Raw genomic sequence first — 111,726 nt, 5'->3', positions numbered from 1 at the left:
TCGGGTCCACCACCCATTGGTTTGAGAAGTTTCCCTACTTCTCCCCATTGCTGTGGGTACCCAAATGGGGTACCCACGGGGCGCGAGGGAGGCGATGCCATGTTGCCTCCCACCGCCGGGTTTCTTTGGCACAAGCGGCCACGACCGGCGGTGGTGGCCTCACTCGTCAACCTTGGTTGACCCACCTCTTCACTTGGAAGAGGTAGGTACCCGAGAAGAGGGCTTCGAGCCCACCTAGCACCGAGTTGAAAACTCCATGGCCGCCGGTCATGGAGTTCCTCAACTCTCACCCTCCGGCCGCACTAGCCGGAGGTTCTGACCACTCTTGCGCCTAAGTCAACCTAGTCAACTTGGGGAGGAGTTGCCAGAGCGGGGTCTGTCGGTGACGAGGATCACTGGCAGCAACACCCCTCTCCTCTATTTCTTCTTCTCTGGCAAGGAATCGAGGAGAAGGTGGGGTTGGGCCAACCCCCCTACACTGCTCTCTCTCTCTCTCTGGGCTGTGGCGTGGGCTGCGCTGTAGCCCAGGTCCTCAGTTTCTCTAAGGCCTCGGTGGACTCCCTTAGTTTCTGGTGGGCTGCGGTAGGCTCGTAGCCCACCTCTTCACTCTGTTGGACTGGGCTCCAGAGCCCAGTCCACCATATCACCCTGCTGGACTAGTCCTTTGAGCCCAGTCCAGAATACATTAGAACCTGGTGGGCTGCGGTAGGCTCGCAGCCCACCTCCTCATTCTTTCTCTAGTCCAGTGGACTGCAGGTAGGTCTGCAGCCCACTCTCTCTCTCTCTCTCTCTCACCTAATTTGCTAGGCCTTAAGCCCAGCCCAATCATTAACCCTAAGACTAATTTATTTATTTAGTCTGTTATTTTAAAAATTCTATTAGCTACATAAATTGTAATTAATTAAATTTTCTCAACCATGTTAAAATTAGGATTTATACATAATTAAATTAGATATTTGAATTCATTAGTCTTTTCATTTATCTTCGACACTTACATTGTAAATGACTCTAAATGACTGTTATTTTTTTAAAATTAAGACAAATAATATTTGGGACCTAGAAAATCAAACTTAAATTCATACAACCAGATAGTTAGTCTATAAGTCCATTAATCTTATGTTATTTTATTTATAAATTATTAAATCCATTATTGTGTGGGAAGGATCTCGAAAATCAAGAAGAGCTGACTAATTAAGAGAGTAAGATGGATTTCAGAAATAACTCAAGCGAGTAGAATTCTATAATAGTCTATGAAAAATGCATACTCATGTCATTTCTTACCTGCGATAATTAAATGTCGTTATCTTACTTGTGAAACTTATATGACATTTCATATTTGCATTTAATTACATGTCAATTCTTACTTGCATTATTTATCACTTAATGCACATGTATGATAGACTCTATGCTTGTTTATAATATCTGTTATTGTGATGAATATGTTAAATAAATAATAGAGGTCATGGCACTACGTGCATGTATCACTGTTAGTCAAGTCCCAGTTAGGCAGTGCCCTTTTACCCACTCAACCCGGGTTAGGGGTAGAGTGTATATTATATAGTATTATATTAACGGTCCACACCTGAGGTCGGTAGCTGGTGGAGCATTCAGGTGATTACACTGTCCTAGTTGGAGACTAGACTAGTATGATATTAGAAAAGATGATTGAGAGGTAGAGATTGTAGTTCTAGCGGTACCCGAGGAGTAGGGTCAGGGCATCTATTGAGCTGTGTGCTCTTATCAACCGTATGTGATGATTTTGCTCTGTGCGATGATTACTAGAACGGTGTTGATAGGCCTACAACTGGGGTCATTAGTCTAATGGCCATAGACAACCGGTCATATGCAATGTCGCCAGGCACGTATGTGCGATAATACCGCTAGTTGACTAGTCCCCCTCGATTTTTATGATGCTTAAGATATGTTATTGTGGCTCGACTCTTGTGTGGATTTCTATGTAAAACGAGCTATAATGATGGAAGCTATTAAAAATCATAATGTACATTTTTCCCTGACATCTTATGAGTTACATTTTTATTTAACATGTAATATTCTTAGATTATTATTAGATTTTACTTGCTGGGCCCCGTGCTCACCGTCATTTTTGGTGAAAATATTTCAGAGCTGATTATAGAGGATGTGGACATCGAGGAGTAGCAGATTCATTCCTTTATTTTTTTAGCATTTGTTTATTCTATTATTTCAGTTGGACTTAGCCCCTGCGAGGGTATTTATGTTCTAACAAATTTGTGATGGACTTGTATTCTTAGAGGCTTGTTGAGGCTTATGATATTATGATTCTGGATTATTTGTTGGATTATTATGGTATTTCTTAACTTATTCAGATACTTGGTGAGATTATATTCACTAACAGGTCACGTGGGAATCATGTGGACATGCTCCACGTGAGGAACACGTGAATTTTGGAAGTGGGTGTTTCATTGTCAGAATTACTCAAGAAGAGACGTAACTTTTAATTTACAAGTCCAATCTTAATGAAATTTGACGGACATCGTTTTTTATATAGAGAAGTGGCACGAACCAGATTTGGACGTAAACAAATTATAATATTTTTATTAGAGGAAGCCTTGGAAGTAACAGATCGAATGGCTTTCATTTCACCTAAGTCAGAGGTTAGGGTGAACAAAATAAAACAGAAAATAAAAGTTAGAATAGGATAAAAGTGAAAATATCTTACGTTGCGGCGGTAATCAAAAGGTAGCGAATGGCCAAGGATGGTAGTGGACGGCCATATAGTAGGGTAGCTTGTAGTGGTGATCGTAGCTAGGGTTTGTAGGCAAAATTACGACTCTCAATTAGATCCACTCCTACAAAATTAAACAATTGTGATTAATTTATTTCTACTTCTAACTTATCTTACTTTTACTCCAAAGATAAACATAAAGCTAAAACAATGCTTTGATGATTAAACAAAATAGTCCAACCCATTTATATATACAATGAGTCCTATTAGGATTACCTAGAAGGCTAACACGACTCGAATTAGGACTTGCCTTCTAGGTTTAATTGGGCTTACTTTAGAGACTTACATAACTTAATGGACTTGTCTCAGAGGTTCAGATGATTTAACTAGACTTATCTTAAGGGCTTACATAAAAAATAAGTATAAATTAATTAGAAGATAAATATACTCAATCCATCGAGCCCAATATCCTCATAATGCGATCCGACCTCACTCAGTTCGCATCAAGAAAAATCATTTCATAGAAATTTGATAAATTGTCGGGGCCTAAGGTAGACGTGTATATTAGGATCTTTTCCTATATTTGATAATAAACATGTAGGAGAATTACTAAAGTAGCAAGTTCGAGAGACTGATAATATTTATTATGCAAGCCCAAACTTAATGAAAGATCACGGACATGTTCTTAACATAGAGTAGGATCATTATGAAGTCCTATAATTATAGAGAAGAATCATTTTGGGGAATTCCATTAATTAACAACGCCTAGTCTCCTTTAAATTATGCTCAGTTGCAAACTTTAAAAGAATAAGCTAAAATTATACAATAAAGCATAAAATCCAATCAAGATTAGGACCATAAGAGTTAAAATTAAACAGGTCATGTAATGATTCTAACATGAGTAGGGGTGGCAAATATTGACCGGACCCGATAACTCGCCTTTTAATTGGACTTGGGTTTAGTCTAATCGGGTTCGGATTGTAAACAAGTCAACCCACATAACCTGATTAATAATCGAGTTGTGTTCAGATTATACCGGTGACCCGTTTTAACCCATTTGACCTGTTTAAGTAATGGGATGGGTTGGGTCGGGTCAACCCGCCAACTCGCAATCAGTTAATATATATAGATAAAATTTCTAACCTACTCTACCCCATCTCATATCTCACACAGACCATTTCATTCTCACCCTCTCACCATCAATTTTTATATTTTTCAAAGCATAACAATTTGGTCTTATATGTGAGAAAACTTAGACACGCGTATGTATTTAAACTCTAGGCAATGATTTCAACTCTTATGTAAATTTACGGAATAAGTATCAAAGAGTAAAGCAAAGATGTTCAAATCAAGTTTGAACCATGCTGGTTGTTTAGTGATCGCTCTCATGATAAAAGTAGTTAATAATTTTGCTCAAACACTCATCCATAGTTCCAGAATGTGTTAGGTGGATGGTTGTGTTCTATAATATTAGGTTTTCCTTCATAAGTAGAGTCACCTCAGCTCATAATCCGACTAGTTTTGCTCTCCAAGATTGTATGTTTAACAAATGGACTGATCCACCATTGGATCTTCATGTAACTCGAACTCTGAATGAAACCATAATATCTTGTTTGCCGTCTTTTCTCAACCAAAAAAAGAAAAAATTAAAACCAAGCTTGAATCCATCTTGAGTTGAAACTTGAATGGTAGAAAATAATATATAAATTATTATTCGAATCATTATCTATCATTTAATTTGAAATATTATAAAAATAGTGATATAAAATATTTTTCTTAATATAAATGTCTATTCTAGTTTTCGTATATACTTATCAATCAAATTCGACAAATAGTACAATCTTTCAATGGCTTACAATCTTTCTGAATTGTATACTCAGCTTATTTCTTCGTTCTATTTCCACATCCACCAAAATTTTCATAGTCCACATCAGTTTCAACATCACTAGTCATCATTCCTAAATAGGACCGACTTGATAATTTCTATACTCTAGCAGTTAAAAGTTAATGGTAGTTGCTTGTAGTTGTAGCTTCAAACAATCTTTTTTATTGGAAATAATGGCGACAATGTTTACTAACTTGTTTACTACATTGATCGGTAGACCTTGACTTGGACTTACTCTATCCCAGTAGAAAAGAACATATGCTAATGCTCGACTCAGACTGGCATGCATCACACGAATCTTGACTCGCACTTTCTATTAGTGAGGAAACATGATGTATAGATAGCTATCTTCCAATGTCATGTCACACTATCTATTTCATATACGCCACTTCAACTACTATTCTTCCTTTTCTTCTTGGAAATATAATTTGCTTGACTTAGTTTACTTCATATCTTATCACTTAGTAGGTGAAGAAGAACATGTAAATCGCCCTCCTCTACAGTAAAAGGAAGGATTAAGTTTTGCAAAACTATGTCTGATGGGCACTTAAGTTTAAGAAATTTGGATATAAATGTTCTGTTCTTTTCTTTTCTTTTCTTTTTGTTGCAAATATATATATTAGACTACCAAAAGAGAGTTACTACCTTTTGAATCAGACAATGAATTAAATAGAGATATAATAAATTGGCCTTGGTTTGAAGAGCAATAATTGGAGTTGTATATGGCTGCATGAGTATATTGCCGTGCTTTTTTCTCTGCCATTTGAACTACCCATTTGTAACCTTGTAACCAGAGGAATAATTATTTGAGGCATCTTTCACAGAGTTAAATTATTATTATGGTGTTATATAAAATTATAGAAGAAAATGAGAGGTTCAAGTACACATCCTTAATAACGAATTATGAACTAAAATTATACGGTGTTATGCAAAAAGTTTTCTATTATTAAACAGCCATGTCAAGTAATAGAGTGAATGACTACGTAGAATTTTTTTAAAGAGAAAATGATATAGTAATAATATTCGTGACATATTATGCAACCTATGATGTCCATTTTATTAGCGTTTTTTATTATAAAGTTATTTAATTTTACTATTTCCTATAAAGTTTGGCTTATAATCTATTATCAGTTTGTCATTTTCTAAAAATAAATAATATTATTAGAAAAAAGGGTAAGTTTTAAAATCTAAGGAATTAAGCATTCTTATTTATTACTCTCCTCCTATCTCTTAAACTCACAAGCTTCGTCAAAGAAAATATAATAGAATGAAGAGTAGATGATATGTTTATATAAAGAAGATAAGTGTTTGATACCTCGGAAAGATGATACTCCACTAGGGGTTGCATGGGGTTTATAAAGGGGTAGACAGACCAAAGTTGAAGAGTTACTTTGGCAAGTTGGTTGAGAAGTCAAAAAGAAGTTATTTGGAAAATCCAAAATTGAGAAAAAGTCTAGAGTTTTCTAGAGGACTCCCAAATGTTTTAGGCAGCCAGTGGCCTAAACCCAGCTTAGCCCAAATTGATTACCGAGTCTACTAACAGATCCAATAGCCTAAATAAATGGTGTGGACATCCCTTGCACATTAGGTTAATATTACGTTTGTTTGAATAAAACAAGTAATCTAATTGGAAGTTGATGTCACATAGAGACTCAAATATTTTGAAAAAAAAAGATCATACATATAGAAGCTTGGGGGAGCTATGCTACCTAGTCAGTTATCCTATTACTCTCTCAATAAATAAATAAAAATCTATTTCAAGAAAAATATATATATATTGATATTTGTTATGGAAAAAACTATCGTTTAAGTTAACTAGATCATAATAATAGGTTAGATAAATATTTGAATACCAAATACTTGATAATACACAAACATCTACAGCCTCTGATAGAAAATCCCAAGAACAAAAATTGGTAGATTTCCTCATAAAAGACTTCGCCTTCTTTAAGTAATAGTTTACTAGGTATATATGTCGATAGATCTTGACTTGGTAGTGGAAAAAGAACATATGCAAATGCATTACACGAAACCTTTTAAAACAAAAATCTGTAGATTTCCTCACAAAAGAGTACTTCACCTTCTTATAATATGTAATATTCTCTTATGAAATATAGTTTACAAGGTTTGTTGGTAGACCTTGACTTGTAGTGGAATTGAAAGAACATAATCCGCTCCAGATCTGCATGCATTACACAAATCTTGATTCCCACTTTCGATTATTTAGTGAGGAAATTAACATGCATGATGTATAGTTATATATATCTTCCTATGTCATATCACACCATCTAATTGATTGTTACTTATGCCACTTCGTCCACTATATATATATTGGTCTGGACCTGGAGTGGGAATAATAAAAACCATGGCTAAACTTACGTCCTCCACCACTCATGGAGTTTTACTTCTACCTCTCTACCTTCTACTCCTCCACATCTTCTCTCCCTCTCTATCTCTAGAGACCACCAAACTACGAGGAAGTTGCGTTGCGAGTGAGAGAGATGCACTTCTCACCTTCAAAGAGGGCATCAATACTCTACATGGGAGGTTATTATCTTCTTGGGAAGGCCAAGATTGCTGCAAATGGAGGGGTGTCATGTGTAGCAACAAGACGGGGCACGTTGTCAAGCTCGACCTCCGAGTCGACCACGATCGACTTCTACCATTTTCGATGAGCAGCGACATTAGCCCTTCTCTTCTCGCTCTAGAGCATCTTAACTACCTCGACCTAAGCTTCAACGACTTCGGAGGTCGGCAGATACCGAAATTCATGGGCTCCTTCAAGAACTTGAAGTATCTCAACCTCTCTAATGCAAACTTCGGTGGTAGCGTACCTCCTCAGCTTGGTAATCTAACTAAGCTGCTCCATCTTGATGTTGGTGGTAATTACTATTTGCAATCGGTTGATCTTGTAGCTTGGTTACCACGTCTCTCCTCTTTGAAGCACCTCGATATGAGCTATGTGAACCTCAGTGCTGCTGTGGATTGGGTGCAAGCCTTGAGCATGCTTCCAACTTCTTTAAGAGTCCTTCATCTATCTGGTTGTAGTCTCAACGCCACACTCGCTTCTCTCCCTCTTTACTCTTCTAATCTCACAACACTCGTGACCCTTGATCTTGAGTATAACGACTTTCAGGGTCCTATTCCTAATGGTCTACTGGGAAACATGACCTCCCTCAAAGAACTTCAACTCGGAGGCAATGATCTCGTCGGCATGATACCGAAGACTATGAAGAATCTACACAAATTGAAAGTGCTCGATCTAGGTTGGAATCAGATCAGTGGGGACATAGCAGAATTGATGGAGAGGCTATCGCACAAGATACAATCATTGTATTTGATGGTAAATAATTTGAATGGAAGCCTCCCAACTTGGATCGAGAATATGACCAGTTTAAGCACTCTTGATCTCGGTTACAACAGTCTCACCGGTTCCATACCTTCCGGGATGGGAAAGCTCACTAATCTCAGTTACTTGGACTTGAGTTCCAACCAGTTGATCGGCATGATATTAGAAGACTATTTTACAAGCCTGACGAGATTAGAGATGCTAGACTTGTCAAATAACTCCTTGACCATGGGAGTACATCCAAATTGGATCCCTCCATTCAGATTGAAGGAAGTCGACTTGAGCTATTGCAAGCTGGGACCCCATTTTCCTGCATGGATTCAATCACTTACTAACATTACTTCTCTAGGTATGTGTAGTGCAGTAATCACCGGTAGGTTGCCAGATTGGTTTTGGAATGTAATTTCACAGGTCGAATATCTTGATCTCTCCCTTAACCAGATCAGCGGAGTGTTACCAATGACTCTAGAGTTCCTATCAACAGCAAACTCTATAATCCTGCATTCAAACCAGCTCAAAGGTCGGTTACCAAAGTTACCGAGGGGTCTTCGGTACTTGGATCTCTCAAGAAACTATATATCAGGTTCACTTCCACTAAACCTTGGATCTATAGAGTTGAAATACTTGCTTCTTTCAAACAACCTTATCAGTGGAACCATCCCATCATCTTTGTGCAACCAATTGCAGTCCTTAGAAGCTCTAGATCTATCGAACAACCACCTCTCAGGACAGCTTCCTGAATGCTGGACTAGTGGTAACTCTTTTAGAGCCAAAAGTGGATCTAGATATATAGGTTCGAATCTTGTCATAGTAAATTTCTACAACAATAGTCTCTCCGGTAAATTTCCTTTATTTTTCCAAGGTTGCCAATATCTTTCATTTCTTGATCTCTCCTACAATAATTTCTTTGGAAACTTACCGGCATGGATAGCAACAAGACTACCAAATTTAGTCTTCCTCCTATTGAAGTATAACATGTTTTTCAGCTATATTCCTATTAAGCTTTCAAGACTTGACCATCTTCAAGTTTTGGACCTTGGTCACAACAATCTATCAGGAATTATAGATCCGTCCCTCATGAACTTCAAAGCAATGACACTTACCTCCCCATATACAAGTGATCTCAATACAAATGTCGCATATATAGTTGACAATATTGATGGTTTCAATGATCCCTTTAGCTTATTTGTGATCATAAAAGGGCAAATTTTAGAATACCAAAATGACGAGATCTTTTTCATGTTGAGCCTTGATTTATCCGAAAATGGTTTAACTGGAGAGATCCCTAAACAGATAGGTGCCCTTGCTGGATTAAAAAACTTGAATTTGTCATCAAATCGATTGATTGGAAATATTCCAGAAACGATCAATGGTCTACTGTCATTGGAATCGCTTGACCTATCAAATAATGAGCTCTTTGGTGAAATTCCTCCAACTCTGTCAGTTCTAACTTTTTTGAGCCACTTGAACTTGTCCTACAATAATCTGTCAGGAAGAATTCCATCAGGTGGTCAGCTCGAAACATTTGACGATTCAACTATCTACATTGGCAACAACAATCTTTGTGGGCCTCCTACTTCCAAGAATTGCTCAGGAAATCAAACTACTATAAGTGATCTTCTAGAACATAAAGATGGATATGATATGTCATCTTTTTATCTCAGTATGGGTCTTGGATTCGCAATAGGTTTTTGGATGGTTTTTGGTACCTTGTTGTTTAAGAGGGCATGGAGAACAACATATTTTCTCTTGGTTGATAACATCTATGATAGAATATATGTTTTTATTGTTCTCAAGTGGGCTAAACTCAATGCCAAGATTGAGAAGAAATAAAGCAGACGAGCTGAGTTGCTATTTAAGGAGTTTGGAAGGTTCAAACTATGGAGATCGAACTATGGAGATCGGTCACTAATCAAAGGCTTAGAATGCCAAACCTAACATATAATATATAACCTTCTGTTTATATTTATGACACATATGCAGAAATTAGTATAATGTATTAACTATTCCACTTTCTTATATTATTATAGTCTTTTCTATTATACCATGATATTACCCTACACACTTTACCTAATTTAGATGCTTGTTTTTTAAATTTCGTTGCCTTTGCAAATTTAATGTGCTTGCCACCATCATTTGAGATGAATTATGCCAACAAAGAAATCATGTCGATATATATGTTTAGCTAGAGATGCTTCATAAATAGATGCCATTGACCATGCGAGATAAATGGATTGGTATTTACTTGTCATCATAGTTTCAAATAGTGGTTAAATAATCGACCTAGATGTAGATTTTACTGCAGCTCCAGTTGCATGAATTATTGTGGGAACTTTTCAAATAACACTCTACATTTATTATTTTTGAATTAACACTCTGTCTATAAAGATTTTGTAATATAAATTCTTTTCTTTCTTTATAATTTTCATATCGCCCTTTGAGTTAATTAAATTAATTGTTCTCAAAATAAGAGGGAAATAAATAAAAAAATACTAAAGATAATTCTTAAAATACCTAAATCTTTCTCTCATTGAATAAGATTAGATGGGGATATAACTTCAAGAAGAGGGTCAATATTAGACATTTTTCATGAATATTTATTAATTTTTATATAAATTATATACTAAGATTAATGACAGTTGGTCAAAATAATATTATAATATTATATAAAAATTATAGACTAAAATAGGGGTTTGGGTACAAATATGAAGTGTTAATTAAAGCATAATAAAATTATAAGGTGTTATTTAAAATTTTTTTTATTATTGAACTATTCGAGTGAGGAGACAAGAGGGCAAATCATCTCGTCTATCATAAGCCAAATCAATTCACCAATTTGTAGTAGGTAGAGCATCAAGACTAAGCAGATTACAAAAAACTCGAGGAGAGGGTCATCTAACCCTAGCACAAAGCTTTCACAGTTCAGTCAGCTACTCCGTTATCTTCTCTAAGTAAAATACTATTTCTTTTGAAAGATATATACTAGTTTATTTGTTTGGAACAAAAGAAATAAACTAGCATTAAAGGTGAAACATCTCTCTCCCCTCCCAAAAATAAAGTAAGAACACTTTAATCTAAAAATATAGTTAATTGGGTCATAATAATAAGTATAAACTTATATTTTAAATAAATATCTGAGTACCAAATAACATAAAAATATAAAACAAAGAAGAAATTCAATGTACATACCACCATCATTTGAGATTATGATAATATATATGTTTATCCAGATGTTCTTCATAAATATATGCCATTTAATTGGTATTTACTTATCGTGCTAGTTCCAAACAATGGTTATGACCTTGATTATAAGGAATCAATACTCGACCTGGACGGACTGCAACTCCAACTGCATAAATTATTGAAGGAAAATTTTTAAAATAACATCCTACACTATTGTTTTTGAATTAACACTGTATTTTCAAGAATTTTTTAACTGGAATCCTCTTTTTTTTTCTAAAATTTTCATATTGCATTCTGAGTTAATTAAACTCAAATATTTTCAAATGGAAAGATAGCAAATAAGAAATATTATGTTAATTATACTAAAGATAATTTCTAGAATATGTAAATTATAAGGGGATGTAGTTTAAGAATGGTGGGTCAAACGTTTGAAATTTTTCAAGGATATTTATTAATTTAATTAGCTGAGTTATATAAGTTATATACTAAGATTAATGAATCCTTGTTAAATTTTTCAAGACATCCTTGTTAAATTTTTCAAGGATGTCTTCAATGTCTTTATAATTTCTTTAAAAAGGCTTTCTGATTCCAATTTAGACTTTTTCAAAAGATCTTTAACCGCCTACTTATAATTAAAACTTTTTCAATTCTTCCATGGCTTCATTTAATTGAATATGTAATTTGTCTTTTCTTTTTTAATTCTGAGAGCTTTAATGTTAAAAACTGGCTTTATCCGATCCGATCCGAAACGATTCTGAACTAGATTGGTTATATAACTTCCAAACAAAGCTACGGATGCTCTAGCCATTGGATCTTCTTAATATGTTGTCACCCTTGAAAAGAGCTTTCTAATGAATCCGAGATCATAGGGTTTGGATAGTTAGATCTTAAGATATCGATCGAACAGCAGCCGAAGGTCAGATAAACTAAAGCTTGATAGGCCCTTCAATAGATAGATAGGTGCTAGGTTAATTCTTTGGTGTGAAGGAGGAGAAGTTGTTGTAGAAGAAGGGGATTAGAAGTTAGAGGAAGCCGACCAAAGACTTGGATGGTGGAAGAAAAGAGATGGGAGAGGGCGCCAATGACTAGAGTAAGTAGAGAAGGAGAAAAATGCACAATATCATTTTCAATTCTCAGATAAACTCCAATTACAATTTTCTCCATATATTTATAGAGGCTCACCCTAAGGACCTATCAACTAAGTTAAAAAATACTAACAAACTAACAATTTTCGCTGTAGTGCGTTGAAACGCACCTAATCGCGTTCGACTGCGGAATTACAATTCTCTGTCGTTGCGAACGTGTGCAAGCGTTCGAACGGCCCGATTCCGTTCGAATGCACAATTTGCATTATCTGTTTTTGTGAATGCGTACAGGCATTTCCATAACCATTCAAATGCGGTCCCTGTGTTCGAATGCACCCCCGATAAAAAATCCTTTTATTTCTTCAAATAAAATCAACTAGATAAATAGGCTCATCCCAATGAACCCAATGTTGCAAGTAGAGCCAATATGGACTAACGTATCATTTAACTTGCTAGAAGTTTGATAAAGTTCTTCAATTTAAATGACTCGTTGTATAGTTCATCATATATTTTGATCATCTCTTTGTCGTCATCTTACTACTTATTTGTGCTCAAATTCCCACAAGAATTGTCAGACGATAAAATGGATGTAATAACTACTACGAACTTTTTTGTTTCAACTTAAAATCACTACAATTCGACTCATCTGAATCATCTCAAGTGACTTTTATTGCTTTTTTTTTTTTTCAAAAAGTTTAGATATTCTTATGCAATATGATTGGAACCTTGACATTCAAACATTGTATACCCCTAAACATGATCATTAGGCTCGACTCGCCCCGGCCAAAACTTATTTGATTTTAATCAAGCTAAGCCTGACTCGAGCCCGAAATATTAGGTGGCATGGGCCAAGCCTTTGCCCGTCCTTGCTCGAAGCCTAATCTACTACTCTTATTTATGGCCCAACCCATAATGCATGCATATTCCTATAATTTTTTTAATTTCACATTAGATATTTAGTAAAATATATATTAATATATAAGTATGTTACCTTAAAGATAACTAAAATATCTTCATATAAGCCTATCAAACTCGGCCCAATAAGATATAATATTTTTTATATTTAACCAGAGGACGATAATGGGTTAGAATATTCTAACTAGATTTGAAAGGTGAGTTGGACCGTGAACAAATATTTAAGTTTGATTGACCCAAAGAGCTCGGCGATAATCACATCTAGGTACCCCTGTTAGCTTTATTGCCTTTTCGCTTTTAAGTTCATAGTTTAAATAGGAGAACTAGACCTTTCGTTTTTAACAAGAGGCTTATTGTTTTTACTCGAAGCTTCTATGCCTCGTTCGTTCGAATGCCTTATCTGTCATTCGAATGCCCACTTTAATATTCTATCTTTCAATATTAAATCTCCATATCATGCTCTTACTCGGTATTCATTCCATTGCCAACTAAAAAATCTTACACATTCGTCAATGCCTGTTGCTAAATTATGATATCAACATCCAACGTTTGATCTACACATTACTACAAATAAAAGTATCTAATATACTGGTCATATTAAAGAAAAGCAATCACTTTGCAATATGGTATAACGTAGACTCGGAGTTATTAAAGGATAGCAATCAATCTACAATCTGGCAGGACAGAGCTTTGGAGAAATTAGGGAGCAATCAGTTTATAAAACAAGAAGTTAGAAACTAGAATACTATAATTCTATAAATTGTCCTGGAATTTAAGTATCTAAGATTTTCTTTACTCATGAAACTTAATTTGCTAAGAGAGCGGGAGTTGGCCGCGATCTAACTTGGTATCAATGTGTTGTCGAATATGAGTTAGAAAATTTTTATCCGTCTTGATATCAAAAATTTTTTATGTATCTGTATAGTCTATACACATACAGATACATATAGAAAAATAATATTCAAGTCATAATAGGTATATCATTTAATCTAGATTATCATGAAAATATTGATACAAAAGACTTGTTTATTTTCTTATATAATTATCTAATCTAATGTTCATACATGCTTACTAATAAAATTTTATAAAAATTTTAACGTCTTACAACCGTTACAGAATGCAAATACTTTTTTTCTTCCTCATTTAGATTCTACGTCCTTCAAAATTTTCATAATCATATCAATTTTAATGTCACATCACATTGCAAGTCTTCATCTTTACCTAGGACAAACTGATGTTGGAATTCCATAACCATTGCTAGAATTTTCAAATTCTAATTTAAAGAAAACAATTTCTTTGTTTGATAGAAAAATGGTAATTAATTGTCATTCAAACGTTGTTTTCACTTCAAAATTAATTCTTTTTTCCAGAATATAACTCTTAATTCTAAAATAACAACTAAACAACATAATAACGACAGTCTAAAATACAAACACTATTTATTAAAATTAGATTTCATACCATAAACTAATCTACTTACTAATTTACCCTTAAAATCTATTTTTTCCATCTTTTATTTTATTTAATATCACATCGAAGATAATTATTATACTATTGTTCAAAAATTATACAAGTGAAGAAAAAATACCTATTTCTAAAATAAAAACTTTATTTAAAAAATAATAAAGAAAAATATATATTCTTGAATTTAACTTATTCCTAAAGTAATTAAATCCTAAAATTTTTAGCATCTTAATACTATTCTAAATTCTATACTACTTTTGTTTCCTTCTTTTAGATTTTACATTCATCAAAATTCTCATAGTCAATCAATTTTAATGTCAGGTAATATTACAAGTCTTCATTTTGAAGTGATGTTAGAATTTTATAACCATCAATAAAATTTTCAAACTTTAGCATTCAAAAAATAATTGTTTTGTTAATTTTACTATATATTTTTTCTTTTGTTGAAAATAATGAAAACAACGTTTACTAATATATGCAATATTATGTTCTCTCGTAGAATAGTTTACTACGTTGATGGAGGTAGACTTTGACTTGGACTAAGTCGATCCTAGTGGAAATACTCGACTCTGAGAGAGCCATGCATTACACGAATCTTAAGTCTCATGACTTTGGATTATTTAGTGAGGAAAAATGCATGCATGATTTATAGTTTATCTTCCAATGTCATATCACACCATAGAATTGATTAATTATTTCTTATGCCGCTTCAACTACTATTCTATTGTGTTTTTCTTTCATGGAAATTCAATTTGTCACTATTATTGCTTGACTTAGTGGACTTCATATCTTGTCATGTAGTAGCTGAAGAAAGAAGAACATCATAATAGCAATGCAATGTGATATCTCTCAACATCTCTGAGTGATTGTATAACGTACTTCGTCCACTATATATGTTGGTGTGGAGTGAGAATAATAAAACCATGGCAAAGTTTATGTTCCTCACCACCCATAGAGTTCTACTTCTATGTCTCTGCCTTCTACTCCTCCACATCTTCTCTCCCGCTCTATCTCTAGAGACCACCAAACTACGAGGAAGTTGCGTTGCAAGTGAGAGAGATGCACTTCTCACCTTTAAGGAGGGCATCAATACTCTACATGGGAGTTTATTATCTTCTTGGGAAGGCCAAGATTGCTGCAGATGGAGGGGTGTCCTGTGCAGCAACAAGACGGGGCACGTTGTCAAGCTCGACCTCCGAGTCGACCCTGACGAGTTTCCATGGGCTTCCATGAGCAGCAACATTAGCCCTTCTCTTCTCGCTCTAGAGCATCTTAACTACCTCGACCTAAGCTTCAACTACTTCGGAGGACAGCAGATACCTAAATTCATGGGCTCTTTCAAGAACTTGAAGTATCTCAACCTCTCTAATGCAAACTTCGGTGGTAGCGTACCTCCTCAGCTTGGTAATCTCACTATGTTGCGCCATCTCGATCTTGCTGGTAATTACAATTTGCATTTGGTTGATATGGTAGCTTGGTTACCACGTCTCTCCTCTTTGAAGCACCTCGATATGAGCTATGTGAACCTCAGTGCTGCTGTGGATTGGGTGCAGGCCTTGAGCATGCTTCCAACTTCTTTAAGAGTCCTTCATCTATCCGTTTGTAATCTCAACGCCACGCTCTCTGCTCTCCCTCTTTACTCTTCTAATCTCACAGCACTTGTGACCCTTGATCTTGAGGATAACTACTTTCATGGTCCTATTCCTGATGGGCTGCTGGGAAACATGATCTCCCTCGAAGAACTTTTGCTCGGACTGAATGATCTCGTCGGCATGATACCGAAGACTATGAAAAATTTACACAAATTGAAAGTGCTCGATCTAGGTGGGAATCAGATCAGTGGAGACATAGCAGAATTGATGGAGAGGCTGCCGCACAAGATACAATCATTGTATTTGTTGGGAAATTTTTTGAATGGAAGCCTGCCAAATTGGATCGAGAATATGACCAGTCTAAGCAGTCTTGATCTCGGTTACAACAATCTCACCGGTTCCATACCTTCCGGGATGGGAAAGCTCTCTAATCTCAGTTACTTGGACTTGGGTTCCAACCAATTGGTCGGCAAGATATTAGAAGATCACTTTACAAACCTGACGAGATTAGAGGTGCTATACTTGTCAAATAACTCCTTGACTATGGGAGTACATCCAAATTGGATCCCTCCATTCAGATTGAATGAAGTTGACTTGAGCTATTGCAATCTGGGACCCCATTTTCCTACATGGATTCAATCACAGACTAACATTACTTTTCTATTTATGTCTAGTGTAGGAATCATCGACAGGTTGCCAGATTGGTTTTGGAATGTAATTTCACAAGTCGAATATCTTGATCTCTCCCTTAACTTGATCAGTGGAGCAGTACCAAAGACTCTAGAGTTCTTGTCAGCAGCAAGAATTATAATGCTAAATTCAAATCAGTTCCAAGGTCAGGTACCACAGTTACCGAGCAGTCTTTGGTACTTTGATCTCTCAAGAAATAATATATCAGGTCCACTGCTACTAAACCTTGGAACTGTAGAGTTGAGATACTTGCTTCTTTCAACCAACCATATTAGTGGAACCATCCCATCATCTATGTGCGACCAACTACAGTCTTTACTAATTCTGGATCTATCAAACAACCTCCTCTTAGGACACCTTCCTCAATGTTGGACAAGTAGTAATTCGTTTAAAGCCGATCCAAGTGAGTTGAGGTCTACAGGTTCGAATGTCGGCTTTATAAGTTTCCGCAACAATAGTCTCTCTGGTAAATTCCCTTTGTTTATCCGAAGTTGCCAACAACTTTCGTTTCTTGATCTCTCTTATAATAACTTCTGGAAACCTACCAGCATGGATAGGAACAAGACTACCGAATTTAGTCTTCCTCCTATTGAAGTCTAACATGTTTTCTGGCTATATTCCTATTAAGCTTTCAAAACTTGATCATCTTCAAGTTTTGGACCTTGCTCACAACAATCTATCAGGAACCATAGCTCCCTCCGTGAACTTCAAAGCAATGACTCTTAGCTTCAATCTCCATATAAGTCCAGCATATATATTTGACGAGCTTGAGGATTATGATGATTCCATTAGCTTTTTAGTGGACACAAAAGGGCAAATTTTGGAATACCACAATGACGAGATCTTTTTCATGTTGAGCCTTGATTTGTCAGGGAATAATTTAACAGGAGAAATTCCTAAAGAGATAGGTGCCCTTGCTAGATTGACAAACTTGAACTTGTCTGCAAATCGATTGACTGGAAATATTCCAGATTCGATTGGTGGTCTACAATCATTGAAATCTCTTGACTTGTCGAATAATGAGCTCTTTGGGGAAATTCCTTCAACTCTATCAGCTTTAACTTTTTTGAGTCATTTGAACTTGTCCTACAATAATCTCTCGGGAAGAATTCCATCAGATGGTCAACTCGAAACATTCGAAGATCCAACAATCTACATTGGCAACAAAAATCTTTGTGGGCCTCCTACTTCCAAAAGTTGCTTAGAAAATCAAACTACTATGAGCGATCTTCTAGAATATGAAGATGGATATGATATGTCATCCTTTTATCTCAGCACGGGTCTAGGATACGCAGTGGGATTTTGGGTGATCTTTGGTATCTTGTTGTTTAATAGGACATGGAGAACAACATATTTTCTCTTCATTGACAACATGTGTGATAGGATTTATGTGTTTGTGGTTCTCAAGTGGGGTAGATTCAAAGCCAGCATCACGAAGAAATGAAGCAGAAGAGCAAGGCTACTACTGAAGGAGTTTGTAAGGTTCGAATTATGGAGATTGGTCAATGATCAGAGGCTTGGAAGGCCAAACCCGACATATAATATATATAATCTTCTGTTCCTCCACATACTTATTGTACACACGCAGAAATTCAGTATAATGTATTAAGTATTCCACTTGCTTATATTATTTTCAGTCTATTTTGTAGTAGCATGTTATTATCCTACACACTTTACCTAATTTAGATGCTTGCTTTTTTAATTACCATTGCTTTTTCTTCAAATTTAATGTACATATCACCATCATTTGAAATTAATTATGCCAACAATGACATGATTAGATATATATATGTTTATCTTGATGTGCTTCATTAATATATGTCGTTGACCATGTCAGATACTAATTCATTTGTATTTACTTGCCATGGTAGTTTCAAACAATGGTTATGGACTTGATTATAAGGAATCAATACTTCACTTGGATGGACTGCAACTCCAACTACATTTATTGAGGGAAATTTTCAAATAACACCCTACCCTATTGTTTTTGAATTAACACTATGCTTTTGAGGACCATAATTAATATATGAAAAAAAAGAAACTAACACAAGAAATGTTATTATTCACAAAATCTCCTTTCACAATGGTTCTAAACTTCTAAACAAGAAATGTCAGGGAATGATTTACGCCTCTAAAATGACCATAATTAATATATGAATAAAAAGAAACTACCAGTGCAGCACAGCGGCAGAGTTGTTATTCACATGTAGGGGCGTAAATCATAATCAAGTCGAGCTTGATCGAACCGAGCTCGGTTCAAGCTTGGCTTGAAATAATTTCAAGCCTAAGCCAAAGAATTAAACTTGAATTGATTAATTTCAATGCAAATATATTCTGAGTTCTTACTAGACTCGAGCCTATTTTGAGTTTCTTAATAATCAAATTTAAGCCTATTTCAAATTAAGTTTAAACCATGCTGGTTGTTTAGTGACCGCTTTGGTGGTAAAAGTAGTTAATAATTCTGCTCAAATAGTGGATTTGCAGATCTCATCCATGGTTCCGGAATATGTTAGGTGGATGGTTGTGTTCCATGATATCAGGTTTTTCTTCACTAGTAGGGTTACCTCAGCTCATGATCCGGCTAGTCTTGCTCTTCAAGATTGTATGTTTAAAGAATGGACTTATCCACCATTGGATTCTTCGTCAAACTCGAACTTCGAATGAAAACTTTTGTTTGCCATCTTTTCTCAACTAAAAAAGAAAAAAAATTCAAACCAAGCTTGAATCCATCTTGAGTTGAAATTTGAATAGTAAAAAATAATATATAAATCATTATTCGAATCATTATCTATCATTTAATTTGAAATATTATAAGAATAGTGATATAAAATATTTTCTTTATATAAATATCTATTCTAGTTTTTGTATATACTTACCAATGAAATTCGACATATAATATAATTTTCAGCATCTTACAATCGTTCTAAATATATCTCAACTTATTTTCTTTCTTGCAATTCCACATCCGGCAACATTTTCATAGTCCACATCAATTTCAATGTCAGGTCACATTGTAAGTCATCATTCCTAGCTCAAACCAACTTAATAATTCATACCTTAACTATTAGAGAGAATCTTGATGTTAGAATTTCATAACTACTGATAGAATTTTTATATTCTAGCATTCAAATATTTATATAAAAGATCTTTTTATATAAATATCTATTCTAGTTTTTATATATATTTACCAATAAAATTTGACAAAAAGTATAATTTTCAGCATCTTACAATCTGAATTGCATACTCAGCTTGTTTCCTTCATTGCAATTCCACATCAGCTTGTTTCCATCCTTACAATTCCACATCCACCAAAAATTTCCTAGTCCACATCAATTTCAATGTCATGTGTGTCGTGTAAATGGGTTAATGGTGTCGTGTAAACAGGTTAAATGTGTTGTATAAAAAATATAATTATTTATTAAATGGGTTAAACGGGTCGTGCTATGATACCCGTTTAATAAATGGGTCGTGTTTAGAAAATTTGACCCATTTAATAAACGGGCCGTGTTTGTGTTTATACTATCATGACCTGACCCAAATCTGAATTCCACAAATCAATATAATTTTTAGCGTAATTGTATGAATTCATACTTTTTTTGTTTTCTTTCCTAAAATTCTATGACCATCAAAATGTTTATAATTCAGATTGCAACTCTTGGTTTCTAATTAGGACCAGCTTGGTAATATTAACGACTTAAATATGAGCAACCATACAAGTACTCCTTCCCGAATGATATATATATATATAACTAATAATTAAGAAAAATATCATAATTTCAAAGTTTGTGCCCCAGTAATAATAATAAATAAAAAGAAGAAGTTTAATGGCCATGAACAAATCCTTTATATACGATCGAAGCTCTTGCTTTGCCATCTTCTATTTACCCAAATCACCCGCACCCACTCTCACAAACCCAATGGTTGTTGCAATGCTGAGTGAGAGTGACACACTTATCTTCTTCAAAGAGCATATAATTGATCTCTGGATGTTGTTATCTTCTTGGGAAGGATGGTAAATGACTACTACAGACGGAGAAGATAAAACTCTATGACATTTTATATAACAAAGGATAAAATCTTATCAAGCCTAGGTTCTTGTTAAAAAGAATTACTAAAAGTACAAGAAAAGTTAGAAATTAGATTGTTTATGTGATGATTCAAGAGGAGATTGGCATTTTCTCTTAAACTTAACTTGATTATGGTATAAACTATATGAGTAGAGATAATCTTGACAACCATTAATAATAGAATAAATTTATTACAATGTTGCTGTTACAGTTCCTTGAGACAATTCTATGTACTTATTTCACTTGAAATGTTACGGTGAATTCGTGACCATTATAAATGCAGTATTGTTTCTGCAATCATGATGGCTTAGAATGTAATTGAGATTATTAGTAATAATAGTTTTATCGCTCATCACTTGATACATAAATTTTTTTTAATCATCAACAACATTCCGAGTTTAACATATGCGAAATGTGTAAGTTATCTCTGCCACTTTATATGCACAATAAGGAGATGAAAGTTGGTACCAGTTTTGCAATGACATTTCAAACCCAGCATTTCAGCAGAATTTCAGAATAGTTTTTGTGTTAGATCGTCTTGCAAAATATAATCTCCTTTCACAATGGTTCTAAACTTCTTCTGGATCTTTTCTTTCTTTTTCTTTTGTTTCTCTTTTGGAAAACGAAACTGAAATGACCATAATTACTATGTGAATACAAAGATCAACTAGTGCAGCACAGCGGCAAAGTCGTTACCCACATATAGGGGCGTAAATCATAATTAAGTTGAGCTTGATCGAGCCGAGCTCTGTACAAACTTGGCTTGAACATAATTTCAAGACTAAGACAAAGAAAGAAGCTTGAATTGATTAATTTCAATGCAAATATATTTCGAGTTCTCACCGGACTAGAGCCTATTTTGAGTTTCTTAATAATCAAATTTAAACCTATTTCAAATCAAGTTTGAACCAGTGTGGTTGTTTAGTGACCGCTCAAAAGTAGTTAATAATTTCTGCTCAAACAGTGGATTGACATATCTCATCGATAGTTCCATAATGTGTTAGGTGGATGGTTGTGTTCCGTAATATCAGTTTTTCCTTCATGAGAGGGGTCACCATAGCTCATGATCCTGCTAGTCTTGCTCTACAAGACTGATCCACCTTTGGGTTCTTCATGTAATTCGAATTCTGAATGAAAACTTTTGTTTGTCATCTTTTCTCAACCAAAAAAAAATATTCATACCAAACTTGAATCCATCTTGAGTTGAAACTTGAATGGTAGAAAATAATATAAAAATAATTATTTGAATCATTATCTATCATTTAATTTAAAATATTATAAAAAAATAATATAAAAAATTTTATATAAACATAATATAAATTTCGGCCTCTTACAACCATTCTTTATTATATACTTAGCTTGTTTCCTTCCTTGCATCTCCACATCCACCAAAATTTTCATAGGCCACATTAATTTCAATATTAGGTTATATTGTAAGTCATTGTTCCGAGCTCGGACCAACTTGATAATTCATACCTTGACTATTAGAGAGAATCTTGATGTTGGAATTTCATGACCACTGATAGAATTTTCATATTCTAGCATTCAAATATTAATGGTAGTTGCTTGTCATTGTAGCTTCAAACAACCCTTTTTATTAGAAATAATGGCAACCAATGACTCGTTTTAACCCATTTGACCTGTTCAAGTAACGGGTTGGGTCGGCTCGAGTCAACCCGCCGACCCACAACCCGTTAATATATATAAACAAAATTTCTAACCTACCCTACCGCATCTCATATCTCACACTCTCACCATTTCGTTCACACCCTCTCACCATCAATTTTAATATTCTTCAAAGCATAACAATTTGGTCTTATATGTGAAAAAACTTAGACACACGTATGTATCTAAACTCTAGGCAATAATTTTAACTCTTTACTTATGTAAATTTGCAGAATAAATATTAAAGAGTAAATCAAGTTTGAACCATGCTGATTGTTTAGTGACCGCTCTGGTGGTAAAAGTAGCTTATAATTTTGCTCAAATAGTGGATTGGCAAATCTCATCCGTAGTCCCAGAATGTGTTAAGTGGATAGTTGTGTTCCATAATATCATGCTTTCCATCACGACTAGGATCACCTTAGCTCACGATCCGGCTAGATTTGCTCTCTGAGATTGTATGTTTAATGAATGGACTGATCCACTGTTGGATCTTCATGTAACTCAAACTCTGAATGAAAACTTTTGTTTGCCTTCTTTCCTCAACTAAAAAAAATTCAAACCAAGCTTGAATCCATCTTGAGTTGAAACTTGAATGGTAGAAAATAATATATAAATTATTATTCGAATCATTATCTATCATTTAATTTGAAATATTATAAAAATAGTGATATAAAATATTTTTCTTAATATAAATGTCTATTCTAGTTTTCGTATATACTTATCAATCAAATTCGACAAATAGTACAATCTTTCAATGGCTTACAATCTTTCTGAATTGTATACTCAGCTTATTTCTTCGTTCTATTTCCACATCCACCAAAATTTTCATAGTCCACATCAGTTTCAACATCACTAGTCATCATTCCTAAATAGGACCGACTTGATAATTTCTATACTCTAGCAGTTAAAAGTTAATGGTAGTTGCTTGTAGTTGTAGCTTCAAACAATCTTTTTTATTGGAAATAATGGCGACAATGTTTACTAACTTGTTTACTACATTGATCGGTAGACCTTGACTTGGACTTACTCTATCCCAGTAGAAAAGAACATATGCTAATGCTCGACTCAGACTGGCATGCATCACACGAATCTTGACTCCCACTTTCTATTAGTGAGGAAACATGATGTATAGATAGCTATCTTCCAATGTCATGTCACACTATCTATTTCATATACGCCACTTCAACTACTATTCTTCCTTTTCTTCTTGGAAATATAATTTGCTTGACTTAGTTTACTTCATATCTTATCACTTAGTAGGTGAAGAAGAACATGTAAATCGCCCTCCTCTACAGTAAAAGGAAGGATTAAGTTTTGCAAAACTATGTCTGATGGGCACTTAAGTTTAAGAAATTTGGATATAAATGTTCTGTTCTTTTCTTTTCTTTTCTTTTTGTTGCAAATATATATATTAGACTACCAAAAGAGAGTTACTACCTTTTGAATCAGACAATGAATTAAATAGAGATATAATAAATTGGCCTTGGTTTGAAGAGCAATAATTGGAGTTGTATATGGCTGCATGAGTATATTGCCGTGCTTTTTTCTCTGCCATTTGAACTACCCATTTGTAACCTTGTAACCAGAGGAATAATTATTTGAGGCATCTTTCACAGAGTTAAATTATTATTATGGTGTTATATAAAATTATAGAAGAAAATGAGAGGTTCAAGTACACATCCTTAATAACGAATTATGAACTAAAATTATACGGTGTTATGCAAAAAGTTTTCTATTATTAAACAGCCATGTCGAGTAATAGAGTGAATGACTACGTAGATTTTTTTAAAAGAGAAAATGATATAGTAATAATATTCGTGACATATTATGCAACCTATGATGTCCATTTTATTAGCGTTTTTTATTATAAAGTTATTTAATTTCACTATTTTCTATGAAAGTTTGGCTTATAATTTATTATCAGTTTGTCATTTTCCAAAAATAAATAATATTATTTAAAAAAAAGGAATTAAGCATTCTTATTTATTACTCTCCTCCTTTCTCTTAAAACTGACAAGCTTCGTGAAAGAAAATACAATAGAATAGAATGAAGAGTAGATGATATGTTTATATAAAGAAGATAAAGTGTTTGATACCTTGGAAAGATTATCCTCCACTAGGGGTTGCATGGGGTTTATAAAGGGGAGGAGAGACCAAAGATGGGGTGTTCAAAGGTTGAGAAATTAAGGAGTTGGTTAGAAAGTTGAAGAGTTACTTTGGCAGGTTAGTTGAGAAGTTAAAAGAAGTTATTTGGAAAGTCCAAATTTGAGAAAGAGTCTAGAGTTTTCTAGAGGACTCCCAAATGTTTTAGGTAGCCAGTGGCCTAAACCCAGCTTAGCCCAAATTGATTACTGAGTCTACTAACCGATCCAATGGCCTAACAAAATGGTGTACACATCCCTTGCATGTTAGGTTAATATTATGGTTGTTTGAATAAAGCAAGTAATCTAATTGGAAGTTGATGACACATAGAGACTCAAATATTTTTAAAAAAAAAAGATCATACATATAGAAGCTTGGGGAGCTATGCTACCTAGTCAGTTATCCTATTACACTCTCAATAAATAAATAAAAATCTATTTCAAGAAAAATATATATATTGATATTTGTTATGGAAAAAACTATCGTTTAAGTTAACTAGATCATAATAATAGGTTAGATAAATATTTGAATACCAAATACTTGATAATACACAAACATCTACAGCCTCTGATAGAAAATCCCAAGAACAAAAATTGGTAGATTTCCTCATAAAAGACTTCGCCTTCTTTAAGTAATAGTTTACTAGGTATATATGTCGATAGACCTTGACTTGGTCGTGGAAAAAGAACATATGCAAATGCATTACACGAAACCTTTTTAAAACAAAATTCTGTAGATTTCCTCACAAAAGAGTACTTCACCTTCTTATAATATGCAATATTCTCTTATGAAATATAGTTTACTATGTTTGTTGGTAGACCTTGACTTGTAGTGGAATTAAAATAACATAATCCGCTCTAGATCTGCATGCATTACACGAATCTTGATTCCCACTTTCGATTATTTAGTGAGGAAATTAACATGCATGATGTATAGTTATATATATCTTCCAATGTCATATCACACCATCTAATTAATTGTTACTTATGCCACTTCGTCCACTATATATATATTGGTCTGGACTTGGAGTGGGAATAATAAAACCATGGCTAAGCTTACGTCCTCCACCACCCATGGAGTTTTACTTCTACCTCTCTACCTTCTACTCCTCCACATCTTCTCTCCCTCTCTATCTCTAGAGACCACCAAACTACGAGGAAGTTGCGTTGCGAGTGAGAGAGATGCACTTCTCACCTTCAAGGAGGGCATCAATACTCTACATGGGAGGTTATTATCTTCTTGGGAAGGCCAAGATTGCTGCAAATGGAGGGGTGTCATGTGTAGCAACAAGACGGGGCACGTTGTCAAGCTCAACCTCCAAGTCGACCACGATCGACTTCTACCATTTTCGATGAGCAACGACATTAGCCCTTCTCTTCTCGCTCTAGAGCATCTTAACTACCTCGACCTAAGCTTCAACGACTTCGGAGGTCGGCAGATACCGAAATTCATGGGCTCCTTCAAGAACTTGAAGTATCTCAACCTCTCTAATGCAAACTTCGGTGGTAGCGTACCTCCTCAGCTTGGTAATCTAACTAAGCTGCTCCATCTTGATGTTGGTGGTAATTACTATTTGCAATCGGTTGATCTTGTAGCTTGGTTACCACGTCTCTCCTCTTTGAAGCACCTCGATCTGAGCTATGTGAACCTCAGTGCTGCTGTGGATTGGGTGCAAGTCTTGAGCATGCTTCCAACTTCTTTAAGAGTCCTTCATCTATTTGGTTGTAGTCTCAACGCCACACTCGCTTCTCTCCCTCTTTACTCTTCTAATCTCACAGCACTTGTGACCCTTGATCTTGAGTATAACGACTTTCAGGGTCCTATTTCTGATGGGCTACTAGGAAACATGACCTCCCTCAAAGAACTTCGACTCGGAGGCAATGATCTTGTCGGCATGATACCGGAGACTATGAAGAATCTACACAAATTGAAAGTGCTCGATCTAAGATGGAATCAGATCAGTGGGGACATAGCAGAATTGATGGAGAGGCTGCCGCACAAGATGCAATCATTGTATTTGCGGGGAAATTATTTGAATGGAAGCCTGCCAAATTGGATCGAGAACATGACCAGTCTAAGCACTCTTGATCTCGGTTACAACAGTCTCATCGGCTCCATACCTTCCGGGATGGGAAAGCTCACTAATCTCAATTACTTGGACTTGAGTTCCAACCAGTTGGTCGGCATGATATTAGAAGACCATTTTACAAGCCTAACGAGATTAGAGATGCTAGACTTGTCAAATAACTCCCTTACCATGGGAGTACATCTAAATTGGATCCCTCCATTCAGATTGAAGGTAGTCTACTTGAGCTATTGCAAGCTGGGACCCCATTTTCCTGCATGGATTCAATCAGAGACTAACATTACTTTTCTAGTTATGTCTAGTACAGGAATCATCGACAGGTTGCCAGATTGGTTTTGGAATGTAATTTCACAGGTCAAATATCTTGATCTCTCCCTTAACCAGATCAGCGGAGTGTTACCAATGACTCTAGAGTTCCTATCAACAGCAAAATATATAATCCTGCATTCAAACCAGCTCAAAGGTCGGTTACCAAAGTTACCGATGGATCTTTGGTACTTAGATCTCTCAAGAAATTATATATCAGGTCCACTTCCACTAAACCTTGGAACTGTAGAGTTGAATTACTTGCTTCTTTCAAACAACCTTATCAATGAAACCATCCCATCATCTTTGTGCAACCAATTGCAGTCCTTAGTAGTTCTAGATCTATCAAACAACCACATCTCAGGACAACTTCCTCAATGCTGGACAAATGGTAACTCTTTTAGAGCCAAAAGTGGATCTAGATATATAGGTTCGAATCTTGTCATAGTAAATTTCTACAACAATAGTCTCTCCGGTAAATTTCCTTTATTTTTCCAAGGTTGCCAATATCTTTCATTTCTTGATCTCTCCTACAATAATTTCTTTGGAAACTTACCGGCATGGATAGCAACAAGACTACCAAATTTAGTCTTCCTCCTATTGAAGTATAACATGTTTTTCAGCTATATTCCTATTAAGCTTTCAAGACTTGACTGTCTTCAAGTTTTGGACCTTGGTCACAACAATCTATCAGGAATTATAGATCCATCCCTCATGAACTTCAAAGCAATGACACTTACCTCCCCATATACAAGTGATCTCAATACAAATGTCGCATATATAGTTGACAATATTGATGGTTTCAGTGATCCCTTTAGCTTATTTGTGATCATAAAAGGGCAAATTTTAGAATACCAAAATGACAAGATCTTTTTCATGTTGAGCCTTGATTTATCCGAAAATGGTTTAACTGGAGAGATCCCTAAAGAGATAGGTGCCCTTGCTGGATTAAAAAACTTGAATTTGTCATCAAATCAATTGATTGGAAATATTCCAGAAACGATCAATGGTCTATTGTCATTGGAATCGCTTGATCTATCAAATAATGAGCTCTTTGGTGAAATTCCTTCAACTCTGTCAGTTCTAACTTTTTTGAGCCACTTGAACTTGTCCTACAATAATCTGTCAGGAAGAATTCCATCAGGTGGTCAGCTCGAAACTTTTGACGATTCAACTATCTACATTGGCAACAACAATCTTTGTGGGCCTCCTACTTCCAAGAATTGCTCAGGAAATCAAACTACTATAAGTGATCTTCTAGAACATGAAGATGGATATGATATGTCATCTTTTTATCTCAGTATGGGTCTTGGATTCGCAATAGGTTTTTGGATGGTTTTTGGTACCTTGTTGTTTAAGAGGGCATGGAGAACAACATATTTTCTCTTGGTTGATAACATCTGTGATAAAATATATGTATTTATGGTTTTTAAGTGGGCTAGACTCAATGCCAGGATTAAGAAGAAATAAAGTAGAGGAGCAGGGTTGCTATTGAAGGAGTTTGGAAGGTTCAAACTATGGAGATCGAACTATGGAGATCGGTCACTAATCAAAGGCTTAGAATGCCAAACCTAACATATAATATATAACCTTCTGTTTATATTTATGACACATATGCAGAAATTAGTATAATGTATTAACTATTCCACTTTCTTATATTATTATAGTCTTTTCTATAATACCATGATATTACCCTACACACTTTACCTAATTTAGATGCTTGTTTTTTAAATTTCGTTGCCTTTGCTACAAATTTAATGTGCTTGCCACCATCATTTGAGATGAATTATGCCAACAAAGAAATCATGTCGATATATATGTTTATCTAGATATGCTTCATAAATAGATGCCATTGACCACGCGAGATAAATGGATTGGTATTTACTTGTCATCCTAGTTTCAAATAATGGATAAATAATTGACCTGGATGTAGATTTTACTGCAGCTCCAATTGCATAAATTATTATGGGAACTTTTCAAATAACACTCTACATTTATTATTTTTGAATTAACACTCTGTCTATAAAGATTTTGTAATATAAATTCTTTTCTTTCTTTATAATTTTCATATCGCCCTTTGAGTTAATTAAATTAATTATTATCAAAATAAAAAGGTAATAAATAAAAAATACTAAAGATAATTCCTAAAATACCTAAATCTTTCTCTCGTTGAGTAAGATTAGATGGGGATATAATTTTAAGAAGGGTGGGTCAATATTAGACATTTTTCATGAGTATTTATTAATATTTATATAAATCATATACTAAGATTAATGACAGTTGATCAAAATAATATTATAATATTATATTACTTTATAAATAAAAATAGGAGGTTAGGTATAAATATGATTTGTTAGTTAAAGAATAATAAAATTATAAGGTGTTATTTAAAAATTTCCTTATTATTGAACTTTCTGAGTGAGGAGACAAGAGGGCAGATCATCTCGTCTATCATAAACGAAATCAGTTCACCCATTTGTAGCAGGTAGAGCATCAAAACTAAGCAGATTACAAAAATAACTCGAGGAGAGGGTCATCTAACCCTAGCACAAAGATGAAGGAGTTTTCACCTCCTTGCTTCGCAATTCAATCACTGACTCAGTTGCCTTCTCTAAATAAAATACTATTTTTTGAGGAAATATACTAGTTTTTGTTTTGAAGAAAAAAATAAACTAGCATTAAAGGAAAAACATCTCTCTCCCCATCCATAAATAAAGTAAGAACACTTTAATCTAAAAATAAAGTTAATTAGGTCATAATAATAAGTATAAATTTATATTTTAAATAAATATTTGAGTACCAAATGACATAAAATTATAAAATAAAGAGCACCTTATTAATTGTAATATGGGGTCGTCATAAATAAAGATTGAATAGTAAGTAAAATTACATGTTGACACATACAATCATATACTTCAACCAAGTACTACTAAGCAAGTGTTTGAATGGCAAGAGATATTAAAGAAGGGGAAAAAAAAATCATCACATTCGTTTCCAGATAGGTAGAGGTGAAAACGAGTCGGATTAACTTTTGATTTTTGCTATTCAAAAGTTATCCAATCCGTTTAAGATCTGACTTTTTATCCACAAATTATCTAATCTGTTTAGTTAGAATATGATTTTAAATTTTACTATCCGTCTAATATCTATATCCAAATTACTATCTGGACAAAAAATATGACTTCAAATGTGGGTTCAGCACCATCTAATTCGTATCCGATCCGTTTTCACCCCTACATGTATGACTTATGTTGAGCCGTAAATTTAATTGGACTCCTCAGAAGTCAAATTGGGCTCAAGTAAATGTTATGATCCGAAGGCTGAAATCAACTAAAATTGCAGAAACTGTAATGTGGTGCAGGAGAATTAATGCAGCTAAATAAAATAACTAATTCTCGTCAAAGCTTCATTTACATATGAGATTTTTTTTGGGAACAAATTTCTCTGAATCTTAAACCTATTACTCCAAATTTAATGAGATTTCACCTTTGTGTTCATGACATAGAAAGGTCCGAAAAATCACATAAATTATCAACCGTCCAAACTGGTCTGCACATCAAGATAATAATAACAGTCCTTGTCAGAATTGCTCAAGAAGAGGCGTAAGTTTTAATCTACAAGTCTAATCTTAATGAAATTTGAAGGACATCCTTTTTTACATAGAGATGTGGTACCTACCAGATTTGGATGTAAAAAAATTATGATATTTTTATAAGAGTACACCAGTAACGGATCGAATGACTTTCATTTCACCTAAGTCAGATATTAGGGTGATAATTAAAAATAAAATAGAGAATAAATGTCAGAATAGGATAACAGTGAAAATATCCGACGTTGCGGCGGTAGTTAAAAGGTGGAGAATGGCCAATGATGGTAGTGGACGGCCATATAGTATAGTAGCTTGTAGTGGTGATCGTGGCTAGGATTTGGAGGCAAAATTACGGCTCTCGATTAGATCCACTCCTACGAAATTAAATAAATTTATTTTTACTTTTAGATTATCTTACTTTTACTCCTAAGATAAACACAAAGTTAAAATAATTCAACAATGCTTTGATGCTTAAACAAAATAGTCCAACCCTTCTATATTTACAATGAGTCCTACTAGGATTAGTCTTGAAGGCTAACACGACTCAAACTAAGACTTGCCTTTTAGGTTTAATTCGACTTGCCTTAGAAATTTATATGACTTAATGGACTTGTCTTAGAGGCGCACATGATTTAACTAGACTTGTCTTAAGGGTTTACATAAGTGATAAGTATAAATTAATTAGAAGATAAATATACTCAATTCATCGAGCCCAATATCCTTATAATACGATCCGACCTGACTCAGTTCACATCAAGAAAAATCATTTCATAGAAATTTGATAAATTGTGTGAGTCCTAAGGTAGACGTGTATACTAGGATCTTTTCCTATATTTGATAATAAACATGTATTAGAATTACTAAAGTAGCAAGTTTGAGAGACTGATAATATTTAAGCCCAAACTTAATGAAAGATCACGGACATGTTCCTAACATAGAGTAGGATCATTATGAAGTCCTATAATTATAGAGAAGAATCATTTTGGGGAATTCCATTAATTAATAACGCCTCGTCTCCTTTAAATTATGCTCAGTTGCAAACTTTAAAAGAATAAGCTAAAATTATACAATAAAGCATAAAATCCAATCAAGATTAGGACGATAAGAGTTAAAATTAAACAGGTCATGTAATGATTCTAACATGAGTAGGGGTGGCAAATATTGACCCGACACGATAACCCGGATCTTAATCGGGTTTGGGTTTAGTCTAATCGGGTTTGGATTGTAAACGAGTCAACCCGCCTAACCTGATTAATAATCGAATCATGTTCAGATTATACCAGTGACCCGTTTTAACCCATTTGATCCGTTTAAGTAACGGGTTGGGTCAGGTCGGGTCAACCCGTTAATATATATAGATAAAATTTCTAACCTACCCTACCCCATCTCATATCTCACACTCTGACCATTTCATTCTCACCCTCTCACCATCAATTTTTATATTCTTCAAAGCATAACAATTTGGTTTTATATGTAAAAAAACCTAGACACGCGTATATATTTAAACTCTAAGCAATGATTTCAACCCTTTACTTATGTAAATTTACGGAATAAATATCAAAGAGTAAAGCAAAGATGTTCAAATCAAGTTTGAACCATGCTGGTTGTTTAGTGACCACTCTAGTCATAAAAGTAGTTAATAATTCTGCTCAAACACTCATCCGTAGTTCCAGGATGTGTTAGGTGGATGGTTGTGTTCTATAATATTAGGTTTTCCTCCATAAGTAGAGTCATCTCAGCTCATAATCCGGCTAGTTTTACTCTCCAAGATTGTACGTTTAACAAATGGACTGATCCACCGTTGGATCTTCATGCAACTCGAACTCTGAATGAAACCATAATATCTTGTTTGCCGTCTTTTCTCAACCAAAAAAAGAAAAAATTAAAACCAAGCTTGAATCCATCTTGAGTTGAAATTTGAATGGTAAAAAATAATATATAAATCATTATTCGAATAATTGTCTATCATTTAATTTGAAATATTATAAGAATAGTGATATAAAAGATTATTTTATATAAATATCTATTCTAATTTTTGTATATACTTATTGATAAAATTTGACAAATAATATAATTTTCAGCATCTTACAATCATTGTGAATTGTATACTCATCTTTTTTCCTTCCTTGTAATTCCACATCTGCCAAAAATTTTATAGTCCACATCAATTTCAATGTTAGGTCACATTGCAAGTCATTATTTCTAGCTCAGACCAACTTGATAATTCATACCTTGACTATTAGAGAGAATCTTGGTGTTAGAATTTCATAACCACTGATAAATTTTTCATATTCTAGCATTTAAATATTTATATATAAATAATTTATTTATATAAATATCTAGTTACACAAATTATAATGTATAAATTACCAACATGAATGTGGCATTTTGTCTTGAGTTTCTCTATCGATGCGTATCTAATTCGGTTCAAAAAACTTCAAAGTAGTGCCTTTTGACGTTTTTGTTGTAGATATAAAGAGAGGTTATGCAAACTACAACTTAGAGTCACCTTCCTCCTCGGCCGCGTCTCCCTATGGTGGGGCAACATCTCCGCCCTCACCAAGTAGCATCAATGAACACCAGAGTGCAGGGTTATAATCCCACATAGTGCTAAGTAACACTCGCACACCGAAGTGGCAGGTAATACCCTGTATATCGGAGTGCGGAGTTATAACCTCGTACTATAACCCTACACAATACAGGGAAGTCCGCAATAGAAAGGCCCCATACTATTTATTATTTAACATATAGTCAAGGGTATTTTTGTCATTGGGTTTAAAACATCACCGATTCCCAATACAATTTTATTATTTTAATATTAATTTTATTTCACATCAAATGTAATTATTACACGTTATACTAGTATTGAACTAAATATTACAATAACTTATACTAGTATTAGCGCTCTTTTTTTTATTTTAAAAATTAGAATACTTATGCCTATTCCACCCTTATTCTACAAGTGAACTAGGGCTAGCTTAATTTGTCAGTGGTAGTTATTTCAGTCCAATAGGAGTGAAAAAAAAAATAAAGCTAATTGTGACACGAAAAAAAAAATTAAGAGGAGAGAGAGAGAGAGAGAGAGAGAGAGAGAGAGAGAGAGAGAGAGAGAGAGAGGTGTAAATGGTTTTAATTAGTTATTTATCGGCCGACCTAATTTGCAAATTTATTACAAGTAATGTTGCTGTTAACCTGTTACAGTTGTGTGTACAATTCTATGTACTTATTTCATATGAATAAGTCATTTTGAGTTCCAGTCACTATGTGTTTGAGGATTTTGTAACCCAAAATTTCTTCATTTTTTTTCTCTATAATTTTCATAGCACATCCTGAGTTAATTAAATTCAACCAATTTCAAATAGAAAGGTAATAAATAAAAAAATATTATATAAAGATAATTTCTAAATTATCTTCCAGTAGAATAGGTTTAGGATGGGGATATAGCTTAAGAAGTTTGGGTCATTGTTAGAAATTTTCCAAGCATATTTAGTAATGTAACTAGTAAAGTAATACAAACTATAAACTAAGATTAATGATAATTAGTTAAACTATTATTACAGTGTTATATAAAATTATAGAGAAAAATGAGGGATCCAACTACAAATCCATAATAACGAATTATTAATTAAAAAGTGATTAAAATTATATGGTGTTTTGTAAAAAGTTTCCTATTTCTCTAAAAAAGAAAATTATAAAGTAATAATATTCCAGACATAGTGGAAAAGAGCATATTAAGCAACCTATGATGCCCCGACGCCTCCATTGGTGGTAAGACAGCGAGGTATTATTAGCATTTTTAATTATAAATTAATATAAAAAAAATTTCATTTTATAATTTTATTATAAAGTTATTTAATTTTACTATTTTCTAGGAAAGTTTGGCTTATAATTTAATATGTTTGTCATTTTCTAAAAATAAACAATATTATTTTTAAAGAAAATGATAAGTTTTTAAATCAAGGAATTAGTATTCTTATTTATTATTCTTCTTCCTTCTCTTAAACTCATAAGGATTGTGAAAAGAAATACAATAGAATGAAGAGTACATGAGATGTTATATATAAAAAAAGATAAGACTATGTTCACTAGTGTAATAAGAGTGTGTAGGGTATTACCCCGCACTCGGCTGTTTATTGATGCCCAGATTTATCACTCCTTCCCCCTTCATTCTTCTTCCTCTTCTCCTCCTCCATCTATGACTGACATCTGAGGCATAAACCAACATCCCAGCTACGGCTTTGCTCGTGGCGATCATCGTCGCCATCCAATTAGCATTCCCTCTTCGTCGCCTCCGATGGAAATCCTAATAGCCCAGATCCAATCGGACCATCGAATTCTTGAAAGAAGAGGGCGACGATGCTGAAGGCAGACGTGCCAACGACATCTGAGCAGTCGGGGGCAAGGGCGAGATGTTGCCCCACCGTAAGGAGACGTAGTCAACCTTCTTGTAGACGGCGGAGGAGGGGAAGCCGATTATCTCGTCGCAGGTGGTCTTGGCGATGGCGGAGACGTCACGGCCGATAATGGATTGATGGAGGGCTTGGAGGAGCGACCTTGAGGGTAGCGACCTTTGTGGCATACCCTATGAGCAGATCGCTAAGGTTGAGGCAAAGCTGGTGGCGCATCTTGCCCTTAATAGAATGCAAGGAGTCATCGTTGAAAACGGAGGCGAGCCGGTCGGTGGCCTCCTACCCCCACGTAGCGATCACGGTGGCGTTGAGGTTGTACCCGTCAGTGCCAATCGATTTGCTGGACAGTACAAAATTGAAGGTCGTAGAATAGGGAGAGGGGAGAGAGTGAATAGTATTGTCATCTTAAAAGGGTAAAATAGTAATTTTAAGTTATTAATAAATTAGTTTTTAAAAATTATATGGAATAAGATGAGAAAACAAAATATTATGATTGTTCAAATAAGATGAGAGAACAAACTAGCCCAAATTAATTACTGAGTCTACTGACAGATCCAATGGCCTAACAAAATGGTGTGGGCATCCCTCCCACATTATGTTAATATTATGGTTATTCGAATAAAGTAAGTAATCAATTTGGAAATTGATGTTACATCACATAGAGACTCAAATATTTTGAAAAAAAAAATAGATCATACATATAAGGTTACATTATAATTTAACTTGGTACTCAAATATTTACTTAAGTATATTATTAAACATACATATATTTTTCATAATAGTGGCTTACTATATTTAAAAATGTATATATGTCCGAATGTCTTGGTTCTATTTTTATTGTATGAATTTGATTAATATTATTTTAGATGCATCGGATAGAATATTCAATCCTCTTAAATTTTATCTTCTATAAATATCTCCAAATTAGATTTTATTAGGGACTACATATCCATTAAAAGATAATAATTATAAAAAAAGTAGATATTTGTTTAGCGCTTAAGAACTCCGATCGGTATTATTAACGCATTAGGAAATTGATTGAGTCTTCTATAATTACATCACTCACGAATATTAAGCTAGAAAGCATTTCACCTGTTTATAGCAGGTAAAACATCAAAATGAAGCAGATCTGGAAGAACTAGAAGATAGCTCCACGAGGCTTCTATTCCTCAGTTCTGAGAAAAATGTATTGGTTTTTGTTATAAAAAAAACTATCAGTTAAGGGAAAACAAGTCTATTTCTCTCCACCCAAAAATAAAGCAAAGACACTTTGAATAAAAAAAAATAAAAGGTTGGCTAAATCATAATCGTAGGCTAGATGGATATATGAGTACCAAATGACTTAATGCACAACTATCTACGGCCTCCAAAAAAAAATCCCAGAACCTTCCCAAAAACAAAAATCGGTAGATATCCTCATAAAAGACTTTATCTTCTTAAAGTTAAAGTAAATATATATGGAATATTTTATTCTCTTATATGGAATAGTTTACTAGGCATATATGTCGGTAGACCTTGACTTGGAGTTAGTCGATCCTAGTGGAAAAAAGAACATATAAAAATGCATTACATGAAACTTTTTTTTTTAGAGGAAAACTTTTATAAATTACAGAAAAAAACTTTTTCAAAACAACATTTTTGTACATTTCCTCTCGGAAAAGAGCACTTCACCTTCTTAAAATATGCAATATTCTCTTATGAAATATAGTTTACTACGTTTGTTGGTAGACCTTGACGTGTAGTGAAATTAAAAGAACATAATCGACTCTGATCGGCATGCATTACACGAATCTTGATTCCCACTTTTGATTATTAAGTGAGGAAATTAACATGCATAATGTATAGTTATATATCTTCCAATGTCATATCACACCATGGAATTGATTGTTAATCTAATTTGCATGACTTTGTTGACTTCATATCTTGTCTCGTAGTAGGTGACGAAGAACATATAATGCAACATGATATCTCTCATCTTTGAGCGTTTAGATAACATACTTCGTCCACAATATATATATTGGACTAGACTTTGGAGTGGGAATAATAAAACTATAGCTAAGCTTACGTACTTCTCCACCCATCAAGTTCTACTTCTATGTCTCTACCTTCTACTCCTCCACTTCATCTTTCCCATTCAATCTCTGGAGCCCAAACTAAGAGGAAGTTGTCTTACGAGTGAGAGAGATGCACTTTTCACCTTCAAGGAGGGCATCAATGATCTACTTGGGAGGATATTATCTTCTTCGGAAGGCCAAGATTGCTGCAGATGGGGTATCATGTGCAACAACAAGATGGGGCATGTTGTCAAGCTTGACCTCCGAGGCAACCCCGAGGAGTTACCATGGGTTTCCATGAGCAGCGACATTAGCCCTTCTCTTCTCACTCTAGAGCATCTTAACAAACTCGACCTAAGCTTCAACGACTTCGGAGGCTGGTATATTCTAAAATTCATGGGCTCCTTCAAGAACTTGAAGTATCTCGACCTCTCTAATACAGGCTTCGGTGGTGGCGTACCTCAGCTTGGTCATCTCACTAAGCTGCTCCATCTCGATCTTGCTGGTAACTCTTTGCAATCAATTAATCTGATTGTAATCTCAACCCCACACTGCTCTCCCTCTTTACTCTTCTAATCTCACAGCACTTGTGACCCTTGATTTTGAGGTTGACGATTTTCATGGTCCTATTCATATTGTGCTGCTGGAGAACATGACCTCCCTCTAAGAACTTTATCTTAGAATCAATGATCTCGTCGGTATGATACTAGAGATTATGAAGAATCCACACAAATTGAAAGTGCTCGATCTCAGCTCAAATCTGATCAATGGGAGCATAGCAGAATTCGCACCATGGGTCTAGGATTCGCAGTGGGGTTTTGGGTAGTTTTTGGTACTTTGTTATTTAAGAGGATATGGAGAATAGCTTATTTTCTCTTAGTTGACAATATCTGTGTTAGAATTTATGTGTTTATGATTCTCAAGTGGGCTTTGCCAAGATCAAGAAGAAATAAAGCAGAGGAGCCTATCTAGTACTGAAGGAGTTTGTAAGGTTCGAATTATGGAGATCAGGCACTGATCAAAGGTTTAGAAGGCCAAACTCATCATATAATATATAATCTTCCATTTCTCTACATATTTATGACACACATACAAAAATCAGTATAATGTATTAAGTATCCCACTTTCTTATATTATTTGTAGTCTTTTATGTAGTAGCATGATATTACCCTAGGCACTTTACCTAATTTAGATGCTTGTTTTTTTAAATTACCGTTGCTTTTGCTGCAAATTTAATGCGCACGCCACCATCATTTGATTATGCCAAGAAAGTAATCAAGATATATACGTCACTGACTATGTTAGAAGGATTCAATACTTGACCTGGCTGGAGATTAGGGCTGTTAAGCTTGATGAACAGCTTGGGCTTGGCTCGAGCTGGCTTGGCTCGATCAGAGCTGAGCCGTTGAAACTGGCTCAAAATTAATATCGAGCCGAGCCTGAGCTGGAGCCAGCTCACTCAGGCTCGGCTCGATAGGCTCGATTGCCTGACTAACTACAACTAGAGATACATGTCATAAAGGAATAATTGACACGTGTCCTTCTCCCACCCCACCCTCACCCATCACCCGTCACCCACTCATCACCCTCACCTATCACCCTCACCCTCATCCACCAGACCACCACCTGATACCCTCACCCCACGCAACCAGCCCACCCTCACCTATCCAGCCTCCTCCTCTCCGTTGGCCTTCATCAGCAAGCCCTCGCCACCTCCTTCTCTCCTTTGGCCTCTATCAGCAAGCCACTGCCACCTCCTCCCTCTCCGTCGGCCTCCATCGACAAGCCGCCGCCACAGCGCCACCTCCTCCTCTTCGTCGGCCTCCTCATCCTCCTCCGTCGACCATCTCTTTGGCGTCGGCCTCCTCTTCTTCTTCCACTCCGTCGGCTTCCTCCTCCTCCTCTATTGAACATTTTCTTGTTGTCGCCTCCTCCTCCATCCTTCTCCTACTCCTCCTTCGGCAAGCCACCGTCAACACCACCACCACCACACTGCCACCGCCTCATCCTTTAATCAAGCTCGAGCTCTGCTCGGGCTCGGTTCGGTCTTAGTTAGGCTCAACTCGAGCTCGGCTCGAGTTAAGCTGAGCCAAGCTTGAGTAGAATTATAAGGCTCGAAAGTAATTTCGAGCTGAACTTGAGCCAGAGCTAGCTCACTCAGGCTCGGCTCATTTACACCTCTATCGGAGATTTCACTGCAACTCCAACTCAAATAAGTTATCAAGGAAAAATTTCAAATAACACCCTACATTTATTAATTTTAAATTAATATTCTGTCTTTGACGATTTTATAATCCTATTCATTCTCAAATAGAAGGGTAATAAATAAAAAAATATTCTGAGAGAGCAAGGTTAGACGGGGATATAACTTAAGAAGGGTGGGTCAACATTAGAAATTTTTTGAGGATATTTATTAATTTAATTAGTAGAATTATATAAACCATATACTAAGATTAATGATAGTTAGTCAACCTAATATTATAATATTATATGAAAATTATAGAAAAAAAGAGGGACTAGGTCCAAATATGAAGTGTTAATGAAAAGATATTAAAATTTTCCCAATTATTGAACACTTCGAGTGAGGAGACATGAGAGCAAATCATCTCGGCCTTCATCCTGTTTTCTTCCGCAACCATAATTTTTTTTTTATCAATCTCTATTCCCTATTATGTTTTTTTCTTAGTTTGAACGAGCTCTATTCTGAAAGTGCATCCAAGGTAGAGCTTCAAAGATGAAGCAGATTACAAAGAACTGGAGGAGAGTCTTCTGGCCTTAGTATAGAGCCTGGATGCTTTCCTTCCTCGGTTTGCAGCTCAGTCAGTTACTCGGTTATCTGCTCTAAATTATAAGATAAGTCAGTTACTCGGTTATCTACTCTAAACAATAAGGTTCTTTTTTTTTTTTTTTTTTGAGGAAATGTATGGGTTTTTATTTTGAAGATAAAATATATAAACTACCGTTAAAATGGGAAAACATGTCTCTTTCCCCGCCGAACAATAAGGTTAGGGCATTGTGGTCCAAATAAATAGTTGATTGGATCATGATAATAAATGTAAATTTGAGTTTTAGATTAAATATTTGATGTCAAATGACATAAATTAAAAAAAAAAAAAATCTTAGTAGTAGGCTCGTATATATTCTTTTGTTCTTTTGCAAATTTACGACACATTTCTCTGGATTGTATAGTAATATATGAGGATCAAGCATATAATAAGGAAAATTGCATCATATTGATGCATATAACCAAAGGATGTAATTAGTCAGCATATTAAACCTCATAGTTTTTTATCAACCTAGCCATCAACTAAACTTTATTCAACCCAAATATACCACGCCCTAAACTTGATACCAAAATGAGTTTGTGATGTAAAATATTGATAAGTCTAGCATTTTATTTTTAAATAATATTAAATAGTTCAGCGTGTTATCAAAAAAGTAAAAAAATATTTAAATTAAAGTTTGGAGGAGCTATCGTCTTTTCTGTTAAGTTGGTTACAAGGAATTGTCATTCCAACCTACAAATATTTTTTTCATATCTTTATAACGACATATTTTATGACTAAAATAGAAAATGGAGCATGTTAGGTTTTTATTTGTTGGCAATTATGTACAAAATATTCTAAGTGTATTTTTTCATGTATATGAGTTTTACACAAGTCTAGAATATCTCTGGTTTGAAGAATTACAAGATTATTGGAGAAAAGCTGTTGAGTTCACACCGCGTTCACAAACGCATTCGAACGCGGTGCGTTCACAAACGCGGAATCTGCGTTCACATAGACAGAGAGTAGCATTCACAAACGAGTTCAAACGCAGGTACTACGTTCACACAGACCGAGAATAGCGTTCACAAACGAGTTCGAACGCTAGTACTACGTTTACACAGACCGAGAGCAGCGTTCACAAACGCGTTCAAACACAATATGAAGAATTCAAGCTGTCCTGTTCAAACACACTTGGACCCGTTCGAACGCACCTGAGATTAAGTCAGGCCGTTCGAACGCACTCGATCTGCGTTCGAACGCACCTATGAAGTTTGCAATTTATTGGATTTTTGTGAGTACGGATATGACTTAAATTTGGCTCTATCTTGGAGATCATATATAAGGATTGTGTTGCCCTAACTCTAGGGTTAAAGAAGTATTATTGAAGGAGACTTCTTGAGGCTACATCGGTTCTTCAACTAACAAGTTCTTCTCATCTACAAGAATTTAATCTTTCGTCTTAAGGCCTATCTAGACGAAAGATCAATCTCGAGGGCTATTGAAATTGGACTTCAATCACGAGAAGCAGTGAATTGTGGGTTCTAGCGATCAAGATTGAGAGGAACAAAGTCGTTTGGATCGACGGGTTGTTTTGTGAGTCAGTCTTATAAGTGCTAATATTTTAGTGATTGGTTTTGATCTGAGTTTGGATCCGTGGTTTTTTCCCGTTTGGGTTTTTCCACGTTAAAATCTTGGCATTCATCTCTGCTTTCGTTCTTTATATTTCTTCGAACTTTTACTTAAGCAAACGAGAAATATCATTGCCTAGTGTTTAGATACATACGTGTGTCTAGAGGTTTTTTCAGAGCACAAAGTTACGATGCTATGATTTTTTTTTAATATATTTTTACCTATATCTGTATCATTTTAGGTCTAATTAAGCTTTATTATAATCATTACATTTATTTTTCTTTCATTCTCATAATGAGATATCATATGCCCAAAATAGACTATTGATTAAAAAGTTATCATCTGCGAAATTTAGTTTGGCGGTTTAACTTGGCAATTAATTTACTTAAGTTAAAATGGGAATATGTAAAATACTTACCAAGTCAGCATTTTCTATCTTATAGAAATGCTTAACCTGTTCGTGTTTGCATCTTATAATTAAAATGCTTAATACTTTAGCATTTTAAAGCTAGGAGGGCCTAAACGATTTGGTTGGAAGATTGTTATCTTCTTTGGAAGGTCAAGACTGCTGCAGACGGAGGGCTATCATGTGCACCAAATGAGGGGGCATGACATGATTGTCAAGCTTGACCTCCGAGCGAGTCCCTCTGAGGAGTCATGTCTAGCAATCGACTTATTGCCTAATTGGATTTAGAATGTAATCCAAGAGTTGAATATCTTGATTTCGCCCTTAACAAAATCAGCAGAGTGTTGTTACCAGTGACTCTATGAGTTCTTGTAGTAATATCTTTCATGAACTTCCATTAATTTTCTGCACTGCAGACAATCAAAGGCCACCAAGTACCCAAATTTAGGGTGGGCTAACAGCTAATCTGCTTGTCGTAGATCTAAGTATAAAAAGTTAAGTCGGCGAGGAACATTTGTTTAATTTAAATGAAAAGTGAGCAATAAAGTGGATGAGAATTTAATAACATTTTATTCTTTGCTTTGCCCATAACATGCATCACTTGTAAAGCTTATAAAAAAAAAAATTAAAAACTTTTCTTTCCATAATTTGCCTCATTTCGTTTATGTATCAAATTTGAATCAAACTAATGTATCTTATTTTAAGGGATTTTTATATAATTGCCACTACAATCTTTTAGAATTGCTACTATGATTAATTTTTAACAAATTAAAGCTAATAAACACACATAAATGACTAAAATATTTTCTCCTTTACAAGTTTAGTGTAAAATATTTACCAATCACATTTATCTCATATAAAATAAGATATATTCGGTTATACTATGGTATTGAGTATAATATTAGATAGCTTTTAAATTAATTTTAATAATTTATACAAGGGCGGAATAGTTTTTGTAGATCTAGGTTGTGATATTTTAAATCAATTTTAAAGGTAGTTATGATATTTTGAAGAATGTAGCGGTGATTATGATCTTTTAGAAGTTAACTGAGGCAATTATATAAAAATCCATACTTTTAAATAGAGTAATGTCCATGAACATCTTACAACTCCTTACCCTAATTACTTGCGTAAGTGGATGATTGAGCTTTACTCGAGCGGGCGGGCATGAATCATATTTGGTCTTGAGTCACTTAGACATTAGGGGTCTCGAACTTTTTATTTTTTTTTCCTATTATCTTTTGCAGTGCATGCATTTCTCTTAGATCCTCTACAACAGAATCAGTACATGCAAAATCAGAAGAAGAATTAGACAAGTCCAAATTTGAATAATCTATAGTAACATTTGAGGACTCCATATCAGTAGATGTATCTAAATCGAATATCCTATAAACTCTACTATTTTTTAAGTGACCTAAAAATATTTCCTCACTGCTTCTAGAATCAAATTTGGTTAAGTGCTCAAGATCTCGTAAAATATAACACTTGTTGCTAAAGACTATAAAACATTTCATATTAGGCTTCTTTCAATTCTAGATTTCATAAGCAATTTATTTTCTTTGGGATCTAAAATAAACTCAATTAATCATATGCACAATAGTATACACAGCCTCAATCCAGAATCTTTGAGGAACATTCTTTGCATGCATCATAACCAAAGCAATCTCTTGCATTTTTTTCTCTCAACTATACCACTTATCATGTTTTCCTATTTGACAAGACCCACGTACACTTTTTTTATATTCAAATTTGGTATACCTTTGAACGATTCAAAATTTGATATCTATGATAAATCATTAAAGTTCACATGGCCTAACTTTTGATGTCATAATTCAAAATCATTCAAAGATGTAGGATTATATTTTAAGACAATATTCAAGTAAACACCATAATAATTATCCATAGTTTAAACACCATGTATGACAGTATTACTTTTCTGGTCTACAATCACACTGATTTTATAAAAAACGTACTTCATGATGATCATCACACATTTGACTAATACTCATATTTGCCTTTAAACCCTTAACATATAGAAGCATTTTCTAATCTAGATAAGCTAGGAGTGATCACAACATTTCTTCCTGCAACTCTAGTGGTGCTACATCACTAAAGGTCACACTATCTCCTTGAAACAAAATTTTATCACTAGACATATGTCTAGAGCAGCCATTAGCTAAGAATCACATGTTAGAATTCAAAGCTTTAATGGCAATATACACAACATAACACTTAAGATCACTTTTACTTATCCACAACCATCTTGTTTTCAAACCAATTTTATCAATTTTCATATTATTTAAAGCATGACAATTTGGTCTTATATGGCCTAAAATACCACAATAGTGATAAATATGTATAAATTTTGATTTTCTTAATTGAGTGTTGTTTTTAAAACTTCAATGTTTCTTATTCTTGTTTAGTTGAGATGTAGGTTTAGTTTCTTATGGATGTGATAGAACACTATGAGTCACAGGTATATAATTTTTAGTTGTACGCTCCAAAGTGCCTACATAAATAAAAATTGTTTTTGTATTACTCATATTTCCTACATTACCAGATCAGTCATGTTTTTTCCAATGATCTGCACATTCAAAATCTCGCCCAATTTACTCTTTTCTTTCAAGAAAGTAATTTCCTTAAAAAGTCTTTCTGATTTCAATTTAGACTTCTTAAAAAGATCTTTAACCGCCTTCTTATAATCATTGAACTTTTTCAATTCTTCTATTGCTTCATTAAGTTGAATATGTAATTTGTCTTTTTGTTTTTCTAGTTTTTATTTTTTTAAATTATGAGAGCTTTAACTTGCTGGAAGTTTGATAAAGTTCTTCAATTTAAATGACTCCCGGTATAGTTCATCATATGCTTTCATCATCTCTTAGTCATTGTCTTCCTACTCATTTGTGCTCAAATTTCCACAATAATTGTTAGATGATAAAATAGATGCAGTAACTGCTACGAACTTTTTTGTTTCAATTTAAAATCATTGTAATTCGACTCATCTGAATCATCCCAAGTGACTTTCATTACTTTTCATATTCTTTTCAAAAACTTTAGATATTCTTGTGCAATATGATTGGAACCTTGATATTCAAGCATTGGATACCCCTAGACATGACCATTAGGCCTGACTTGCCCAAACTCGGCCCATACTCGCTCGGTATTAATTGGGCTAAGCTCGATTCAAGCTCAATTTAGGCTCGGCCTGACTCGAGCCCGAGATGGTAGTGGAACCTGGCCCAAAGCTTGATCTACTACTCTCATCTATGTCCCAACCTATAATGCATGTATATTCTTATAATTTTTTTTAGTTCTACATTGGATATTTAGTAAACTATATATTAATATATAAGTATGTTACCATAAAAGATAACTAAAATATCTTGATATAAGCCCATTAAACTCGACCCAATAAGATATAATATTTTTTTATATTTAACTCATTATGTTAGACTAATTATACTCAATCCAAGTCCAATATTTAATGGGTTAGTGGACGATAACAGGTTAGAATATTTTAACCCGAATGATTGGTGGATCGGATCATGAACAAATATTTAAGTTCGGTTGACTCGAAGAGACGGGCTTGCCGATAATCACATCTTGGTACCCCATTAGCTTTATTGCCTTTTTGCTTTTAAGTTCATAGTTTAAATAGGAGAACTAGACCTTTCGTTTTTAATAAGAGGCTTAGACTTATTGTTTTTACTCGAAGCTTCTTTGCCTCGTTCATTCCAATGCCTTATCTGTCATTCGAATGCCCACTTTAATATTCTATCTTTCAATATTAAATCTCCATATCATGCTCTTTACTCGGTATTCATTCCATTGCCAACTAAGAAATCTTACACATTCGTCAATGCCTGTTGCTAAATTATGATATCAACATCCAACGTTTGATCTACACATTACTACAAATAAAAGTAGTATGTATCAAATATACCGGTCATATTAAATAAAAGCAATCACTTTGCAATATGGTGTAACGTAGATTTGGAGTTATTAAAGGATAGCAATCAATCTACAATCTGGCAGGACAGAGATTTGGTGAAATTAGGGAGCAATCAGTATCTAAGATTTTCTCTACTCATGAAACTTAATTTGCTAAGAGAGCCGGAGTTGGCCGCGATAGATCTAACTCGGTATCAAAGTGTTGTCGAATATGAGTTGAAAACTTTTATCCTTCTTGATATCCAAATCCTTTTATGTATCTATATAGTCTATACACATACGTATATATGTAGAAGAATAATATTCAAATCATTATAGGTATATCATTTAATTTAGACTATCATAAAAATACTGCTACAAAAGACTTGTTTATTTTTTATATAAATATCTAACCTAGTGTTCATATATGTTTACTAATAAAATTTTATAAAAATTTTAGCCTTACAACTGTTCTAGATTGCAAATTCTTGTTTTCTTCCTCATTTGGATTCTATATCCATCAAAATTTTCATAGTCATATCAATTTTAATGTCACATCATATTTAATGTCACATCATATTGCAAGTCTTCATCTTTACCTGGGACAAACTGATGTTGGAATTCCGTGACCATTGCTAGAATTTTCAAATTCTAGTTTAAAGAAAACAATTTCTTTGTTTGATAGAAAATTGGTAATTAATTGTCATTCAAATCGTTGTTTTCACTTCAAAAATAATTCTTTTTTCCAGAATATAACTCTTAATTTTAAAAGAACAACTAGACATCATAATAATGACAGTCTAAAATACAAACACTATTTATCAAAATTAGATTTCATACCATAAACTAATCTACTTACTAATTTACCCTTAAAATCTATTTTTTCCATCTTTTATTTTATTTAATATCATATCGAAGATAATTATTATACTATTGTTCCAAAATACAAGTGAATAAAGAATACCTATTTCTAAAATAAAAACTTTATTTTAAAAATAATAAAGAAAAATACATATTCTAGAATTGATCTTATTCCTAAAGTAATTAAATCCTAAAATTTTTAGCATATTAATACTATTCTAAATTGTATACTACTCTTGTTTCCTTCTTTTAAATTCTACATTCATCAAAATTCTCATAGTCAATCAATTTTAATGTCAGGTCACATTACAAGTCTTTATTTTTATCTCGGACGAAGTGATATTAAAATTTTATAACCATCAATAAAATTTTTATACTTTAGCATTTAAGAAATAATTGTTTTATTTGACAGACAAACCGTAGTTACTTGAGCATTTTACTATTTTCTTTTTCTTTTGTTGAAAATAATGGAAACAATGTTTACTAATATATGCAATTTTTTATTCTCTCGTAGAATAGTTTACTACGTTGATGGTGGTAGACTTTGACTTGGACTAAGTCGATCCTAGTGGAAATGCTCAACTCTGAGAGCCATGCATTACACGAATCTTAAGTCTCATGACTTTGGATTATTTAGTGAGGAAAAATGCATGCATGATTTATAGTTTATCTTCCAATGTCATATCACACCATGGAACTGATTAATTGTTTCTTACGCGACTTCAACTACTATTCTATCATTTTTTTGCTTGGAAATTCAATTTGTCACTATTGCTTGACTTAGTGGACTTCATATCTTGTCACGTAGTAACTGAACAAAGAAGAACATCATAATAACAATGCAATCTCTTAATATCTTTGAGTGATTGTATAACATACTTCGTCCACTATATATGTTGGTGTGGAGTGGGAATAATAAAACCATGGCTAAGCTTACATCCTCCACCACCCATGGAGTTTTACTTCTACGTCTCTACCTTCTACTCCTCCACATCTTTTCTCCCGCTCTATCTCTAGAGACCACCAAACTACGAGGAAGTTGCGTTGCGAGTGAGAGAGATGCACTTCTTGCCTTCAAGGAAGGCATCAATGATCTACATAGGAGGTTATTATCTTCTTGGGAAGGCCAAGATTGCTGCAGATGGAGGGGTGTCCTATGCAGCAACAAGACAGGGCACATTGTCAAGCTCGACCTCCGAGGCGACTTCGACATGTTTCTACCGTTGTCGATGAGCAGCGACATTAGCCCTTCTCTTCTCGCTCTAGAGCATCTTAACTACCTCGACCTAAGCTTCAATGACTTTGGAGGTCAGCAGATACCGAAATTCATGGGCTCCTTCAAGAACTTGAAGTATCTCGACCTCTCTATTGCAAACTTCGGTGGTAGCGTACCTCCTCAGCTTGGTAATCTCACTATGCTGCGCCATCTCAATCTTGCTGGTAATTACAATTTGCAACCGATTGATCTGGCAGCTTGGTTACCACGTCTCTCCTCTTTGAACCACCTCGATATGAGTGAGGTGAACCTCAGTGCTGCTGTGGATTGGGTGCAGGCCTTAAGCATGCTTCCAGCTTCTCTAAGAATCCTTGATCTATCCAATTGTAATCTCAACGCCACACTTGCTTCTCTCCCTCTTTACTCTTCTAATCTCACAGCACTTGTGACCCTTGATCTTGAGGATAACTACTTTCATGGTCCTATTCCTGATGGGCTGTTGGGAAACATGACCTCCCTTGAAGAACTTCAGCTCAGAAGCAATGATCTCGTCGGCATGATACCGGAGACTATGAAGAATCTACACAAATTGAAAGTGCTTGATCTCAGCGAGAATCAGATCAGTGGAGACATAGCTGAATTGATGGAGAGGCTGCCGCACAAGATACAATCATTGTATTTGGGGGCAAATAATTTGAATGGAAGCCTACCAAATTGGATCGAGAATATGACCAGTCTAAGCACTCTTGATCTCGGTTACAACAGTCTCACCGGTTCCATACCTTCCAGGATAGGAAAGCTCACTAATCTCAGTTCCTTGAACTTGGGTTCCAACCAGTTGGTCGGCATGATATTAGAAGAGCATTTTACAAGCCTGACGAGATTAGAGGAGCTATACCTTAACAACAACTCCCTGACCATGCTAGTAGGCCCAAATTGGATCCCTCCATTCAGATTGAAGCAAGTCGACTTGAGCTATTGCAAGCTGGGACCCCATTTTCCTGCATGGATTCAATCACAGACTAACATTACTTTTCTAGGTATGTCTAGTGCAAGAATTACTGATAGGTTGCCAAATTGGTTTTGGAATGTAATTTCTCAAATCCAATATCTTGACCTCTCCCTTAACCAGATCAGCGGAGTGTTACCAATGACTCTCGAATTCCTATCGACAGCAGTATATATGCTCATGCATTCAAACCAGCTCAAAGGTCGGTTACCAAAGTTACCGATGGGTCTTTGGTACTTAGATATCTCAAAAAATTATATATCAGGTCCACTTCCACTAAACCTTGGAACTGTAGAGTTGAATTACTTGTTTCTTTCAAACAACCTTATCAGTGAAACCATCCCATCATCTTTGTGCAACCAATTGCAGTCCTTAGAAGTTCTAGATCTATCAAACAACCACATCTCAGGACAGCTTCCTCAATGCTGGACAAGTGGTAACTCTTTTAGAGCCAAAAGTGAATTGAGAGATGTAGGCTCGAATCTCATCATGGTAAATTTCTACAACAACATTCTCTCTGGTAAATTTCCTTTATTTTTTCGAAGTTGCCAACAGCTTTCATTTCTTGATCTCTCTTATAATAACTTCACTGGAAACTTACCAGCATGGATAGGAACAAGACTACCAAATTTAGCCTTCCTCCTATTGAAGTCTAACATGTTTTCTGGCCATATTCCTATTAAGCTTTCAAAACTTGACCATCTTCAAGTTTTGGACCTTGCTCACAACAATCTATCGGGAACAATAGATCCGTCCCTCGTGAACTTTAAAGCAATGACTCTTATCTCCCCATATACAAGTGATCTCAATACAATTGCAGCAGATATAATCAGCAATCTTGATGATTACAATGATCCCTTTAGCTTATTTGTGATCACAAAGGGGCAAAATTTGCAATATCAAAAAGACAATATCTTTTTCATGTTGAGCCTTGATTTATCAGGAAATAGATTAACTGGAGAGATCCCTGAAATGATAGGTGTCCTTGCTGGATTAAAAAACTTGAACTTGTCAGCAAATCGATTGACGGGAAATATTCCAGAGATGATAGATGGTCTACAGTCATTGGAATCTCTTGACCTGTCGAATAATGAGCTCTATGGTGAAATTCCTTCAACTCTCTCAACTTTAACTTTTTTGAGTCACTTGAACTTGTCCTATAATAATCTCTCAGGAAGAATTCCAGTAGATGGTCAACTTGAAACATTTGACGATCCAACTATCTACATTGGCAACAACAATCTTTGTGGGCCTCCTACTTCCAAGAATTGCTCAGGAAATCAAACTACTATGAGTGATCTTCCAGAACATGAAGATGGATATGATATGTCATCTTTTTATCTCAGCATGGGTCTAGGATTTGCAATGGGGTTTTGGATGGTTTTTGGTACCTTGTTGTTTAAGAGGACATGGAGAATAACATATTTTCTCTTCGTTGACGACATCTGTGATAGAATATATGTATTTATGGTTCTCAAGTGGACTAGACTCAATGCCAGGATTAAGAAGAAATAAAGCAAAGGAGCAGGATTGCTATTGAAGGAGTTCGGAAGGTTCAAACTATGGAGATCGGTCACCGATCAAAGGCTTAGATTGCCAAACCCAACATATAATATATAATCTTCTGTTTATATTTATGACACGCATGCAGAAATTAGTATAATGTATTAACTATTCCACTTTCTTATATTATTATAGTCTTTTCTGTAATACCATGATATTACCCTACACACTTTATCAATCGTCCAAACTGATGTGCACATCAAGATAATAATAATAATCTTTGTCTGTAACACCCGTTAAAAAAAAAAAAAAAGTTAGCGCACGCGCCATGCGCGTGCACCCTAACCGCAGCGCACGTGCTTGGCGCGTGCGCTGACTCCTTCTTCCCCCTCCCCCCACCTCTCGCAGTCAGTTGCGAGAGGTGGGAGAGGAGTGCGCTGGAGTGGAGTTAACTCCACTCCGTTGCCCTCTCCACCTTTTCTCTATTTAATCCCCACTCCTTCCCCTCGAGTTTCTTTTTTTTCGCAACTTCCTCTTCTTCGCTCTTCTTTTCTCTCTTTTCTCTCCTGAGCCGCCAAAGTCCTCGTCGCGGGCAACAAGTCACCGGAGCGCCGGCAATCAACCAAAACCCCCTCACCTCGATCCTCAAGTTAGCCTTCACGCCCTCTTTAGTTCAATTTAAAATAGCCTAGTAATCATGCGTAATTAGGATTTTATTTTCGTCTACTTTCACCGGGGAAATTCACTGACCGGCGACCTCGGGTCCACCACCCACTGGTCCGAGAAGTTTCCCCACTTCTCCCCATTGCTGTGGGTACCCAAATTGTGTACCCACGGGGCGCGAGGGAGGCGATGCCATGTCGCCTCCCACTGCCGGGTTTCTTTGGCACAAGCGGCCACCACCGGCGGTGGTGGCCTCACTCGTCAACCTCGGCTGATCCACCTCTTCACTTGGAAGAAGTAGGTACCCGAGAAGAGGGCTTCGAGCCCATCTAGCACTGAGTTGAAAACTCCATGGCCGCCGATCATGGAGTTCCTCAACTCTCACCCTCCGGCCGCACTAGCCGGAGGTTCTGACCACTCCTGCGCCCAAGTCGACCTAGTCAACTTGGGGAGGAGTTGCCGGAGCGGGGGGCTGCCGGTGACGAGGATCACTGGCAGCAACACCCCTCTCCTCTGTTTCTTCTTCTCTGGCAAGGAATCGAGGAGAAGGTGGGGTTCGGTCAACCCCCCCCTACACTGCTCTCTCTCTCTGGGCTGTGGCGTGGGCTGCGCTGTAGCCCAGGTCCTCAGTTTCTCTAAGGCCTCGATGGACTGGGCTTTAGAGCCCAGTCCACCCCCTTAGTTTCTGGTGGGCTGCGGTAGGCTCGCAGCCCACCTCTTCACTCTGTTGGACTGGGCTCCAGTCCACCATATCACCCTGCCGGACTAGTCCTTTGAGCCCAGTCCAGAACACATTAGAACCTGGTGGGCTGCGGTAGGCTCGCAGCCCACCTCCTCATTCTTTTGGACTGGGCTCTTAAGTCCAGTCCACTGTCTCTAGTCCAGTGGACTGCAGGTAGGTCTGCAACCCACTCTCTCTCTCTCTCTCTCACCTAATTTGCTAGGCCTTAAGCCCAGCCCAATCATTAACCCTAAGACTAATTTATTTATTTAGTCTATTATTTTAAAAATTCTGTTAGCTACATAAATTGTAATTAATTAAATTTTCTCAACCATGTTAAAATTAGGATTTATACATAATTAAATTAGATATTTGAATTCATTAGTCTTTTCATTTATCTTCGACACTTACATTGTAAACGACTCTAAATGACCGTTATTTTTTTAAAATTAAGACAAATAATATTTGGGACCTAGAAAATCAAACTTAAATTCATACAACCAGATAGTTAGTCTATAAGTCCATTAATCTTATGTTATTTTATTTATAAATTATTAGATCCATTATTGCGTGGGAAGGATCTCGAAAATCAAGAAGAGCCGACTAATTAGGAGAGTAAGACGGATTTCAGAAATAACTCACGCGAGTAGAATTCTATAATAGTCTATGAAAAATGCATACTTATGTCATTTCTTACCTGCGATAATTAAATGTCGTTATCTTACTTGTGAAACTTATATGACATTTCATATTTGCATTTAATTACATGTCAATTCTTACTTGCATTATTTATCACTTAATGCACATGTATGATAGACTCTATGCTTGTTTATAATATCTGTTATTGTGATGAATATGTTAAATAAATAATAGAGGTCATGGCACCACGTGCACGTATCACTGTTAGTCAAGTCCCAGTTAGGCAGTGCCCTTTTACCCACTCAACCCGAGGTTAGGGGTAGAGTGTATATTATATAGTATTATATTAACGGTCCACACCTGAGGTCGGTAGCTGGTGGAGCATTCAGGTGATTACACTGCCCTAGTTAGAGACTAGACTAGTATGATATTAGAAAAGATGATTGAGAGGTAGGGATTGTAGTTCTAGCGGTACCCGAGGACGTAGGGTCAGGGCATCTATTGAGCTGTGTGCTCTTATCAACCGTATGTGATGATTTTGCTCTGTGCGATGATTACTAGAACGGTGTTGATAGGCCTACGACTGGGGTCATTAGTCTGATGGCCATAGACAACCGGTCATATGCAGTGTCGCCAAGCACGTATGGGCGATAATACCGCTAGTTGACTAGTCCTCCTCGATTTTTATGATGCTTAAGATATGTTATTGTGGCTCGACTCCTGTGTGGATTTCTATGTAAAATGGGCTATAATGATGGAAGCTATTAAAAGTCATAATATACATTTTTCCCTGACATGTTATGAGTTACATTTTTATTTAACATGTAATATTCTTAGATTATTATTAGATTTTACTTGCTGGGCCCCGTGCTCACCGCCATTTTTGGTGAAAATATTTCAGAGTTGATTATAGAGGATGTGGACATCGAGGAGTAGCAGATTCATTCCTTTATTTTTTTTAGCATTTGTTTATTCTATTATTTCAGTTGGACCTAGCCCCTGCGAGGGTATTTATGTTCTAACAAATTTGTGATGGACTTGTATTCTTAGAGGCTTGTTGAGGCCTGTGATATTATGATTCTGGATTATTTGTTGGATTATTATGGTATTTCTTAACTTATTCAGATACTTGGTGAGATTATATTCACTGATAGGTCACGTGGGAATCATGTGGACATGCTCCACGTGAGGAACACGTGAATTTTAGAAGTGGGTGTTTCATTGTCAGAATTGCTCAAGAAGAGACATAAGTTTTAATCTACAAGTCCAATCTTAATGAAATTTGACGGACATCGTTTTTTATATAGAGAAGTGGCACGAACCAGATTTGGACGTAAACAAATTATAATATTTTTATTAGAGGAAGCCTTGGAAGTAACATATCGAATGGCTTTCATTTCACCTAAGTCAGAAGTTAGGGTGAACAGTTAAAAATAAAACAGAAAATAAAAGTTAGAATAGGATAAAAGTGAAAATATCTTACGTTGCGGCGGTAATCAAAAGGTAGTGAATGGCCAAGGATGGTAGTGGACGGCCATATAGTAGGGTAGCTTGTAGTGGTGATCGTAGCTAGGGTTTGGAGGCAAAATTACGACTCTCAATTAGATCCACTCCTACAAAATTAAACAATTGTGATTAATTTATTTCTACTTCTAAATTATCTTATTTTTACTCCAAAGATAAACATAAAGCTAAAACAATGCTTTGATGCTTAAACAAAATAGTCCAACCCATTTATATATACAATGAGTCATACTAGGATTACCTAGAAGGCTAACACGACTCGAATTAGGACTTGCCTTCTAGGTTTAATTGGACTTACTTTAAAGACTTACATAACTTAATGGACTTGTCTTAGAGGTTCACATGATTTAACTAGACTTGTCTTAAGGGCTTACATAAGAAATAAGTATAAATTAATTAGAAGATAAATATACTCAATCCATTGAGCTCAATATCCTCATAATGCGATCCGACCTCACTCAGTTCGCATCAAGAAAAATCATTTCATAGAAATTTGATAAATTGTCGGGGCCTAAGGTAGACGTGTATATTAGGATCTTTTCCTATATTTGATAATAAACATGTAGTAGAATTACTAAAGTAGCAAGTTCGAGAGACTGATAATATTTATTATGCAAGTCCAAACTTAATGAAAGATCACGGACATGTTCTTAACATAGAGTAGGATCATTATGAAGTCCTATAATTATAGAGAAGAATCATTTTGGGGAATTCCATTAATTAACAACGCCTCGTCTCCTTTAAATTATGCTCAGTTGCAAACTTTAAAAGAATAAGCTAAATTTATACAATAAAGCATAAAATCCAATCAAGATTAGGACCATAAGAGTTAAAATTAAACAGGTCATGTAATGATTCTAACATGAGTAGGGGTGGCAAATATTGACCGGACCCGATAACCCGGCTTTTAATTGGATTTGGGTTTAGTCTAATCGGGTTCGGGTTGTAAACAAGTCAACCCGCATAACCTGATTAATAATCGAGTTGTGTTCAGATTATACCAGTGACCCGTTTTAACCCATTTGACCTGTTTAAGTAATGGGATGGGTTGGGTCGGGTCAACCCGCCAACTCGCAATCAGTTAATATATATAGATAAAATTTCTAACCTACCCTACCCCATCTCATATCTCACACTCTGACCATTTCATTCTCACCCTCTCACCATCAATTTTTATATTCTTCAAAGCATAACAATTTGGTCTTATATGTGAGAAAACCTAGACACGCGTATGTATTTAAACTCTAGGCAATAATTTCAACTCTTTACTTATGTAAATTTACGGAATAAGTATCAAAGAGTAAAACAAAGATGTTCAAATCAAGTTTGAACCATGCTAGTTGTTTAGTGACTGCTCTGGTGATAAAAGTAGTTAATAATTCTGCTCAAACACTCATCCGTAGTTCCAGAATGTGTTAGGTGGATGGTTGTGTTCTATAATATTAGGTTTTCCTTCATAAGTAGAGTCACCTCAGCTCATAATCCGGCTAGTTTTGCTCTCCAAGATTGTATGTTTAACAAATGGACTGATCCACCGTTGGATCTTCATGTAACTCGAACTCTGAATGAAACCATAATATCTTGTTTGCCGTCTTTTTTCAACCAAAAAAAAAATTAAAACCAAGCTTGAATCCATCTTGAGTTGAAACTTGAATGGTAGAAAATAATATATAAATTATTATTCGAATCATTATCTATCATTTAATTTGAAATATTATAAAAATAGTGATATGAAAGATTTTTCTTTATATAAATGTCTATTCTAGTTTTCGTATATACTTATCAATAAAATTTGACAAATAGTACAATTTTTCAATGGCTTACAATCTTTCTGAATTGTATACTCAGCTTATTTTCTTCGTTGTATTTCCACATCCACCAAAATTTTCATAGTCCACATCAGTTTCAACATCACAAGTCATCATTCCTAAATAGGACCAACTTGATAATTCATACCGTGACATTTAGAGAGAATCTTAATGTAAAAAGTTTCATATAATCATTCATATAATTTCTATACTCTAGCAGTTAAAAGTTAATGGTAGTTGTATATGTATGGCTGCATGAGTCTATTGCCATGCTTTCTCCCTGCCATTTGAACTACCCACTTGTACCCTTGTAACCAGAGGAATAATTATTTGAGCCATCTTTGACAGAGTTAAATGAAAAGGGTCATCTTAAGAAGCTCTTTAGTTGTCATATTTTCATTTAAAACTAGACATTTGTTTTTAAATGAAAAAGTGAGGAATAAAGTGGATGAGAATCTAAATTGCATTTTATTCTTTGCTTAGCCCATGACATGCATCACTTGTAAAGCATATATAAAAGAAAAACTTAAAAAAAATTCTTTTCCATTAAAATTTACCTCATTTTGTTTATGTAACAAATTTGAATCAAACTAATGTATCTAGATGTGCTTCATAAATATATGTCTTTGACCTCAGACACTAATTGCTTAGTATTTACTTGTCATGGTAGTTGTAAACAAATGTTACGAACTTGACTATAAGGAATAAATACTCAACTTGGATGGAGATTTCGTTGTAATTCCAACTAAATAATTATTAAGGAAAATTTTCTAATAAACATCATACACTATTATTCTTGAATTAACACACTATGTGTTTGAGGATTTTGTAACCTAAAATTCCTTCTTCTTTTTTTCTCTATAATTTTCGTAGCACATCCCGAGTTAATTAAATTCAACCAATTTCAAATAAAAAGGTAATAGATAAGAAATATTATGTTAAAAATACTAAAGATAATTTATAAATTATCTAAATTATCCTCTTGTAGAATAGATTTAGGATGGGGATATAGCTTAAAGAAATTTGGGTCATTGTAAGAAATTTTCCAAGCATATTTAGTAATGTAATGAGTAAAGTTATATAAAGTATAGACTAAAATTAATGATAATTAGTTAAACTATTATTATGGTGTTATATAAAATTATAGAGAAAAATAAGAGGTCCAAGTACACATCCTTAATAACGAATTATTAATTAAAAAGTGATATACGGTGTTATGTAAAAAAATTTCTATTATTAAACAGCCATATCAAGTCATAAAATGAATGAATACGTGAAATTTCTTTAAAAAATTATGAAGTAATAATATTCGCGACATAGTGGAATAGAGCATATTATGCAACCTATGATGCCTTGTCGCCTCCATTAGTTGTAAGACTGCGATGTTTTATTATCGTTTTGCATTATAAAGTGATATAATAGATTTTTCATTTTATATTTTTATTATAAAGTTATTTAATTTCACTATTTTCTATGAAAGTTTGGCTTACAATCTATTATCAGTTTGTCATTTTCTAAAATTAAATAATATTATTTTTAAAAGAAAAGGGTAAATTTTTAAATCTAAGGAATTAAGCATTCTTATTTATTACTCTCCTCCTTTCTCTTAAACTCACAAGCTTCGTGAAAGAAAATACAATAGAATGAAGAGTAGATGATATGTTTATATAAAGAAGATAAGTGTTTGATACCTTGGAAAGATGATCCTCCACTAGGGGTTGCATGGGGTTTATAAAGACGAGGAGAGACCAAAGATGGGGTGTTCATTTGGCAAGTTGGTTGAAAAGTTAAAAAGAAGTTATTTGGAAAGTCCAAAATTGAGAAAAGTCTAGAGTTTTCTAGAGGACTCCCAAATGTTTTAGGCAGCCAGTTGATTAACCCAACTTAGTCCAAATTGATTACCGAGTCTACTAACCGATCCAATTGGGAGCTCTACTACCTAGTCAGTTATTCGATTACTATCTCAATAAAAAAAATATCTATTTCAAGAAAAATATATATATGAATTTTTGTTATGAAAAAAATTATCGTTTAAGTTAACTGGATCATAATAATAGGTTAGATAAATATTTGACTACCAAAATATTTGAATACACAAACATCTATAGCCTCCCATAGAAAATCCCAAGAACAAAAATTGGTAGATTTCCTCATAAAAGACTTCACCTTCTTAATGTAATAGCTTACTAGGTATATATGTCGGTAGACCTTGACTTGGTAGTGGAAAAAGAACCTATGCAAATGCATTATACGAAACTTTTTCAAAACAAAATCTGTACATTTCCTATGAAAAGAGTACTTCACCTTCTTATAATATGCAATATTCTCTTACGAAATATAGTTTACTACGTTTGTTGGTAGACCTTGACTTGTAGTGGAATTAAAAGAACATAATCTGCTCTAAATCGGTATACATTACACGAATATTGATTCCCACTTTCGATTATTTAGTGAGGAAATTAACATGCATGATGTATAGTTATCTATATCCTCCAATGTCATAACACACCATCCAATTGATTGTTACTTACGTCCATTATATATATATATTGGTCTGGACTCTAGAGTGGGAATAATAAAACCATGGCTAAGTTTATGTCCTCCACCACCCATGGAGTTTTACTTCTACATCTCTGCCTTCTACTCCTCCACATCTTCTCTCCCGCTCTATCTCTAGAGACCACCAAACTACGAGGAAGTTGCATTGCGAGTGAGAGAGATGCACTTCTCACCTTCAAGAAAGGCATCAATGGTCTATCTGGGAGGTTATTATCTTCTTGGGAAGGCCAAGATTACTGCAGATGGAGGGGTGTCATGTGCAGCAACAAGACGGGGCACGTTGTCAAGCTCGACCTCCGAGTCGACCTTGAGGAGTTTTCGTTGACTTCCAAGAGCAGCGACATTAGCCCTTTTCTTCTCGCTCTAGAGCATCTTAACTACCTCGACCTAAGCGTCAACGACTTCGGAGGTTGACAGATACCGAAATTCATAGGCTCCTTCAGGAACTTAAAGTATCTCGGCCTCTCTGATGCAAACTTCAGTGGTAGCGTACCTCCTTAGCTTGGTAATCTCACTAAGCTGCGCCATCTTGATCTTAGTGGTAACTCTTTGCAATTGGTTAATCTGGTAGCTTGGTTACCACGTCTCTCCTCTTTGAAGCACGTCGATATGAGTGAGGTGAACCTCAGTACTGCTGTGGATTGGGTGCAGGCCTTGAGCATGCTTCCAGCTTCTTTAAGAGTCCTTCATTTATCTGATTGTAATCTCAACGCTACACTATCTGCTCTCCCTGTTTACTCTTCTAATCTCATAGCACTTGTGACCCTTGATCTTGAGGAAAACTACTTTCATGGTCCTATTCCTGATGGGCTGCTGGGAAATATGACCTCCCTCAAAGAACTTCGGCTCGGAAGCAATGATCTCGTCGGCATGATACCGGAGACTATGAAGAATCTACACAAATTGAAAGTGCTCGATCTCAGCGAGAATCAGATAAATGGGGACATAGCAAAATTGATCGAGAGGCTACCACACAAGATACAATCATTGTTTTTGGGGGCAAATAATTTGAATGGAAGCTTGCCAAATTGGATTGAGAATATGACTAGTCTAAGCACTCTTGATCTCGGTTACAATAGTCTCACCGGTTCCATACCTTCCGGGATGGGAAAGCTTACTAATCTTAGTTTCTTGGACTTGAGTTCCAACCAGTTGGTCGGCATGATATTAGAAGATCACTTTACAAACCTAACGAGATTAGAGATGCTAGACTTGTCAAATAACTCCTTGACTATGGGAGTACATCCAAATTGGATCCCTCCATTCAGATTGAAGGGAGTCAACTTGAGCTATTGCAAGTTGGGACCCCATTTTCCTACATGGATTCAATCACAAACTAATATTACTTTTCTAGTAATGTCTAGTGCAGGAATCATCGACAGGTTGCCAGATTGGTTTTGGAATGTAATTTCTCGAATCCGATATCTTGATCTCTCTCTTAACCAGATCAGCGGAGTGTTACCAATGACTCTAGAGTTCCTGTCAACAACACATTTCATAAACTTGCATTCAAACAAGTTTGAAGGTCGGTTACCAAAATTACCGGTGGGTCTCAAGTACTTAGATCTCTCAAGAAATTATATATCAGGTCCACTTCCACTAAACCTTGGAACTGTAAAGTTGAATTACTTGTTTCTTTCAAACAACCTTATCAGTGGAACCATACCATCATCTTTGTGCAACCAATTGCATTCTTTAGAAGTTCTACATCTATCAAACAACCACCTCTCAGGACAGCTTCCTGAATGCAAGAAAAGTGGTAACTCATTTAGAGCTGAAAGTGAATGGAGAGATGTAGGTTCTTATCTCGTCATGGTAAATTTCTACAACAATAGTCTCTCCGGTAAATTCCTTTTACTTTTTCGAGGTTGCCAATATCTTTCGTTTCTTGATCTCTCCTATAATAATTTCTCTGGAAACTTACCAGCATGGATAGGAACAAGACTACCAAATTTAGCCTTCCTCCTATTGAAGTCTAACATGTTTTTCGACTATATTCCTATTAAGCTTTCAAGACTTGACCATCTTCAAGTTTTGGACCTTGCTCACAACAATCTATTAGGAATCATAGATCCGTCCCTCGTGAACTTCAAAGCAATGACACTTACCTCCCCATATACAAGTGATCTCAATACAATTACATCAAGTATAGTTGAGAGTATTGATGGTTACAACGATCCCTTTAGCTTATTTGTGACCACAAAAGGGCAAATTTTAGAATACCAAAATGACAAGATCTTTTTCTTGTTGAGCCTTGATTTGTCAGGAAATAGTTTAACTGAAGGGATTCCTGAACAGATAGGTGTCCTTGCTGGATTAAAAAACTTGAACTTGTCAGCAAATCGATTGACAGGAAATATTCCAGAGATGATCGATGGTCTACAATCATTGGAATCTCTTGACCTGTCAAATAATGAGCTCTTTGGTGAAATTCCTTCTACTCTCTCAGCTTTAACATTTTTGAGTCACTTGAACTTGTTCTACAAAAATCTCCCAGGAATAATTCCAGTAGAGGGTCAACATGAAACATTCGACGATCCAACTATCTACATCGGCAACAACAATCTTTGTGGGCCTCCTACTTCCAAGAATTGCTCAGGAAATCAAACAACTATGAGTGATTTTTCAGAACATGAACATGAATATGATATGTTATTATCTTTTTATCTCAGCATGGGTCTAGGATTCGGTTTTGGATGGTTTTTGGTACCTTGTTGTTTAAGAGGACATGGAGAATAATATATTTTCTCTTCGTTGACGACATCTGTGACAGAATATATGTATTTATGGTTCTCAAGTGGGCTAGACTCAATGCTAGGATTAAGAAGAAATAAAGCAGAGGAGCCGGGTTGCTATTGAAGGAGTTTGGAAGGTTCAAACTATGGAGATCAGTCACTAATCAAAGGCTTAGAATGCCAAACCCAACATATAATATATAATATTTTGTTTATATTTATGACACACATGCAGAAATTAGTATAATGTATTAACTATTCCACTTTCTTATATTATTATAGTCTTTTCTGTAATACTATGATATTACCCTAGACACTTTACCTAATTTAGAAGCTTGTTTTTTAAATTTTCACTGCCTTTGCTACAAATTTAATGTGCTTGCCACCATCATTTGAGATGAATTATGCCAACAAAGAAATCATGTCGATATATATATTTAGCTGGATATGCTTCATAAATAGATGCCATTGACCATGCGAGATAAATGGGTTGGTATTTACTTGTCATCATAGTTTCAAATAGTGGTTAAATAATCGACCTGGATGTAGATTTTACTGCAGTTCCAGTTGCATAAATTATTGTGGGAACTTTTCAAATAACACTCTACATTTATTATTTTTGAATTAACACTCTGTCTATAAAGATTTTGTAATATAAATTCTTTTCTTTCTTTAAAATTTTCATATCGCCCTTTCAGTTAATTAAATTAATTGTTCTCAAAATAAAAAGGAAATAAATAAAAAATACTAAAGATAATTCCTAAAATACCTAAATCTTTCTCTCGTTGAATAAGATTAGATGGGGATATAACTTCAAGAAGAGGGTCAATATTAGACATTTTTCATGAGTATTTATTAATTTTTATATAAATCATATACTAAGATTAATGACAGTTGGTCAAAATAATATTATAATATTATATAAAAATTATAGAGAAAAATAGGGGTTTGGGTACAAATATGAAGTGTTAATTAAAGCATAATAAAATTATAAGTTGTTATTTAAAATTTTCCTTATTATTGAACTGTCCGAGTGAGGAGACAAGAGGGCAAATCATCTCGTCTATCATAAACGAAATCAGTTCACCCATTTGTAGTAGGTAGAGCATTAAAACTAAGCAGATTACAAAAAACTCGAGGAGAGGGTCGTCTAACCCTAGCACAAAGCTTTCGTAGTTCAGTCAGCGACTCGGTTGCCTTCTCTAAATAAAATACTATTTCTTTTAAAAGATATATACTAGTTTTTGTTTGGAACAAAAGAAATAAACTAGCATTAAAGGGAAAACACCTCTCTCCCCACCGAAAAATATAGTAAGAACACTTTAATCTAAAAATATAGTTAATTGGGTCATAATAATAAGTATAAACTTATATTTTAAATAAATATCTGAGTACCAAATAACCTAAAAATATAAAATAAAGAACACCTTATTAATTATAATATGTGGTCGTAATAAATAAGGATTGAATAGTAAGTAAAATTACATGCTGTTGACGTATACAATTATACTTCATGAGTAAATATTATGATGTGAAGGCTGAAATCAACTAAAATTGCAGAAACTGTAATGTGGTGCAGGAAAATTAATGCAGCTAAATAAAATAACTAATTCTCGTCAAAGCTTCATTTACATGTGAGATTTCTTTTGGGAACAAATTTCTCTGAATCTTAATCCTATTACTCCAAATTTAATGAGATTTCACCTTTGTGTTCATGACATAGAAAGGTCCGAAAAATCACATAAATTATCAACCGTCCAAACTGGTCTGCACATCAAAATAATAATAACAGTCCTTGTCAGAATTGCTCAAGAAGAGACGTAAGTTTTAATCTACAAGTCTAATCTTAATGAAATTTGACTTAGGTCGTTTTTTATATAGAGAAGTGGTACGAATCAGATTTGGATATAAAAAAATTATAATATGTTTATAAGAGAAAGCATCAGAAGTAACAGATCGAATGACTTTCGTTTCACCTTAGTCAGAGGTTATAGTGAAAAGTGAAAGTATACGATGTGGTGGACGGCTAAAGATAGTAGTAGACGGCCATATAGTAGGGTGGCTTATAGTGGCGATCGTATCTAGCGTTTGGAGGTAAAATTACAGTTCTCAATTAGATTCACTCAAATCGTGTTTAGAAATTTTGACCCATTTAATAAACGGGCCATGTTCATATTTATATTTTCTTGAACCGACCCAAATCTGAATTCCACGGATCAATTTAATTTTTAGCGTAATTGTATGAATTCATACTCTTTTTTGTTTCCTTTCCTAAAATTCTATGACCATCAATATGTTTATAATTCACATTGCAACTCTTGGTTTCTAGTTAAGACCAGCTTGGTGATATTAAGGACTTAAATATGAGCAACCATACAAGTACTCCTTCCCGAATGATATATATATATATATATATATATATATATATATATATATATATATATATATATATATATATAACTAATAATTAAGAAAAATATCATAATTTCAAAGTTTGTGCAACAGTAATAATAATAATAAATAAAAAGAAGAAGTTTAATGGCCATGAACAAATCCTTTATATACGATCGAAGCTCTTGCTTTGCCATCTTCTATTTACCCAAATCACCCCCACCCACTCTCACAAACCCAATGGTTGTTGCAATGCTGAGTGAGAGTGACACACTTATCCTCTTCAAAGAGCATATAATTGATCTCTGGATGTTGTTATCTTCTTGGGAAGGATGGTAAATGACTACTACAAACGGAGAAGATAAAACTCTATGACATTTTATATAACAAAGGATAAAATCTTATCAAGCCTAGGTTCTTGTTAAAAAGAATTACTAAAAGTACAAGAAAAGTTAAAATTAGATTGTTTATGTGATGATTCAAGAGGAGATTGGCATTTTCTCTTAAACTTAACTTGATTATGGTATAAACTATATGAGTAGAGATAATCTTGACAACCATTAATAATAGAATAAATTTATTACAATGTTGCTGTTACAGTTCCTTGAGACAATTCTATGTACTTATTTCACTTGAAATGTTACGGTGAATTCGTGACCATTATAAATGCAGTATTGTTTCTGCAATCATGATGGCTTAGAATGTAATTGAGATACATAAAAAATTATTAATCATCAACAACATTCTGAGTTTAACATATGCGAAATGTGTAAGTTATCTCTGCCACTTTATATGCACAATAAGGAGATGAAAGTTGGTACCAGTTTTGCAATGGCATTTCAAACCCAGCATTTCAGCAGAATTTCAGAATAGTTTTTGTGTTAGATCGTCTTGCAAAATATAATCTCCTTTCACAACGGTTCTAAACTTCTTCTGGATCTCTTCTTTCTTTTTCTTTTGTTTCTCTTTTGGAAAAAGAAACTGAAATGACCATAATTACTATTTGAATACAAAGATCAACTAGTGCAGCAAAGCGGCATAGTCGTTACCCACATGTAGGGGCGTAAATCATAATTAAGTCGAGCTTGATCGAGCCGAGCTCTGTACAAACTTGGCTTGAACATAATTTCGAGACTAAGACAAAGAAAGAAGCTTGAATTGATTAATTTCAATGCAAATATATTTCGAGTTCTTACCGGACTAGAGTCTATTTTGAGTTTCTTAATAATCAAATTTTAGCCTATTTTAAATCAAGTTTGAACCAGGGTGGTTGTTTAGTGACCGCTCAAAAGTAGTTAATAATTTTTGGTCAAACAATGGATTGACATATCTCATCCATAGTTCCGTAATGTGTTAGGTGGATGATTGTGTTCCGTAATATGGGTCACCACAGCGCATGATCCTGCTAGTCTTGCTCTACAAGATCATATGCGTAAAGAATGGACTGATCCACCGTTGGGTTCTTCGTGTAATTCGAACTCTGAATGAAAACTTTTGTTTGTCATCTTTTCTCAACCAAAAAAAAATATTCATATCAAACTTGAATCCATCTTGAGTTGAAACTTGAATGGTAGAAAATAATTATTCGAATCATTATCTATCATTTAATTTAAAATATTATAAAAAAATAATATAAATTTTTTTATATAAACATAATATAATTTTCGGCCTCTTACAACCATTCTTTATTATATACTTAACTTGTTTCCTTCCTTGCAATTCCACATCCCCCAAAATTTTCATAAGTCCACATTAATTTCAATATCAGGTCACATTGTAAGTCATCGTTCCTAGCTCAGACTAACTTGATAATTCATATCTTGACTATTAGAGAGAATCTTGATGTTGGAATTTCATGATCACTGATAGAATTTTCATATTCTAGCATTCAAATATTAACGATAGTTGCTTGTCATTCTAGCTTCAAACAACCCTTTTTGTTGGAAATAATAGCAACCAGTGACTCATTTTAACCCATTTGACCTGTTTAAGAAACAAGTTGGGTCGGCTCGGGTCAACCCGCTGACCCGCAACCCGTTAATATATATAGACAAAATTTCTAACCTACCCTACCCCATCTCATATCTCACACTCTCACTATTTCATTCTCACCCTCTCACCATCAATTTTTATATTCTTCAAAGTGAACAATTTGGTCTTATATGTGAAAAAACCTAGACACACGTATGTATTTAACCTCTAGGCAATGATTTCAACTCTTTACTTATGTAAATTTGCGGAATAAATATCAAAGAGTAAAACATAGATGTTCAAATCAAGTTTGAACCATGCCGATTGTTTAGTGACCGCTCTGGTGGTAAAAGTAGTTAATAATTTTGCTCAAATAGTGGATTGGCAAATCTCATCCGTAGTTCCAGAATGTGTTAAGTGGATGGTTGTGTTCCATAATATCATGCTTTCCTTCACGACTAGGGTCACCTCAGCTCACGATGTGGCTAGTTTTGCTCTCCAAGATTGTATGTTTAACGAATGGTCTGATCCACCATTGGATCTTCATGTAACTCGAACTCTGAATAAAAACTTTTGTTTGCCTCCTTTTTTCAACCAAAAAAAAAATATTCAAATCAAGCTTGAATCCATCTTGAGTTGAAACTTAAATGGTAGAAAATAATATATAAATCATTATTCGAATCATTATCTATCATTTAATTTGAAATTTTAAAAAAGTGGTGATATGAAAGATTTTTTTATATAAATATCTATTCTAGTTTTAGTATATACTTATCAATGAAATTCGACAAATAATACAATTTTCAACATCTTACAATCTTTTTGAATTGTATACTCGTTTCCTTCCTTGCAATTCCACATCCCCCAAAATTTTCAAAAGTCCACATTAATTTCAATATCAGGTCACATTGTAAGTCATCGTTCCTAGCTCAGACTAACTTGATAATGCATATCTTGACTATTAGAGAGAATCTTGATGTTGGAATTTAATGATCACTGATAGAATTTTCATATTCTAGCATTCAAATATTAACGGTAGTTGCTTGTCATTGTAGCTTCAAACAACCTTTTTGTTGGAAATAATGGCTACCAGTGACTCATTTTAACCCATTTGACCCGTTTAAGTAACAGGTTGGGTCGGCTCGGGTCAACCCGCTGACACGCAACCTGTTAACATATATAGACAAAATTTCTAACCTACCCTACCCCATCTCATATCTCACACTCTCACCATTTCATTCTCACCCTCTCACCATCAATTTTTATATTCTTCAAAGCATAACAATTTAGTTTTATATGTGAAAAAACATAGACACACGTATGTATTTAACCTCTAGGCAATGATTTCAACTCTTTACTTATGTAAATTTGAGGAATAAATATTAAAGAGTAAAACATAGATGTTCAAATCAAGTTTGAACCATGCTAGTTGTTCAGTGACCGCTCTGGTGGTAAAAGTAGTGAATAATTCTGCTCAAACAGTTGTGTTCCATAATATCATGTTTTCCTTCACGAGTAGGGTTACCTCAGCTTATAATTCGGCTAGTTTTGCTCTTCAAGATTGTACGTTTAACAAATGGACTGATCCTCCGTTGGATCTTCATGTAATTCGAACTCTGAATGAAACCATAATATCTTGCTTGCCGTCTTTTCTCAACCAAAAAAAAAAAAAATTTCAAACCAAGCTTTAATCCATCTTGAGTTGAAACTTGAATGGTAGTAAATAATATATAAATCATTATTCAAATCATTATCTATCATTTAATTTGAAATATTATAAAAACAGTGATATGAAAGATTTTTTATATATAAATATCTATTCTAGTTTTTGTATATACTTATTAATAAATTTCGACAAATAATACAGTTTTCAACGTCTTACAATCTTTCTGAATTTTATACTCAGCTTGTTTCCTTCCTTGCATTTCCACATCCACCAAAATTTTCATAGTCCACGTCAGCTTCAACATCACAAGTCATCATTCCTATATAGGACCAACTTGATAATTCATACCATGACTTTTAGAGAGAATCCTAATGTAAGAATTTCATATAATCATTCATAGAATTTTTATACTCTAGCATTTAAAAGTTAATGGTTGTTGCTTGTCATTGTAGCTTCAAACAATCTTTTTTATTGGAAATAATGGCAACAATGTTTACTAACTTGTTTACTACGTTGATCGGTAAACCTTGACTTGGACTTGGTTGATCCAAGTGGAAAAGAACATACACAAATGCTCGACAATGACTAGCATGCATTACACACGAATCTTGACTCCCACTTTCTATTAGTGAGGAAACATAATGTATAGATAGCTATCTTCCAAAGTCATGTCACACTATCCAATTCATATACGCCACTTCAACTACTATTCTTCTTTTTCTTCTTAGAAATATAATTTGCTTGACTTAGTTTACTTCATATCTTGTCACTTAGTAGGTGAAGAAGAAGATGTGAATCACCCTCCTCTACAGTAAAAGAAAGGATTAAGTTTTGCAAAACTATCTCTGAAGGGCATTTAAGTTTCAGAAATTTGGATATAAATGTTCTGTTCTGTTCTTTTCTTTTCTTTTCTTTTCTTTTTGTTGCAAATATATATATTAGACTACCAAAAGAGAGTTCCTACCTTTTGAATCAGACAATGAATTAATTAGAGATATAAATTGGCCTTGGTTTGAAGAGCAATAATTGGAGTTGTATATGGCTGCATGAGTCTATTGCCATGCTTTCTCCTTGCCATTTGAACTACCAACTTGTACCCTTGTAACCAAAGAAATAATTATTTGAGCCATCTTTCACTGAGTTAAATGAAAAGGGTCATCTTAACCAAACATTTGTTTTTTAGTTGTCATATTTTCATTTAACCAAACATTTGTTTTTCAATGAAAAGTGAGGAATAAAGTGGATGAGAATCTAAGTTGCATTTTATTCTTTTGCTTAACCCATGACATGCATCACTTGTAAAGCTTATAAAAGTTAAAAACTTAAAAAATTTTCTTTTCCATTAAAATTTGCCTCATTTTGTTTATGTAACAAGTTTGAATCAAACTAATGTATCTAGATGTGCTTCATAAATATATGTCTTTGACCTCAGACACTAATTGCTTAGTATTTACTTGTCATGGTAGTTGTAAACAAATGTTATGAACTTGATTATAAGGAATAAATACTCAACTTGGATGGAGATTTCGTTGTAATTCCAACTACATAATTATTAAGGAAAACTTTCTAATAAACATCATACACTATTATTTTTGATTTAACACACTGTGTTTGAGGATTTTGTAACCTAAAATTCCTTCTTCTTTTTTTCTCTATAATTTTCATAGCACATCCCGAGTTAATTAAATTCAACCAATTTCAAATAGAAAGGTAATAAATAAGAAATATTATGTTAAAAATACAAAAGATAATTCCAATTATCTAAATTATCCTCCTGTAGAATAGATTTAGGATGAGTAATGTAATGAGTAAAGTTATATAAAGTATAGACTAAAATTAATGATAATTAGTTAAATTATTATTACGGTGTTATATAAAATTATAGAGAAAAATGAGAGGTCTAAGAACACATCCTTAATAACGAATTATTAATTAAAAAGTGATTAAAATTATACGGTGTTTTGTAAAAAGTTTTCTGGTTTTCTATTATTAAACAGCCATGTCAAATCATAAAGTAGATGACTACGTGGAATTTCTTTAAAAAATAAAATTATAAAGTAATAATACTCAAGACATAGTAGAAAAGGGCACATTATGCAACCTATGATGCCGTGTCGCCTCCACTGGTTGTAAGACTGCGAGGTTTTATTAGAGTTTTGCATTATAAAGTGATATAATAGATTTTCTATTTTATAATTTTAATACAAAGTTATTTAATTTCACTATTTTCTATGAAAGTTTGGCTTACAATCTATTATCAGTTTGTCATTATAAAAATAAATAATATTTTTTTTTTTAAAAAGGGTAAGTTTTAAATCTAAGGAATTAAGCATTCTTATTTATTACTCTCCTCCTATCTCTTAAACTCACAAGCTTCGTCAAAGAAAATATAATAGAATGAAGAGTAGATGATATGTTTATATAAAGAAGATAAGTGTTTGATACCTCGGAAAGATGATACTCCACTAGGGGTTGCATGGGGTTTATAAAGGGGTAGACAGACCAAAGTTGAAGAGTTACTTTGGCAAGTTGGTTGAGAAGTCAAAAAGAAGTTATTTGGAAAATCCAAAATTGAGAAAAAGTCTAGAGTTTTCTAGAGGACTCCCAAATGTTTTAGGCAGCCAGTGGCCTAAACCCAGCTTAGCCCAAATTGATTACCGAGTCTACTAACAGATCCAATAGCCTAAATAAATGGTGTGGACATCCCTTGCACATTAGGTTAATATTACGTTTGTTTGAATAAAACAAGTAATCTAATTGGAAGTTGATGTCACATAGAGACTCAAATATTTTGAAAAAAAAAAGATCATACATATAGAAGCTTGGGGAGCTATGCTACCTAGTCAGTTATCCTATTACTCTCTCAATAAATAAATAAAAATCTATTTCAAGAAAAATATATATATATTGATATTTGTTATGGAAAAAACTATCGTTTAAGTTAACTAGATCATAATAATAGGTTAGATAAATATTTGAATACCAAATACTTGATAATACACAAACATCTACAGCCTCTGATAGAAAATCCCAAGAACAAAAATTGGTAGATTTCCTCATAAAAGACTTCGCCTTCTTTAAGTAATAGTTTACTAGGTATATATGTCGATAGATCTTGACTTGGTAGTGGAAAAAGAACATATGCAAATGCATTACACGAAACCTTTTTAAAACAAAAATCTGTAGATTTCCTCACAAAAGAGTACTTCACCTTCTTATAATATGTAATATTCTCTTATGAAATATAGTTTACAAGGTTTGTTGGTAGACCTTGACTTGTAGTGGAATTGAAAGAACATAATCCGCTCCAGATCTGCATGCATTACACAAATCTTGATTCCCACTTTCGATTATTTAGTGAGGAAATTAACATGCATGATGTATAGTTATATATATCTTCCTATGTCATATCACACCATCTAATTGATTGTTACTTATGCCACTTCGTCCACTATATATATATTGGTCTGGACCTGGAGTGGGAATAATAAAAACCATGGCTAAACTTACGTCCTCCACCACTCATGGAGTTTTACTTCTACCTCTCTACCTTCTACTCCTCCACATCTTCTCTCCCTCTCTATCTCTAGAGACCACCAAACTACGAGGAAGTTGCGTTGCGAGTGAGAGAGATGCACTTCTCACCTTCAAAGAGGGCATCAATACTCTACATGGGAGGTTATTATCTTCTTGGGAAGGCCAAGATTGCTGCAAATGGAGGGGTGTCATGTGTAGCAACAAGACGGGGCACGTTGTCAAGCTCGACCTCCGAGTCGACCACGATCGACTTCTACCATTTTCGATGAGCAGCGACATTAGCCCTTCTCTTCTCGCTCTAGAGCATCTTAACTACCTCGACCTAAGCTACAACGACTTCGGAGGTCGGCAGATACCGAAATTCATGGGCTCCTTCAAGAACTTGAAGTATCTCAACCTCTCTAATGCAAACTTCGGTGGTAGCGTACCTCCTCAGCTTGGTAATCTAACTAAGCTGCTCCATCTTGATGTTGGTGGTAATTACTATTTGCAATCGGTTGATCTTGTAGCTTGGTTACCACGTCTCTCCTCTTTGAAGCACCTCGATATGAGCTATGTGAACCTCAGTGCTGCTGTGGATTGGGTGCAAGCCTTGAGCATGCTTCCAACTTCTTTAAGAGTCCTTCATCTATCTGGTTGTAGTCTCAACGCCACACTCGCTTCTCTCCCTCTTTACTCTTCTAATCTCACAACACTCGTGACCCTTGATCTTGAGTATAACGACTTTCAGGGTCCTATTCCTAATGGTCTACTGGGAAACATGACCTCCCTCAAAGAACTTCAACTCGGAGGCAATGATCTCGTCGGCATGATACCGAAGACTATGAAGAATCTACACAAATTGAAAGTGCTCGATCTAGGTTGGAATCAGATCAGTGGGGACATAGCAGAATTGATGGAGAGGCTGCCGCACAAGATACAATCATTGTATTTGATGGTAAATAATTTGAATGGAAGCCTCCCAACTTGGATCGAGAATATGACCAGTTTAAGCACTCTTGATCTCGGTTACAACAGTCTCACCGGTTCCATACCTTCCGGGATGGGAAAGCTCACTAATCTCAGTTACTTGGACTTGAGTTCCAACCAGTTGATCGGCATGATATTAGAAGACTATTTTACAAGCCTGACGAGATTAGAGATGCTAGACTTGTCAAATAACTCCTTGACCATGGGAGTACATCCAAATTGGATCCCTCCATTCAGATTGAAGGAAGTCGACTTGAGCTATTGCAAGATGGGACCCCATTTTCCTACATGGATTCAATCACAGACTAACATTACTTTTCTAGGTATGTCTAGTGCAGTAATTATCGATAGGTTGCCAGATTGGTTTTGGAATGTAATTTCACAGGTCGAATATCTTGACCTCTCCCTTAACCAGATCAGCGGAGTGTTACCAATGACTCTAGAGTTCCTATCAACAGCTGACTCTATAATCCTGCATTCAAACCAGCTCAAAGGTCGGTTACCAAAGTTACCGATGGGTCTTAGGTACTTAGATCTCTCAAGAAATTATATATCAGGTCCACTTCCACTATACCTTGGAACTATAGAGTTGAAATACTTGCTTCTTTCAAACAACCTTATCAGTGGAACCATCCCATCATCTTTGTGCGACCAATTGCAGTCCTTAGAAGCTCTAGATCTATCAAACAACCACCTCTCAGGACAGCTTCCTGAATGCTGGACTAGTGGTAACTCTTTTAGAGCCAAAAGTGATTGGAGAGATGTAGGTTCGAATCTTACCATTATACATTTCCGCAACAACCGTCTTTCTGGTAAATTTCCTTTATTTTTCCGAGGTTGCCAATATCTTTCATTTCTTGATCTCTCTTATAATAACTTCACTGGAAACTTACCGATATGGATAGGAACAAGACTACCCAATTTAGTCTTCCTCCTGTTAAAGTCTAACATGTTTTCTGGCCATATTCCTATTAAGCTTTCCAAACTTGACCACCTTCAAATTTTGGACCTTGCTCACAACAATCTATCAGGAACCATAGCCCCATCCCTCGTGAACTTCAAAGCAATGACTCTTATCTCTCCATCTATATTTAACGATATTGATTATTACAATGATTTCTTTAGCTTATTTGTGATCACAAAAGGGCAAATTTTAGAATACCAAAGTGACAAGATCTTTTTCATATTAAGCCTTGATTTATCAGGAAATAGTTTAACTGGAGAAATCCCTAAACAGGTAGGTGCCCTTGCTGGATTAAAAAACTTGAACTTGTCAGCAAATCGATTGACGGGAAATATTCCAGAAACGATGAATGGTCTACGGTCATTGGAATCTCTTGACCTATCGAATAATGAGCTCTTTGGTGAAATTCCTTCTACACTCTCAGCTTTAACTTTTTTGAGTCACTTGAACTTGTCCTACAATAATCTCTCAGGAAGAATTCCAACAGAGGGTCAACTTGAAACATTCGACGATCCAACTATCTACATTGGGAACAGCAATCTTTGTGGGCCTCCTACATCTAAGAATTGCTCTGGAAATCAAACTACTATGAGTGATCTTCTAGAACATGAAGATGGATATAATATGTCATCTCTTTATTTCAGCATGGGACTAGGATTCGCAGTGGGATTCTGGGTGATTTTTGGTACCTTGTTGTTTAAGAGGACATGGAGAACAACATATTTTCTCTTGGTTGATGACATCTGTGATAGAATATATGTATTTATGGTTCTCAAGTTGGTTAGACTCAATGCCAGGATTAAGAAGAAATAAAGGAGAGGAGCAGGGTTGCTATTGAAGGAGTTTGGAAGGTTTGAACTATGGAAATCGTTCACTGATTAAAGGCATAGAAGGCCAAATCCATCATATAATATTATTTCACTTTCTTATATTATTTGCGGTCTTTTCTATAGTAGCATGATATTACCCAATTTATATGCTTATTTTCTTAATTACCATTGCTTTTGTAACAAATTCAATGTACATACCACCATCATTTGAGATTATAATAACATATATGTTTATCCAGATGTGCTTCATAAATATATGCCATTTAATTGGTATTTACTTATTATCTTAGTTCCAAACAATGGTTATGAACTTGATTATAAGGAATCAATACGATTGACTCAACTCCAACTGCATAAATTATTGAGGGAAATTTTTAAAATAACATCCTACACTATTGTTTTTAAATGAACACTCTATTTTCTAGAATTTTGTAACCGGAATACTCTTTTTTCTCTAAAATTTTCATATTGCATTCTGAGTTAATTAAACTCAAATATTTTCAAATGGAAAGCTAGAAAATAAGAAATATTATGTTAATTATACTAAAGATAATTTCTAAAATATGTAAATTATTCTCTCGCGGAATGGGGATATAGTTTAAGAATGGTGGGTCAAACGTTTAAAATTTTTCAAGGATATTTATTAATTTAATTAGCTGAGTTATATAAATTATATACTAAGATTAATGATAGTTTGTCAAAGTAATATTGTGGTATTATATGAAAGTTATAAAAAAAAAAAAGCGATCTAAGTATAAAAATATAAAGTGTTAATTAAAAAATAATAAAATTATAAGGTGTTATTTAAAAAATTTCTAATTATTAAACAGTTCGAGCAATGAGACTAGACTTAATCAAACGGCCTAGCCCGCCCATCCCCGACCCGGTTTGGACCGGGCTAAGCCCGGCCTGGACCTGGTTTAGGCCCGGCCCCGCCCGAGCTCGAACTACCCATGGGTGGCACAGGCCAACCCTTTGCCAGCCCGACCAAGCTCGGAAGCATGTCGTTTGGCCCGCAACTAGGCCAGCTCATTCTCTACAGTAACCCGCCCGTTCTACTACAGTAAAACCCAACGAAAATTTTGGTACTGTACCGTTTTACATTTTTTTAAGCACACCTTTAAGTTTTTAAAATTTTTTTTTAAATGGAGGAACATAAATATTTTTTAAAAAAATAAGCTAATAGTAAAAAAATTCTAAAAAATAGCTAAAATATGAGTTGGGCTGAATAATTAGTGGGTCGGGCCGGCTTGGCCCGATCGGTTAGCCCAATCTCTTATGGGCCAACGGGCGGTAACGGGCTAGACTATTCTAGCCCATCCCGAGTGATTGGTGAGTCGGACCGTGAACAAATACTTAAAATCAATTAGCCCGAAAAGCCGGCCCAACTCCGGCCCAGCCAGCCCGATGATCATGTCTAAATGAGACAAATCATCTCATCTTTTATCTTGTTTTCTTCCACAACCATAAAAAATTTTCAGTGACTTGGCTGCTCCAAAAAATAGTTGATTTGGGTCATAATAATAAGTGTAAATTTGAGTTTTAGATAAATATTTGAGTGCCAAATGACATAAAATAAAATAAAATAAATCTAATTAGTGGGCTTATATGCTCGTATATATTTTTTGCAAATTTACATTATATAATAAGGGAAATTGCATCATATTGATGCATATAACCAAATCATATAATTAGTGGGCATACTTAACCTGAGTTTTTTACCAACCTAGCCCTCTTTTAAACTTTATTTACACAAATATACACACCCTAAATTTTAGTACCAAAATGTTGTGTGTTACTATAGCTATATTTAAAATATTGATAAATTCAACATTTTATTTTTAATAAAAATATCAAAATATTTATTTTATAATACGCTAAACTATTCAGCGTTTAAAGTCTTCTTCATTTAATGTACCATTCAAGAAGACAATTTAACATTCATTTGAAATAATTTAAATTTCATATAACAAGTAAGAACAAACAAGATTCTTTTACATTCTAGTCTTGATATAGGCGCAAAAGTTTTGTCGAAATCTATGCCTTCTTTCTGAGCATATCCTTGAGCAACTAATCTAGCTTTGTTCCTAATGATCATACCATTTTATTCTAAAATATTCACTTGGTACCTATCCAAACATCATTACACACAAATTTTTCAAAAGTTAAGCTTGAGCTTAGCTTGTTTAATAAATGAGCCCATGATCTTTTTTGACACCCCTAACCCTAGTTGGAGCTTGGCCTGCCTCATTCAATCTTTTTGCTAGTATAAGCCCTAAACTTGGATAATCCTCAAGTTTCAAAACCATGGGCTGGCCCAGAATGCACTTAATAAGGCTAAAAGCTTCTGGGCTATAATATGGCTCATAAAATTATTTATTATTTGAGGGTAGAACTAAATTTTTAACTCAGCATTATGGAGGAAACAAAGGATTAATTAATTAAAAAAAAGAGACCCAAATGGATCTGAAATGATACATGCCTAAGTTGAAAACCATAGATCTCAAATAATTCTCTCGTCGTCGTCGTCGTTGTTATTTTAGAGATGATAACTTAATAATGTGTCGGTTAAACAGGTGGTAATAAGATTCAAACTCGAAAAACATTCATATAACATGAGCTCTTTTAACCATCTCAATACTACTACGATCTTATCTACAAATTGCTCATCATTTAGGCAAATAATATGAGTAAACTGTTCTTTTCTTTTGTTGTTTGCTATTTCTCCACATGGTGTGGATGTGATACCAATTCCAATGTGGAGCATACTTGCCTTTTTCCCATGTTCTTGTTAGGTATACCTCTTTAGATACAATGCACTGCACCATTAGAAATCTCTTTGTTAGGTATGAGTTCACCTCTTTTAACAAGTAGGTCCAAATCCTACTATGTTTCTTTACATTGGATGTTTATGAATTGGATTTTTATTATTCGACTCCTATAATTTACTTTTATTACCTAGAAACACCCTATAGAGATGAGAAATTTAATTGTATACATTTAATGACAATAATACTCCTAAGAACAACACAAAGAAGAAGGGTAAAGTCATCCAAGCACCCAAAGATTAAAAAAACAAAAGGATACAATTAAGCTTCTCGGGGTAGAATACTCATCTCTAGGAATCACAAAAATATGTGGTCGACTAAAATAAGAAGCCCAATTAGCTCTGTAGGACAAAAGAAAAGAAAACGAAATAGTGCCATAACAACTTATGGTGACAAATTTATATCTCAAATAAATCAAAAAATTGCATAAGTTTATTGATAATATCTATAGCAATGCTGTTACGATCCGATTATATGGGTTAAGTCGAGTCAAGTTAGTTACTTAGCTATATTTTATTATTTTAAATTTTAAATAAATTAGATAATCTGCATGTGGATCCGATCCACTAGGGATTTTTACTCCTATAAAATAGAGATAGACATAGTGTTGATAAAAATGATCGGAAGAAATTTGAGTTTAGCCAAATTATTGTTTTGGTCCTTATATTTTATCTAGTTATTAGATCATAACCATAGAAACATCCCAACTTTCTAACCCTAGCCACTTTCCTCCTCGAGCACCTACCCTATGGTCGTCCGTCACCATCCAACGACCGCTGCAACATCGGATATTTACCGTTCTGCCCCTATTCTGACCTATCTCCACTATTTTATTTTTAACTTTTTATCTCGGCTTCTAATTGAGGTGAAACTAGAGCCATTAGAACCCTAACTCATGAGGTTACCTTTATTTAAATTTTTATAATTTTATTACGTCAGAATAAGTCCAAATCTGATTCGTAACAAATGTTAGAACCCCCTTCAACAATGAGGCATCAGCTTCAAAGGCTGAGGGCACCTTGATAGGCCTATCAATGATATGGGGAGACAAAGGGTAAAGTTGTAAGTATGAATCAGACTTGAACTCCAAATAGAGGTAGATTAAGTGATTTTATTTTTCTTAATTTTCAAAATGGACAAAATAGTTTTAAGGCGATAAAAGTAAGATACAAGAATCAATTGATGATTTATAATAAGAGTAAAAAAAAAAGATAGGATGCATTAATTGTAAAAACTTTTATAAACTTGATGGAATCATACCCAATTAGTGGTTCCAAACAAAATTAATCAATATAGTGGAGGCCCATATCCTATATTAATATTTATTCATAGCATAGGTAGTGGGTATAAGTCTCTTTTGATGAATTAATTAAAAATAATGGAACAGTAGGTTGTATCTAAATATGCATCAGAGAAAGATAGGGATGCATCCAGATTCCAGAGACATGCCTAGATCTTGTCAAAGACTACTGAATACCTAACCATGAGCAAGTGAAGGGATGGGTGTGGTTCCCCTTTGCACGACTTTTGGAGCAACGTCACCGTATGAAAGCTTGCATGCATCATGCATGCACGAACGAATGATACATTTGGTGTCACATCTTTATCTCCTCCATCTTCTTCTAAAATATAAATATAAAATGATATAAAGATGGAGAAGAATAAGAAACATTTGATCATTTTTCTCAAAATTTTGTTTTGTTTCTATGATTTATGAGCCCATAGTAGGGGTGAAAATTGATCTAATAAATCTCGAATCGATTCCATTAAGTCTCCGAGTTTTGAAAATATGGGTTAAAATTATATTTTTTATTCGTCTCGATATTTAAATTCGTATCCGTATAGGGATATAAAATACCATTGTGTTATAAACTTCGATAATATCATACATTCTTATAGATTTAAAGAATAAATATAGATATATCCAATATCTATATCTATATTTTCATATACATAGTAATTAAGTTAACTATTCATATTCGTATCGCTACTTGAAAAAAAATACAGATACGATACAATTTTAATATTATTCTATTCTCATCTATTATATTTCACCTCGTAGGCTATATATGAGTTGGATAAAGAGATCAATCGAGCAAATCTTCTCAAAATAATAAGCAATCAACCAAATTTAGTTGCGTAAACTTTTTCAAATTGGTAAATGCTATACAAATATTAGAATTAACCTCTAAGTTTAATTAATCAACTTTTTTTATTCAAAACTAGTATAATATTTAAAGGGGCATCTCGTCTCGTGATTAGGTTGGCCATTGATGAATTTCCTTGATCAATTATACTAAAGAATTGGACCAACAAACTTGAGCTAATCATTGGAAGTAAAGCTCATGGAATGCATTTCCATGAGAATTCTAACTCATCTAAATAACATCAAGAATCTCAACAACAAAAAAAATAGAAGATTGGGAAAAATATTAAGACATAAAAAGAATCGCAAACATAAAGAAAATGAGGTGTATTACATTAATGAATATATATAAGTGAATTATTTTCTTTGTAGCTTCTCTAACATCCTCATTGAGTCAGATTCGCTGCTCTTTGTCAATGCGCTCAACGGTGTCCATAAACTGTTGTGGTCCATTCAAATTTTGGTTGAGGGTTGTATTCTTCTGTTATCCAATCTCTTTCTCATCGTCGCACTTCTCATATTTATTTTGAAGCAAGACAAATTAGCAGATCGACTAACTAACATGACTCGCTATTAAAATTTTAGATGTACTTGGGAAAGGGTCTATTATAATTCAATTATCCAATTTTAAAACTTCGAAGTTACCGGGGCTATTGTAATCCATGAAAAATTTCATTCATAGGTGAAGTTGGATTTAAAATGAAATCTAAACCATAGGTAAAAACCAATATAAGACTCCAAGAACTAATATTTTCAACTGAATATATCGGTATTGACCAAAACTTTGAACAACGAAACTAATAATCATGTTGTATTAACTATTTTTACCTTTGATCACATAAAGAAAACTAATAATCATGCTGTATCTATGATCCATTAAAAGGCAACCACAAACATTAATGTTGCTGGTGACACTCACCCTTCCTCTAGGCTTAACTCCATAACAAATTGCAAATTTCTAGTGGCTAAGATTATATATATATATATATATATATATACATGTGATTGTCACATAATTAATTTCTTTCTAGAAACTATTTTATCATTATTTTATAAGGCGTGTTATATATATATATATATATTTTATTAAGACAACCTTCAGAGAATGAGAGATATTAAGATAGTTGAGAGAGTCAAAGTGTGATTAAAAAAAATTAGAAAAAAAAAGTAACAATAGGTTATAGTTCAAGAGCCAACAATAAGTTAGTGCTAAGATGGTTAAATATATATATATAACTGTAAGAATATTACTCTAAGAATACAATTAATTTGGAACAGCTCAGAACCACAAGAAGAGTAGCTGTGATATGATCTACTGTAGGGGCCATCAAAGGAGACAAAATTATCACAGATAGCAGAGCAGCCTCCCCTCTTCTCACTCTTGTCTTTATCCCCACAGCTACGGGCGAGCCGCTCGAGGAATCGAATCCGTCCCCACTCGTGTGTTTGTGTTTGTGTGATTGTTTAGTTTCCTCGAATCGTCGTTAAGAAGCTCTCCACAATCTCAACTTTGATATGGGGGGGAGAACTGTGAAGGATTCTGATTTCTGAGAGGTGGTCTTTTGAGGGAAACGAGGCTCTTCTCTTTGCTAAAGTTTGGATCTTTCTCGCTCCTCGCGCTCTTATCTTTAATGGGTCTCCTTTCGATTCAAAACTTGGAGTAGTTCGCAAATTGAGGAGAAATTTTACATAAAGCTTCGATCTTTCTGGGGCTTCTCTTAGTTTTTTTTTTCTTCTTCTTCTTCTTCTTCTTCTTCTTTTTTAATTTGTATTCAAAGATGGCATTTTTATTTTGAGTGTGTGGATAAAGATTGTTGAGCATATACTTCTTTGACAGTTCCCTGCGCTTCTTATTCCTTCTATTAAAGCCGACCTCTTCTTCCCTTTTCTTTTCTTTTTGTATTTATTTTTTCTTTCTCTTTGGAATATTTGTCCTCAAATGTACCCTGGATTGAGATAATCCATCCATCCGCTGATTAAAAAAACCTCTCCTTTATCATCTCATCTTCTGCCCACCACTTTGTTATCTAGATATTGAAAGAATTCAACTAGAAAATCCAACCAAAGGATGCTTAGGCACAATGTCGGTGGTGGAGGATCTACAAGCAAGCCTTGTAAGATCCGAAAGCGCGGCTGTTCGTCGCTGTCGTCGGCGGCTTCTTCCTCTGCCCTGAAGAAGAACAGGCTCAAGAGGGCAATTCTTGTTCGTAGGAGGGGTGGATCCACCACTCCTATTCCGGCATGGAAAACCAATGCTGGGTCATCATCTTATTCCACAAAGGTTTCTGAAACATCTCAAACTAAGCAATCATACAACTGTGGAGAAGGATTGCGAGCCTCGATTTCGGCTCGCAAGCTTGCTACTGCACTCTGGCAAATGAATGGAGTCCCTTCAGCAGAAATGATCAGGGAGTTGCAGGAGAAAATATTTAAGAAGGAGATGAGAAGAAGAAGAAGAGGTAACATCACAAGGCTTATCCACCCAGGATCTCAAAGCACTGTCACAGAAGTGAGTATTGAAATGTTAATTTTGTATATTCTTTTGGCAATGTGAAGGTATCTCCCATGATATGATTTATTTGCAATCTCTCATTGTAGATTTCGGATCAATCCAGAATTAGCACTCATATGAGAATAATTCCAGTGTCTAATCAGAAATCTTTGTCCAATGAGCAAAGTCGTAGATCATCAGATTTACTAAGCAATGCTAGTGGAATGGAGGTAATTAAGCCCCGCTGTGTTCTTCCTTTTCCATTTTAGTTACAATATAATCTTGCTGAATAGAAGTTTTTTGGTTGCAGAGCTGATGATTCCCTATATTTTCTATGATTAACATGCATAATGGGTTGATTGAATAAGTTCATAGTAAGAAAGAAAAAGGATGTTACTCTAACTTTTATATTCACAAAGGATATTAGATTTTCTTTAGCTGCTCTAATTGAGTTACTTTCTTCAGACTAAAATTTTTGAGAGAATGTTTATACGTAGAAATACATCTATTGAAGCTTTTATATCCTTGTAATGATAGATTCCCTCTGGTTTGCCAATATGGAGGAAATGATCGCGACAAGTCCCCGCATATATTCCCGGGCAAACGCTCTACAGGGTTCATAACTACTATTGTTACTATAGGACACCGAGTTTATTAACCCATGTCTGCTCTTTATTCTTTCCTTACAATTGCAAGAATGATGCTTTGCATATTCCCTTTGCAGTGTTAATGTATCACTAGGACCACATCCATCTGCTCAGTGGTTTTCAACTTTTCATTCATTCTCTACAAGGAAGAGGACAACTGGTTGGTCCACATAATTAACCATACATGCTCATGAACCAGATATGAAGGAACGCCCAATAATAGTCAATAGCTCATCACCTTCATACTTTCCTGGATCACTCTTGGGAGTGTGAATTAAGTGGAACTAATTCTGGCAGAATCTCTAGATTTTTAGTAGTCGGCTTTGTTTGCTAAACAGATAGTTCAGCATTGACAAAATCATGCAACCTAATGAGAAAGCAAGTGCATTGAAGCATGGGAACTAGATGTACTACAAGTTATTGGAAGAGTGTCAATGCTTATACAGAAGATATGGAAATACTAAAGAAATCTAAGATTGTTTATTGCTTACTAGGTTAACTTTTAGGCATTTGAACTAGCTCTGAATTTAAAGATGTTGGTTGCTTTTATTGTACATGATCAATACAGTGGATTTCTACAACATTCAAGTTTCTTACTGTGCCCTCATGTTTGCAGATCTCCACAAGTTCGCGAAACCTTGCTTCTGCAACTTCAGCTAGAGAAAAAACAAGCCACTTGAACTATTTAAATAGCAGTTTAACTGCATCTAGAGAACTTCTAAAAGTATTGGTGCATGTCTGGGGACCTGGAGAGAAGCATTCATCTGTCATCTCCCTTATGTCTGCTCTTTGTTCCGAGCTGGACCAGGCCCATGTTCATGTCCATGAGCTTATTCGAGAACAAAGATCTCGTAGTAGCCAAGCCAGCTGCTCTAGGAAGTGCTCCTCAGAAGAAAGGAAAGCATGGAAAAACAAAGAACAGGAAAGGATCAGGGATGAAGTTCAATCCATCATGAACAATCTTGAGAAAGAAAGGAATTCAAGGAAAAGAGCCGAAAGGTTGAATAAAAAACTAGGGATGGCATTGACCCATATGGAGACATCACTATTGGAGGCAACAAAAGAGCTTGAGAGGGAGAGAAGATCAAGAGAAATTGTCGAACGAGTCTGCGGTGAATTAGTTAGGGGAATTGGAGAAGACAAGGCCGAGGTAGAAGAGATGAGAAGGGAGTCCGTCAAGGTACAAGAAGAAATAGAAAAGGAGAGAGAAATGCTTCAGCTTGCTGATGAGTGGCGTGAAGAGAGAGTTCAGATGAAGCTTTCAGAAGCAAGGCATCAATTTGAGGAGAAGAATGCTGCTATTGATCAACTGAGGAATGAGCTCGAAGTATTTTTGACTTCAAAGCTAACAGAAGAAGCTAGACATGATCATCAGTCTCTTGAAGGCACTACATTTAAGGATCAACAGCAATTGCATAGATCAGCTGAAGGTGAAGAAGATAATCATGAAGACAATGATGAAATATACTCGGAAGACAGTGGTGATTTGCCGTCAATCGAGCTCAACATGGATAGCAACAGCAAGAGCTATAGCTGGAGTCATGTTGCTGCAGACAGGATAGACAAGAACAAATCAGCTTCAATTAAGGAAAAACTTGAGATGAGATCAAACTGTGAAATCATGTCAAAGTCTGTCTATTCTTCAGATGGAAGCACAAGGGAACGACTTCACCGGGATGTCAGCAAAAAACTTCAACAATTGGGTGACGAATTGGGTGAAGGAAGATTGTCTTACAGCAGCAACCTACTAGATACAGTGGCCGAAAAGTTACAACAAGATGCAGAAAGATACAATGCAGTGAAGGGACTCAGAAACCATATGCTAGCTGGTTATAGATATATTCCAGCATAAGGTATACCAAGTCCTGCAAGGTAATGGAGCAGACTGCATAGCTTTGCAAGACTTGAAGAATCTAAGTTTCTGAAAGGTTGCTTGGTTGCTGAGATGACAAAAATAACTGAAGGTAAATCAAAGTTAGATTGGCAGGAAACAAGATTAAATCATATCACTCTCACAAAGAGGTAGAAATAATATATCCAAATATAATCTTCAATTGATTGATGTCTTGTAAGGCAATTCTAAAGTTGAATCAGTCTGCCTCCTGGAAGGCAATTCTAAAGTTGGATCAGTCTGCTTCTTATATAAGAGATCAAATTTAAGAATTTTGCGCTTCGCCATTGGCTAAATTCGACTGAATAATAATCTGTACAGATCACAGTTCTAAATATTACTTTCATATCTATCTATTATTCAATTGTTTTCCTTGTATGTTTTTCTTTTTTTCCCAGTATCTCGTAAAATTTCACATATATAATTGTTACATTCATCTCCCGTAGGATAACTTTAGGAGTTCAAAGTTGTCTTCTAAATGAGGGGATATTAATCTATTTTAGTGAATAAAAAAATTCGTAGAGTCCCAAGATTCAGAAACTGAAAATATGTATAAAACAAATAAATGCAAAATACAAATAATTTTGGTTAAAATTCATGGCCGGTATATTTTTTTCGTATATAAAATAATTATTGAACCAAATAAGGAAGCTGACCAGATCGACCCGTGCAATCCAACCAGTTTATTAGCAAAAAGCCTTTTAGCTTTCTAATTGGCAGAAGTAGCCTCCCACTCCACCCATTTATAGAATTACAAATTCAGGCTTTTTTTATTATTAATTTAGGCTACTTTACTATTTTAATCTCAATGCGCACATTATTAAAAATTAAAACATATTTTTTACATAAACGGCGCGTATAAATTATATAGGTGATGTGGTCATTTTTAAAAAAAAATCTCAATACGCACATAGTTGAAAGTTACGATGTATATTTTACATAGACAATAAGTATATATTATATATATGATATGTGGTATTTTTTTTTAAATTAGAGAATACTTTTTATATAGGCGATACATATAAATTATATAAGTCAAGTTTTTAAGACACGATAGTCTTTTTGAGATTTGTCAGGGCTAAATTAGTAAAAACAAAGTCCGAAATTCAATTTGATAAAGTGGGGGAAAACGGAGTGTTTTTCTGCAAATTACCCCTTTCATTGATCTAAATGACTTACCATTGACTTACTTTACTCCCTGTATAAGGATATTTTGGTTAAAAAAACTAGATAGCCTAATCAAAATACCGTACTTGAAGTTAAATTGTACTGAATAAAAAGAATATCATTTAAACACCGCATAGATAAGAAGAAAACAAAGTTAACTAATACAAAAATTTGCATATAACACCTTATTTTATAACGTAATTATAATTTGCACCATATATTTTTACTATGTACAAATCAAACCATCTAATTTGGTAAATATGTGCAGAAAACACATTGCTTCAGATTTGAACTAATATCCTGAGAATATTTCGTTAAGTAAAAATATTTTATTTTTAAAATAAGTAAAAATACTTTTATTTTTAAAATAACTAAAATACCCTTAGTATAACTTAGTTGAGAATATTTTTAATATAGTTAACTTAAGTCAGATATTTAATTAAATTTAACTAACTAATCTAATGGCGGAATACTTTTTGTACATATTTACTAAATTATAGAACTTAATTTATAAATATTAAAAATATAAAGTGTAAACTATAATTTTATTAAAAGATATGATGATGTTATATGCAAATTTTCCTAACGAGTAAGTTAGACAAGTAGTCTGACATATTTGATGACTTTTAGATAAGTTTGTTAATACTATGACACTTTACCCTTTATTAATTTACTATATCGAAGTTAATTCCTAATGATAAATACATAAGTAGAGTTAATGCATTATATGAAAATCAAATAAAACTTCAATACTTGAAAGCAAACGTTTATTCAATTTTGTAAAATATTTTATTATTTTGCACATTTATAACTATTAAAAGTCTTCAATATATCAGTCCAACCACCGGTTTATGCAAGAAATTATCTCATGTGGCGAATTCAAACATGGATTTCTAGTTGTAGAAATCGAACTCATGGAGGATCTGATCGATATGATATAGAACTCAATAAGTTTCCATTTGAAGAGACTGCTGCAGTAGCAGGCAAAGCTTTTTTTCTTATATAGCTTCTTCTTCAAGCCATTCAACTAAAGAAAAACAACACAAGCTGTGGAATAAAGCTCTTACTAGTTTCATACTTTTGAGAGTAATAATATGTGCAGCAATGGATTGAAGACTGAGGAAAGCTAATTTTATCATACAAAAGAATTTCCTAAAGCTTGGTGAAAATCCAAAGTAACTAGATCAAGCAAGCAGAATTTCATATTATAATGGACTATATAATACAGAAGTCACCACTTCAGAAATTTCAGCTGAAAGATCAGGTAGGAAACTCGCAAAGAACAAGTTTTGGTAACCACATTCTCTTGACAAATTTAAACGGGAAAAATCTCACTGCCTCTTTTAACAACATATCCTACGGCGAAATACATCAAAGACCACTAAGTACGAATGAATAACAATGGAAAAGAAAGCAAGCTAGAAGAAGTAATTGATATAAAGAACAATTAAACCCTAAAACTATGGCTATACAACTAGCCTTTCAAAAGAATAAATAGTTCCAGCAGAATTTAGTTCAATCCACTTCGATCTCTGCATGTCTGTTCCATCTGACAGAAGCTGTATCAGTCTAAACCTGAGTGAGGCTAAATTATGGATAGCAAAATACAGCATTAGTTATACCCAAGTAAAAAAAGTATACCTTCATTACTATTAGAGCTATTAGAATGTATCACCCTATAGAGGTTTATTCTAAAAGAGCTACTCTAGGTTCCAGGATCCTCAAACACGCAAGTACTAACTATAAAGAAAGAAAAGGTAAGTAATGAGCAGATATAAATCATGATATAAGCATATGCCTTAAAATCGGCGAATTTTTCCTATTACCACAGCCAAAACTACATGTTCAAGTAAAATCCAAACTCAGGCTTTTAATTAGTCCATAACAGGTGAGGCAATTAATCTGTTGTGAATCTCTGCCTGACTTGAACAAATCATGCTTTCTTATTAATCATTAATGAAGGCAGGATGCTGTCGTAATCTTCAGGAGAACCAGGACATATTCTACTGCTTGTATTGCTAAACAGACAAAACAGTAACACTAATTGATAAGAGAGGCATGCAACAAAGTTAAAGAATAAAAAAATGAAGTCCTAACGGCGTCAAAGAGTACTAGTCTCCTCTTTTCCTGGAACTGAAATATCACCAAATTAAGCTTGACGCCTCAGGAAAAAGCTTCTAGCACCTGCTCACTGACATTAACTACTCAAGAAGGTAATTCACAGATACAACTAAAATTAAGCAGATATGAGAAATTTTTACAAGATAACCACCAGGTAATATAATACTGTTAAATACATACTAAAAGGAAACTAATCTGTAGTCCTATGTGAAATCCATTTCGGTTGGTGGGATGCCATACAAAAGTAACAAAACACATGTAGAAAAGACCTAAGAAGTGATATGTACAGTTCAAACGGAAAAGAATATTTAGGTTTTTCCATCTTCATCATCACTCTGTACAAGTTTCTGATTCATGTAAATTATCTGGCATTTAAAGTTAGACAGCTCCCACACGATGCTTCTATAAGACGAGAATTGAAGATTCAAGAAATGGTGTTGAAAGTAGAGGACTGACTTAATTTGGTGTTCAACTAAGCACAGAAGGATGCATAGTTTGCACTTTGCAGTATCTCATAAAGATGTCACCATACCACCAAAGGAAGAATCTGATGAACTGTCAACACGCTGAAGGCAAAGGTCACCTGAAGAGCCAAATATATGCAACTCTTTTAACAAATTTAACCTAAAGTGAAATGAGAATTCCCAAGAGATTATAAGTAATAATGGGAGGACTTTACATCTAGTGGATTTATAACACAACATAAAATACATACCTTGGGAGTGTGATCTCATACGGAAATGATACAACATCAGAATTTGTAACTGATGGAATATGATCCCCTTTATTATTGGCTAAATTTATAACTTGAAACAAGACTTCACGGAGTGATGATTCCAAAGCAGCATGTCTGAAACTGGTTTCTTCATCATTTTCTAATATCATGAAACATTCAAAGATCAACATTCCTCATAAACCTGGAAGATGACAGTGTCACAATAGATAAATTTTATAACAATAAAACAAGTACCTCCATTATCTTCAGGTGCTTTAGTATTATTATGTGATTTCCCATGTGTTTTGGGGTTTGTTATATGAAGATTAATATGCCACTGCTCCCAGTACAGGCGTTCAGTCTTGTTACTGAACCAAGTTGGGTGTTTGTTCCTGACCTCGTAGAAAGATAAAGTCACCTGTACCAGTGAGGCATCATCAAATGTGGAAAATATTACTAAGTTTGACAAGTTGCATCCTTAAAATGCATTGCTATATCAGTCAATGGTTAACTTATTTCTCATATGCAAAATATAAACACAACGTGCATCCTCTTCTCAATCCTATCTCTTGTGCTCCTCTTTTCTAGGGTTGGAATTTGGAATCAGGTGAAGAGGGCAAAGAAGAGTTCAAATCAAGAGGATTGAGAAGAGGAGATCAGGGCTTCTCAAGAAGACCCATGAGGTCTCTGCTCGTTGCTCTGCACAGCTCACTGTGCACCACTCTCTGCTCGCCATGTGCAGCTGAGAGAGGAGAGGATTTAGGGCAATTGTTTTCCTTTTAACTAATGCACAAACCACTATTCTTTCAATCTGCGCCATTTCCAGCTGATCTGCTACCACCAGGCCCGTCAAGCGTGAAATTAGCCCACCAGAACCCACTAATGTGGTTCAACCGCATATTTTCAGCGCCTTGTTTGTTGGTGGGACAGCCGCCGAAAATGCATTTTAACACACTGACAAAGATAAGGTTACCTACCGACCCACACCATTAGGGCATTGTTAAATAAGAGTGGAAAAATATGATCAAGTTTGACAAATTTATAAAGCATTACTATATCAGTCAATGGCCAACCTAATTCCCATAAATCCTAAATATAGACGCAACTAGAGAGAAAAACAATCGCTTTCAATATGTTGAATTGTATAAAGTTCTTTCTTCATAGATACAAAAATGGGCACAATATAAGGAGAAAAATACGACGGACAGTTAGCAAGACACTAAGCAGCTAGAAGAAAAAGAGATTCCTACACCAACAATATGATCAACATCACATTACACAACTACAGAAGTCATCCTATGTTAATAATTCCTGTTACACGGTACCTGTAATTCTTTTTTAGGATTTAACCATAAATCACATTCTGTTATATTCCATTCATTCACTCGTATTGGAGAAACATTGACAATATAACATGCATACACAATGGGAGAAAATGATGTAATTGCCTCTATTTTTCAATTACCTATAACGATCAAAATATATACAACTTGTACACTAGCATGATAAGATGTATCCATGAGAATGCATACAAGAAAAGGAATAAAAAGAACAACCTGGCTTTTCCGGTTTGGATGTTTCTCAACCCATGAAATGAACTGATCAATCTTTTCATCAATTTTCTTTTCTGCTTCAGCATCTCCACATTGCACCTGTAGAATACACTTGCTAAATGTTAAACAAGCTAATTACTATGGCACCAAACAAACAGATGGCTTATGACAGATTAATAGGATAAACAAATGTGATATAATACGAACATAATGTACCCAAAGATTCTGAAAAAAAAACTGAATACGAGAGGGGAAAGCAGTACATGGGAAAATAAACTCTATAGGCATATGCTTCCAGATGCCTTGTCATTATCTTTTTGGTTCAAGAAGAAATTGTGGATATTAATTTCACTTTTAGTTAATGTAAGAGTTGCTTCTCTTACAGCAATATATCTGTGCAAATGGTGATGCTAAAATTTATATCACAAAGTACATACTACATAGATATCAGCTTTTAGCACTCAAAATAATCCAATCGCTAATATCTTTAAAATGTCTAGCATGGTAATTACATATCCACTAACACCCAGAACCAGAAGAATCAAGTAGAACAAAGTAAAAAAGAATATTAAAAACCAGTAAATACAGGAGCTATTTACTACTTCAGAGTTCAGATTCAACCATATTCACTTCACTAAAAAGATCTAAATCATATAGAGGAAGCACATTAAGATGAATAGCAATTTGATAAATTAGAAGTGCTAATAGACAAACCAATCATCAAGGTGATGACACATATAGCTTTTGGTGTTTATATAAATTTAAGATAGTTACTGGCTTACTGCGAGGCAACAACAAACAAGTACATTTGATTAGAAGGCAAGGAAATGTGGCAACTTGCATTCAAATAGTCGTAAAAATTATAAATCAGATATTGGCTTATCTAATAGCCAAAAAAAATAATAACAATCTACATAATAGAAAAAGTCAATAGTTCGTGAAGAATTGATGCATAACCATGTACATATTGATGATACTAGTAGTGAGCAAAGAATGGAGGATAATGAGGAGAGACAAGTAAGAAGGACAATGAAAAAGAGTAAAAATATGCATAAAGAGAAGGAAGAGATGCAAAGAAACAGTGATGGTAACTTTTAGAGATCTAGATCAATTCACATACAGAGAGATAAAATATGTAGGCAATAGTTGTACTCCTAGAACTCCTGATGTTACAGCGAAGTTTAAAAATATTGAACGAATGGATATATATATTTTTAAAAAGGAGTCGTATACATACTACTATTAAGACAGCTCTCAAAAGAATTAAAAATGCAAAGAAGCATATTGGTAGAGTTATCTCTCAATTTTTCTTCTACAACCATACTCTTTTTAATGTGATTAATAATCCTTATTGTCACACTATAGTGAATACTATACAATCAATAAAGTCTAGTGTTATGCTCCAAGTTCAAATGACATTGCTACTAAATATCTTTAGTCAGAGGTAAATAAGCTTCACACTTGCATTGAAACATTTAAATAGTATTGGAATGAATTTGGCTGTACATTGATGTGTAATAGGTGGACTATAAAAAATAGAATGAATACAGTCAATTTCTTGGGATACTCAAGCATGGGAATAATATTTTTCAAGTCTGTGAATATTATTACTCATTTTAAAAGTGCAAATTATATTTGTTAGTTAATATATGAGGTGGTAGAAAAAATAGGTAAGAAAAAAGCAATCCAAGTGGTTACTGATAAAGTCAATTATAAGCCTGCTAGAAAATTACTTATAATGAAGCGACGTTATTTATATTGGACATCATACGTTATGCGGTGTATTGATCTCATATTAGAGGATATTGTCAAAGAAACTGAAATTGACATGGACATATATGAAAGTCAAAGATTGACAAATTTTATATACAACCATGGTTAGATTCTTAATTTATCTATGCAGATGACTGGTGGTAGGGAGATCATCAAACTCGGCATCACTAGGATTTGCTACTCATTTGTTAGAATTGGAGAGTATCATGCACTTCAAAGATAATATTATGCGAATTTTTACATCACGAGACTGATCTATAAACTTAGGAATATGAAAAGATAAAACTTGAGATGAAATTTTGAACATGGCTCTTGAAATTGTATTACAATTATCATCGCAGTATTTGAGCATCTTGTCAAGGTAAAACGACTTGTAGACAGTAATGACAAGTCTAAGATGAGTTTTTTATATGAACCAATAGACAAAACAAAAGAATTAATAAAAATTATATGGGTATAACATATAGAAGTGGTGGCAAATAATTGATTCTAGATGGAACAAACAACTGAATAAAGATATACATATTACTGGTAAGCATACTTTTAATTTACTAATTTATTTTTATTTATGAATATTTATAAATTTGAATGCTTACAAATTTTAATTTTAAATTTCTATAGAATATTTTCTTAATCCAAGATTTTAATTCTCTACAAATGTCAATAGTAATGTTGAAGTCTTGTTCAAAGTTAGGAAGGTAATTAGCAGGCTATAGCCTGACGTTAAACAAATCATTTGCAATCAAAGAGGTGAGCTATAGTTCAATTAAATAATTTTATTATTATTTGTTTCAAATTTTGACTTTCAACATAATTAATTTCTTATAGAATGTATGCAATAATATAATTCAGATGGAGAGATATAGATTAAGAGTTGGGCAATTCAATACTACTAAAGTTGCTGCAACTATATCTTATAATACTCCAGCAAAATGGTGATCTATTTATAGATAGGAGAAGACACCAAATTTGACATCAATAGTAAAAAAGATTTTAATTCAAACTGTGTCTTCATCACAGTGTGAAAGAAATTAGAGTATTTTCTCCTTCATCTACACTGATACACGTAACTAATTGACAATAAAAAGATTAAAGAAGTTAATTTTATGTTATTATAATATAAGATTGAGGGAGAGAAATTTAAAAAGGAAGGTAAAAAATGAACAATTGATTAATTTAAATTATTATTTTGATGAAAAAGATCCATTAACTCCATGGATTAGAAAAATAGAAGATAGATTATTAGATGATAGAAATAACTTATAATTAGATGAGATATTGGAGGAGACCACAATAGAAACAAAGGCTAGTACGAGTCATTCAATAGCAAGAGATAGTACATCTATCAGTACCAGTGATAACCCTAATGACATACCTAGTGGTGAGATTGTCATTTCTACATTTGCTGACGAAAATCAAGAAGACATAGGGATTAAAGACAGAAAAACTAAGGATGTGCATACATATCAGCGGCGTCGTCATGAGGATATTTTCTATGATTATGGTGCATCAAGTATTTATTGTTTGGAGCTATCACAAAATCAATATGAATTATCCTCCGTATCCTCAGACACAAGATCCATATAATAGATATTATATTTCTGAGACACAACAAGATTCATATGATATGATTCGTACGATGCAATCACTTTTTAGAGCACCAAGTCCTAATCGTCATTATTTACAAACTTATGATAATTATGATAATGAATAGCACAGAAATTTGCGAGAGTCAACTCGTTATTCATCAAAGTTTTAACATTTGAGTAAGCTAATACATTTCTTAAGTTTTTAAGCTTCATGCGTGAGTAATTTTTATTTTCTTATTTTCTTATCTTTTTTCTAAATTTAAGAAAAAATCTACATTTTTAAAATATATTTAGTATTTTACGTAGTTGAAAACTAGTTTGATTTGATACGAGTGATATAGCCAATACGTATTGTTTTTTCAGACAGCCGATCTTGATCACGATCCTGAGTTTTGGAACCTTGGTTATGACAAGTCTTGTTCATTTTGTGAAGCCTTCTCCTTTAGGATATACAATGAAGTTCCGCCACCTTCCAAAAATTTGCCATCTCTAGCCACCTTAGCCTACGTGTATCCACCCAGATGGATTTAAACCAATTAAAATTCAGAGTTGATTAACCAACAAAAGTTCAAACAGAGCTGATGTGGGACCTCAAGAGACTTGATATAGTCACTTGTTGGCACAGTAGAACTAATGTATAGTTGAGACTAGCATACATTAGAAACCTGATGGGCTGATCCATGTAAAACAACCCGCAAATTGATGCAAGATTTAGCTGTCCAAAACCAAAAGAATTATATGGAAAAACAATGACATCCTATTTCAATAGACGAGTTAGGAAAGGTATCTTAATTTCAATGACTACTCATCTGTTTAAAATAACAACCAGATATATTTAACATGATTTATGTTCCCAAGTAAAGAAGTACATACATAAGTAATGTCGAAGCGCCGACAATCAACATCTTTTGGCCGAACAAGTCCTAGAGCTCTGTGAAATAAAATTGTATGCAAAATGCCTGCAACATTTTAAGCAAAACTTAAAGAGAAAGAAATGGTTTTCAAGACATTTGATAGAACAATTTAAGAAGTCAGAACCGAACAGACAACTATTGAAAGTCTACAGGCCATCTATAATTAAGTATGCTTTTTACAATAATGGATCAATGTGAATAAATAATTGCATGCATTTCTCAAACATACACACAAGAATGCATATCTATTATTAGCTACTGCAATATTGCAGCTAGTTACTCCACATTGACGTTTTCAATAAGGAACACCAAATGGATGAAGTAGACCCTTGCATCCAAGAGACCATGGGTTCAAGGAATTCAATCAGTCTCCTCAGTAATGAGTGTAAGGTCTGTACATCTTTTCTCCCTAGAGCTTGCATTGGTGGAGGGCTCGTGCACTAGGACACATGTATGTATGTCTGTATGTTTGACTGTTTGTAGTAGGAAAGTGCTCAGCATTATATGCCTACATAAATTAAGAAAGAGATTCCCTATATAGTACTACTACCAAGATTAACATGAACGAACAATTTTCTTTCAAGGCTTTTTAAGTGTACCTGAAACTGAGCTAGAAATTGTTTAGGTTTAAATATATTATAGCGATAATTCTATTTTCATCTTCTAATATACCACAATTTTTCACAATAACCCTCTGAACTATTTTTTGGACATAATAACCCTCTGAAGTATCGAAAAATTTACCCCCTTGATATCAAAGAAAGAATCGAGGAAATGACCAAGTTGCCCCTTCATTATCGTCAACACAACATTCTTTCTTGAGATGCACATGCATATGAGGGGTAAATATGCCTTATTTTTATTATGTGACTATCTTATGGCAATTTATAGATGACAATATATCACAAAAACCTAACGAAAAGGGTGGATTGAGGTAATAATAGTTCAAAGGATTATTGTGATACCAAAAAATAGTTCAAAAGGTGAAAACGAAATTATCCCTACATTATACCCTCTGATTAGACCTAAAATCATGATGCCCCCATATATTTTGAGTTGTACCATTTATCCCTTCTGTGGCATGAATGAACTGGTGAAGATGATAGCAATGATGCAAAATGATTGTAATGCCCTTATGTTAGCAGAGCTAGAGCTGATAGCTTAGATGAAAAAGACTATAATGTCCTTATATTTATCAAGAAATAATTATCTTTTATCTATTTGAGAAATAGGTAAGATTTGGTTTTATTTTCCTAAAGGAGAGGGCACATGGAATGTTAAAATTTATTCTTGCATGATTTAAGTTTTCGAGCTGGTTTCCTACAGTTTTTGGAAGATTTCAAATAATTTGGATGAAAAAACTAACAATTAGGACATAAAGGGGCAAGTGACACAAATCAAAATATGGAAAGGGGAGAGAGGCGAAGGGGAGTCCTTTGATTTTAGGTCTCACAACAAGGGGTAAAATATATTCTACCCCTATCATTTAATAGGATTTAGGGTCAATCCTAGAAGTCAAAAAATCAATGCTGAACTACTTGTACGAAAATACACACCACTAATCCTTGCATACAAAATGCAGCATAGTGAAACCACAAAGGAAAGATTATATCGCAGATTCCTACATCGAGTAAAATGAGAACAAACAATTTTGATAACATCATACTGTGTACGAATATCACGATAACCAAAATCATATTTTTCTTCTATATGAATAACAAATTATCGAGAATGTAGGTTTACAACCTTTATGTTCCATCATCTGTTTTGACAAATAATTACAACCATACCCTAAATCAAGGTAACCAAAGGACCTTTCTTTAAGCAGGACAAAACACAAAGTTGGATTTCTTGATGATAAACATCATTTGATATTATCTTTAAATCCAAAGTAACCTACGTGTAGCAATCCATCTTATCAAGCGTACACTGGAATTTAAACAGTACCTAATGAAAATTTTCTCTTTTTCCTTCATACAAGAAAAGAAAAGAAGTACTCACATCGCAACACGTCTCGAATCTCCAACGACACCAGCGCCTGCGTTCAGAGATCACATAACTGATCAAAGAGGAAAAAAAAAGGGTGGCCAAAATTGACACGAAGAACGGAAGAGAATAGCTAGTAAGAAGCACGAAAACTTCAGGTTTTGGAAGAAATTGGAGAGAAGACATGAGGAAAAGATCAAGATCGAGGAATAGAAGCTTACTAGTTCCTTAAGTTCGAATAACTCGCAGCTCATGGTGTTCCTCCGTCTCTACTTCTACCAAGCTATGGATCGACGGATCGATCGATATATCGAGATCGAGATCGAGATCGAGAGAGGGAGGGAGGTACGAATAGGTGGGTTTTCCAGCCAATCCGGTCTTTTTATCCACCTTACGAAGGAAGCTTGTACTTGTCGCAACGATCATGTCCGTCTAATAAACGGATTGGGTTGGGTTTCGGCATCCAAATATCCAATTACAAATAGATGCCCTTATGGAGCTAGGGTTGACAACTGGACCCGATAGGAATCGGAGTCGTATCAAAACTATCCACTTTTCTAGTCATGATACGAATAGGGGGGTAGTAAACTTGGTTATCAAATCTATTGAATGTAGATTCGAGAACGGATCGGATATATTATATAGATTCGAATTTATTTTAAAATATTGTAATATTAATAAAGTTTGTAGCATAATTAATTTATGTATATGAAATATTTTGGATTCACATGTAAACACAAAATTAATATTATTTTACTCCTTTTTATGGTGTTCATTATATTTTAAACTATCCAAATGAATGAATATATATTAAAATATTATTCAACCCGTTTTCACCTAGGGGCAATATATGGATTTGTTATATGAGGTTGTATATAAATATGCATCATGCTCATACATACATATACATATATATGAGCATAGTAGTTCCCCAGCTTGATCGAGCCTACATTTAATTAAGTACTACTACTTGAATAATTTTTGAATCCATAATACATGCAGTCCTGACCCATTTTTCTTGAGTCTTTCCATGATGAAAAAGAAATGATTTGGAAATAGGAGTCTGGAATAACGATTTCATGGCTCCAAAAAATATGACGGCGCAGTCAAAATATAAGCACAAATTAATCAACAATCTTTTACCAAAACAAAGATGTTGTCCATACGGAGTGAATCTTCTATACAAATATGATTAAACTGCATTTAGTGTAGACTATAAAATCAGTAGAACAGATATCATAATACTTTTTCTCAAGCTTCAACTTACGCAAATTGATGAACGCAACGCAAAATGCCAGTAATAATGAGACAACAAGATTAACAAGACAAAAAAAAAATTCCCTTGTTAGATGAACTCGTCAATTTAAACTTCAATTTGATAGCTTGCCATGGCTGCCTTTGACCAAATCTGATGCACAAAAGATAAATCACTGGCCGAAAATAATCATCAGTACATTCCAAAGAAATAACACTCGATTTAGGCTTCTGAATTCACTCCCTGAGGGAATAAATAATAAAACATGATATCGGGAATCTCGCATCTTAATCAATAATGCTCTTCTATGTATAAGTCCTTAAACAGGTTACAAAAACCAGAGAACCCACAAAAGTTCGCTATTCTACTAGGCAAGTAATAATTCTCTTCAAAACCTTTCTGCTAATCTGGCAGTGACAGCTCTAAGTTTGGAGTAGACCTTACCAGCAGGTGACCCTAATATAAGACTACAAAGTGAATCTCTTGCGACCTTGATGTTTACGAAGGACCCAAGTATATGGATCTTACTATCTGCAATTACTATCCGAGTCCTAGTAGAGTTTTCAATGGCAAATTTTGTCTTGCCTCCTTTACCGGAAAGTCTACCAATAGCTCGAGAAAGATGCTCCCCTCGTAATGTTTTCACATCCTTGATCTCAAAAGAATCGACATAGAGATCATCAAGACGTAGCAGAGCAAGGGCATCAGCAATATCAAATCCAAGCATGAAGGCGTGAACAAAGTCAGCACATTTCTGTAGGTTACTCACATCTGGTGTGTCGGCTCTTGTTTTAAGCTCCACCTTCCTAGCCTGTAAGTTCAAGGAAGAAAGAAGATTTTGAATCTAGAACATCAAAGAAAGAAGAAGAATGCCATAAACCATAAATGAAACATTAGTTTAAAAAGAAATCATATTGATGTGCAAATGAAATAGCACATCACAAGACAGAGGCCCCTTCCAGCCTATGTAGGGTCTGGAAGAGAGCATTCCAGTATACAAGGCTCCAACCTATGTAGGGTCCGGAAGCGAGGAGGTTATTTTGATAACTTGAACCATGACCTCTTGGAGCAAGGGGCAAGCATTGGCATCATACCAAGTGACCCCCTCTTAAAACAATAAGTTAGTAGTGATAGTTTATCGTCAAATGCTAGATTCATATCAAAAACAACAGGGCATAAGGAAAAAACACCAACAATAACTTAATATTCTTTCTCGGAGCCTTCTTAGTATTTTACTCTATTAGCCAATCTCCTATCTTACTATAAAATGCTTAAATGGCCTTGATATCATTAGCGATCATCGAGAAAAGAATTAGGCCTTCATGTCTTGTCGAATACATATTCTTTTCAGCAAAACTGGTGTTCATCTTCCACTCCTGTTTATCCAGCAAAACCACATGTATATGAAACTATACACTATAAAATTGTCAACGAGTTCACATTTTTGAGGATTTTTAACAACCAGTAAGGAGGTACAAGGTGTCTCATAGGGCTGTTCATCTTGCCCGGTGGCCTGAAGCACCCCTGGACTCTACCTGAGCCCAAAAATGAGCTTGGCCCGGTCAAGCAGCTCAACCATTAGCCTAGCCCAAGGCTCATATCCCTAATCTATCGTCTTCTTATTCCGTTATCCATCCCCTCCGCAATCTCACCATCCTCTTTCTCCTCTCCCTCGTCTTCTCCATCCTCACCATTGCCCTCATCTTCTTTTTCGTCTCCCCTCTCCTCTTCCTCTTCCTCCTCTACCGCAACCACCTCCACCGCTGCCACTCCTCTTCCTTCGATGATGTCGATGCCTCCTCCAACAACTCACTACCACTTCAAACGCAACCGCCTAATGCAATGCAGCCTTCTCAATATAGGAAACCAGATGGTCAAACTTGGTTTTCCCAATCCTAAACCCAGCTCGTCCTAAAGGTCCTACAGGTTCAGCAGTGGACCATGCCTAGGCCCTGCCCAGCCCATGAGTGTCCCTATTTGTACATTGCAACATTTTTCTCCATCTATCGTGTTATTTCAAGTCTAAGGAACATGGTAGTTTCCCAAATCAAGTTAAAAGACCATTAGGTATTGTAGGACTGAAGCTAATCATGAGGCCATCAAATAATTTCACCCTAATCAACATTTCAAAATACTCCACTCTGAGGAACAAGAGATGAAAAACACTTGCAACAAAAATGTATGCCATTAAGGCATTGGGTTCATGCTGTTTTAAATAGCAGGCCAGTTTCAACTCAATTTTCTAAATGCAAAGCACCATAATAATTAAAACCAGATCAAACCGGGTAGAGGACCGGTGAACCGACCACCATACCAGTTCGGTTTGCTATCATACCGAATAAGTAATTGACCCAGTAAAAATCGACAAATCCCCGCGATTGAATCAGTGACATGTACAACCCGACTGTTTTTTTGGCAAACCAGCCAAGTCAAAGTACTTTTACAAAGACACCCAATTATCCTTAATATTTAATTATTCTATTTTATATCCTAAAGATTTTTACTCCTAAAATTTTGAAAATATTTAGTTTATAACATATTTGTGTTATAAACTTAGTTTTTTTGCATATACACCCTTATAATATTTGCTCGTATGTCCCTCTAACATTCGTACTTACATGCATATTGCTCAAAATACATAGTTTTTGCATGGATACATTTTAAAATCCTTATTTTTTGCATGAATACCCTTTGGAGTAGACTTTCATTAAAATTCGAACAATTTAAATATAAAAAAATAAAAATATCCTTATTTCAATTTTCAAGTATTTCTCTTAGTTAATAGTATTTTTATCTTTCTCTATTAAATGACTTAATTTGAAAAGTATAACATTCATATTTACATATATATTGCTCAAAATACATAGTTTTTGCATGTATACATTTTAAAATCCTTATTTCTTGCATGAATACCTTTAGAGTAAACTTCCATTAAAATTTGAACAATTTAAATATAAAAAATAAAAATATCCTTATTTTCAGTTTTCAAGTATTTCTCTTAGTTAATAGTATTTTTATCTTCCTCTATTAAATGACGTAATTTGAAAAGTAATCATGAGGGTATCTATATAAATAGCATATATTTTGAGGAATATACAAACAATTATACTACTTTTGTAGATATCTTTTTAATTTTTAGAATTATATAGAACTATCTATATATTATTTAACTATTTTTTAAAAGCCAACAAACTGATCGGGCAAACCATCAGTTGAACCAATAACGCAGTGACCCAACCTCCGACCAGGTCAATGTCCGATCTAATTTTAATAAGTAATAACTATGCAAAGCACAAATTATATACCATCCTAAAAAACCCTACTACAAAGGGATGCAGTGATCCTGATAGCAAGAATTTCCTACATCATGTTCCATCAAAACAAGAACAGCTACTAGAATAAAATGACCAATTGTTCCACTTTAAGCCTATGAAATTGCATTCTAATTTATAGAGCCAAATCAACATCAAGACAAGTGTTTTTTTAGAGCAAGCATTTTAACTTGTTTCCCCCTCGCTCATTACACTGCCATCCCTACATTTTCCACATGCTCCAAGAGTTTAAGAACACACTCTTCTCACTATACTCTTTCTCTCCAATCTTTCTCTATTGTTGGCAACATATAAGCAATATAGAGTTTTATCCTAGAGATTTCCACCAACAACATCAATTGGAAAAGGAGACCGAAGAGTCTGTTGCAACAATTTTTACCTTGCAACTACAAGTCAAGCACATCCTTACCACCTCAATTTTGTCATTTACAAAAAAAAATGCCAGCAAGAACAAAATCATACCTATGCAAGCCACAATAAATAATGCCACCAAGAAGAAAAATTACATTTGAGAAGAAACATGCAATGTGGTTTAGATACTAATTTCTTTAAAGGGCACCACACGAACCCATTTAAGGGAAAAAATGCATATTCATAAAGGAAATATAAATGTGGTACTCTTGACAACCCATTGAAGGAGTATCTTGTTTTATTTTTGGAAGGTGAAAAGAAGAGAGCATAGAGAGTCCGATACATGCACTCACACCGTATTTTGTTAGAAGCACTCAAAAAACAACCCAATTTGTCGTTTCTTTATCTGACAAACTAACTATATTGTCTAGATGAATCATGGTTGACAAACTGAATGAACAATTTTACATTTTAGTCTTGGACGAGAACAAGTTGAATGTTTGTCCACTGGAAATTCATTCAGATTAAAGCTAACGAGAAGCTCTAGCACCAATCTAAAGTTATAAGGCTTTCTTACAGGAGAGGAAAACAACACAAAGAAAAACTCTAGTTGTCCTCAATGGTACTTCTGTAAAGGGTGTGATTGGGCTTTTATTAAACCATTTGTAAGCTATCCGATATCATCTTTTCCACTAAAAAACTGCATTGATAATCAAGAAAAAAAAACCAAAAGAAAGAATCCTTTTAACTTACACTATTATCCACACTTAAAATATGAGATAGTACTGCTAGAAGTTTCTTCGTGCACTTCAAAATTCACAAAAAAATGTTTTAATAGATGAACATATAACTTGGATTTTCAAAAGTAAAATATTAAATCTAACTCAGTTTGTCAACAAACTGTTTATCTAAAGTACCTAGTTAGTTTTCCCTATAAAACAAATGACAAAATCGATTGTCTTTGATTGCGTACAAGTATCCAACTAAAGCCAGCATACAGCCATGGTGAACTTCATGGGCTCTCTTCTCCTCACTTCCCTATAACCTCACTATCTTTCAAAGAATTTTTATTTTCACTGCACTCAGATTACCTTTAAAGCAGCACATTTCCTTGCTCACCTAGGTTTGTTTGACGTCCTTCAGAGAAATGTGATCTCTCACTCTGTGCCAAAGCTCTTTCCAGGATAGATATTTCCTGATCCGGTGTTGGATATGTACAATGACTTGCATTAGTATGATTTCATTCTAGCATAGTCATTTCTAGATAAATAGTTAACCTTTGGTGGGTTTCAACTCAAGCTTGATTTCAATTTTTTTGCCAACCTGAACATAAGCCTTACCGAGCCACATGAAATGATAATTAAATTTAATCCAAATTAAAGTTTAAGCCTTGAAGGCTTTCCTTAAAGTTTATCCCCCAATTTCTCTATGTCTGCATACATATTTGTTATATATAGATGATATATCTAGAGATCCAACTTATTGTTTGATCAGTCGTATACTGTAAAACTGTCTTTGTCAGAGACACTATCAACCTAGTTTAAAGTTTCTACTCATAATACTAAGTAATTAATGGCGAATTAGAGTAGAAATTTAGCACCTTTCCAGACGCGGAATGCATCTCTTAGGTGGAAAAGGAGAAATTATATATCGCATCAAAATCACATAAACCAAACCAAACCAAACAGAAGAACAAACGAGACAAGAGGGGGGAGATCCAGACCTTAAGATTCATCCTGATGTCGACCTTCATCTGATCGTAGACGGGAGTGTAGATATCCATCCAGCACCGCTTCAGCGGCGCGAACCGATGGGGCGGCACGGAGACCTTCCGGAACTGCACCTTCCCGTCCGACATCTCGTGCGGCTTCAACGCCTCGAAGAGAGGCCGCGGAGGAGCAGCGTTAGGCGGAGGAGCTCCTCCTCCTCCGCCTCCGCCGCCGCCTTCGATCTCCATGGCAGAGGTGGATGTGGAGGCGGATGCCATCGGCGGCGCAGAGCTAGAGTGTGGCGTTAGGGTTTTGCGCGCTCGCCGCTCGAGTGAGAAAGAAAGAGGTGGACCGCGAAGAGAGAAGTATTTATTCGGGTTTCGAAGTGTAGATTGGGCCTTGGGTTGGGTATGTGGGCTGGGCTTGAGGCCTACACCTAGTCTAGATCTAGTAGAGCTGGGTGAGGCAAGTCGAGTAGAGTCCACTTCATATATACGGGCTTGGGTTCAGGGTTTAGTGTTTAGAGTCGAGTTCGGGTCTACAAGTGGAAAGTATAACCTAAGATCGAGGTAGTTTTGACTCAATCTTGCTCACTCATAGTTAGATGTAGCTTCGTCTAGCTTAATAGCAAGTACCATAAACGGTGATTACTAATTAATTCAAAAGCTTAAATAATATGTACTTTCACCGACCGGCAAGCCCCTATATCTACTGTAAATATAAGAGAATGTGTAGCCCCCATACATAATACACTATAATAAACTTTTCAATGCATCTAAAATAATATAGATCAAATTTTTAATCATAAATATATGAGATTTTTTTTAACAATCAGGCTGCATCCCATGTTTCATTAAAACTTAAAAATGTGGTAATCTTATATGACAAATATATATATTTCATATCTTTGCCATATTACTTTAGATATGTTGAAAAGTTCATCTAATCCTTTACAAATTGTTTCTAATAAGTATCTAGACTATCTTCTCTCAGGCCAATAGTCGTATAGTTAAATATAATATAAAAAATAATAAATTTAATTTAATATAACTATAAGGGAGTAAAGTGATACAAATGAAATCATAAGAGATACCTGAATTCAGACCTAATCGCAAGTAAGTAAAATATAATTTTCTCTATTATTTATCAAAAGAAAAAAAAAATCTCCTTGGCTACTAAGGAATGAGTAGCTTTTTCTCCAAAGATGATTATCCCACATGAAATAATAGATCATGCTCATCCAAATGCATGATGAAACAGGATGAGCACTTGGTTATATATATATATATATATATATATATATATATATAACTTAGGGCTTTAGTCTTTAGATAACATGAACACCACCATGAGCCATTTCACGTGCCCCCGTGCAGGAAACAAGGCTAGTCTGCATGCCAATTACGTTAAGCAACATCCTTCTCCTTCTTCTTCTTCACCACTCCCTACTCCTCTTCTTCTTCTTCTTCCCCATATGCATTTACCCAAATCCCAATTGGTATATTATAAGAATACTAAGTAGCTTGCATGGCTCTAAAATTTAGAGCAAAGGAATGTGCCACGACCCACGAAGGGGGAGTTCCTTTGGCTTATTTTATTACAACTCTACAACGTTTGTCTCCTTACTCTAAGACATAAGTTTGACATCCTCTATTTGCTTATTGGCATTAATGAATGCCTTAAGATTTTGACAAGCTAATTAGAACACAAACTTCTGGTCAAAATCCTTGTGACTTGTGAGTCACGTAGAAGGTTTACTTTCTCAGAGAAGAAGAAAATAATAATAATAATAATAATAATAATAAGACGCAAATACTCTTCAAACTAATTGCTACAAGATATGTTTCTTATTTCCTACGGTTATATACTATAATAGTAGTTAATAAAAGCTTGATATCTTTTAATTTTGATATTTTTACACTATTACTGCTGAATATTTTTTAAATATCATAATTTCAACTGAAATTTAGAATAGCTATTATTATTACTTTTTGAAGGAATAGTAGTAGAATATTTCGAATAGAGTGATAGTTAACATATTCTCTTCTTTTTTTCCTTAAAGTTTAAATTATGAATTATTCATCCCTAATTTTTTTTTTCTTGTATGGTGAAAAAAAATTATTTTCTTGTATTATAATATTCCGTAATATTATATTTTTCTCGATAATTTACGTTCAATTTTAACCATTATTAGTTAGATTTTACTAATAGAATGACACTTTCTAAAGAGGACAATGATTTCATGGCAATTACTATATTTTGAAGAATATAATAACAATTAAGACATTAAAATGTTTTTAGTGGTAATATGCAAAAATCCCTTAAATTTTAATTAAGAACATGGTATCATCTATTAATATATAGATTGTAAATAATTAATTGGTCTGAATTATCTATTAAGAAAAGAAAAAAAAAAAACAAGGGATACATACATAATTGTTACAGCAATCTAGATTAGAAAAATACTATTCTACCATCATATAAAATATTTATAATTAAAGATAATTTCACTTTGACCTCCTAAATTATCTTATCTACATGGACTATGTGAACTAATTTAATTTTATTATCTCAGCGAAATTAATTCTTAAAATTATTCTAATAATATTATTTTACGGCCGTAAACTCTGAGAAAGAAAGGTATTTTCGATATATATACATATATTTGTCGACTTTTAATAATTATCTATTAGGAATATTTTATGAATTAAAAACTAACTATAATGTAAATTCAATACGAAGCAAAAAAAATTCAGTGGCGAATATTTTTGACATTTAAAAAGAAAATTTGTGTGGATATTATCTATAAAAAAAACTCAAATAATTAAAAGAAGAATAAATATTCCAAAAAGAAAAAAAAAAAGAAAAAAGAAAAAAGCACACCTGCCACTACTCCATGCACTCAGTAGGTGCATGCCACGTAGCAGAAGCACACGTGTCGGTCGGCTGACCGACACTTGCCGCTCCCCCAGCCGGCACGCAACGGTCCCCTATACCGCCAGCATGTCACACCCGCCCCGGGTCCCACCCCCTCCGACCAATTGTAGTCGAACTAATTTGACTAATCGTGTGTTCCCCTGCGATTAACCACCCAAGCTTTAGGATAATTAATTACGGGAGAATTTTTCACTTTGCCCCTTGATTTTAGTGGTTATTTTGGCTCACGTCCTCAAATTTTCCTTAAACCTATTTTATAAATCAGTCCCTGCACCGAGTTATTCCTTTCTATCGAGGGGCCAAAGTTAGAAATGGCAGAAAGATGTGAAGGAGAAGAGTAGATAATTAGAGTGAGAAACAAGGATTCTCAAAGAACAATTCATGAATCTCTTTAGAAGAGGAGAATGGAATGCGATTCGGTGCGAGCCGATCTTATTTGGGTCAATCGAATCATATGTCTGAAATACACTAGCTTATCGATATTATATAGTTCTAATTCTTCGAGCCTTATTTCATATCTAATTTCGAGTGCTATCACAATCGTTAGATACACGCGATTGATGCCCGACAATATATTTGACGGTGCACTCAACTGATCTAAATGAATTAGCTCGCATTGAATCCTCTGACCCCACACGAAGTATTCTAGAAAGATAAAATCATCGCTAGGTTAGAATTCAGCATAAATTATATGCATCCAATGATCTCAATTGCTAGGAGTGAAGATTTCAGAAGTACAACTCCTCATCTGAAATTAATTTCGTGCTCGAATCTAAATAAACTGGTCAATTATATTAAATATATAAGCCGAAATTAAGCTTGGATCAACTTTGAATTGAATCAAGCTTGAATTAGATTTGATTCAATATTTTGTGTATAAATAATTTGAAATACAAAAAATAGAGATTATAAAATATAACAGGTATTATATTTCATCCAAAGGTTACATACTAAAGGTTGCTTATATGAACAGAAGAAATACGTAGACCTGCATGCATAAACGTATAACATAGAGCTTTTGATCAAACTAGTCTTTAAACTTAAATATCATAATAGACTACCTCTTAAACTTAATACCTAAATGGATCTTTTATCATCCTTTGTGCTAAAAGAACAACAAATAAAATTCATAGTTTATATGATGCATGAAACCCTAACAGTGTTAGTATTTAAAAGGAGATGTTTGATTATATATATATGCAAAGTTTAACACAAAAATTTTGATCTATTTGGGTTTAGGGGGTAATCTATCTAAGTTGCTAAGTTGATGAAGAAGCCTAATTTAGTATAAAATAAGATAAAAATATGTTTAATTTTTAAATTTATTGGATAAAGAAATGAGTTTCTAAATTATTTGGTCTAATAGGTTTAATCACTTTCGGGAAAGTGATTCACTCTCAATGCTAGCGATTTTATACCTATAATTTATAATATATAATAGAGATAATTCTCTTTTCACTTTTTAAACTATTATTATTTTCTACCAATGACTCCTGAACTTTTTTTGTACATAATAACTATTTAAATTTTTATTTTTAGTACATAATGATTTCCTAATGGAAGGGCTCAAATGAAGTATGTACAAATTTTTTTTTAAAGATTAATTCTGAAAAAGAGTCATAGTTCATGAGGTAAAAAAAATAAATAAATTCCAGTATAATAATATTGAGAGAATATTCAACTGAAGAACGCCTGAGTGAATCACTTTCATGAGAGGCAGTCCTAATATTTTCCTAGAAAGTTATAGAAAAATGAAGGAAGACTTAATCACCATAGGAGGAGGATGAATAAAATAAATAAGAAGCAAAGAAGTCGATCTTATGCACTAGAAAGTACAATGAGAAAGGTATTGAATCATATTAAAATTTAAAATGCTCTTTTATTCTAACTTACATAATCACATGTACCATATCATAAGAAAAAGTCCCCCCAAAAAAAAACAAACCGTGCTATCATATGTTAACACATAATTGGCGTTATTAGCTCCTATTTAATGCTAGCTTTTGGTATAATATTGTTACCTCTCTCTAACCTATGTATAATAATTAAGACAGATTTAATTGGTTTCTCATAAGGGGAAGGGAGTCATTAGGTATTTATCCTAGAATTTGAATGGGTTTTGATCTCTCTTTTTTATCACCATTTGGTTGGGAGGGTATAATTTAAGTAGTGTGATAATTATTAAGAGTATGTTATTTATTTGGGTCCGTTATAATTATTATCTTTCGTAATAAAAAAAAGAATGCACAAAACTATATTGTGTCCTCTTGATATTATTTGTGTCACTGACTTCTTAAATTTTTGACTAAATTGTAGCTATTCAGTTTATCGAAAGTAGTAGTCTCCATGAAAAAAAAGTGCACACGACTTTTATGTGGGAAAACTCCTTGTAAAATTTGGGTAAAAAATCACGAATCTAGAAAGTATCAAACCGATCATTGAAATATATTGTAGTAGTTATAAGATGAATTTGTGGATTCTCCGTCAATATCTGCGACTATAGCTCAAATCCACAATGTTGCCTTTCATAATTGATTCTTAATATTAGTGACCATTGAGGTTTATGATTCTGTCTTAATGATTCTTAAGACAGAACCTTAATAATACAACGAGAAAAAGATATTAAAAGAATATTTCATCACCTTTAGTCTTGGACTCATCTAAAGTTGTGATCTTGATCTCTTCTAAACTTTAAAGTGGAGGCTCGAATAACAGAGATAACCTAGGGTTAGGTTTCAATTCCTTTATATCTCTCTACCACAAGATGATACAATTGTACCTCACAACAATGCATATTGGTCGTAGGAATTTTGCTATACATACATGCATTCGAACGCCTTGTGAATTTTTCTCTATCATATTCAATTTCAATATGTTAGAACTATCTTCAAACACCTAGTACACACAAAACCACAATATAGAATTTGTCTTCTTCTTTGAGTTTTTACACCATTTTTTCACTTTAATATTCTTCATTAAATATTTAATAATTTGTGCTAAATTTGAAACATAAAATCTAGACATTGTTATGTGTGAATAAAATTTTGTTTTACAAAGACAATATTTTGCTTTTCCTCTCTTCCCATAAAAAAAGAAATCACCATATAACTTTGAACTTTCTAATGCATATTTATTTAACAAAAGCGAGGTCATTTAAGTCAACATCTCTGTTATCAATATTTAATCAAAATTTCAAGGGTAAAGTAATTTTCATTCAAAATATATTTAACCCTATTTTATATAGTATGTATATATATATATATATATATATATATATATATATATATATATATATACCACCCCTTCTGTTTTGAATAATTGGATCGGCAGGATTCTACTAGACTCTGCTCTCAGGAGTAATCACATTTTCTCTATTCCACGACTCTTTATTTTGAAAAATGTAATGAAAAGATACGACACAAAAGCCTCTACTTGCAAGCAAAGATGAGAAGGAACTCGACACCCATGGGGAGCAGTGAAAGCACCAAAAAGACTTCATTTTCTCTCTCTCTCTCTCTCTCTCTCTCTCTCACCTTCACCAACTATTTATGAACTGGAGGAGCTTTGACAAGTAATGAAGCTTTGAAGGGTTATGCAACTGAGTGTACTACATGCATGCCTTTTACTTTTCTCAATACTTACTTTCTTTCCTTTATATATATATGTTTAACTTTAGGGTTTAAATCTAGAGTGAGAAGCAAGCCTTATTAAATAGAGAAGAGATCTAACTTGCACTTTATTCCACCCATGGATGCACAAGCTTAGCTCCAAAGCAAAGGTGTTTTTATCTTGGTCCACCGTGTGTGAATAAAGAAGATAAGAAGAAGAAGAAGAAGAAGAAGATGAAGAAGAAGAAAAAAGTTACTTCTAGAGAGAAACCATTAGCTGGCTAAAAGCTAGTTTGAATACTATATATCCATGAATAAGTCCTCGTTTAGTTAGGGGATAAGAAATAGCTGCTCATTATTGAAACCAAACGCAAGATAATATTATCCTGATATATAGGAAATGGTGATAACTCATCTTTATGATGGTTTTCTTATCGCTATTTTGCGGTGGGAATAAAGAATATGTATGTTTTATCCAATATCATTATCACAATTTATCCTAATTTTTTTTGAACTAAATCGCCCTACAATAAATTTCCACCTTTATCCTATCCTTATTTTTTTTCTTATTCAGAAAAACATTCTTTGTATTATACAACGAAACATTACTATCCATGTCTAACTTACAAGGTTAAGCAATTAGATGTGGCCCCAATAATCTACATCATGCCAAGTTTGACACTCAAAAGTTTCATAGGTCATTTGACAAAATAAGCTATCAAATTAGATTAAAAAAAATATACACATATATAAAACTTTTTGCATTAAGTATGTTGGCAATTTGATAATGACTGGTTGTTTGACACTCAAAATTATAGTCATAGGGGAGGAGAAATGAACTGCCCTTGAGAAATGGTGTTTGATATCTCTCTCCATCACAATAATAAATAACTCTTTGGACTAATCTTCTTCTTAAGAGAAGTGAAAATTTAATGCTGTTCCAGTTAAGATTTAAATCTGTCTTAATCCGAATGGTTCTCGTGTTGCCACCTGAATGAGTATATCGCGTCGTATTATGCACCACAAATGAACATAATTTTCTTATCGAGTACAAGACATACCGTGAGAGGAACAAGATCTCCGACCTACAAATATGGAATAAGATGTCTCAATCATTAGGATACCGATCAAAACACTGGAAGGAGTTAGATATGCGTCCAAAAAAGAGAGGAAGAAAAAATCTAGACACTAAACTGAACTAGGGCCTTTGTTTCTCTTATCTTCTTTTCCTATGTTGGATCACAGAGCATCACCTTTCTTGGCAGATGTTACGTTTACGAGGGAAAGTGGGGGTTAAGTAAGTATATCTATTGTTTGATGATATACTCAACTGATACCCATCTTTTTATATGAAGGCATGAAGAAAATAATGAAAAAGATGGAGTGTGAATTACAATAAAGGTATAATACAGGGTGTGAAGTGAAAAAAGACACGTCTAACAAAATGGTCATAGGCTCAAATTAAAAGTTTCACGTCCTTGTTCAACAAAAAAAGAGGCAAAAAGAAAAAAAAAAAAAAAAAGAGAGGAGAAAATTACAACAATTAAAAAAAAAACTCTCTAGTATACACAGAGAAAGTCAAGAGAAAAAAGAAAAAAGCTCAGACCTCCACGTGTCCGTCAGGATGATGAGGTCCTCCGACGACGACGACCGCCGGCTCGATCCACCTCTCCATGGGAGCGCACTCGGCCTTGTGGACCATCTTCCAATGCATCGCCTGGCACGCACGAGAGCAGTAGTTCACGATACCGCATACGGAGCACCTGCGGAACTCGTGACGCCTCGTCTCCCTCCTCCCGCACCCCACGTGCGAGCACAGCCTCCTCCCATCCCCCTCCCCCTCCGCGTCCTCCTCCTTCCCCGCGAACCACTCCGCCATGAACCGGTTCGCCGCGTGCCCCTCCACCGTGGCCACGTGGCACCCGAAGTCGCTCAGAAGGTGGCGCCGGTCGTGGCGGGCCGCGGGCTCGCCGCCGCCAGCGGCGGCGAGCTCGCGCGCGTTGGCCTGGAGGAGCAGGCGGCGGCCGGCGGCGACGCTGCGGCGGACGCCGTAGCCGTCCTGGAGGCAGTGGCCCAGCTCGCGGAGGGCGTCGACGTGGCCGAGCGCGGCGGAGCGGGCGCAGAGGGCGGCGCCGCCGCGGAGGTCCTTGTCGTCCTTCGAACCCCCGCTCCCGTTGAACTGGATCACGGCGAGCGAGTAGAGCGCCGCCGCGTGGCAACCCATCGCCGCCCGCGCCATCAGCGCCGCCCCGGAGGCGCGATTCTCTAAGCAGTAGAACAGTATCTGCGCGATTCGAGCAAAACACCCAACTCTTATTAGACTTCGTCGAATCGATTGAAAAGATAAACCCGACCAAGGTCGCACCTTTTCCCACACTCTCCGAGGAGGAAGGAGAAGGAAGGAGGATGGGGAATTACCATGCCGAGGATGTAGCAAGCTTCGAGATTCCCGGCGTCGGCGCAGCGATTCAAGAACCGGTGGGCAGATTCCGACCAGTTCATGGCCCTCACGGCGAGGGATTTGGCGGAGGCCTTCGATAGCACCAGGGGATGGAGGCCCAATTCGTTAAATCTCTTGCATCTGCGAGCCAAATCACACCAAAGATTAGATCTTCGATCAGGGAAACGGCGAGAAATGGCCGAAATCGAAGCTAAAGATCGGATGGATCTTTACGTCAAGAGGATGCTACTGAGATGGAAGGGCCGAGTGGCGGAGGCGCTCAGCTTGCAGAGGATGGACAAGACGAGGTCATCGGGCAGGGCGTCGAACAAGTCGCCGGCCCCCGACAGCTTTCTCCGGCGAGCCTCGCCTCCTGCCTCGCCTCTCCACCTCCTCTTCCTCCCGTTGATCTCGCTCGCGGGTTGGTACCAAACTCCGCTTCTCGTTCTCATACCGCCCGCTCTTTCTTTCTAGAAACAAAGCATAGGGGAGACTCGAAGAGATACAGAGAGAGAGAGAAAGGCTTCTTATATAGTATATATACAAGGATTTTGTTGGGGATGAATAGACGATTTTGCCCCTAGAACGGTATCGGTGTAATAAATACGGCGTAACACATGGTCAAAGTACGTTGACCGGTCGCTCCGGTTGCTTCCTCCGGAGCACGCTTGCAGCTAAAGCCTATACAAACTTATAGAAGAAGAGCCTTGATACTCTCACCCTCCCCTTTTCCCCCTTTCGCACTTTTGCACTCATCATTATCCCCATAAAAAGTTCTCAACCCATTAG

The 111,726-nt window shown here is 34.7% G+C and overlaps 9 protein-coding genes and 1 pseudogene across 11 annotated transcripts; 7 read left to right on the top strand and 3 right to left on the bottom strand.

Moving 5' to 3' along the window:
• Positions 1-7,038: 7,038 nt before the first annotated feature.
• Positions 7,039-9,797, top strand: LOC140797362 (receptor-like protein EIX2). The gene is made up of 2 exons (XM_073150733.1): positions 7,039-7,414; positions 7,505-9,797. Exons 1-2 carry the CDS (start codon positions 7,186-7,188, stop codon positions 9,769-9,771), a joined length of 2,496 nt encoding a protein of 831 aa, XP_073006834.1. The 5' UTR covers positions 7,039-7,185; the 3' UTR covers positions 9,772-9,797.
• A 5,711-nt stretch (positions 9,798-15,508) lies between these two features.
• LOC140797694 (receptor-like protein EIX2) lies at positions 15,509-18,492 on the top strand (annotated as a pseudogene).
• Positions 18,493-25,738: 7,246 nt separating this feature from the next.
• LOC140797334 (receptor-like protein EIX2) lies at positions 25,739-28,830 on the top strand. 2 transcript variants are annotated; one of them, XM_073150695.1, is made up of 2 exons: positions 25,739-26,246; positions 26,337-28,830. In XM_073150695.1, the coding sequence occupies exons 1-2, from the start codon at positions 25,787-25,789 to the stop codon at positions 28,601-28,603; spliced, it is 2,727 nt and encodes a 908-aa protein (XP_073006796.1). In that variant the 5' UTR covers positions 25,739-25,786; the 3' UTR covers positions 28,604-28,830. The 2 variants fall into 2 exon arrangements, with proteins under 2 accessions (XP_073006796.1, XP_073006795.1); XM_073150694.1 differs by having other exon boundaries at positions 25,739-28,830.
• Positions 28,831-47,650: 18,820 nt separating this feature from the next.
• Positions 47,651-50,732, top strand: LOC140797276 (receptor-like protein EIX2). 2 transcript variants are annotated; one of them, XM_073150601.1, is made up of 2 exons: positions 47,651-50,106; positions 50,179-50,732. In XM_073150601.1, the coding sequence occupies exons 1-2, from the start codon at positions 47,673-47,675 to the stop codon at positions 50,517-50,519; spliced, it is 2,775 nt and encodes a 924-aa protein (XP_073006702.1). In that variant the 5' UTR covers positions 47,651-47,672; the 3' UTR covers positions 50,520-50,732. The 2 variants fall into 2 exon arrangements, with proteins under 2 accessions (XP_073006702.1, XP_073006703.1); XM_073150602.1 differs by having other exon boundaries at positions 47,652-49,035.
• A 7,713-nt stretch (positions 50,733-58,445) lies between these two features.
• Positions 58,446-61,160, top strand: LOC140797693 (receptor-like protein EIX2). Its single transcript, XM_073151328.1, has 2 exons — positions 58,446-58,830; positions 58,993-61,160. Exons 1-2 carry the CDS (start codon positions 58,446-58,448, stop codon positions 61,158-61,160), a joined length of 2,553 nt encoding a protein of 850 aa, XP_073007429.1.
• A 9,615-nt stretch (positions 61,161-70,775) lies between these two features.
• On the top strand, positions 70,776-73,706 carry LOC140797328 (receptor-like protein EIX2). Its single transcript, XM_073150685.1, has 2 exons — positions 70,776-71,140; positions 71,231-73,706. The coding sequence occupies exons 1-2, from the start codon at positions 70,912-70,914 to the stop codon at positions 73,465-73,467; spliced, it is 2,466 nt and encodes an 821-aa protein (XP_073006786.1). The 5' UTR covers positions 70,776-70,911; the 3' UTR covers positions 73,468-73,706.
• A 6,011-nt stretch (positions 73,707-79,717) lies between these two features.
• On the top strand, positions 79,718-83,851 carry LOC140798164 (uncharacterized). Its single transcript, XM_073151928.1, has 3 exons — positions 79,718-80,967; positions 81,057-81,179; positions 82,213-83,851. The coding sequence occupies exons 1-3, from the start codon at positions 80,527-80,529 to the stop codon at positions 83,446-83,448; spliced, it is 1,800 nt and encodes a 599-aa protein (XP_073008029.1). The 5' UTR covers positions 79,718-80,526; the 3' UTR covers positions 83,449-83,851.
• A 3,017-nt stretch (positions 83,852-86,868) lies between these two features.
• LOC140797781 (autophagy-related protein 101-like) lies at positions 86,869-95,713 on the bottom strand. Its single transcript, XM_073151431.1, has 7 exons — positions 95,527-95,713; positions 95,321-95,357; positions 93,279-93,364; positions 89,047-89,142; positions 87,746-87,908; positions 87,491-87,650; positions 86,869-87,358 (listed from the first exon to the last, which is right to left on the bottom strand). The coding sequence occupies exons 1-7, from the start codon at positions 95,557-95,559 to the stop codon at positions 87,355-87,357; spliced, it is 579 nt and encodes a 192-aa protein (XP_073007532.1). The 5' UTR covers positions 95,560-95,713; the 3' UTR covers positions 86,869-87,354.
• A 1,004-nt stretch (positions 95,714-96,717) lies between these two features.
• LOC140797780 (uncharacterized) lies at positions 96,718-102,286 on the bottom strand. The gene is made up of 2 exons (XM_073151429.1): positions 101,967-102,286; positions 96,718-97,371 (listed from the first exon to the last, which is right to left on the bottom strand). Exons 1-2 carry the CDS (start codon positions 102,228-102,230, stop codon positions 96,949-96,951), a joined length of 687 nt encoding a protein of 228 aa, XP_073007530.1. The 5' UTR covers positions 102,231-102,286; the 3' UTR covers positions 96,718-96,948.
• Positions 102,287-109,342: 7,056 nt separating this feature from the next.
• On the bottom strand, positions 109,343-111,443 carry LOC140797836 (F-box protein At5g50450-like). The gene is made up of 4 exons (XM_073151514.1): positions 111,172-111,443; positions 110,916-111,078; positions 110,104-110,781; positions 109,343-109,582 (listed from the first exon to the last, which is right to left on the bottom strand). The coding sequence occupies exons 1-4, from the start codon at positions 111,387-111,389 to the stop codon at positions 109,511-109,513; spliced, it is 1,131 nt and encodes a 376-aa protein (XP_073007615.1). The 5' UTR covers positions 111,390-111,443; the 3' UTR covers positions 109,343-109,510.
• Between the last annotated feature and the right edge of the window lie 283 nt (positions 111,444-111,726).

The sequence above is a fragment of the Typha latifolia genome, chromosome 11 (assembly GCF_019914945.1).
Source record: "Typha latifolia isolate L0001 chromosome 11, TyphaL0001v2, whole genome shotgun sequence".
Classification (NCBI taxonomy): domain Eukaryota; kingdom Viridiplantae; phylum Streptophyta; class Magnoliopsida; order Poales; family Typhaceae; genus Typha; species Typha latifolia.
Note: the sequence above shows the minus strand (reverse complement) of the source record. Positions and strands in the feature narration are given on the sequence as shown.

What these genes read in the sequence shown, in the direction of transcription:
- LOC140797362 (XM_073150733.1), top strand. Translation starts at nt 7,186, where the DNA reads ATGTGTAGCAACAAGACGGGGCACGTTGTCAAGCTCGACCTCCGAGTC. An exon ending in CTCTAATGCAAACTTCGGTG is followed by an intron (nt 7,415 to 7,504) that starts GTAGCGTACCTC and finishes TTGATCTTGTAG; the next exon opens with CTTGGTTACCACGTCTCTCC.
- LOC140797334 (XM_073150694.1), top strand. Translation starts at nt 25,787, where the DNA reads ATGGCTAAGCTTACGTCCTCCACCACCCATGGAGTTTTACTTCTACCT.
- LOC140797276 (XM_073150601.1), top strand. Translation starts at nt 47,673, where the DNA reads ATGTTGGTGTGGAGTGGGAATAATAAAACCATGGCTAAGCTTACATCC. An exon ending in GTCGAATAATGAGCTCTATG is followed by an intron (nt 50,107 to 50,178) that starts GTGAAATTCCTT and finishes ATAATCTCTCAG; the next exon opens with GAAGAATTCCAGTAGATGGT.
- LOC140797693 (XM_073151328.1), top strand. Translation starts at nt 58,446, where the DNA reads ATGGCTAAGTTTATGTCCTCCACCACCCATGGAGTTTTACTTCTACAT. An exon ending in AAGCGTCAACGACTTCGGAG is followed by an intron (nt 58,831 to 58,992) that starts GTTGACAGATAC and finishes TTAATCTGGTAG; the next exon opens with CTTGGTTACCACGTCTCTCC.
- LOC140797328 (XM_073150685.1), top strand. Translation starts at nt 70,912, where the DNA reads ATGTGTAGCAACAAGACGGGGCACGTTGTCAAGCTCGACCTCCGAGTC. An exon ending in CTCTAATGCAAACTTCGGTG is followed by an intron (nt 71,141 to 71,230) that starts GTAGCGTACCTC and finishes TTGATCTTGTAG; the next exon opens with CTTGGTTACCACGTCTCTCC.
- LOC140798164 (XM_073151928.1), top strand. Translation starts at nt 80,527, where the DNA reads ATGCTTAGGCACAATGTCGGTGGTGGAGGATCTACAAGCAAGCCTTGT. An exon ending in CTCAAAGCACTGTCACAGAA is followed by an intron (nt 80,968 to 81,056) that starts GTGAGTATTGAA and finishes CTCTCATTGTAG; the next exon opens with ATTTCGGATCAATCCAGAAT. An exon ending in GCAATGCTAGTGGAATGGAG is followed by an intron (nt 81,180 to 82,212) that starts GTAATTAAGCCC and finishes TCATGTTTGCAG; the next exon opens with ATCTCCACAAGTTCGCGAAA.
- LOC140797781 (XM_073151431.1), bottom strand. Translation starts at nt 95,559, where the DNA reads ATGAGCTGCGAGTTATTCGAACTTAAGGAACTA. An exon ending in GGCGCTTCGACATTACTTAT is followed by an intron (nt 89,143 to 93,278) that starts GTATGTACTTCT and finishes TGTATTCTACAG; the next exon opens with GTGCAATGTGGAGATGCTGA. An exon ending in AGCACCTGAAGATAATGGAG is followed by an intron (nt 87,651 to 87,745) that starts GTACTTGTTTTA and finishes TCATGATATTAG; the next exon opens with AAAATGATGAAGAAACCAGT.
- LOC140797780 (XM_073151429.1), bottom strand. Translation starts at nt 102,230, where the DNA reads ATGGCATCCGCCTCCACATCCACCTCTGCCATGGAGATCGAAGGCGGC. An exon ending in ACATCAGGATGAATCTTAAG is followed by an intron (nt 97,372 to 101,966) that starts GTCTGGATCTCC and finishes TTGAACTTACAG; the next exon opens with GCTAGGAAGGTGGAGCTTAA.
- LOC140797836 (XM_073151514.1), bottom strand. Translation starts at nt 111,389, where the DNA reads ATGAGAACGAGAAGCGGAGTTTGGTACCAACCCGCGAGCGAGATCAAC. An exon ending in CTCAGTAGCATCCTCTTGAC is followed by an intron (nt 111,079 to 111,171) that starts GTAAAGATCCAT and finishes TTTGGCTCGCAG; the next exon opens with ATGCAAGAGATTTAACGAAT. An exon ending in CTTGCTACATCCTCGGCATG is followed by an intron (nt 110,782 to 110,915) that starts GTAATTCCCCAT and finishes CGAATCGCGCAG; the next exon opens with ATACTGTTCTACTGCTTAGA.